The 142,603-nt window shown below is 50.0% G+C and overlaps 3 protein-coding genes across 12 annotated transcripts; all 3 read right to left on the bottom strand.

The window, feature by feature from the left end:
* Positions 1-12,540: 12,540 nt before the first annotated feature.
* Positions 12,541-35,792, bottom strand: RHBDL1 (rhomboid like 1). 2 transcript variants are annotated; one of them, XM_073362614.1, is made up of 8 exons: positions 35,529-35,792; positions 29,182-29,349; positions 27,543-27,767; positions 27,092-27,240; positions 22,644-22,756; positions 16,563-16,663; positions 15,710-15,770; positions 12,541-14,174 (listed from the first exon to the last, which is right to left on the bottom strand). In XM_073362614.1, exons 1-8 carry the CDS (start codon positions 35,565-35,567, stop codon positions 13,903-13,905), a joined length of 1,128 nt encoding a protein of 375 aa, XP_073218715.1. In that variant the 5' UTR covers positions 35,568-35,792; the 3' UTR covers positions 12,541-13,902. The 2 variants fall into 2 exon arrangements, with proteins under 2 accessions (XP_073218715.1, XP_073218716.1); XM_073362615.1 differs by having other exon boundaries at positions 29,191-29,349.
* A 20,180-nt stretch (positions 35,793-55,972) lies between these two features.
* RHOT2 (ras homolog family member T2) lies at positions 55,973-83,194 on the bottom strand. Of its 3 annotated transcripts, XM_073362611.1 has the most exons (19): positions 83,074-83,194; positions 77,585-77,643; positions 75,887-75,968; positions 75,653-75,696; positions 73,946-73,999; positions 73,161-73,213; positions 72,356-72,464; positions 71,792-71,893; positions 70,653-70,751; positions 69,808-69,916; positions 69,292-69,412; positions 66,515-66,599; positions 64,882-65,027; positions 64,673-64,773; positions 64,437-64,567; positions 63,619-63,699; positions 62,918-63,040; positions 62,372-62,574; positions 55,973-59,747 (listed from the first exon to the last, which is right to left on the bottom strand). In XM_073362611.1, exons 1-19 carry the CDS (start codon positions 83,108-83,110, stop codon positions 59,630-59,632), a joined length of 1,857 nt encoding a protein of 618 aa, XP_073218712.1. In that variant the 5' UTR covers positions 83,111-83,194; the 3' UTR covers positions 55,973-59,629. The 3 variants fall into 3 exon arrangements, with proteins under 3 accessions (XP_073218712.1, XP_073218713.1, XP_073218714.1); XM_073362612.1 differs by lacking the exon at positions 73,946-73,999; XM_073362613.1 differs by lacking the exons at positions 73,946-73,999; positions 75,653-75,696; positions 75,887-75,968; positions 77,585-77,643; positions 83,074-83,194 and adding an exon at positions 73,763-73,922.
* Positions 83,195-86,009: 2,815 nt separating this feature from the next.
* WDR90 (WD repeat domain 90) lies at positions 86,010-138,830 on the bottom strand. Of its 7 annotated transcripts, XR_012161170.1 has the most exons (44): positions 138,561-138,828; positions 136,493-136,584; positions 135,641-135,817; positions 134,852-134,990; positions 133,736-133,906; positions 132,524-132,647; positions 131,650-131,717; positions 130,265-130,374; positions 129,321-129,554; positions 128,396-128,458; positions 127,844-127,912; positions 126,961-127,071; positions 126,522-126,667; positions 126,335-126,392; positions 125,258-125,376; positions 124,058-124,219; positions 121,966-122,096; positions 114,132-114,248; positions 113,226-113,461; positions 112,354-112,493; positions 111,570-111,700; positions 109,917-110,047; positions 109,124-109,285; positions 107,257-107,385; positions 106,383-106,516; positions 106,225-106,265; positions 105,573-105,704; positions 104,968-105,153; positions 103,771-103,871; positions 102,782-102,884; positions 101,857-101,978; positions 101,269-101,428; positions 100,650-100,840; positions 98,832-99,000; positions 98,300-98,411; positions 96,453-96,624; positions 95,262-95,384; positions 94,823-95,003; positions 94,185-94,315; positions 92,863-93,006; positions 91,044-91,163; positions 90,125-90,209; positions 86,808-87,048; positions 86,010-86,211 (listed from the first exon to the last, which is right to left on the bottom strand). XR_012161170.1 is itself a non-coding variant. In XM_073362602.1 (43 exons), exons 1-43 carry the CDS (start codon positions 138,568-138,570, stop codon positions 86,891-86,893), a joined length of 5,595 nt encoding a protein of 1,864 aa, XP_073218703.1. In that variant the 5' UTR covers positions 138,571-138,828; the 3' UTR covers positions 86,010-86,890. The 7 variants fall into 7 exon arrangements, 6 of the variants coding, with proteins under 6 accessions (XP_073218703.1, XP_073218704.1, XP_073218705.1 ...); XM_073362602.1 differs by having other exon boundaries at positions 86,010-87,048; XM_073362603.1 differs by having other exon boundaries at positions 86,010-87,048; positions 138,688-138,828.
* Between the last annotated feature and the right edge of the window lie 3,773 nt (positions 138,831-142,603).

Genomic DNA, 142,603 nt, shown 5'->3' with positions numbered 1-142,603 from the left:
TCAACTTCCCTCACTCTTCTCAGAGAGCTGGAGTACAGGGGTCAACCAGAGAGTGCTCTGCCACTACCATCTTTGAGATCTTCTTTATACATCGAAAAAATGAGAGCATGAAACATACCCGTTCTCTTCCACTTTGCAAGTCACCTTTGGAGACCATATGAAAATGAACTAACTTTAAAGAGCTGAGCATCACTACTTTTATACTTCTCCCCCACCCCGCCCCTGTTTGTGGATCTCTACTGTTTATTTCCCCTCTGTGGGGTAGGACTTAACATTTATTAATAGTGACTATCCCCTCCTTGCCTGAGGCCTCTGCTGCTCTAGTCTTTCCAGGTCACTTGGTAGGTTGTTTCTGTCCCCCTGCGTGTTGGCAGGACTCTGCTGAAGGCCACACGGATTGGAAGAAAAGGAGACGACAAATCCTTGCCCTGACTTCTGGGGAGTTTGGAACCACAGGATCATCTGCTCCTGAAGGATCAACTAACCAGACACTGGTGGATCAATAAGCCTGGGAAATCAAAGGCATTCCTAAGGTTATGTCTACACTAGTCTGTTTTCTGAAATGTGTCCCACTCTATCCAACAGTAGTGCAGTTCCACTAGTGATAGCAATGGTGAGACTCCAGGCACCCCCCGCTGTGCTAGACACCCCATCATCCAGCCGTGCTTGGAGAGGAGCATGAGACACTCGGAGCTTTGAGTGGCCAATACAGATTGTAATTATTATAGAAGGATGACGTATTTAAGCTTTTGTCTAGGAGATATCTGAGAAAGCGGTCACCGAACAAAGAAAAAGATTGACTGAGATGAGGGTGCCATTAATAGGCCTTGTTTTTTAAAGAACGGAGAGGAGATGTTTATTCATAACTAGTGGCTATCTTCTGGGGAAATGCCACGCAACACATAGGAAACACACTTGAGAAATTCTTATTGAGTCTTTGTAGAAGATCAAAAAAAACTTCTGAATGCTGATATGCCAATTACAACCATAAACACTAATTGAGGAGCAGCTCCCACAGTTTGGGGGATCAGAAACCATTAATCACGTTGTAATTCACTGAGAGTATTAGTGGCACAATGCATGTCAATAAAGATATCTAACCCTTAAATCACAAAGACTCTGAGATCTATTGAGCTGACACAAGTCAAAGGAGATACCTACTGAACCTGTGGAAGGAGGAGATGTGAATTGATTGGCTTGCTCAGTCCATCACTGAGCTGTGAGACTTGTGCTGTAATTAAAATACTCAGTCTATTGACTAAGCAGGAGTAGAACAGGCTAGTCTGTTGCTCAAGTCATTTACTTGGATTTTCTCTCTAATTTCTTGATCAAGCCAACCTTGGTTTATTTAAGCGAATGGGAATTGTGGAACATCATGGGGAGCAGGTACAGCTGGCCATTTCCAGAGGAAGGAAGCTCAGAGGAGGCGGAATGGGGATAGAAGTGCCAGCATTTTGGATCTGTCACTGGAGCCTCAGTTTGCTACGCCTGCTGGCATTTCTTGTTGTCAGTGATTGGGTGGGTGCCTAGGAGTTCTCCCAGCTCAGGAGCACAGTTCTAAACAACATACTGTCCTCAAGAACCAGAGAGCCAGTGTCCTCACTTTGCTTGGAGTTTTTCTGTCACTCCTGAAGGACCAATCCTCAAAAGAAGCTATGCCAACGTATCATCTTGGGGCAGAGTTATTACTGTGTCTGAAATCTTACTGCTCCCTCCCACTTATGGGTCAACTGTTTGGCATGCCTGTAGTATTGCTTCTTGTCCAATTTCTTGGCACTTAGTTATTTGCAACTATTACATCCACAGAGGAAGGAAGGTCCACTCATGAGGGCGTTTGCCTGGGATTCCAGAGACCGAGGTTTAATTACCTGCTCTGCCACAGACCTTGGGCAAATCACTTAAGCTCAGATTTGTAAGGGTACTGAAGTCTGTGGGAGCTGGGTGCCTAAACAACTTTACAAATCCAGCCCTTAGTCTCTCTGTGCTTCAGTTTCCTGTAAAATTAGCTTCAAGGTTCAGGGCACACTGCACCTGGGTTCCTGCTCCATGGTTCCTCGAGGGCTCCCACTCTAGGCTCCTAGTTCCTCAGCCATCACCTCTCTTGGGCAGAGACCCATGACAGTTTCAAAGATGTTCTGGGTGCACTTCTCCCCACACTTTTTCATTTACACATTCCCTGTCCATGGCCACAGAAAGTACTGAGACCTCCTCCTCAGTCTTCTCCTGCCACTGGCCAAGATGACCAACCAGCAGTCCCAGAGGAAGAAGCTGAATGGGCTGGTCCTTTGGAACCCTGGGGGCCAATTTATAGCCATTAACTATTTACAGATCTCCATGGAGTTCCTTTTGGGCAGCATCCACTAACTCTTGGGATACTTTCTCACATAGTGAGTGCTCTCAGGTTCTTAGCTTGGTGTCACCCTCTGGATTCCTTGTTTTGCCCCACTCTGTTGTTTGTATTCTTTGCTCTCTCCTTCCTTCCCTTCCCCCCATTTAACTGATTTCTGGGCTCTGCAGCCTCTCCTCTCAGGAGAGGAGAGAGGCCTTGTTTTCCTTGTCATCTCTGCTCACATAGGCTGATTGTAGCTCTGTTGGGTTTTAGAAGCATATGCCACCAGGCAATCATCTTGCAGGACAACCCCCAACCCGTATGAACATGCATTCACTGAGATCCCCGGTTCTTAACCCAAAGTATTTCAATACCAGTGCTTCTGTGACAGCTTGTTTGTAAATAGCTGGCTTTTGCTAGTCATGACTCTGCTATCCTGTACCATCCACAACCAGAATTCTGAGGAGACTTAAGTAACAAGTGACGGGTGAATCTGTTTAGATACATTAATGAACTCATTCATCTCCGTAATAACTTTTATTTTTAGGTCCTTTTCAACTATGCAGTTACTTCCACCTTTCTGGAGCGGGGTCAGATGCCTTTGTCACCAAGTAGGTGTCCTACATAACTAATATCCTCAGCCTAGTTTGGCAGCGGTTCCTGTTCAATTTAAGGCTTTATTATTTTTCATGCTGGAGAACACTGTAGTTTTTTATTGTGCTCTTGATCGTTTTCAGCCCATGTGAGGAGACTGTCAATTCTACCCGAGCCAGATCCTCAAAGATCCAGGACATGATGTTTTGTACACCTTTGGCAGAGGCAATTCCAAGGGAAAGTTGCTTAAAAATATCTGCCTGGAGGGGAGTTGAAGGTGTTGAGTCAAACCTGCCAAAAACCCTTGGCTTGTACCCAAAACCAAAAATATTCTTGTATTTCAAAGTCGAGTCATGACCTCCTCAAGTGTTCTCAGGGAGGTGGACTCACATTAGATACCCTTACTTGGATCTATACTACTCCTGAGCTTGTTTGATTTTATTACAGTAACCATACTATTAATCAGAGCTGGTCTCTACCTGGTGTTTATCACTGTATTCTCTCTAAGGGTAGACTTTGCATTCTAGAAAAGCAGTCAAAAGGTCTGCAGTGTCACACTTTAATTTGAGAAGTGTAGTTTTCATAGCCCTGCAAATAACCACTGTTCTTTACAATGCAAAGTCCATGTTTCTCACAAACCTTGGCCTGGCTATCAATTATACTATCAATGCCTTGGGTTCCACTTTGGCTATCTGCCCAAATTCACATAACAGCTTTAATACATAGGACTGCAACATGACAATCAATGGTCTCACCTGGCAGCTAGAGTCTTGCAAAGAGAACATGATTTTCCCAGGTAACACTCTTGCCGGGATTATAGTAGTCTTGGAATTCATGAATGATCCTATCTTGCTGTTTGCAATCCCCTTCATGCTCCTACTAACACATGCAACAGCTCTTCAAACCTGCTGCATGCAGCAGAGTAAGAAATTTCACTTCCTCCAGTTTCTCTACAATTCCCTTGCTTCCAGAAAAACTTCTAAGCACTGCAACCACCTCCTCCAGTTTCCTGATCCCAGTCACCGGATATAGGGCTGGGTTAGAAAAGGACAAGGATCAGCAACCACTGATTGCAGAGGTGGTTGTTATATTCCCTGTTTGTTTGGGGGCTTCACTCTATAGCCTCTTGTGAGAACCCCCAAATTGATTAGGGAGCTAGAAGATGAAGCCAAATACAATTTCCCCGGATGGGGATTGCAATCAGGGAACTAGTCTCTGCTGAGGTTTCACCCTCCACAATCATTGTGATATTCCTGTGCCTTTGAACAATAATAAAAGGCAAAGCCCCTATAGAATCACAGGACTCTGAACAATAAACAGCTTGTCAGCCTGGCTTAGTGGATAAGGTACCAGTCTGGAAGTTAGCACAGCCAGCTGTTGGCCCCATCTTTGACTTGCTAATTCATGACCTTGGGCAAGTCACTTGCTCTCTTTCTGACCCTTCAGAGTAGCAGCCGTGTTAGTCTGTATTCACAAAAAGAAAAGGAGAACTAGTGGCACCTTAGAGACTAACCAATTTATTTGAGCATAAGCTTTCGTGAGCTACGATGAAGTGAGCTGTAGCTCACGAAAGCTTAGAGACAAACAAATTTATCTGAGCATAAGGTGCCACAAGTACTCCTTTTCTTTTTCTGACCCTGTTTCCCCATCAATAAAATGAGGGTAATTAGCCACACCTTTGTAATGTGCTTGAGATTGAGGGAGGGAAATGCCATGAGGGTTCTATGTATTCCATAATGATTAGCAGGCCCTTTTTATTTTTTCCCTATTCCCAAAGGAAGGGCATGCAGCTGACATGCTGTATAACTCTGGCTGGATGTAAAGCATTTGATACAATGACTCATGGAAATCTTATGAGGAAAATCAGTTCAAAGTGGCTGGGACATGCAGGCTGCAGGTCTGTGAACAAAAGACATGCTAAACGGCAATGTACTGAGTTGGGGCGGGGGAGAAATCAATCCCTGCAGGGAGCAGGGTAGGCCTGATTTCATTGTTAACGCTCTGGCTGCAGAAGTAAACAGCACGCTAATTAATTTAGCAGCTGACACAGAATTAGCAGACAACACGATGCAAACAGAGCGAGAAGGGGGAATGATAATTCAGTGGAGCAGAGGTGTTGGAAATCACTGAATGAGATTCTGGAAAAAGGGGAGTGAATCCATTGCGGGGGGTGAGGGGGAGATAGGAAAGTTGATCAAGGGGAGTAAGACTGTGTGTGGGTGGTGCAGTATACTTGTGTGTGGATGGGGGCACAGACCCATATACACTGCTGTGAGTTTGGGTGGGTGGATGGACAGCGCACTGCTCTGTCTGTGGGTGGGTGTGATCGTACAGTTTGTGTGAGTGGGTGTACAGCATACTGCTGCGAGTATGTAGGCTGTACAGCTGGTGCCTACATTGTGTACGCTTCAGAATACATCCTGACAGACAATAACACAGCTGGAGAAGGTGCCTGAGACACTGGAACTCCATCAAACTTCCCTGCAGACAGAGAACGCAAGCTCAGAGAGGGCCTTCTGGAGAGATTCTCCAGGGACTTGGAGTCACAGTTCAGGGCACCCACTCTAGGTTCCGAGCACCCACCCCTCAACCCTCTGGGTAGAGACCTGCATCTCTGTCCCTCCTAACGGAGGGTTTTCCAGGCTGCACAGTGCCTTGCCTACACTGTGATATCCCCAGCAAGACAGACTGCCTAGCCAGACCAATGTCTGCACTTTGCTTTTTCTATGAAGGCTAAAACAAGGTAATTGGCAGCAGTTACAAGTCACCGCACAGCTCTCTCCAAGCAGGCACACTTATTCTTCGGGTGAAAGCATTCCCAAGAACGCACATAAAAACAACATAAAAACAACAAAAGTTCTTATATGCATGCTAACTCTTTCAGAGGTCACCCATTAGTCATACGGGGCCATAGTACGCCGAGGTCCTTCCAACCCTTCCCAGGCAGGATTGGGGACCCCCCTGGACAGAAGGTTCTGTCCATTTAGTGGATCAGAAAGAAGGCCCCGAGTCATTTTAAACTCAGGCTATTTATACAAAAGTCCATTCTTTGTCTGTCGGTCTCTGGAGAATCCAGTTTAACCCAGTACAGAGGAGCCTCCCCAGGGGGTGGCACCTCTCTGGAGTGTTACAGCCTGAGTGAATTTGCCTAGTTACCCCTCCCTGTTCTTAGTTCCAGGGGGGCTGTGGTTCCCCCTACCCCCAATGGAATCATATACAAACCTGGCCCACAATGATACATACATTAATACAGTGAGGTCACCCAAAGAGATTGTAGGAACTTGCCATCTCTGTCACCTCTCCCCACTAAAGGAGTGGGTGTAACTAAGGTGCTTGACCTGTATCCTAGGAGAACCCACAGGTTTATTCTCTGGACAGCGTGTCGTAATTCTGCCATAGGCTGGGCAGTGCACCGCAGCTGCTTCAGTCTCCCTACGTTTGGCTGGAGACACTGCCATCCCCATGCTCTGTGCTGTCTCTGGGTCCCTGGCAAGGGCAGGCAGAGAGCTTATTTCCCTGGCCTGGGCTTCAGGCTTCAGAGAATTTCCCTTTAAGTCAGTTGGTCTCATCCCTCCCCTGGAGCAGGCGGCTCTCTCACCCCTTCTCTCCTCAGGTATTCGTCTGTGTAACCCTTCTGCCTGTCAGAGTTGGCAGCAACAAGGACCAGGTTCAGCATCTAGGGGTTCTGTTCCAACAACACAATGCAAAACCAGCTCGAGCCCCCACCCAGTGACCTGGGATAACTACATACCACCCTCCCTGGGCACCTCCAAGAGGCAATACTTCCCCTCTGGCAAGCACAGAGTCTGAGTGTAGCAAAAGCCTTTTAATAACAGAGAGAAACAATGTGGCATTATGTTGGGGAAACACCACAAACAGGATTCATAACACAACCCATGAGCAAAACCCACCCCAGCAAATTGGGCCGTGTCCTTTCCCTTTGGTCCTTGAGTCCAGCAACCCCAAATCACCCAAAGTCCCAAAAGTCCAATAACCCAAAAGTCTCTGTCCCTGGTCAGTGCAGCCCCAGAGTTTGAAAGTTTATCTGCAGAATTTTACCTCCCAGCTTGGGTGGAAATGTGGGGGGGTTAAGGGGCACCTTACATGGTCCAAAGCCAACTGCTCCGCCTCTCCGTGGGGCTCTGCTCTGCTCCGCTCCGCCAGCCATCCCACGAGTCACTCTGCTCCACCAGCCATCCCATGAACTGCTCCAGCCATCCCATGATATATTGTCAGCCTCCTCCCCCCTACTTAACACAGCGCTCAGTGACTTCAGCTCTTAGTAATTTCAGCTTGTAGTAGGGGAGCCTCAGTGCTGGTACACCATTGGCCCAAAGTGAATTCAGCTCAGCATCCTGTAACTAGACTCCTAATAGAATCAAAATTAGCTCTGATATTCCACAATGGAGAAAGTGCAATTACTGTTTCAGGCCCTCACACCCCCCAAGATTTAACAATTTTACTAATACCTATCTCCCAGCCTCTCTCAATTCACTAGGTTTTGGAACCCACATCCCTTGCCTAGCAAGTGCTGCTTAGTTGATGGCGAGTCCCTCCGTCATAACAAAAGGCCAAGTACAGTTCCACTGTCCTAGATTCACATAATAAGGATAATAATAATTTATTCTTCCTGTCCCAATAACAGAGAAATTGGGGCTCCTACAGCAGCCAAAGTGACCATCTATGCAGGGTGGGTGTGCCTATGCAAATGAGATCAGCCCCTGAAGTTCTTTTCCACAACCCGCCACAGCTCACCACCAGATGTCAGAGTAGAGCTCATCCTGACTCTGCTTAAATCTGCATACACTGGGAAGGGAACCAGATTCCTCTTGGATACTGGAGGGGGGAGCCACCGCCCTCCTCCTTGTCAGTTACCCTGTTTGCATTTTGTCTGACAGTCCCTTGCCTATCAGGAGATCACTGTGGGTCTGCCCTCCTGCTTTTAAAGCCTTAACATAATTTCTCCAAAAGCAAGTAATATGGAATATCTACACCCAGACACCTGACCCTTCCTGGGTCTCTACAGAAATCTGTGATGGTGTCTACACCAGGGACTTCAACCCAAATTTCACCCCCTGAGAGTGTTTGATGGTTTCATAACATGCAGTTTAACTCTAGTCTTAGCAGCCCCAAAGTCACTCCCACTGGTGATTCCACAGATCAGCACCCAGGCAGGTTCAGCTGGACACGTGGGTGGTGCTTTGGGGTGTGGATGTCTCAGTATGAGCATTAGATGTCATCAGGGGACTGGCTGTGCAACTTTCTCCTTCCGGAGATTCAGCCACACAGTTAACTCTGTGAGGTTAGGGTACAGCTGGCCTTCCCAGCAGTGCACTGGGTATCCCTGGTAAAGTGACCCCACTGGCCACATATGGGCCACTGCTTTTCCCCACTCACCCCCGGGCTTCTCAGAGGTGGCTTCCCTCTGCTTGGACCCAATCCCTGTCTTCTGATCTCATTCCATTCCTGTTAGGTTTTCTATCAAACCCAGGCTGACTAGCCACATAATAGTCTGCTTATTTCCCAACTATGGTTACCTCTCTGGATTTTTCTGTTAGCCATGATTTCAGGTCAGGGTAGCAGAGTTAACAGAAACATTCTATGCCCATTAATTTGTAGGCCTCATTGATCGTGGTATTCCCCCCTCCAGTTTCCCTTTTTTTTACATAACCCCTAACTTGAGTTGAAGCCTCAGCAGAGGTCATGTCCCCTTTTTCTGACCCCCCCCCAATCTTCTCCTACATGCTTCACGGGGCAGTTAAACTTGTGCAACAAAGCTTGTTTGCATGGCTCATAGTATTTTCCTCTCTGCCCATAAGGGTGGAAATTTCCAAAGCCTTGGCTCCTGACAAGGTGGAGCCAGATACTGTCCTCCAGCCCCACCTTGTTCAACTGACATCCCATTTCAAAAACATCTAGAAACAGCCCCTCCCTAAAGGCATGTGGTACCTAGGCCACTCACTGGGACAGGCACACTGAGCACACTGGGACTGGCTCCACATACCAGACTATGTCTCTCCATCTCAAGGTGATGTTGTTGAAGCTGGTCCTGCTGGTGCAGTCTCTCCATCTTCAGCTGCTATTGATGCTCCTTGTCCTTCTCTCATTCCTTATGCTGGTGCTAGTTCTCCTTGTGCTGGCGCTCCTGGTCTGCAAGCAGCTGGGTTTCCATACGCAGTCAGGTGTATCATCTCTTGGTCCACCTGCGCATCTGACCATGATCCCACTTGCAGCGACGCATTCAGTCTGGTAGCCTCCTCCCAACCTCACTCCATGGAGTTGGCTCCAAGATTGTCTCTGCCTGCTGGACCCTCTGCCGGTGGGCCAGATGTTCCCTGTGAACCTGGACTATCATTCCTCTTCTGGTCATGAGAATACAGTAAGTCAACTAGCTTTGTCTTTCTTCACTCCTTAGTGCAGAGTTACCTTTCTCTCCATAGTTCAACCAGCTGACCTTTCTTCAGCCATCCATAACTCATGTTGACCTGTTTCTCTTTTCGCTCTTCCATTCCTCAAAAGACCATGAGCCCTTCCTCTGGGCTTTTCCCATCTACGCTACTTGCTGTCACTGCACTTATGGCAATTCAGGCTGTTACAGATTCCACACACGTTCCCACAATATATATCACAGTTCAGCACAACTGTACCTATATTTCCTCCTCCTGGGCCACCAAGTGCACCCACTTTAGGTTCCTTGGACCTCTGCTGCCACCTGTCTTGGGCAGAGACATGCGTCTTGTTCCCTCCTGGCTGGGGTTTTTCCAGGCTTCACAATTCCTTGCCGACATCCTTGATATCCCCAGCAAGTCAGATTGCCTAGACAGGCCAGTGACTACACTTTGCTCTAGCTCTTCAAAGGCTATAAGCAGCATAATTGGTCACAGTTATAAGTTACCACCCAGCTCTTTCTAAGCAAGCACATTTATTCCTAAGCATTACCGAGAAAACATAAAAACAATAAAAGTTCCTACAAGCAGGCTAAAAGCTTACCAGGGGCCACCCATCAGTCTTATGGAGCCCCAGGGTTCCTTGTGGAACCCTTCCACAATGATTGCCGTCCGTTCCCCCCAGACAGAAGGTTCTGTCCATTTGATGAATCAGAAAGAAGGTTCCCCCCGAGTCAGTTCAAACTCAGTCGATGTATCCAAAAGGCCTTTCTTTGTCTGTTGGTCTCTGGAGAATCCAGTTTGAATCAATATACTCTACCATCTGGCAGTGGTACTGCCCTGGCGTCTTAGGACCAGAGTGAATTTGCCTACTCACGCTGCACTGTTCTTAGTTCCTGAAGGAGCTGTGGTTCCCCCTCTCCCATGGACTTTCATCCAATCCCTGGCCCACAATGATACATGCCCTGAATATGAGAAGCTCTCCCAAAGAGAGTGGAGAAATTGCCATCTCTGTCACACCCAGGTGAACTGTGCCACTTTCGGCCCAATGGAGGCACTGGATGAGAAGCTCCTGATGAATGCCAAAGTGCATGAGTGGTGGGAGAAGGGATCTGATGCGATGTAAAATTCATAATGCATAGTAATATTTTGCCCTCCCCGCCGAGGCTACATGTGCATGAGGGGGTGTGATTTCCCCTGCTTGTGAATGCCTACTGGCGTTAGCGCACATCACACTAACGTGAGCACAAGTAGTAGTGTGGCCAAGGTAGCAGAGGTGGCAGCAGAGAAGACACAGCTGAGCCATTCTGAGAACATATCCTCTAGCTAAGGCATGTCGCCTCTGCTTGTTGTGGGTGCTACCGGTGCTACAGAGCTATACTCAGGTGCTGAGCGCTCGCCTGAGTATGTGTCTACGAGCAATGGCATCACACCCCAAGTTTGCAGCGTAGATGTAGCCTGAGGAGCTCAAATCCTTTACAGGTGTCACTGAATTAACCCGTGAAGGACCTCACGGAAGCAGGTCAGGAAAAGCCTCGTCCTCATGCTACAGCTGAGGAAACCAAGGCACAGAAAGGCTAAAGCACTTGCCTGGGATCCCCCAGGGTGTCAGCAGCACAGCCAGGAATGGAGCCCAGATCTCTGACTTGAGCCTCCAAGGCACTTCCCATGAATTTCGATGTGCAGTAGGTACCTAAATCCCTTTGAGAAGCTGGGCCATGGTGCTTTCACCAGACGACCTCCTAAACAAATGACATATGGCATCAGGAATCTCTGCATGTTGTCTTCTCCCTGCAGAGAAAGAGCCCTTCTGATCAGTGGGGAACCCCAGAGGGGCAGTGTGGGGAAGCGTGCACTGGTGCTACCCAAACTGTACCTGCTCTGGGCATGACGATGACCTCAGTCTCCAGGCCTAGCCATTGGGCCCCTTTCCCTGGCGCTAAAGTCACAGGTACAAACACTCACGAAATCATGGTATGATGATCTGTCAGAGAGCCAAGCGGCTGCCCAACAGCACCTTAGGAGAGCTGGATGGACTTGGGGCATTAGATACACTTTGACCATAGCGCTGGCTTGGCTGAGAGCTGCAGTCCCCGGTTCAACACAGAGCAGGTAGCAACAGGGCAAACTCCATACCACAATGTGGCTCACCTGCAGGAATTCAGTCTCCACAGCTTAGTGCTTGGCCTACTAGGACTGCCAATCAAGGGGCTTTCTGTGATGCAGACAGCTGCCTGCTGAGAGCCCCATTGCATTCCACACAGCCTCACAACCAGCCATGAGATGGTAGCAGCTTCAGTGCTGGGCTGGATTCGAGCTGGCACCTTGGGGTGGTGCCATGCATCTCATCACCAGCTCCCACCCCCAAGACAGCCACTCCGGCCTCCCACCTCTCTTCTCCTGCCCATTTCATCTGCAGCTTCCTCCAGTTAGAAACCAGAATAGTCACCAATGGCCAGTAAGCGTAAAGAGAGAAAAGGGCAACACCGTCAACCCGTGGCTCTGGGGCCGGATTTTCAGAGGGGCTGGGACTGGAAGTGAGCCTGACACACCTCAGAACCGGGTGTGGTACTGCCAAGTTAAAGGCCCAGCTCCTCAGCTACTGTGAACAACCATCACTCCACTAAAATCAGAGCTACGGTGATTTACTGTAACCGAGGAGCTGGCCCCACACTCAGCTGGTGCAAATCATCTTGTCTACACGTGACTGTTAAACTGGATAAAGTAGGGTGTGACTGGAAAGCAGATGAACTATTCCTGATTCACTCTTATTCCAGAATCAGAGTGCCTTCTTGCAGATTAGCTAAATCCACATCCAAAATGGATTTTGTTAGAACAGAACACTCTTAATCCAGAATAAGAGCGTCCACAGAGGGAGTGAATCAGGAATAACTCCCCTTGTAGCCACGCTCCCAGAATCTTGGCATGTGGGACAAACTACAGCAGCACTCAATGTATGGGCCATTGGTGGAAGGCAGACCCACTTCAAATACCCAGTCCTTTGCCAGTCCTCCCTCATCATCAGCCACAAACCTGGATGTCACAAGTGGCTCTATGTGGATGAGCAATTTTCCATTTGGGCCACAGCAGATGAGGATTATGTCCCATTCAGCAGTGAATAAGCAAGCCTGGCTTCTGGTTCTTTGCCCAAGACGGGGAAATCTAGTCCTCCCCTAGGAGGAGCCAGGGAATGGATGCAACACTGCAGTGGAGACAGACAGAGAGCAGAGCCACATGGTGTGCAAAATATTTATTTATACTCCAAAAAGGGTCAGACTTCAAATGCGGGTCCTGCCTCTTTCCCTCGGCCATCCCTGCCCTCTCAGCATGAGGCACCAACGCATTGCTTGGGAAAGCTCCCAGCAATGCCTGCTGCCGTGGAGCGACTCCAGGAGGTGTTTCACACCAGCTATTGAAAGCTCTAGGGTGTGCAGGCTTTGGGACCTGGAGAGCCAAACTCGGGGTCACCGCTGAAACGAGTCTGGCTGGTCTCAAGCTCTGATTTGGCGCAGAAAAAATCTTGTTGGCACCAGAGTCCGTCATGTAAAAGAGCAATTTGTGTTGGGAGGCCCTGGCCCCTGCACAGTGGGTGGGTGCTCAAACTAACCCTGAACTGTGTGCCATGTGAGCTCTTAAAGGATTAAATAAGCCAGGGAGCACTGTAACTGCCCTTGGTACAGAGACCAGAGCTTGACATGGCTGTTTCCTAGGGATAAAGGAAAGATGGGCTCCCTCCTGACCTGCTTCCTGGCCTGTGGCTACACTGAGATTCCATCAGTCGCTGCACCCAACTGTATTGGCCCTATCTTCTGCAGAGTCAGGGGGCACCCGTGGCTGCTGCTGTCTGCCGGGTCTCTGCTGGCCATGGGCAAATGGAGTCCCCTCGCTACTCTCTACTGGGCCTGGAAGCAAGGAGCAGAGATTTCATGCAGGGAGCTTTTCCACCCTTACCGTGCTGCCCCCGCAGGGCTCTGCCATAAGGGACTGCACGGAGAATGGGGTGCAGGGATGGGGAGAAGCAGGAAAGGAGGAACAGAGGGCATGAGAGCGAGCGAGAGAACCACCTTCACAGGGGAGCAGTATTTTACTGGGGTCCCTGCTGTACTGGTGCTGCCCAAAGCAGAGTAGCTGGGCTGCCCCCGCCCCCAAGAGAGCTAAGGAGAAGTAGGGGCAGGGAAGAGGTAGGGGCAGGAAGACTGTACATTCAGTAGGGAGCATTGGCATACCCAGCCTGGCACAGGGGGGCCGGTCAGCCGATTCACTCCCGCTCACGCTCGCCCGGGGGGCACACTCATTCGCTCACACGCACGAGGGCGGAATAGCTTTCTGGCCGAGCTCGGCTGCGCAGGGAAGGAAGGGGGGTTGCCTCGGGATTTGCGAGCGGGCAGCGTTCCTTGTTTCCGTGTCACGCGTCTGTTGCCTCCCAGCCTCAGGCAGGGGCCGAGGAAGATCCAGTCCGGCATCCGGCTGAAATAACACACTGATAGAAGAAGTGTGTGGCTGGTAACAGGCAGGGCTCCGGCTGGGAGGTTGGCACCCGCATTGTCTGGGTTTTGGCACTTTCAGGGTGGGTGTGGAAGGCCCGGGGGGATGCTATGGCGGAGGAGGGATGTGTGTCCCCAGCAGGTCATAGGCGAATATGTTCCAGAAGACGGCGAAGACAAGGAAGGTGGCGTAGGAGAGCAGCACCACCCACCAGACACACTGGTCCTGCAGGTTCTCCTCGTAGCTGCGCAGGATGGTCAGCCCCATGCTGATGCCCACGATGGCGCCTGCCAGATGGGCCATGAAGCTGGGTTGGGGGCCAGAGGCCACCAGGGGTGGAGAGAAACGGAGCCATACGGCACGGCCCACCTCGGAGCTCACTGCAAGGGGGAGGACGAAGAGTGAGAATGTTCGCCACAACTCTGCTGAGGAGGCTATTGGCTAAGAGCCACCGCTGCCCTAGAGAGTCTTCCCTTCTCATGCCCCAGTCACCTCCCCTGCAAGTCTATCCCATAGAACCCTGCTGATCCCCAGCAATCCTGCCCACTGTGCCAGGCCTCCCTTCTCCCAGACGCAGACAGGGGGTTCCCGGTGGAAGGTTGTGCAATTCTTCACCATCAGCATCTGCGTATCAGTGGGGGTGACAAGCCATAGGAAGTGGTGGGCTCTCCATCCCTGCGAGTCCCTACACTGAGCCCAGATGCCTCTCTAAAAGAAATGCTCTAATTCAACTCATCCCTTAGCGGTGGTCATACAGGCCTATGGGGGTAACAACCACCTGCCCCTCCTTTTGGCACATGGGAAGGGGGTAACATGGGGTCCTGGCATGGAAGAGAGTGAGAGCTAGTTCAATCACAACGTACTGCACTTGGGAGCAGTCGCTTACAGAGTAAGGAAGATAATTCTCCCCAGGGATTCCTGCAGGGTTCCAGGCATCCGGTTTTGGACTGGAACGCCCTATTGAAAAGGGATCCTGGCAGCTCCGGTCAGCCCCATGGACCAGGCCATTAAAAGTCTGGTCGGTGACACAGTGGGGCTAAGGCAGGCTCCCTGCCTGCCCTGGCTCTGCTCAGCTCCCGGAGGCAGCTGGCTTGTCCCTGCGGCCCCTAGCTCTGTGCAGCTCCTGGGAACCACAGCCAATGGGAGCTGTGGGGGTGGCGCTTGCAGGCATGGGCAGCACGCAGAGCCCCCTGGCCCCTCCACCTAGGGGCCACAGGGACATGCCACCACTTCCAGGAGCTGCACAGAGGCAGGGCAGGCAGGGAGCCTGCCTTAGCCCCACTGTGCCATCGACCAGGAGCTGCCTGAGGTAAGTACCGCCTGGCTGGAGCCTGCGCCCCGATCCCCCTCCCACACCCCAACTCCCTGCCTCAACCCAGAACCTCCTCTTGCACCCTGAACCCCTAATTTCTGGCCCCACCCCAGACCCCACCCCCCCAGCAAGATCCCTCACCCCTTCCTGCACTCCAACCCCCTGCCCCAGCCCTGCACTCTCTCCTGCACCCTAACTGCCTCCAAGAGTCCACACCACCAGCTGGAGCCCTCACCCCCTCCCACACCCCAAGCCCCTGCTCAAGCCCAGTAAAAGTGAGTGAGAGTGGGGGAGAGCAAGCGACAGCAGGAGTGGGGATGGAGTGAGCGGAGTCAGGGCCTCTGAAGGGGCGGGGCAGGGGCAGGGGCGGGGCCTCAGAGAAGAGGAGGGGCAAGGTGTGCCCTTTTGTGCGATTAGAAAGTTGGCAACCCTATTGGGTGAGGTTCTCTGGCTTGCGTGAGACCAGCAACTGGACTAGGTGATTAGATTGGTCCCTTCTGCCCTTGAAATCTCAAGACACCACAGTGCTGCCAGCAGCCTCACCCAGCTAGGCTCCCACAGGCCCTGCTCTCCACTGCCTGACCACATCTGACATGTACTTACTGCACACCAGAGCCAGGACCATCCGGAGCAGCTTGTATGGGCAACGCATCCCCGCCCAGTTCTGTGGACAGAGACCCCAAGTTATGGTGGCATGAGAGCTGTGGTCTGGGATCCCCTTTGGACCATTTCAAAGTGGGGAGGGACCTGAGGGTGGCCGGCCAGGCTGTTGCTCATCATTCAAAATGGCAGCGGGAGTGAGTGGCGCTCCGTGTGCACAGGAAGCCCACCGCCTGCCCACAGCCGCATCCCATGGAACAAGACATGGTGGCCAGAGCCGGCTTACAGGACCTGGAAAGCAGGGGGCCTGTGCTGGGCCCATCAATGGGCATAAGCACAGAGATAGGACAGCCTGCGGGAGGCAGATACCCCACACTGAGCCTACCAGAGCTGCCCAGCTGTCACTGGTAATGACAGAGACAGAGGCAAAGGCTTCTCTGGGTAACTATCAGACCTCTCCCACTCAGCATTGCCCCCCCTGCCAGTGCAATGCCCCAGTTGGTGCTGGACAGGAGATCAGGAATGAACCGGTCCCTCCTGCAGTGCTAGTCCCCCAGCTGGTTATGTATCAAAAGACACAGACCAAAGCTGTTTGTTGGAACGTGAGCAGAATGGCGACTTACAGTAACCCTGCAGGCCCAGACACACCCCTGGCCTGCCATGCTACTCTCCCCAGTACCTGGCCAAATCCCCTCTAGCCTCGTCTCACTGGGGGCTCCTGGCCCAGGGACATCCTCTCTGCTGCCTGTGACCCTAAGGGACACCAGATCTCCAGTGCCAGGGAGGAGAAGCAGATCAGCGACCTCTCAGTCTGTCCTTCCCCAGGGCTGGCCTGACTGCAGAGCCAGGTACCTACCATGACAACGTTGGCCAGGTGAGCGGAGCAGAGGGCGTAGACACCCCCCGAGCCTCCGACCAGAGGGGCCCTCATGTCTGTGATGGAGACAGTCAGGGAGCCTGCAGGGGAGAGAGGAAAGGGGGTTACAGAGTGGGGGAGAGAGGATCACCCTAGGCAGGACTAGACCCCTCTCCTGACGAAGGAAGATGTGGGGGGGCAGGGCAAACAGGTGCTCCGGGGCGTCAGTCGTTCACTCGCTCAGCATCCAATTTGAATGGGAGGTTTCCATACTCGGGCTTTTCCTCTCCATCTGCCCACGTGACAAACTCAGTTACACACGCTCCACCTATCTCCCCCACCCCCTGCCCCAGCGCACTCACCCCTCACGGTAACTCTCGGCACAGCCAGCACACCACCCCCCACACCACCCACAACACACAGCACTCACCCCCGGAGCCCACACTCCACACGCACCCCATAGGCCCCAACCGCATCCCAGGAGCTCACACCTCGCAGCACACGTGCCACACCTTACCCAGGCCATATATACACACGGGCTAACAAAACACACGCACCCCGCCTACAGTCGGCACACTCCACACCTTACCCAGGCCATATATACACACAGGCTAACAAAACACACGCACCCCGCCTACAGTCGGCACACTCCACACCTTACCCAGGCCATATATACACACGGGCTAACAAAACACACGCACCCCGCCTACAGTCGGCACACTCCACACCTTACCCAGGCCATATATACACACGGGCTAACAAAACACACGCACCCCGCCTACAGTCGGCACACTCCACACCTTACCCAGGCCGTATATACCCACTGGCTAATACAACACACACACCCCACCTACAGTCAGCACACTCCACATCTTACCCATGCCGTATATACACGCTAGCTAAGACAACACACACACACCGCCTACAATAGGCACACTCCACATACTAGAAAGAAGTTACTGGACTTGACGCTGGTAGAACCATAGGATCATAGAAGATTAGGATTGGAAGAGACCTCAGAAGGTCATCTCGTCAAACCCTCTGCTCAAAAGGTAATAACAAAATGTTTTTTTAAGTACATCAGAAGCAGGAAGCCTGCTAAACAACCAGTGTGGCCCGTGGATGATCAAAATACAAAAGGAGCACTTAAAGACGATAAAGTCATCGCAGAGAAACTAAATGAATTCTTTGCTTCAGTCTTCACGGCTGAGGATGTTAGGGAGATTCCCAAACCTGAGCCATCTTTTGTGGGTGACAAATCTGAGGAATTGTCACAGACTGAAGTGTCACTAGAGGACGTTTTGGAATTAATTGAGAAACTTAACAGTAACCAGATGGCATTCACCCAAGAGTTCTGAAAGAACTCAAATGTGAAATTGCAGAACTATTAACTATGGTTTGTAACCTGTCCTTTAAATCAGCTGCTGTACCCAATGACTGGAAGATAGCGAATGTAACGCCAATATTTAAGAAGGGATCTAGAGGTGATCCTGGCTATTACAGACCGGTAAGTCTAACGTCAGTACCGGGCAAATTAGCTGAAACAATAGTAAAGAATAAAATTGTCAGACACATAGAAAAACATAAATTGTTGCGCAAAAGTCAACATGGTTTCTGTAAAGGGAGATCATGTCTTACTAATCTATTAGAGTTCTTTGAAGGGGTCAACAAACATGTGGACAAGGGGGATCCGATGGACATAGTGTACTTAGATTTCCAGAAAGCCTTTGACAAGGTCCCTCACCAAAGGCTCTTATGTAAATTAAGTTGTCATGGGAGAAGAGGGGAGATCCTTTCATGGACTGAGAACTGGTTAAAAGACAGGGAACAAAGGGTAGGAATAAATGGTAAATTTTCAGAATGGAGAGGGTAATTAGTGGTGTTCCCCAAGGGTAAGTCCTAGGAACAATCCTATTCAACCTATTCATAAATGATCTGGAGAAAGGGGTAAACAGTGGGGTGGTAAAGTTTGCAGGTGATACTAAACTGCTCAAGATAGTTAAGACCAAAGCAGACTGTGAAGAACTTCAAAAAGATCTCACAAAACAAAGTGATTGGGCAACAAAATGGCATATGAAATGTAATGTGGATAAATGTAAAGTAATGCACATTGGAAAAAATAACCCCAACTATACATACAATATGATGGGGGCTAATTTAGCTACAACTAATCAGGAAAAAGATCTTGGAGTCATCGTGGATAGTTCTCTGTAGATGTCCACACAGTGTGCAGTGGCAGTCAAAAAAGCAAACAGGATGTTAGGAATCATTAAAAAAGGGATGGAGAATAAGATGGAGAATATCTTATTGCCCTTATATAAATCCATGATACACCCACATCTTGAATACTGCATACAGATGTGGTCCCATCATCTCAAAAAAGATATACTGGCATTAGAAAAGGTTCAGAAAAGGGAAACTAAAATGAATAGGGGTTTGGAATGGGTCCCATAGGAGGAGAGATTAAAGAGGCTAGGACTTTTCAGCTTGGAAAAGAGGAGACTAAGGGGGGATATGATAGAGGTCTATAAAATCATGAGTGGTGTGGAGAAAGTGAATAAGGAAAAGTTATTTACTTGTTCCCATAATATAAGAACTAGGGGCCACCAAATGAAATTAATGGGTAGCAGGTTTAAAACAAATAAAAGGAAATTCTTCTTCTCTCAGCGCACAGTCAACCTGTGGAACTCCTTGCCTGAGGAGCTTTGAAGGCTAGGACTATAACAAGGTTTAAAAGAGAACTGGATAAATTCATGGAGGTTAAGTCCAGGATGGGTAAGGAATGGTGTCCCTAGCCTCTGTTTGTCAGAGGGTGGAGATGGATGGCAGGAGAGAGATCACTTGATCATTACCTGTTAGGTTCACTCCCTCTGGGGCACCTGGCATTATCCCCCTTCAGGTAGTTGAAGGCTGCTATCAAATCCCCCCCTCACTCTTCTCTTCTGCCGACTAAACAAGACCAGTTCCCTCAGCCTCCCCTCATAAGTCATGTGCCCCAGCCCCCTAATAATTTTCATTACCCTCCGCTGGACTCTCTCCAATTTGTCCACATACTTTCTGTAGTGGGGGGCCCAAAACTGGTCGTAATACTCCAGATGTGGCCTCACCAGTGCCGAATAGAGGGGAATAATCACTTCCCTCGATCTCCTGGCAATGCTACTACTAATGCAGCCCAATATGCCGTTAGCCTTCTTGGCAACAAGGACACACTGCTGATTCATATTCAACTTCTCATCTACTGTAACTCCTAGGTCCTTTTCTGCAGAACTGCTGCTTAGCCAGTTGGTCCTCAGCCTGTAGCAGTGCATGGGATTCTTCCGTTCTAAGTGCAGGACGCTGCACTTATCCTTGTTGAACCTCATCAGATTTCTTTTGGCCCAATCCTCCAATTTGACTAGGTCACTCTGGACCCTATCCCTACCCTCCAGTGTATCTACCTCTCCCCCCAGCTTAGTGTCATCCGTGAACTTGCTGAGGGTGCAAACCACACCCCATCCAGATCATTAATGAAGATGTTGAACAAAACCGGCTCCAGGATTGACCCCTGGGGCACTCCACTTGATACCAGTTGCCAACTAGACATCGAGCTGTTGATCACTACCCGTTGAGCCCGACAATCTAGCCAGCTTTCTATCCACCTTTCATTTATCCAATCCATACTACTTTAACTTGCTGGCAAGAATATTGTGGGAGACTATATCAAAAGCTTTGCTAAAGTCAAGGTACACCCAGCTGATTTGACACCTCAAAATACATGCAGTGCACAAGCATGCATTGGGCTGAATTCATCCCTGCTTGATCCCTGAAACCAACAGGGTTACACCAGGGATTAACTTGGCCCATTAGGATGACTGGTGGGCGACAGCCCCGCAGGGCTCTTCCTGGCTTTTTGTGCTGCTCTAGAAGGAGTGGAGGTTCAGAGTAGAGGAGGGACACAGCTCCCTGCACACCCCATCCACTGCTGCCCTGGACAGCCGTGCTGGAGCTGACTCCCCGAAGGACTTGGCAGAGCAATTCCATCTAAGGCCACTGGGCGTGGCAACAACAGGATCTGGGACTGCATCCTGCCAGGTGGGAGACAAGATCTCCCTGTCACACAGGGAAGAGGTGTTTGGGGAATGGAGCCCTGCCCCACACTGCACTGTGTGCTGCCTCTCCCAGCTACGCCACCATGGCTTTGGGGAAATCAGACAGCACTTCTCATGCTGCTCCCAGTGAACCGGGGAATGCCTATCACTATAGTATCTAGGTATCAGTTCTGGGGACTCAGGCTTCACCCAAAAGACTCCAGCAGCACAGTGCCCCCTGCAGCATTGATCTGGTACTGACTCAGGTAGCCAGAGCCGCCACCACCACTTCCTGCGCTCTTGGGTGGGCTTTCCCATCCACGACGAAGTCTAATGCGATCACAGCGCAAGGTGCTAGGGGGTTAGCGACAGTGGGGTGGGGGAAAAGTCTGGTTCCGATACTTCCCCAGGGCCCCCGCTCCCGTCTCCATGGATGCAGGACAGGCCACGGCAAAAACCATGGTGCGGGACTGCAAGAGAAACAGAGGTCCCTGAAATGAGGATGTCGGGGTGGCTGGGGATTCCACCCTCCACCCCGATGCCAGCTAGTTCCCACCTCACGGCCACACAAATCCATGGGTTTGAAACGAAGCTATTGCAAGAAGCTGGTGCGGGGACACTGAGCCCCTCAATTCTAGGTCACTGGTTCAAACCCAACTCAGCTATGAGCGAAAGTCAGGGTCATGTGAAGGCTATTTTGGAGTCTCAGTGCTGCTCCTGGGGGGCACAAACCTATCGTGCCTGGCCCCGATTTTCTCCCATTTTTGGCAGCAGAGGGGCCTTGCATGGAATGTGCTGTGGATCCTGGCCTTCCCTCCAGCCTCAGGTCCCTCCAGGTCAGGCTGGGCAGACCAGGGGAGTTGGCACTGCTCCTGCTACCTCTTCTGCAGCTGCAGAGTGAACGTGGCTTACAAGGGCATGGCCAATTTCCACCAGCTGAATATAAAACCCAAAGCTGGGGACCCTCCTGCATGTACTTCCCAGGGTAGCATCATCCGAGCTAGAGGAGAATCTCCATTCGCTGTGGGGCATGTGATGCAGAGCTGAGAAGTTCTGCTTCCATCCAATAGAGGGCAGCGGTATCACACACACAGGCACTTTACTACATGGCTGTCCTGGGCAGATGAGATGGGATAATAGCCCTTCCCCAGTGTCCCAGGGCTGGCTGCAGCTGCGTTCCCCCACAGCAGGGTTACAGTACAGGACTCCACTCTCCCCATGCACTCCAGATATCACAGGGACAATATCAAGACCCACTGGAGGAGCTCTGAACCCCTGTTAAAGGGAGCCAACCCACTGCAATCACTATCTGTGCCTGTGGAACCCAGATCTGGTTTACAGGAGAAGAAAATAGAGCCGTAGGAAGGGGACCTCTGGGAGCAAGTCAGTAACCAACTGAAGCTCAGCAGAGATCTGGGTCACCATCTCTACAAGCCCAACAAAGCCCAGCTCTCCTGGAAATTGCCCCTGAAGGGCAATCTTTCTCCCAGCCCTGCTGTCCTCAGCCATTTCAGTGGGGCTCCGCCTGACCTAAGGACACGTAATGTATCACGAGCAGCTCTAATTCTTTATCGATCTCAGCTGGCGGTGCTGACCCACCTTCTGGGAATAAGGGAGATGGAAATGCAGAGCTCTGACAGCTTAGCGGGTGGGTGTGGGGAGAGCCCAGGAGCGGCCTGCACCGCCAGGGGGAAGAGGGGAAGGCGGAGAGAACATGGGAAGGGAAAGACAGGCCAAGAGAGGAGCAAAGGAGAAAAGAAGCTGGCGGGAGAAGACAGCGGTGAGCTCTCAGGCTGACTGCCACAGCGTAGGCACACACCTGGGCTTTTGCAGCCATCTCAGGAGGGGCCCAAGGGACAGCTGAGGACTCGGTTCTAGGAGGATACCATGGGAATAAGGAGGAGCTAACGGCTGGGTTGGCAGCGGGACGGGGTCTTGAATGAGCCTTCGCCGCCAGTGCAGGGGAAGGGAATTCCTGCAGGAGGCAGCCTCCAGCCAGGTGCTCCCCACCCACCTGCCAGCACTCCCGCCAGGTAGAGGAAGCTGATGCGTAAGATGCCATGGACCATCTCCAAGGGGACCCCAATCATCAGCTGAAGGAGGGCGTTGAATCCCAGCTGTTCCAGCCTAGACAGAGAGACAAGGAAACATTCATCCAGCAGTAACTCGGTACGGACTAGGCAAGCAGAGGGCGCTGGCCAGCTGCGCACACAGGGCAGGGGAGGGAGGGTACACGGTGCCCTGTGCAGGAAGGCAGCGGGTTAAACCCAGGGCCCAGGATGGATCAGGGAGTTTCTGGGAATAACAAATGCAAATTGAGACTGTGGCCCAACCCTTCCCTTCTGAAGGCTTTAGGATCCCATGCTGGCCTCATCACAGAGCAACTAGGCCCAACCGTGGGAGATGCTGGTGAGCACCTGAAATTCTCACTGGCTTCAGTGGGATACCTGCTGCCTCTCAAGAGCCTCCCTCCCCAGCCCAGCCAGTGTGCCAAAACCCTGAGCAGGGAGGGCCTCTGTACGGGGGGAAGGGAAGGCCGCTCTTCATGGCCCAGCTCTGCACATCTGCAGCACCTCGTCTCTTGGCACTTTATACACACCAATGAGTCCTTCCAGCACCCCCGCTTTACTGAGCAGGAGTCGAAACAGAGGGGCAGTGACTTGCCCAAGGGCACAGACTAAGCTAGTCGCAAATAAAACCTCCTGCCTCCCATGCTTCCTTGTGTAGCCCAGACCCTTCTCCTGCAAGCCTCGCTGTGATGGCTGCTCCCAGCCACACCTGTGGATATCCACCCAGGAGGGAACTGAATTGAGCCCACCTAACCTGGGCAGGATTGGAAACGGAGACCAAAAAGATCCCTCTTCCAAGATCCGCTCCCTGAGACAGTCCATCCCATTGCAGCTTGTGTAAACCCCACTTCCAACTGAATTTGTTTTCACTTGGAGCCTTGAGAGCCAGTGGCCACATTCACTCACTGAGCTGAGACCTCCCGGGACCGAGGGTGGAAGGTCTGAGATAGGAAGACCCGGCTGCAGCCTCCTGCCATGGGGCCTGTTCCCGGGAATGCCCTGGGTACATAGCAATGAGTCCTGGCCGAGCCCTGAAATGCCAGGCAGCCTCTAGGATCCCACTGACATTGGCATCGGGGATCTATTTCAAGATAACACCACCCCAGTGCTAAACGGGCGACGTTTCACCAAACAGCCTCCAATTAGAGGGCGGTCTGTTGTTAATCCCACCAATCAAGAGGCCATGATAAGCGTTAACTGCAGCTAATCCCACCAATCGGGGGAACGGGCTGCACTCCTGTGATCAGACCTTTGTCGTTCCTTTCAATGATAATTATTTGTATCATCCCTAATTGACATTCTTTGCTGTTACCACGCTGGTGAGCCCCACAAAGCCGTGGTCTCTGCGCTGAGAGCATCTATGAGGGAGGGAGATGGCTGCGTTAGACACTAGCTTGGGAAGGAGTCGAAGCCATGTCTCTCCCGCGCTGGGACACAGAGCCACGTAACAGAGCGGCTTGCTTTTCTGCTGCTATTCGTGGCCATTGCTGGCCGTTGGCCCCTTTGTGTGATCCCTCTTCCCCCTTACTCTGCCTTTGAGCATCAGTGTGTGTGGGTCTGGAGCCGTTCTCATGCAAAATGTATTGGGAGGGCCCCTGGGGTCCGGCCTATTCTGAGCCACTGGTCACTTGCTTCATTCTCCAGGCATTTGAGGTGAATGCTTGTGCCCTGACACAGATGGAGAAGGGGGAAAAGGAAGAGAAACCCGGCAACTTTGGCATGAAATACATTTAAACATGGATAATGCATCTGAGCTCACCCTCAATGTGCCCCAATTCTGGGCAGGCACAAGCAGGAGCCAGGTACAAGAGAGCACCTCCAAGTAGCTCACGAGGAACTTCAGTCCTGCGGAAAAGCTTTCCAGCCCTACGCTGTCACCTGCCACCTCTCATCTCTCGTGACAGTGCTTGGCCAGCATGCAAATACCTCAAGAATCGACAAGGTGTTTCCCACCCCATCATAGTCCCCCTTATCCTGCCTCCCACAGCAACATCATAAGGCTGGATTCATGACATCGCAGCTCTTTCCATGATGACAGACTGGGAGGTGAGCAACCTTGGGATTCGGTCTTGGTGCCAGGATTTAGCTGCCAGGACACAGCTTTTCTTTCACAAATCCTGGCAGCTTGGATGTGGGGAGTAGTACCAGGGAATGGTTGGCAGAGGTGGAAGGGCCTGGACTGTCAGTAATGCTAGGCCACAGTAACTTTATCCCTTTTTCCTGTTGGGGAACTGTCTGCTCCACAAATCTGACCCTCTTCAATATAGTTTGATCAGCGTTGTGTGCAAATGAATTGCAGACGGTGGGCTGCTCACCCACTGTCCCAGCAACCATTTGATGCTAAAACTCTTGTGTATTTATAGGCTTTTCAGTGGGGCTCATTTCCATCCCAGTTGATGTGCTTACAAGTGTTAATGAATTAAGCCTCACAACTGTGATGCACCCTGTTTTACAGGTGGGGAAACTGAGGCACGGAGAGCCATTTGCCCCAAGGTCACATAGTGAGAAAATAGTAGAACCGGGACTAGAACCCAGGTCTTCTGACTCCAAGTCTTATCCACAACTGTATCCTTCCTTCCAAGTCACCTGGTATTGCTTTTGCTTCCTGATTGGATGACCTCCCCTTTATTATCTGCCTCTGCCCATAAGGAATGTCACTTCATCACAAGACAAATGTATTGAGTCAAGTCTTGACCACTGGCCCAAATTTGCTTTCTGTGAAATTCGACCAAACCAAACTGCCCGTCCAGGTATTCGAACAGCAAATCAGATCATTCTCCCAGCCCATTGCTTTGACCCTGCCACCCCTCTCTCTGTGTCCCTCCACTGGTTCCGCCTTCTCTATCGCCTCTAACATAAGTTTCTTGTCTTCACTTTCTAGATCCTTCATGTCCTAGCCCCACCCGACCTGTCCTCTCTCATTCTGCATCAGTAGGTCAACTCCCGCCCCCGCTCGGCCCAGGAACTCAGCCCCTCTGTCGCCCACTTCTTACATTTTCAAACAAGCACTTTTGTGCTTTCTCCCTCGCACTTGAGAGAAGCTCCCTGTGCACAGCTGCAAAGCCACGTCATTGTCCTCCTTCAAACCCCTCTTTCCAACTCTCCTTTGGCATGAGGCCTACAAAAAACTGGACAATGGTTGGGCTGCAGGTGCACTGAGATCACTGCCTACCATGGTGACTAGACTTGTCTCACTGTTCCGCCCCCATTTTTCTGTCCGTATCTGTCTGGCATCCCTTGTCTTTTACTTAGATTGCAAGCTGACTGTCTTTCTGTTCTGTCTGTACAGCACCTAGGACCGTGGGGTCCTCTGACAAGGGGGTTCTAGATGCTACGATCATACAAAGAGTAATAATAATTATCATAATTAATAACAAAGAAGGGCTGCAAACCCAATTGAGGCTAAATTCTAGTCCCCAAAATGTAACTGTCTCACTATTCATCCAGCTCAAATCCCCCTCCTGGAATCTGATGTCCTTTATTACCCACAAAGCAAGGCACCATGCTGGCAGCTGCAATACAAGGTACCGCCCACCCTGTGCCCTCTTAGGGGATGTCTACACTGCAGCTGGGAGCCTTCCTCCCTCCCAGCGTGGGTAGAGACAGACACATACTAACTTTGCTTGAGCTAGGCCTCTCCGACTAGCAGCACAGGTGATGTGGCATGGGGGAGGCTCCAGGCTGAGCCCAGGGGGTTGGGTGGCCAGCCCAGGCGGTTGGGTGGCCAACCCAGGCCACCGCCTGTACAACAGTATCCACCCTGCTATTTTTAGTGTCCTACTCAAGCAGAGCTACCATGAGCCTGTCTCCCCAGCTGCCATGTAGACAGTGTAGACAGACCCCCAGCGGTACCTGAGCCCTGACCTGGAGGGACCACACGTACGGGGGAGAGGTTAGGCCAGCCTCAAAGCCCATTCAGCCCTTGGCCTCTCTTCTGATACTGCCAGGGAGGCGCTGGGGGCTGTTGTGCACTAGGAACGCACTGAGACCCCCCCCACCTCACTCCACGTAGGCCAACAAAAGGCCCATCGGGTGGGAATACCTTTCAGCCATTCCTGATCTGAGCTAGAGACAAGGAGGCAGCCTAGAGGTGACCGGTTCCCAGGAGCCTTGCAGTGCCCCAGGAGTTAAATAAACGGTTCTAGTCTGCAGTTCAGAGCAAGCAGAGCAAGCTGTCGCCCATACCTCGACCTTAGCCATGATCTGCAGGCTCTGTGATCTCCGGGGGGGGAGATAGGAATTCATATGCCAAGTTCATCCAGCCCTGGGCTGGCCCACCCTGCTTCAGTGACAGTCCCCACCACCCCACCTGCTGCAGAGAGACAGGAACACAGTCTCTCCACACCAGCTGAGCTGCCTACCCGCAGGGGGCATGGGAGTGGTATGTCCTTACCCGACGTGCATGAACATGTAGGTGAAAAATCTCCAGGCCCGGGCTCGGTGCCCCGGGTGGTACACCAGCGGGCTCTTCATGTACTCTGGGTGGTAGGTCTGCAGGACCCACCGGTTCAGCCGGGCCCCGTAGCAGAGGAACACGATGATCTGCAGAAGGGAAGGTGCTAGTTGTCAGTTATAACCAGAAGGAATTCCCCGCCGCGATGCTAGGCCGAGCTGAGCCTGTGATAGCCCTGCCTGCTGCCAGGCTGGGTGACGCTGTGACAACCTCCTCCTGCCCTGGCTTTGGAGCTCAGCATCCCGCAGGAAGGTGCCCAGGGTGGATTATTTCCTTGGATCCCATGCAGGCGCCAGGGAGCCCTACCCCAGTGACTGGTTGCTAGGGCTCCCCTTCTCCCCCAGCAGATACAAGGGCAGGACAATGTGGCCCCCCGGAGCAGTCAGCATACCTGGGTCAGCGTGATGGCTGCCATGAAGATGGGCGGAGGGCAGGTGCGGTGCTGGTAGAAGTACCAGCGCCGGTCCATCTCGCAGGGCAGGATCTCATAGGCCACGTAGCGGACAAAGCGCTTGTAGAAGCCCAGGCCGGTCTCGTCCAGCAGCACGTCCCGGGGCAGGGCCCTCTGCCCATTGGCAATAGCTCGTTTGAAGCTACTGGAACGTTTACTGCTAATCTGCAAAGAGAGACTGTGAGGTACACAGCCCGCCCAGCTACTCCACTCCCAGCCCCTGCCAGCAGGGGTCAGCCCAGGGCAGGGATTCCTCGTCCCATTCCTTCCAGGTCCTGCCATCATCAGGGAAGCACTGTGACCCAGGCCTTCTCCATCCTCAGCTGAGGAGAGGGGGAGGAAGGGCTTTTGCTGGGGCCGTGGCGGGTTTGGGATTCTGAGCACACAGCAGGGACGGGGACAGCATGCCAATGCCTCTCTCTTGCCGGATCATTTCCTCGCTCGGCCAAGGCAATCAGGAATAATCTATGGAGAATTAAGGATTTCTTTCTGCATAGCCAGCGGTGCTGCCTGCTTTAGTCGAGAGCTCAGCAAAAAAGGGGGAAAATATTCTTTATTTTCCACCTCCCTGTTTGCTTCCCTCTTGGAGGCCTCTCACACGGGTCCTGAACCAGCAACTTAGGTCAGAGCGAAAGCCCGACCTCCCCGGTTGCAGCTGCTAGAACAGAATGGGGCAGCAGCCCTGGCTGCGCGGGAGCCCCTAGCTGTAAGCTGTCCCACCATCACCCTGGAGAAGGAGCTGTAGGAGCTCCCTGCAGCAGTCAGTGATAAGGGTGGCTCTCGATGGCGGAGTCACATGAGTTCCCCTCCTTTTGCTCACAACTGTCTTTTCCTCTCACCCAGTGTTGGCACCACATGGCCAGCCCTGGGGAGGCCTCCCGAGAACAGCAATCAGCGACACAAACCATCCCCACCATGTCTCAGTTCAGGGAGGGAGCGGCTCTGCTCCTGTGGCCCGTGCCATGCTGGGCCTCCCTGCTCAACAATGCTGGCTTGCATGGAACAGCCTCTTGTCCCCTGGGAGCTGAGCTGAGACCTCCCCAATTCATTTAACACAGGCCAGCCAGCAGGGAGTGCTGACTTGGAGTTCCTTCTCCAGCACCCCAGCCCAGCTGCCCACAGTGGGCACTGGGCCGGCCTGAGGGATCCCACCAAATGGGCTTCATTCCATTCTGTGCAGCGGGCACCCTGGGAGAGTGGTGTCTTTGAGTCTTTGAGTCTCAGGGCCACGTTCAAGCCTGGCGTAAGCGGGGGCAGAGGGCATTGACATCAGCAGGAGCCGGGCTCGCTTACACCAGGGATGAATTTGCCCCATGGTCTCTAACACCGAACTAAACGGAGGGCTGGGTTTTGCACTTCCCCTCCCTAAAACTCCTGCCTTTGAGTGGCAGGTCCGTGCATATGAGTGATGCCCATCTGTCCTTCAGTTGCCACCCTGAGCCTGTCCTCTTGGGGGCTGCAGGATTAGAACTGCCAGGTGGGTTGATCCAGCTGCCATGTTTCCTGGGCAAAGCATTCCCCGGCCGCACACAGATCTACAGCACTTGCACAGCGCCTCAGGGCTGTTACTAGTACTCACGTTACTGACCAGGTCTACCAGCTCCTGATAGCAGATCTGCCCTTCATCGTTGCTCTGGGCCAGAGCCACCAGCATCTCCAGCTTGGCAGGATCCAGGGGCAGCTCATGGCTGTGCACCAGGCTGGCGAAGGTCTCTACACCAATGAAACCGGTGTTGTCTGGATCAAGCTGCAAAAGAAACCAGAGTCAGAGAACCCAAGGCCGAAGCGGGTCAGCTCCAAGCATTGGGAAGATGGCACTGCGGCTGGAGTAGATGGGAGCTTCCCTATACTAGGACTTTTACACTATTCCCTAAGGTCACTTCTTCTAGGAGAGACTGGCACTGGAGTAGCTGTCAACTTGTGGGGAGTGGAGTGGCTGGGCGCTGCCCACAGTCCTCACTCTGCTACAATGCCTGGCACAGTCATGGGGGGAGATTTTTAAAGCAAAGGATTTCAACAATGGGTTTTACTAACCCTGGAAACCCTCAGCCCAGCTGCTCTGTCTCTCTCACTCTCCCACATGAGTGCAGCCAAGGAAGTCTAGGACATGAACCAAGAGCTCCTGAGACTCAGTCCAGACCACAGAATCCTTCCACTCCATCCCTCCTACACAGCTCCTAAGATGGGAGAGTGGGCTCTGCTAAAGGCAGGAGAGAAAGTTATGGGGTGACTTGATCACAGTCTATAAAATGGGGCTAATGCTGCCCTGTCTCACTGGGCACACTCATTAACATGCACGGAGCTCAGGCAATTGGAGCTCTGGAAGGACAAAGAGAGGTAAGTCAGCATGTGCAGGAACCCCTAACCCTAGCACCTTTGTTTATGACACTCCTGCCTCTTCCTCCTTCACCAACAAGCCCCCGAATTCTTTGCAGGTCAACTTCCAGAAAGCAGAAGCTGCACGTAAAACGAGGGCCCTGGAAAAGGAGCAAAACTCACAGGCCTTCAAAAGGCTTGGGGAAGGGGGTTTAGGATGTTCTTCTCGCTCTACAAAGGACAATGTTCCCCAGGTGGGTGACCCCTTCAACCTGCCCTACATTTACTGGGAGAGCATGACTGGAATCAATAACCAGCTGTGATTACGGAGTTCAGAACCAAGGTGTCCAAACCCTGAGTCCTTTCAGAAACTTCCCAGATTCATACCGCAAGTCCCAGCAATTCCAGCTGCAGTATGAGCAACGGATCAACTCTGAAGACCTTGAACCTGAATCAGGACACGCAGCCCAATGTCGCCCCATTTCCCAACTTCTTCTGAGCTTCCCATGCAGTTTAAGAACACAAGAAAGGCCACACTGGGTCAGACCAATGGCCCATTTAGCCCAGGATCCTGTCTTCCAACAGCGGCCAATGCCAGATGCCCCAGAAGGAATGAACAGAACAGGACAGTTATCAAGTGATCCATGCTGTGTCGCCCATTCCATTTCAACGTGTCCACATCTGCACCCTCCTCTCAGCTCCAAACTCTTTGAGATGCAATGCCCCTTCGATGTGCAAATGGAGGGATTCTGATGGGCTGATGAGCGGGCCTTTTTCAAGTTCTCCTTTGCACTTCCCACCCTTTCCCTCACACTCCCATCTCCTGCTCCCACTTCAGAACAGGGAGCCAGACTCACACTGTTATTACACAGGTGAACAGAACCCTATCGAATTCCCCGAGCACCACCTTCAGCTCTTCCAGAAGTGTCACGTCCTCACTCACCCAGAGCAAAGCCACAGTCATGCTGGATTTACCAGGAAGGTTTGTATCCAATTTCCTCCTTGAAAAGTACTTTGAATAATGTGGGGGAAGGGCTAGTCTTTTAAAAAAAAAAAACCACGCTGGAAGGTCAAGAAGAAAAGTCAGAGTGTGGCTAAGGGCCCTGCCGAGGGCATGACAGAGGCTGGGTTCTGCCCCGGGGAGGCAAAGCCAGTAAAACAGAATTATTCTGCAAATAATATTGTCTCTGTCATCTTATTCTCCAGGGAACAAAATGCAAAACACAGAGCTCCCTGACAATGTCCTTGTGGAATGGGCAGGACGGAGAATGCTGTGGGACACGGACACGCTATTCTGGTTTGAGCTGAGGGAGACTGCAGCCTCTCCAGCCCAAAGAATCTACTGCTCCCTGGGGCTACTGACAGATCTAGTGGAGACTTCGCATCTCGCCCTGGAGGGCGCAGCAGCTGCAGAGAGGGCCCAATCCAGGGAAGGGGAAGGGACCCTCCTCCCCGCAAGAACATGAGAAAGGGGATTACAAGGAGGGGGGATGCAGCATATGGCCAAATTAACCCTTTGGAGGCTGATCACAGCACCTAGACCTTGCTCTAGACAAGGAAAGCAAGTTACAAGCAGAGCTCTCTAGGGCAGAGGTTCTCAAACTGTGGCCCGCAGACCGAGCTCCACTCAGGTGGTCCACAGATAGTTCCCTCTAAGGTGCGCACCTGGGTGGCTGCACACAACAGAACAAAGGGCCAACCACCTAATTAGGAGCCACGCAGGCTCGACTTCACTAATTAGGTGCCTGGACCCTGGAGAAGATGCACGTGTAAGGTGAGGTGGGGACCTTGGGGGGAATGGGGGTAAGTGGGAGGGAGCAGTGGGGTGAGAAGAGGGGGCGGGGGGAATTTGGGACGTGCAGGGCTGTGGCAGCCAGAGAAAGAGGCGACTTTCCCCAGCTCCAGGCTGCTGTGGTGGGGGAGAGACCCCCCCCTCCTTCCCAGCCCCAGCTCAGGGGCTGCCGTGGCAGGGGAGAGAGGGCACATCCATCGCATTAGAAAGGTAAAACTACTGATATAAAAATATGAGTTGTGTGCTTTTCTTTGTAGAACAAAAAAATATTATTATAAAGATTTTTTTATATAGCGCTTTTATCCAATGCGCTTTACACTCGTTAGCTAATGGTGCAAACAACATTTGGAAAGGTCATTAAGTGGTCCGCCGAGACCCCCTGCAACTTTCAAGTGGTCTGTGAAAAAAAAAGGTTTGAGAACCACTGCTCTAGGGGTTACTGCCTCTCCACAGCGCTTGCTCCTGATCCTTCATGTGGCTGGCCATGTGCCCTGGGCTACATTTCCAGAGCCCAGTGAGCCTAGGACAGCTCTGCTGTAGGAGGGGTGGGGCAGTGCTCCAGGAAGCAGTCAGGAAGGGGCTGTGTGGGGGCAGTGTAGGACATTGCACCCCCACACACACAAAAAACCCACGTCGGGTACCAATTCCACTTTTACTTTCTCCTTGGAGCCCCCAGTTCCCTGCACACTGGGCCTAGCAGGGAACTGGGGGCTCCAAGGAAGCTGTGACACCCGTGTTCACTGAACAGCATCTCAGGTAGGCAACCCCCCAGCATAAGCAGCCACACCCAAGTGTGGGCTAATGGATAAATAGCTACGGTGCTGGACTGGGACTCAGGAAACTTGGGCTCTATTCCCAGCTCAGACACAGACTGGCTGGGTGGCCCTGCCCATGTCACTTCACCACTCAGTGCCTCCCTGTGCCTCCCCTTCTTTGTCTCTCTAGGTTGTAAGCTCTAGCGCCTGTCTCTTACTATTGTACGTACAGCGCCTAGCGCACAGGGGCTCCCACCACACTTGTGGCCTCTAGGTATGACTATAATACATATACCAGGAATAATAATCCCTAGGGTACTTTCCAGTACCACTGGGTTTGGCCTCCAGTAAACGACCCACTCCACCAGCCAGCCACTTGCCCCCTCTCCCTGGGTATGAAAGCTGGGCCTCCATTCAGCTCACTAGAGTCAATAGCTATTCACTTGCTCTTCCTATGGCCAATACCATTGCCATCGCTGCCCCCTAGCCCCACCGTGTACCACAGCAAATGCACATGCTCTCACCCGTGCACACCACACACAAATGCAGACCCAAGCACACACAAAACCCGTCTGCATGCACGCATTCACACTGCACATGCATGCATGCCCTATGTGAATGCACACCCATCTACACGCATATATAGACACTACAGTATGTCCACACTTAGGATCACACACTTGTTCTGCATAGGCACACATACACACGGAGATGCACACATAGTATACCTCCACATCTCGTGTACACGCATGCCCACCGCACGTACACACGGAGATGCACACATACTATACCTCCAAATTCTCATGTACACGAATGCCCACCCACATGTACAGACGGAGATGCACACATACTATACCTCCACATCTCGTGTACACACATGCCCACCCGCACATACACATGGAGATGCACCGTATACACATGCCTCACACATATGTATACCTGTACGCACACGATACACACGATAAATATGTATGCCTGCAGCCTCCCCACCACACACGCACGTGCATGCACATAGTATACACAGGCACACACCCCATGGGAAGCACACCCACCCACCTGAATATGCACATAGGCATCTCATACACACAGTGCGCACTTAGAAGCACACACATACCCACATATGAGCATGCACACTTGCTCCATGCTTGCACAATACACACGGAGATGCACACCTACCATGCATGCACAAGTACATACATGCGCTCAAACACACTTGCCCAGCTTCTCTCTTGCCTTGTGCATTTCAGTGCAAATTGGCCAGTCCATAACAGACCAAAGCAGCAGCAGCAAAGTCATTCCCCACTCAGTGGCCTGCAGAGACCCCATCTCCAGCCACACTCCAGCGCCTGTGGCCAGCACCCTCCCAGATCAAACGGTCATCACCGATGCTCATATCCCCTGCACCTAAGGCTGCAGCACCACAACTCCCACAGGGCACGAGGACTGGGAAGTTTATTCAACCTCTAGCTGCTGAGAAAGGTTGGACATGGAGGTGACAGGATCTGAAGCCAATGTCCTCCCCTAAGAAGCTCTCTAACCTTTGAACGATCATCTATAGGCCAGTGGTTCTCAGCCTATTTACCACTGTGGGCTGCATATGCAGCTCTCTGTGTGTTGTGTGGGCTGCATCCACACAATATATATACTGCCTGTATGGCCCTGAGGAGGTCACCTGGGCTACAGCTATGTGCTGATTGGGCTGCAAGTGGCCCACAGGCTGCAAGTTGAGAACCACTGCTCTAGGCTGACTGGCATTGCTGCTCCCCTTCCCCCAGGAGTGTAACAGGCCCAAGTTCTCTCCCTTTCCTTACAGAGATATTTAGATACATTTGTACCCCTCAACTCCTGGAGGTTCAGCTCAGATCCCACATCCGATTGCCAGTGAGACGCCTGGTAACCCAGCTCCCCCCTCCAACGAGGTTGTGGGACTTGCCCAAGGTTATGCAGTGAGTCATAGGGATAATTATTGAAACGGGAACTTGGAGTCTAAATTCCTAACTGAAATTAACGACCAATCTCCCCCACATCGGAATCCCTGGCAGTGCAGGGGACCGGCTAAAGAGACTGAATTTGGCTGCCAGAGTAGATGAAGGGGTTCCAGCCGGGAAGCAATCAGAACAGAGTGCCGCTCGGTGCCACCAAGGGTTAATGTATTAGGGCCCAATCCTGCAACCAGAGCAGAGAGCTCAATGCAACACAGTGTTAACACATTAGGGCCCGATCCCGCAGTCAGACCACCATGTATTAATGCACTAGGGCCCAATCCTGTAGTCATGTCACAGGGCTCAGTGCCACCATGTGTTAATGAATTAGAGCTCAGTGTTTCCAGGTGCTGGACACCCCTCACCCACTCTTTGCCCAGTCTGAGGGCAGCTGCTGCTGCTCAGCACTGCACTGAATCAGGTCCTTAGCCTCAAACTCTGAGCTAGAGAGCTCTGGGCTGGGATGAATGAGGAGGTCAGAAGTGAGAGGAGCTGCATGGCCACTGAGGCTGCTGGCTACAGCACGTATTTACCCCTCTGCTGCTCGAGCAGGTGCCCCGATCCAACACCCTTGGCAGCCGGTGGTTCAGGAGGTGCCCCCGGAGCTGGAATAGCAGGGTCACGGCAGGCCAGCTTCAGAGTGCCTCTGACAGAGCTGGGGGGGGGGGGATGCTTGGCTCTCACTAGTGTAAGCCGCCCCCTCGCTGCCAGCAGGCACCACATCCATGCTCACGAGCGCATCCGTTCTATTTCAGAGGCACGACAGAGACGGTGCTGGCTGAGGACACCAGGGCTCCCTGCCTGGACGCCACCAGGAGGGGAAGACAGACCCCAGAGGTGCACGTGGCCTGGTCTGCTCGAAGCCACGAGCTAACCACACGGCGTGGGGGGAACCCACCAGGGAGATACCAAGGGGATGGGCACAGAGCCGGGATGGCACATCTGCAGAGAGCCCCTGTTCCACCGCCCCCCCCATGGAAAGTTAGCCCCCTCCCCAGCCTGCATGCCAGAGCTGGGCTGGCACCCACCCCTTCCGAGCTGGAGAGGAGCAGCAGCCGCTGCCTTGGAAACCAGCACTCACCTGCTCCTGGATGAGCTGCAGCAAGGAGCTCCTATCCATATACCTGCCGGGGCTGGCTGGCTGCAGGGGCGGCCGGCTGCGGGGCTCATCGGAGGCACGAGGCGGCGCGGGGCGGGTTTGCTGCTCGCCTCCCAGGGCGCCGGGAGCGATGGCGGGGGGGGGGGGAGCCGCGCTGCAGCCGCCGAGCCAGCCAGCCAGCCCCGCGTCGCTGCGGAGCGATCGGAGAGCGAGCGCCGCTCCGCTCCCGCACAGCCGGGCTCCGGGGGCGGGTGCCAGCGAGAGGGGCTGCGGGAGACGCGGGGCCGGGAGCCAATGGCAGCCCAGAGGGGGCGGGGGCAGGGGGCAGCCGCGGAGCGCCGAGCCCACCGGAGCCGGGAGCGACGCTGCAGCCGCCTCTGGCGCTGGCGAGACACCTGCGGGCCCGGCCGCCGGGGAGCGCACGGGGCGGGGTGCGCGGCGGGCACGCAGCAAACGCCGGGCGGTCACCGGGATGCTCTGGGCACCTCCCCCCTGCATCCCGGGTGACACCCGGCCCGGGCGCAGCGCCCCCTGCCCCTGCATCCCGGGTGACACCCGGCCCGGGCGCAGCGCCCGCTGCCCCTGCATCCCGGGTGACACCCGGCCCGGGCGCAGCGCCCGCTGCCCCTGCATCCCGGGTGACACCCGGCCCGGGCGCAGCGCCCCCTGCCCCTGCATCCCGGGTGACACCCGGCCCGGGCGCAGCGCCCGCTGCCCCTGTATCCCGGGTGACACCCGGCCCGGGCGCAGCGGCCCCTGCCCCTGCATCCCGGGTGACACCCGGCCCGGGCGCAGCGCCCGCTGCCCCTGTATCCCGGGTGACACCCGGCCCGGGCGCAGCGCCCCCTGCCCCTGCATCCCGGGTGACACCCAGCCCGGGCGCAGTGCCCGCTGCCCCTGTATCCCGGGTGACATCCAGCCCGGGCGCAGCGCCCGCTCCCCCTGCACAGCGCCCCCTTCCCCTGTACCCGCGCACAGCGCCCCCTGCATCCAAGGAAGTACCTGGCCCGAGCACAGCACCCCCTGCCCCGTGAGTGGTACCCGGCCCAGGCACAGTGCCCCCCCCTTGCATCCAGGGTGGTACCGGGGCACAGTGCTCGCTGCCCCCCTGCCTCTAGGGTAGTACCTGGCCTGGGCCCAGCACCCCCTGCCCCCTAAGTCCAGGGTGGTACCCGGCCTGGGCACAGCACCCCTAGCCCCCTGCATCCAGGGCAGTACTCGGGCACAGGGCCCCCTGCCTCCTATAACCAGGATGGTACCTGGACACAGCACCCCCTGCCCCCCCATAACCAGAGTGGTACCCAGGCACAGCGCCCTCAGCCCCCTGCATCCAGGGTGATACCCGGGCACAGCACCCCCTGGTCCCCTGCGTCCAGGGTGGTACCACTGCACTAAGCCATTATCTGTCTCTCCACGAGTCCCCCGGGCCAGACCAAATTGCTCCCCCTGCTGGTGTCTCAAGTGAACTGTAAGCTCTGGCCTGGCCTGCAGATGTGCACAGCTGTGGGCATAGGAGGTGCAGGGTACATGACTAGCTGTTGGGTGAGTGAGCCACGTCCATGGTAGAGGGGGTGGACAGGTATTTGAGATGTAGTTTCATTGTGATGGCTGCATGAGTTTGAGCTCCTGGCTCTTTGGAGCTTCCTTCCCCAGTGTGATCCTCCGCCCTGAGACCCCTCAATAACTTCACCCCTCAATAACTGCCATGGAGCTGCACGGCGGAGATAGGGGATGCTGGCAGCAAGGAGGCAGGTTAATAAACTGTGGAATCCTCAGAGCCTTGTGCTGTGAATATTCATCCACTTCCCAGCTGTACCCGCGCGTTCCATAGGGCGCACAACTGGAGGCAAGATGCCAGCTCTGCTCCAGCCCTGCAAGAGAGGGGGCAGCCCAGGGCACATGCCTGCTAGAGCCCGACCCGGGTGGAGGGGCTTCACTTGGGCAGTGGAAGGATGCCAGGCTGCAAGTTCCTTTGGTGCTGGGCTCCTCCTGGCTGATCCCAGCTGTGGCTGTGGGACAAAGCTGCCAGAGGAGGTCCTGCCACTGGGCTGGGCCTGAGGACATGCATTTGCACTTGCGCTTTCAGGCCTTGCTAGCTCTGGTGCAATTCAGCTACAGCAGCAATAGTGAGCTGAGGAGCCGGTCTGCTTGCTGGCCGGGGCTGCCTTGTCCTCTGTCCCTTCCTCTGCCCTGCTAGAGGGGTCCGATGGGCCATGCAGACTCATCCCTGGGAGACAGTGTTGTCCTCAACACTATGACCCCTCTGATATGGGTGGGATGGGGCCCTGGGGTTCTCTGGGATAAATCTCTCCTCTGCAATCTCAGGGCTCCCTCTGCCCCCCTCCCATCTGGGCATTTCGACGGTGCAGCCTCGCAGCCAGCCTGCCTGGGGATTCCAGCGTTGCTAATATCCAGCATCGCGCTTCTTTTAGCATGTTGCTGCACTCTGCCTTCGGGCAGCGAAGTCTAATTTAGCTCTTCATTAGAGAACACTGCGCACCAAGGACAAGTCCCACACTGGCATTGCACTCACCCCCTTGGCCAGAGGCTTCTCCCTGTACAGCTTACACCCCTTATCCTGAGGCTCCCTCCCACCCCCCACTATTATGTGCTGTGCCCATCACCTTGGTATCTGAGCACCTTCCACAATTAACTATGAAGACTATCATCTAACAGTTACTCTGGATACCACATAAAGCCTCCATCACCAGGTAGTGGGTCAAGGGGACGACCTTTCCCCTCCCACCCAGCCACAGCTGCCTCTGGACTGGGAGGGCCTGTCACTGCCCTCGAGTGCCTGGAAGCAGAACTGCTCAGCTCTGTGGTGCAGTTCCCCTACGAACACCTGAAGAGCACTCTCCTGTAGCTCAAGTGGCAGGGACCACTAGCCCCATAGACCTTTCTCCCCTTCACAGCCCCGTAGACCTTTCTCCCCTTCGCAGCCCCGTAGACCTTTCTCCCCTTCGCAGCCCCATTGACCTTTCTCCCCTTCGCAGCCCCGTAGACCTTTCTCCCCTTCGCAGCCCCGTAGACCTTTCTCCCCCCAGCTCTCTCTGTCTCTCAGATAAGTGGGCTGCTCCAGTTTCTAGCCACTCCCTGTTTCTCTGGAGGGGGCAGATGGGGCTCAGCATGTTTAAAGTGCAATGACAGTTTGTGAAGGGCCATTTTTGCCGCTGCCCCCGTCTATTCAAGCATCACATGTCCTCAGTTTCTAGGTCATACTCCCCACCCTGCGAGCTGGGCCTGGGACCGGAGAGGCAGCTGGGTTCTTTCTGCTTCTTGCACCATCCTGAGGCCTGGCTCTGGGGTGAACTGCGCAGGGCCCTGGTGATGCACAGGCCAGGGCACAGCTAGAGGGCTCTGCACTAGGGCTGGCAAGTGGAGGAGCTGGGTTTGGTCAGTGAGCGGAGCAGCTGGGGTTCTGAGTGCACAGGGAGCCCGGACAGGCAGGCTCAAGGAAGGAGAACTCCCCCCCACTCCCCACAGGTAACCCCATCTGAAGGGAGCATGGTCCTGTTGCTTTAATCACAACCGCCAACCCTGCTCCCACATGAAGCTGCAGCTGCACTACACTCAGCCTCTCAATCTGCCAGCCAATGTCCTGCGCTGGGGGTTAATGCTTGGAATGTCCCAGGGATCCCAGCAATACAGCAGGGTAGCTCGAGGTCGCCCTCTGGAGGAGTGCTGCACACTTACAGTAGCGAGCACCATTCAGCTGCTTTTCTAACGGTCAGAGCCCCCCCCCCCCCCCCGGAGGATGCAATGTTGCATTTTACAAAGGAAACTGAGGCACAGGGAAGGGGCTCACCCAACTCAGATAGATCCCAGCAGTTCTGACCCCAGCCCTCACGCTAACTCACACACACACGAGTGTGTGTGTCAGGAAGGGGTGGTTTCCTGCCTCAGGCACTGGCCTTGTACGCTGCACACCTTGGGCTAGTCACTGATGCCGTGAGCCCCTCCCCTCTGTCTGCCTCCCCAGGGGATGAGGACACTTTCCTGAGGAGCTGAGAAGCTGAAGCTAGCCAGGTCTGGCAGGTGCTTTTGACCCCTTGGTGCACGCAAAGGGCAAAGGCTGGTTACAGTAGCAATCCCGCTCCGCTTCGAGCGCTGCCTGCCCCACGTTGATTGCTAACACAGATCCCTGGGAGAGACAGAACTAATTCAACCTGGTTAATTAAAGCCTCCTGCAACTTATCTGCAACGGGCAGGACTTCCCCCGCATTGGCTGGCAGCTGATTTTTTCCACATGCCCTGCTCTCACTTGGATGAACTGGCAACTCCTTCATCCACAGCCTCCCCATCAAAGGGGCTCACTAGCAATGGCAGACAGCATGGAGCTGGGCTGCCTCCACCTTCCACTGCCCTTGAGCCTCCCAGCACCAGTACTGAGCAAAGCTGGCCATGTCACTCAAAGGCTAGGCCTTCCCCAGCCCCCTGTAGATGGGTCAAAGCCCTAACCTGAGCTGCCTTAGCCCACAGACTTGGGCATATCAGACCACTTCACAGAGATGCTATGTGGGGGCGGGGCCAGGGGGCGGTTTCAACAAGTATTTTGGACTGGTGCTGAGCTGGCCAGGTATTGGGCAGCATGATTCTGGCAGGTAATGACCCCCGGGGTGGGGTATCAACAGGGCTTGCCCCCAAGGCCCCTCACCTCAAAGCATGAGCCTCTACAGGACTGAGCCGAAAGCCCATGGGAGTTAATGAAAAGATGCCCATTGCCTTCATTGGCCCTGCCGCTCTTACACTTCTATGACTGGAAGGGATCAGGCCCCGAGTCCCCTAAAAAAGACTCATTACCTTCTTGTGGCCCAGCCATTAGATGGGGACAGAGAGCCAGGCTGGATTATAGGGGCTCCAATCCAGGACCAGTTCCAAAGCAGGATCATGTTCAGTCTTAGCCACACTGCCCAGATCCCTAACTCACTGCCATCTGCCCCTTTGGGGGCCCAGAGTAGCTGTGAGCAGTGGGGGGCCAGGGAGCGCTAGGCATACGCAGTGTACCCACTCCCCTGGCACTGCTCAGTGTCCTGTGGAAAGGGAGGACCAGCCAGAGAGACACAGGCTGGGCAACGCCAAGGGGCACGTTTATGCTGCATTAATCACTGAAGGATCCCAGGGCACCGCACAGCCCCTGGCCTCACCCTCCCCTCCCACATACCACCAGCCAGTACCCCCACTGCAGTGAACTGGCTGACACTGGGGTGAGAGGAGAACCAGGTCCCCCACACATGGATCTGTTAGCCAATTGCTCAGCATTCCCAGATTGACAGTCCTTCCTCATCCAGAGAGCCCCAGGCCCCTGTCCCCACTTCCCCTCCAGGATAGCTGGTCCTAGGCTATGTGAGGCCAGGTCCATGCTAAGAAGGGCCACATGGGACCTCCTTTGGAGCCTGCTGCTGCCCTGGTTAGGGAATGGGGCAGTTAGGAGCAGCACAAGCCACAGGAGGAATAAGCTGTTCCCACAGCCCTTCCGGCCAGGAGAGCATAAGGCCGGGCTGAGGAACTGAAATCACATTTAGGCAGAGCAAAGTGCTAAGTCAGGCCGATGCCCACCTGTGGAAGGGGCTTCCCTGGCCTCGCGGTGAGCTGAGCCCATGTGCTGCAAGGCTGGGGCTGTGACTCTAGGGCACCACAGGGGGCGCCAAGGAGCCTCTGCTGGCTGGGCTTCCTCGTAGCCATTAGCTGGAGCAATGAGCGGATGCACATTGCTCCCTGTCCAGGGGAAGGGGCTCAGACTCTCCCTCACCCCAGCTCACACAGGAAGAGGTTTGCAGCCCAGCCTGCTGCTGTTGGGAGTAAAGGGCAGATGTGCCCAGCTCTGGGGAGACAGCAGGGTTAGAGAGAGACCCTTACCGGAAGGGGTGGGGGGCTGCTCTGCTTCTTGAAGGCTGGAGAGTTTCCCCTCCCCATTCTAGTCTATGGGGCTCCACAGCACAAGGAGGGCAGGCGGTTGGGATACCTCAGCTGCCAGGAGTCCAGGACCGAGCACGTGGACAATATTGGCTGACCCCTGGAGGGAGCCCTGAGCTTGCAGTTTCCACGCTTCGCTGCAGACCTGGAGGGCCAGCTCAGTGTGACACCAAGCCCATCTCCTAAGCAGCAGATAAGTGAGGGCCCCGCTGCGCTGGCTCCCCTGCTCTGCACCATCCTGCAATCTCCTGCTGGGAGCAAGGACCTTGGGCTGTCCTCTGTAATTAGCTCACCTCATCAAGAGAGAGATGGAGAAGCCAAGAGTGGAAACTGAATGCTCAAGGGCCTGCTGCTCCCATCCAGAGAGGGAATGGGGAAGGAGCACTAGCAAAGCAGGGAGTCACAGCGACTGCAGGGTCTGCTGGCTGGACTAGTGTCGGCATGCTGGATCTAGGGGGTGAACACAGCTACTGCAGGGCCTAGCACTACCAGCAGGAGGTGCTCAGGGCCTGGTGCTGTCTCCCAGCAGCCCTGCCTGCCCTCTGAGCCAATGTTCATTCTGCATAGTCTCCTCTCCTCCCAGATGTGCTGAGAGCCCCTGTTAAAGGGGAGGCCATAAAAGCCCAAGCGATTAACTGATTTTGTCCTCAGGGGAGCCATTGCTCAGCAGAGGTGCTGAGAGGCAGAAAGAGACAGCAGAGTAATTCTCAGCAGAGATGGGGCCTAGAGAGAGGAGATGGGCTCTTTCTTCTCTTCCTGCCCCCTCCGGGGGAATAGCACAGAAAGGCCAGAGGCTGGGCTGGTGCCAGCCCACTGGGAGCCCTGAGTAACCCCCCTGCCCCAACACTAAAACAGGCAAGTTCTTATAATAAAAAGTGAACAGGCGCTCCCTCCAGCTGCTTGGGGCTCAAAGCAATTGCTAGTCTGCTTAGGTGCAACACACAGCCCACCAAACCGACAGCAGTACACTAGAGCAGGGATCGGCAACCTATGGCACACGTGCCAAAGATGGCACACGAGCCGATTTTTAATGGCACACTGCTGCCTGCCGGGTCCCAGGCGCTGGCCCCGCTCAGACCGCTGCCAAACCCAGGCCGGCAACGGGCTGAGCGGGGCGGGGACCCGGACCCCGGCAGGCAGCAGCGTGCCATTAAAAATCCTGCTGGCCCTGGCCCGCTCTTCTCCGCCCCACCTTGCAGGGGCAGGGTGAAGAAGCTTGGTCCTGCCAGCTGCTGCTGCAGGGCAGGGGAGCTCCCCCGTCCCACGCATGCGGGGTTCCTGCCCCTCCTCCTCTCCCTCCCTGCCGCCCATCAGCTGATGGCCCTTGCGAGGGAGGGGGAGAAGCGGAGCAGCAGCGTGCTTGCTGCTCCAGGGAGGAGGCAGAGAAGGGGGGGGGACGGGCCTTGGGGAAGGGGGGTGGAATCAGGGCATATCCCCTCCAGCCCTGTTGTGAGCCGCTCTGGACAGGGGGCTGGGAGCACCGCCACAACCCCAGCCCACACCCCCAGCCCTCTGCCCTGACCCCTACACCCCCCACACACACTCCCAGCCCTCTGCCCTGACCCCTGCACCCCCCTCACATGCTCCCAGCCCTCTACCCTGACTCCTGCACCCCCCACACATACCCAGCACCCTCACACCCCATGCCCTGACTCTTGCACCCCCCACATCCCCACCCCCACCTTGAGCACCAAACGGGAGCTCCTGCACACACACATTCCCACCTGCACCCCTTGCACCAAATGGGAGCTGCCCAGGTAAGTGCTCCACACCCAAACCTCCTGCCCCAACCCTGAGCCCCCTCCCTCATTCTAGCTCTTGGCGAGGCCCTTCACCCCCAGCCCTATGCTCAGTGCACTCCCACCTCAGCTCAGTGCAGAGAGAGAGGAAGAGAATGGGCTAGAACCAGGGAGAAGGTAGGTACCCACTCTATACGAGCAGGGCCGGGATCCCAGACTGGCAGCGGGCTGAGTGGCAATGGGCTGAGCCACTCAGCCTACTGCCAGTCTGGGGTCCCGGCCGCTGGCCCCACCCAGCCCGCTGCCAGTCTGGGTTCTGGCTGCTGGCCCCTTGCCAGCCAGGGTCCCGGCTGCAGGCCCCGCTCAGCCTGCTGCCGGCCTAGGTGAACAGAACCCCAGGCCGGCAACGGGCTGAGCGGGCCGGCGGCGTAAGATCAGCATTTTAATTTAATTTTAAATGAAGCTTCTGAAACAATTTGAGAACTTGTTTCCTTTTCATACGGCAATAGTTAAGTTATAGAAGATACAGACTTACAGAGGGAGACCTTTAAAAACGCTAACATGTATCACGGGCACGCCACACCTTAAATTACAGTGAATAAATGAAGACCCGGCTCACCACTTCGGAAAGGTGGCCGACCCCTGCCCTAGAGCCTCAGTAGCTCACCATGAGTCCTAGGTAGGGCCCTTCTTGTTCGTTTTTTATTTTATTTAGTTTTTCCTGGGAATTTATCTGTGTTTATTACCACAACAAAAATCGGTGAAAATCCGTGGAAAAAACCATTAATACTTTTTTCTAGCTCAAGATGGGGGTTTATTTTGGTGGACGAAAGGATGTGGGCGGGGGGAAGTATTTGTAGCTTAATGCTTTGATGAACGGAATTCAATGTGGTTTGCTGCAGAACTAAAACAGAACTCAGAACACAACGCCGCCTCGGCATTCAAGAAAAGAATATCTCTATAATCCCCCAATAAAACTGTTCATTTGAATAAGCAGTTTGCTGCTGGAGACTTAGAACTATTAGCCTGTAAATATTTACATTTAATAATTGGGCCCCACCATTTGCAGCGCATAGGCTCAGCTTCACCCTTTTCTCCTGCTTTTGTTTTTTTAAAACTGTTGAATACTCCTTTGTGTTGCGAAACATATTCAGAGAGAAAAGGAGTACATATTCAGAGAGAGAGTTGCATTTTCTTCCCATTTTAGCATGTCAGATCTTTACACTGTTATCTGCGAACAGCTTGAAATGCGTACATGGTGGGAGTGAGATTCATCAGAGCTTGCATGCGTCCCTGTTTGTTTATTGTGTGTGTCTTAATTTAGACTAATACATAGCCTTGCTTCAACAGGAAGCTTTGCATACACACACAGGCTCATGTATTATCATAATCCATATATCTCATGTAATAGATTGTATTTTCCTAATAAAACAAGTTTTTGTCTATATATATTTGAATGATACAAAAGTTGGGTGAAAATTGGGAAAAAAATGAATACTACTTTTTGTAAGCCTGGGATTTTTTTGGTAAAAATCGGTTTAAATTGCAAACAAAGGGGATTAGTAATAGGAGACACAGGTCCTTTCAATAGTCTAGCAGGATTCATAGATTCATAGATATTTAGGCCAGAAGGGACCATTATGATCATCTAGTCTGACCTCCTGCACAATGCAGGCCACAGAATTTCACCCACCACTCCTAAAAAAGACCTCACACCTATATCTGTGCTATTGAAGTCCTCAAATTGTAGTTTGAAGACCTCAAGGAGCAGAGAATCCTCCAGCAAGTGACCCGTGCCCCATGCTACAGAGGAAGGCGAAAAACCTCCAGGGCCTTCCAATCTGCCCTGGAGGAAAATTCCTTCCCGACCCCAAATATGGCGATCAGCTAAACCCTGAGCATATGGGCAAGATTCATCAGCCAGATACTACAGAAAATTCTTTCCCGGGTAACTTGGATCTTACCCCATCTAAAAACCCATCACAGGCCATTGGGCCTATTTACCATGAATATTTAATTACCAAAACCATGTTATCCCATCATACCATCTCCTCCATAAACTTATCGAGTTTAATCTTAAAGCAAGATAGATCTTTTGCCCCCACTACTTCCCTCGGAAGGCTATTCCAAAACTTCACTCCTCTGATGGTTAGAAACCTTCGTCTAATTTCTAATCTAAATTTCCTAGTGGCCAGTTTATATCCATTTGTTCTTGTGTCCACATTGGTACTGAGTTTAAATAATTCCTCTCCCTCTCTGGTATTTATCCCTCTGATATATTTATAGAGAGCAATCATATCTCCCCTCAACCTTCTTTTAGTTAGGCTAAACAAGCCAAGCTCCCTAAGTCTCCTTTCATAAGACAAGTTTTCCATTCCTCGGATCATCCTAGTAGCCCTTCTCTGTACCTGTTCCAGTTTGAATTCATCCTTCTTAAACATGGGAGACCAGAACTGCACACAGTATTCCAGGTGAGGTCTCACCAGTGCCTTATATAACGGTACTAAAACCTCCTTATCCCTACTGGAAATACCTCTCCTGATGCATCCCAAGACGACATTAGCTTTTTTCACAGCCATATCACATTGGCAGCTCATAGTCATCCTATGATCAACCAATACTCCAAGGTCCTTTTCCTCCTCCGTTACTTCTAGTTGATGCGTCCCTAGCTTATAACTAAAATTCTTGTTATTAATCCCTAAATGCATGACCTTATACTTCTCACTATTAAACCACTGGCTTCCAGATCAGGAGCTAGCCAAGCTGTGGGGGGCACAGGGAGATCAGAAAAGTAATGAAATTGAAGTAAAGCAGCCTCCCTCCATCACCTCCTCTCTGCAGACCCGCTTTTCCTGGCCGCCTGCTAGCAATCAACCAGTACAGGAGGACCAGGCTGAGGGGATGTCTGGGGAGAGTCACTATATCTATTATGATGTTTATTACAGTAGTGCTTAGAGATCCCAGCCGAGATCAGGGCTCTGTTGGGCTAGGTTCTGCAGTGGACGTAGACCCAAACCATCCATGCCCCGCTGAAGAAGACAAGAGGGACAGAGGGCAGGAGGAAAGCAGGATTATGCCCCTTTGACAGCAGGGGAGATGAAGCGACTCACCCCAAAACCCGTGACAGAGTTGGGAACTGACCCTAGGACTCCCAGGTCCCAGGCAAGTGTCTTGACCACAAGATCAACCAATATAGCCAGTGTATATTAAACAGGTATCCAACTGGCTGGCTCACACCTCTCGCCCCACCACCCTTTGAATGTCATTTGGCTTCTGAGACTGCGTCTACTTCTGTGTACTGCAACCGACGTAATGAGCCCTGCGACCGCGATCAAGGCCTCCAGGTGCTACTTAACTGACACAACCTAAACGTAGCAGTGACATTAAGCCCCAGTGGAATGCAGCCATCATTGGGGTGGCACACACAATCTTTGGCACAGCAGTTTAGGCCAGGAAGAGGAGAGGAGCCCTGCAGCTAGTTGAAACCACAGGGCAGTTTCCTAGGCAGAATGGACTGACCCAAGTTAGCATTTGGCCAGAACACCCCAATTAACCCCCCAGCACTCACACAAAGTACCAGAGGAGCTCTAATGACTGCAAATGGGCAGGGCCTTGATCCTACTTCTCATGCAAAAAGCTTTCCACTATGCTGCGGTCTGGGCTTCCACACCAACTCAGGGGACAGCACCCCCTAGCAAATCACCACTACCACCCTCCCCGCAGCACAACGCCCCCTAGCACCAGGCAGGGGCCATCTGCTTCTGAACTCTTTCCCCTATACAGCACCACCAATGCTTCCAGCAGCTCTGGCATGTTCCTTGCCTTTCAGATACTGGCAAATCAGCCCGCCAGTCTGGAGCCGGTTTAGAAGGGAAACGGACGAATCTCACAGCATCCCAATGAGCGCCCGTCTGTAGCTGGGCCCCAGCACAGCCAGTTCGATGCACACGGAACCCGAGGAACCCTCATTAGGGTGATCGGTCTCCCCCCACATCAAGCTCAGATGGGTCCTGGCAAAAGCATGTTGCCTGGGGGTGATTCAGTTTCCCTCGGCAGCCCTGCCCCATGCCGTGCGCTCCTGCTGACCCTGCAGAGGCAGAAATAGCTGAGGCAAGAGCAGCACGAGGGAAAAAACAGAGCCAAAGGGAGAAAAGCGGAGAGAAGTCGGGGAGGGAGGGAGCTGGAGGGCTACTCAGAGGAAACAGAGTGATGGGTGGTGAGGAAGAGGGGCAGGAAGCAGAGGGGTGGGGCAGCAAGGGCAGCATGTACCTTTAGCCACAGAAAATTATGTGCAACTGCAAAGGTTTAGTGCTGAGCAACAAAACCACCCCTGCTTACAGCTCCCTGTGACCTCAGCCCCATTCAGCAGGACGCTCAAACGGGCTGGACTTTAAGCACAGGTGCAGCCCCACTGGCATCTCTTACACTCTTAAAGCTAAGCTTAAGTACCTAGCTGACTGGGGGCCTCCAGGCCTGCTGAGCCCCCGCCACACCTATTGGCTTCTTCAGCCACTGTATTTATTTTTCAGGTTCCTTCCACATGAGGCTCTTTAAAGAGCTTGCTTCATGTTTAGCCTTAGCATGCCCCTGCTCAGGAAACCGCCCTGCCCCACACTCCATTGGTAGCCTCTCAAACTCATCTGCTAAGCAGTCTGTGCAGGGTGTGAAGCTGTGGGGACATTCAGGGAAACATTTCCCCTAGGGCATGCACCCCACCCCCTGCCCATCAGCACCCCAGGGGTGGGGGGAGAGTGTGTGGGGTAACCAGAACCAAACCCTGCTCCGCCTCACTGCAGGGCGGGAAGGCAGGCAGAAAGGGTCTGGGCAGCACTGTGGGTTTAATATCCATTGTCTCTGCCCACGGGCTCTCCATGGCTCTGTTTCTGGGTGGTGGCAGAGGCATGGCACACCGAGGCGGATGGTGCACCCTTTCGTCTGCTGGAAGGCCCACATCAGATGAGTTTCCGTTCAGCTGAGCTGCTGGAGCTTGCTGGCTAAAGGCACATGCTCACGGAGCTGGGCTGACAGTCCCCTGCCGGCTGTACCTGCTGAGCTAAGAACTAGGGGGTCATTCCTGAGCACGTTTGCTGCTTCAGTACCAACAGGATGGCTGGATGCCTCTATGAGTTCAGGCGAGCCGCTGTCAGCTTTTCCCACCCCGGCTGATTGAAGTAGCTGGCCTGTTCTCCTAAGACCAGCAGCCCCATGATCTTCCTTGCACCAGCACTGGATGCCCTTATACCAGGCTTAGCCAAATCATGCCATGGCCACTCTGGGAGCGGGGACCGGATGAAAAGAGCGTGAACAATCCCATTCGTCCCTAGACAGACAGGGTGTCAGTGGGGCTGTACGGGGAGAACACCTGGATTTCATACACCTTGCAAGAGAACGGTGTGTCTGTCCCATCCCGACACGGTCTGGCACTGCTGCTGGAAGGCAGGGTGTAAGAGCTCTGTTAACAGCGAGCCTCCTCTCTCTCCTGCTGCATTCCCCAGCTCTGGCTGCTGCATTTTTCCTAGGCCTTTGTCATGTGACAGGAGTAAAACAGCCAGCTTTATTCCTGTGGTTTATGGAGTGCAGCAGCTGGCAGATCCTGTGCAAGGATTGCTGTGGCGCAGTGAGATCCTGGGCCAGGGAACCGCCTCAGGCTGCCATGTGGACCCACATCTGCTTGTCAGAAACTAGGGGAGCTGGAAATGCTGAGGTGTGAGGCCTACAGCACTGCCCACAGCTCTCTGATACCCCTAAGATTTCACAGCTGTCACTGTGCTGCACCCCCACAGCCACTCAGAACTTCACAGCTAGCACCGAGGCTACGTTCAGACCCTCCTTCTCCTCCAGTCACTGACAGCTGAGTCAAAGAAGAATCTCCATTTGGCATTAGCAGTGGAGGGCCGATGACACGCAGCTGAGCAGTTCTGATCCTATCCAATAGAGGGCAGTGGTGCACACGCAGTATTCCAAATGACATTGGAAGGCTACTGCCACTGCCGTATCTGAGCACCTCCCCTACGTCAGGGACTTTACACTCATTGTGTGGTTACAGAAGCAGAGGCTTGGCGACCCTAAGGGACTCACCCAAGGTCACCCAGGCAGTCTGTGGCAGAGCAGGGAACTGACCCAGGTCACTGGAGCCCCAGCCCAGTGCACTAGCCGCTAAACCAGCCCGCCTCCACAGCTGCAGCTCTGACGCTTTCCAACCTGACTTTCTGGAAGGGACTTTAATTGCTCTTCCCATGTATTTCCCACCTCCAGCCTACTGCTCTGCCCAGCCCTGGCTGCTCTGCTCCACAGCGATGGTTGGTGGGGCAGCGCACCACGCCTCACCCTTTTGGCTGGAAGCCCTGCTGGCCCCTGGCATTGCCTCAGGGCATGGCCCTTGCTCCATCAGTCCCGCAGAGCCCACTGAGTGTGCTCTGCTTGCGGGGCCGCAGGGCTGGAAAGGAGGCCTGAGTGGCTGGGCTGAGGAGTAGGCTGGAGATGGAGCTTGTACCAGCTGTGGCCAGGGCATGTAACTGGAATGGAGGACTGCTTGGGAGGGGGCCAGCAGCCCAGGTGCCCCCAGGGTAAGGGTGCCTCTGGTGCCATCGCAGTGGGAGCTGGGAGGACGTAACGGACTCTTCCCGGAGCTGTATTTGTTCTTGGGGTGGCAGCAGTGATGACAGGAGAGGAGCAGGGCTGCCGTCGGGGGCAGATCTCAGTGTCACCTGCATAACCCGGGCAGTAAGACAGGGGGCGATACACACATCAGCTCGTCCCTCCTATGGTCACACACAGCACACAGCCCAGACCCACTCCCCCCGGCTGAGTGCATGTGTGACACCGACAGACCCGGGTCGTGCTCAGACGAGATCAAACCTGGGACCTCTGAAACTAAATGCCTGAGCCGCTACTGCATGAGCTAATCTCTAAGTCGGGGTGGCCAACCTGCGGCTCCTTGTACAGGCACCGACTCCGGGGCTGGAGCTACAGGTGCCAACTTTCCAATGTGCCGGGGGGCGGGGGGGGCTCACTGCTCGACCCCTGGCTCTGCCCCAGGCCCTGCCCCCACTCCACCCTTTCCCGGCCCCTCTCCTGAGCCTGCCGAGTCCTCGCTCCCCCCTCCTCCCCAGAGCCTCCTGCACACCAAGAAGCAGCTGATCAGGGAGGGAGGGGGAGGTGCTGATTGGCAGGGCTGCCCGTGGGCAGGAGGCGCGGGGGGGGGGGGGGCTGCTGCTGACGTATTACTGTGGCTCTTTGGCAATGTACATTGGTAAATTCTGGCTCCTTCTCAGGCTCAGGTTGGCCACCCCTGCTCTAAGTGGTCTCGGTGCCACTAGGGGGGACAGAGCACCACACCCAGGAGGTGTGTGGGTTACACATGCACACACGGCAGGCACATCCCCCCCCTTGCTGAGTGCATGCACCCTCCCTCTCCCTGCTGCGCTCATGCACACACTATACAAGAAACCTCAATCCCAGATTGCCCTAATCTCCCTGTTTTGCTGGGGAGGGAGGGGGAGGAAGAAGGATTCTCTCAGCTGCTCTGCTGGAAGTCCAGGGGGAAAACACATTGATGGTCAGGTGCCTTGCAATCCCTTCAAGCCCCTTACCGGAGAGAGGGGGAGGCCGCAGTGACCATCTTTCTCATGGCTGTGGATTCCTCCCATCCAGATTGGAACCGGACACCCAGAACAGATTCTGGGCAAGGGCTCCTGAAATGTGTCTCCAAGGCCCTAGCCAGGTTTCCAGAGATCAGATCTGAGCACATCATACTGAGTCCCTGGCAGCCCTTTGCTGAACACACACCCTGTCCAAACAGCAGCACACACACAGGACAAAGCCCCAGGGGGCTACAGGGCAAAGCCCCTGCCTCAGGCTGCTCAGACCCCGAGAGCTGAGGAGCAACCAGCCATGACAGCAGATCTGAGGGCTCTGCTGTCGGCACCACAGCAGGCTGCTTCAGCACCCCTGAGGAAGGAAGATGATCATTCGCGCCTGGCAGCTGTTCCCATGCAGGCAGGTGCTGACCTCTGGGAGGGATGGAAACACACTCCTGGCCAATGCCTGGGCTCTCAGGGCACCAGAGCATCCCAGGACCCTGCCGGCGACACAATGGCCCCGCAAGAACCCAGGCGAGCAGGTGCGGCTCAGGGTCACAGGTACCAGCATGGTGCTTCCTACCCTGGCATCTCTAAGGTGATCCACCAGAGCAGCCGGGCTCTGCAAACCCAGCCCCCCCACACCATCTGATCATCCTCCGCATTCAGGAAACATTGGGCTAGCAGGTCTGACGTGCATAGCTCGAGGTGCAGCATCAGATTGAATGGCAGCCATTGGGGGGAAGTCAGCATCTGCCCCATAAACCAGGTGGGGCAAGCCAATTAGCCTCATCTTACACAAGGGGAAATTGAGGCGTGGCGAGATTAAATGACTTGCCCAAGGTGTCACTGCACATCACTGGCAGAGCTGACTCCCCCCGCCGAGTCCAGTCCTGTGCTGACCACTAGCCCACACTCTCACCAAACTGAGAGCACCCTTCTGACGCCGCATACCAGCTGCAACAGAACCGGCAGGTCCCCTTAATGTACCCACGCCTGATCTTGCCAGGCTTAATTGCTTGCATGGCAGCTGTAAATATTCACATAGTAATTAGCCCTATTGACTATAAGAAGTGGCCAGCAACGCCAAGGTCAGTCAAGTGTCTGAAGCTGAAGCCAGACTAATTCAAGTGAGAACTAAGGCCTGGGTTTTACAGGGAGGGTGATTAACCCCGGGAACAAACTACCAAGGAGTGAGATGGCTTCAAAGCAGGAGTGGAGGCCTGACTGGGAACCATGCAGCCATGTCCCAGGGCTCAAGACAAAGGTCACTGGGAGAAAGTGAACACTGCAGCTCAGAGTAGGGGGATCTCTTTGGCCTTCAACTCTAGGACTGTTGAACATTGAGCAACACAAACTCATGCGGCACAGTCACGAGCTACCTTGAGACAACCATCCAGTGACAGCCCGCTGTCAAATGGAGCGTGCACGTCACCAGTGGGTCGCACAATTCCTAGTGGGGCTGAATGGTCAATGACGTCCCACTGCCTTCTCGACTGACAGCTCCCTCCGGGGAGGCTCCCAGTGATACTCGCCCACCAGCTGCTTTCTCTCAGCAAGGCCCTATTACATGGGAAGGGGAAAGGGATTCTTCTCACTTCATTCCCTCTGTCATCTCGCCCTCTTCAGCATTGCAAGGCCCCCACCCTAACTCACACCCACCGACCCTCTAGATCCTTTCCCCATCCAGATCGCTGCCCTGGTCCGGACACCAAGCGTCCAGCTGAGGGACATATCTGTCACCGTCGCTGTAACATCTGGGCACCTCACAGCCTCTGGTGTATTTATCCTCACAGTGCCCTTGGGGGGCGGGGCAGGGCTGTTATCCCTATTGGACAGATGGGGAAACTGAGGCCCAGAGAGGCAAGTCCTAGAGTTTCAGACCAGAAGGGACCGCTAAGTCATCCAGTCTGAGGCCCTGCATAGCACAGGCCACCCGCACCCAGCCCCAGCCTGCCATCCCAGCAACAGAAACGAGATCCACAGGAGACTAGACTATTATAGGCCACAGGCAGAGAACAGCCACTTGCCCAAGGTCACCCAGCAAGGCTCTGGCAGAGCAGGGAACTAACCCCGCTTCTCCAGAGTCCCAGGTTAGCATCCTACCCCCTGGCCCCCCCTTCCTGTCCTCCTTCTCCTCAGTCCAGGGCCCATCCTACTGGGCGTTAGGAACGTAGCAGCATGTCCTCTTTGCAAAGGGTGGCGTGGACCCTGGCTGCACTGACTGCACCCGGGGAAAGAGAACACTGGGGCTAGCTCCTTGAGCAGCACCGTAGACTAGAGGACAAGCGAGGCCCATGTCCCCTGAGAAACGTTGCCTGGTGTGGCAGTCCAGTAGATCCCTATCTAATCCAGGGATGGACTCAACCCAGTAAGGGAACCAAGAGCCAGGAGGAGAGAGAAACCAACAGGCAGAGGAGAGTGGAAGGGGAGAGAGGGGAAAGCCTTAGGGAGACCCAGAGGCTGGAGCTGGGAGGGACAAGGAGTCACTGGATGGGGAAGAGAGGAGACAATCCGAGAAGCCCCGTTACCCTGCACCACGGTGCTTGATGGGCCCAGAGCAAGTTGCTGGTAAGTCCATTTCAGGTGCACAGAGCACTACCTGTGAGTCCTGGGGCTGGAAGGTGGCCCTCCATCCCACACTGCCCTGCACAGTCTGGGGTGCTGTTTGCACCCGTTCGCCTTCGCTTTGCTCCAATGGATGTGTCAATGGTTCTGCCCTGCGTGAGACTCGGCCCACAAGGGAGCTTGTAAGCAGTGCAGAGCCTGGGGGCATGTTGCAGCGGCAGTGCAAACTTCTGTGCTCTGCTGGCCAGTGCTTGGGGAGCGGGAGAGGGAGACAGAGAGGGATCACTCCACCTGCAGCAGCATCACGCTGTCCCGGGCTATGACACACCTGTGCCAGCACCCCGAGCCAAGATCCATGCAGGCAGCGAGCCAGCGGGAGAGTTCCGGCTCCGTTTACTCCCCTCTGACTGGCTGAGGAGACACCGCCGATAGCTCTGCACATCATGCAATGGTCTGCCTGGGCCAGGCCTGGAGAGCATCGTCCCATGAGACCAGCTGCCCCAGGAGAGTGTGGCCCAGATACAGCACCTGCCTCCTCCGCCGGGGCAGCCTGCCACGGATGAGAGAGACGCAATGGGAATGGCAGCGTTTCCCCCTGTGGCCAGCACGTTGAGGTCCAGAGGAAGCATCCCTTTTCTTCCCCTCTGCAGGCCCTCCCCAAGGCAGCGACTGGAGAGATCGCGGGGGGAGAGGGGAGAAAAGATGCAGGATCCATCTCGATGGAGACGTCCTAGAATGGGAAATGGAATTGAGAGTCAAGACCAAGGGACACTGGCAGAGCTGGAGAGGGAGCCCAGCACTGGAACAGCAGGGGGGCTGGGGCACTGGCAGACCTGTGGGGTGGGGAGCCCAGCACTGGAACAGCAGGGGGGCTGGGGCACGGGCAGGGCGGGGGTGGAGCCCAGCTCTGGAACAGCAGGGAACTGCCCATCAGTTTTGACATGTGCAGGACACTTGCCAGGGGCCCCTGTACCCTGGCTCCAGCCACTCAGCAGCCCCTGCCTGGCTTAAGTCCCCTCTGCTCTCTGAAGTGCTCAGATCCCATCAAGCTGTGAGGAAACCCCTGCTCTACAGTCAGCCTCTGCCGGCTCATCCCCCACTCTCATTGTTTATTCCAGAGGCAAAAGCTGTTTTCCATGTTGCAGGCAGCTCCCAGCTACGTTCCCGCAGGGGGCTGGGCCGCCTGATGCTACAAAGAGGCAGGTGCAGATTCCTCCTGAACCTGATCCTTTCCCCCCACCCCCCCTCTGCGCTACGGTCTCCCCTTGCCTGAGGGATCCCAGCCTCACATGGTGCTGCAAACAGCCAGGCCAATTGGGAGCACATGGGCTAGAATCATCCCCATGCTACAGGCTACCACCCCTTGGCATTGGCTGCGTATCAGCCCTAGATCTCAAAGCACTTTGCAACAGAGCCACAATGTCACTATATATCTATGCTCATTTTACAGATGGGGAAACAACTTACCCCAGGTCACACGGCACAGGGATGGCAGAGGCAGGAATGGAACTGAGGAGCCCGGATGCCCAGCCTGTCCCATCTGCCACACTGCTTCACCTGCAGAGAAACCCTTCACACAAAACAGCCACAGCCGTGATCTTAACGGTCTGGCTTCTGCTCTCTCCTTCACACAGACCTGTCCCGTTCTGTACTCATTGTGTGCTCCTGGGGGTAACCAGCATCAGCCCCCTGTTCAGCCTATATCCTGCAAACCCAGAGTGCTGTAGAAAGATCAAACTCCTTCCTTCCTCAGTGGCGCTCCTTTAAGCTCCCCTTCCCACTGTTGCCAACTTCCCTGTTGCTTGGTGTGTTTCCTAATGTGCCAGCTCCTGGAATCATGTGATCACCAGGGGCTCAGCTTTAGTTTTAAAATAAGTTTCTAGCTCTCATGGCTGCAGAGGAAAGCTTGAAAATGTGACCCCCTGAACATCCTAACGGCAACCAAAAATAAACAGTGATTTAACATTGGCTACATCGCCTCACTTTTACGGCAGTCTCAGGATTTTTAGAGCTTGGGGCTGGACAGCCTGCCTTCCCCTGCCCTCCAGAGATCTGCAGGGCCATGCTAATCCCCTTTACTTTCCAGGCCCTCTGGGGCATAGAATGTTGATCTTGTCCAGCTCTTCCCTGCAGCAGCTGCAGTGACTCAGGTGCAAAGAGGTGTGAACTTTCCTGCTGCCCACTGGCGCACACAGTCATGGTGGCTCTTTCTTTCCCCATGCTGCGGTGGTAGCTGTTTTCTAAGCTCCCAGCAGCCTCATTCGGTGCCTCAGGCTTGGGTTGAGCAGAGGAGAGGCTGTGTCCAGGAATGGGTGAGATTCCTACCTATGGGATTTGCCACCTTTGCCTTTTCCTCTAACACTGGCTGGGATCTTCCCCCAGCACCTGAAATAACCTTTAGTATTTGCCAAGCTGCTAACATAGGAAAGAAGGGCCCTTTGGCTGGGGACCAGCATGTAACCATATCCCAGACACTTACTACCAAGACACATGACCAGGTACGCTCCTGGCTGATATACCAAGCACAAGATCAAGGTGGTTTCATCTGCATGAAACACTCCAGAGGACGACTCACCCTCTCCCACCCCGCCAATAAGAAAAGCAGACAAGGAATTTGCAGTCAGAAGGTGCATAAAAATGTATCTTTTTTACAGAATTTATCTGATAAAATCATATGGCTTTATAGGATCCGGACTGTCACTGGAACAATGTCAAGAGCAGACAGCCTTCCGGCCTCTGCACTTCATTACAGTGTTTTTCATATAGAAGATGCCACATTTGGGTCTTGGCTGTGACAGCAGGCCACCACAGACTTAACAGACTCAAACCAGGACAGGGAACAGCCAGTGAAATGGGAAACTTGAAGTGGACCCGGCCCCCCCAGCACAGACAACATGGCTTCTGGGGGCCCAAAAAATACTTCAGCCAGAAGATTGTACAGATTCCACTGTATGATGGAATCAACATTACTCCCACCAGCAATGAGAGGTGGGCAAGGGAACAAGGGGGGGGAAAAGCCACAGAACTGTGTCCTCCATTTCAACCAGGACGGCAGCTGTCATGAGAGTGACTCTTAGAGAAAGCTCAATCCCAGGCCGCCGGTGGGCTGTCGGCATCTCACACGGACACTCACAAAGAGCCAGCTCCTCTCAGCTGCAGCAAGCCCCAAGGACAGAGACAGCTGGGCACTGCTAGCTGAATTCTGCTCCCTGCTGTTGTGGGGCAGCCTGGAGCACGACAGGAAGGCTCTCTGGCAAAGGCTGTGCACCATGTGAACACTCAAAGTTCACTGAAAAAGGGGAACGTGGCTCGGTTAAAAACAGAAATGCTCTGGAGCCCTTTGCCTTGATTTAGCCAATGCCCCATGGCCCGAGGGAGGGCACTCACTGCCAGTCAGCTCTGTGCTGCAGAGCCATGCAAGCATGGCGACTCACTGATCTGTGCAACAGCACCCAGCACAGGTGTGTCTGTCAGCTTCTGGCAGCCGGTAGGTGCTCTTCCTCCACCCCCTGGCGAGGAGACTTAGACCCACAGCCACAGGCTCCACACCGCAAAGCCAATGCCACAAGTTCAAAATCTCGCCACCCCACCCTTCTCTGCCTCAGCTCGGAGAGACAGGCTCCGCAGCAGGAGCCACTCTGACTAGCACACACGTTACACGCCACCAACAATCAGAGAGGATGAGAGCTGTGCTGAGCTCCTTCAGAAGGCCACTGGAGCAGGCCCAGCCTGAGAAGTCTGAGATGCATTGCCCCCAGACCAGGGAGCCAGCCCAATCCCCACCCCAGCATGCCAGTTAAGGAGGAACACGTTGTACTCAGTCACCAGAGGACCCCCTACACAAAAGGATTTAAACGCATGCTCCTGCTACGAGCCCTGCCTTCAGCCCGAAACTAGTTTAAACTATAGACAAGCATACAGGAAACAGGTACATCTTCCATCAGGTCATCCCACAAGGATACTGTACACAAGCCTGCCCTGAGTGTGTGCCAAAGGTGCTCGCGGCATTTCCCGAATCAACACTTTGTTTTTCTTCAGCTCTCCAGCAAAAGCCATAAACAGAGTGGAAACTTTATGTAGATCGGAGGTGAGGAAAGCAGAGACAGGCCTGGATTGGCTGGTGGAGAAGACGGTCCTTACCCCTGGGATGGCCTTCAGCTAGTCCCACTGGGGCTTTGTGCTGGGCCAATGAAATGGGAGCTGGTGTCTGTACCAGAGAAGGAGCAGCAAGGGGCTGGCAGCCCCTGTGTCTGCCAGTTAACCACTTTGGATCAGAAAAAGCCAGGGTGTCAGAGAAAGCAAAACTTCCAGTTCAAGGAAATTCCAGGAGACTCAACAGTGAAAGCTACGTATACGAAGTATTGTGTGCCGCTGGAGAGCCCTGCTCAGACCATGGCCATGCAGTACGGACATTGGCTACTTAGCTGCACAATACCCGTCACTGAGCATCTGCATCAACGGCACAAATTCCATCAGGGACTGCGGCTGACACAGGAACATTACAGTACTGGTTTGACACTGTGCAGGTAATATACCAACCCCACATTTCTAACGGCGAATTCAGGCACATCAGTCCTTTGCTTAAGCAGCCGGTATACCACGCTGCCAAACACGCCATCCTTGCCCAGGTTAACACACCTCCCATGATGCCTATTAATACTGGTGACCCAAGCGAGATGGGGTAGGAAAGGGGGAAACGGTCTTGTGAAGGGCGGCATGGGACAAGCGGATGACGGATCGGGCAGGCAGCAATCCCCCATACCTGTGCATGGTGGGACTGGCTGGAATAGATACAACAAAAGCAGCTGCTAGGAAGCTTGGCTGAGCAGGCAGGCGGTGAGCACCTGGAAATCATTTTCTAGTGACTGCCTTTGGCTGACACTGGAGTGATGTCACAATGCAGGGTCTTTTACAGGGACACCGGTAGGTTAGACCCAAATGGAAATTTAAAAAAACATCTGAAAAAGCCCACTATTAAAAAGTCATTTCATGACATTGAATGTAAAAGTCACAGAAAACAGGCAGGCAGATTCCAAACCAAACCGCTCTACCCCTGCAGTGTTTGCAACCCCAAAATGGCAGCCTTGAGCTAGTGCAGGAAAGCCAGAAAGGGAAAGTAACTAAACAATTTCCATTGCCCAAAGCCAAGTGAAGTATAGGAATACTTAAGTAGTAGATGAGGTTTTCAAAGGCTCCCTTTCACTAATCTAAGGGGGTTGTTGGTGACCATTGTAAAGGCTTCCGATATTAACTTGAACCGGATGGCATCCCTGGACATGTGGAAAGGGCAGAAGGGTCCCTGGAATACCTTGTAAGTCACAATGCTTCCAGAAGTGTAGCTTTGCTAAACTCCGGCTGCTTGGAGAGTCACAATGCCTCTAAGGTAAGGAGGTATTCAGGACAACTGCTCACAATAGGGTTTGGCCAGCAGTCAACTCAAGGATATGCCAATAAATACCAGGAGACATTAGATGGCTACTAGACGGCAAGGAGCACGATGGGTAAATCCCCCTCTGTGTGGCACCTTTTACAATACATTCTTTTAGGTAGCCTAGGCTTCCTAAGTCCCAGTTTGTCCATTGTTTCCTGATAGACCTTGTGCTATAGGGACAGGGCCGCGAGCTCATTGCACATCTCCACCCCAGAGGAGAGAAAACACAAGTTGGCACCAACTCTGGTGCTTGCAGAGTCCCCACGGGCTCCAGGAAGTCCCCGTGAACCACACTATGATATAAAATGATACCTTCCCTGGGAATAAAAGACTGGACAGGCGTGATCGCTGCCACCCCGGTCTGAAAGATATGTACAGCTTTCCCAGGGCACGTCGTTTGTTTCAAGTCTGAGATGGTGTTAAAAACAATATAAAAAGAGACACAGGTGACCCCCTCAATGCCCCGGGAGACTGGACTCCAGGCTCTGCAGATGCTCAGACATGGCAAGTGGAGACCATGACATTCCCACAGCAGAGTGGACTGAGGGTAACGTTGAGCAATGGGGCGTTCAGAGTCAAACCCCTAGTGATGGGTACGTTAGAAGTATAGAGAACGACATTCTTGATCATTCTGGTTGCTGTCATTAGGTCTGGAGGATCCTGTTTGTGGGTCTGCTTTGCTGGTGCTGTAATCAGGTTTGGGGGAGGAAGGAATTTCCTTGTGAGGGTCCAGGCAGGGCCAGTTTGATCCTTCCTATCTGGGTGCATTATAGTAGGAGAGGGAAGCTGGTGTCTGTCTTAGGTAAGCATTGGGAAGGGAAGGGGGGGAAAGGTCAGTTCTCTTCTTGCTTATTTGCTCTTTGCCAGTGCTTTGTAAAGTGCAAATCCTACCACAGCCGTGATACTGGCTCCCAAGGCTACCCTGAGCCAGAAGGAAGCAGCTCCCAGGTCGGTGTCGTTCAGGTGACTGCAAAGAAACAGACAAGAAGCCATTCAGCGAACTGCACAGACGAGGGTCGTACAACCACACAGACACACACAGAGAAACTGTCAGCCCAAGAGGACAGGATGCACTTGGCCATGGGATAGATTCCTGTGGCCAGCCCTCAGCTTACAGAGCAGTAGTGCTGGAATAAGCGCTCTGCACTGGCATGACAACGCCATACCTGCAAAAAGTGCATGTACAGAGAGCCCCAGACCTAGCTCCTTTCAGTCCGCAGCTGACAACAAAGGGCCAGCACTTCCCCAGAGGACGGTGGAGCTAGCCTCACCCCTTGAGTAGAGCAGAGAACCTGTAAAGCAGCAGCAGAACGGGGGTGGGTGTGGAGGACAATTCCCCCCCTCCTTTTTTTTTTTCTTAATTTGGAAAATTCAAAATTTAAAGAAAAAAATGTGCCCAGCTCTATAGCTGGCTCCAAAAGGGGAACCCGAGAATTGTCTCGAAATTTTGCAATCTGGAAATCTTTCACTGTCTCTAGGGAGAAAAGAGGAGAAGGGATATGGAGGACCAAAGGAAGCATTGTAAGGTTGGTCCTCGCCATCATCTGTGCACTGATCCCTTGGTAGCTCATCAGATCAGATTACAATGGAATGAAGCTATTCCTTTGCCCTTCTGAGTGCAGTTATGAATGGGTGGGATGGAAACAGGCTTTACCAACATGCTTTCTTCTTAGCAAGGGTATAAATAGCACATCATCATCAAAATAACTGGTACAAACCAGGAGTTCTACTTCTTCCTTTCTAGGCCAAGCTGCATTTACACCTTTCAACGCTGAGATCAAAATACATCAAACCCACTAAGGGCTGCTGAGACGTGGCAGTTACTGGCAAGCCCTAGAACAGCGTTTCTCAAACTGGGGGTCCCAACCCAAAAGACAACTGTAGGGGGGTTGTGAGATCACAGACAACATTACAATAATCTTTAGATCCTTTGCATTTCATTCCAAATGCTTAAACAGTTAACCCTTAATTTAGGGTTACTATACATTGGGATTTTCCCGGGCATGACCTCTGTTTTGGTCCGAAGGGTGGCATGGTATAGTATTGCTACCTTACTTCTCCTATGTTGCTCACGGCCTGAGCATGGCAGCTGCTGTACCCGCCTTCCCCGTGGCCTCTATTTGGGAACTTGAAATATGGTAAGCCTATATGTACAGTAATTTGCTAACCCCTTTTAATTTTTTTAGAGGGTTGGGGGGGTCCTCTCAGACTGAAATATTTTCAAAGCGGGGGACTCCATGCCCTGGAGGATCAAGGCCAGTAGTTGCCCACAGGACAAGTCGGTGGAGCCTGCCTGTCTGGAGTGCATTACAGTGCAGTTGCGAGGATGTTAAGCAGAACTGGACCAAGCCTCCCCATGCGAGTCAGCTTCCTGAGCAAGCCTGCATCATCCAATTCTATATAATCCAGGCACATCCCCAAGAAGGAGAGAAAAATCCATTATTCATACACTGCTGAATCAAAGAACAGCCAATCCCAGGGCCTCCATGATGCATGTTATTTACTCATACTGAATTTCCTAGATATATTAGGAATATTTAAATTTTAATATTGTGGAGAAAAAAGCAGCAGCGCTAAAAGAAAAAATGTTTACTAAATGGAGACCAACGAAAACATCTCATATCTGCTTATCGTTCTTCTAGTATCAACAATCTAATTTACTCCCAGTATGAGCTTTCTCCCTGCACCTAACTAGACAGGTCAGCTTCATTTTCTAGCTTCCCTCTACTAAAACAATGCTCTTACTGCAGGCAGTGGTCTATCCAGGAACTTTTCTAGTTACTTTCTTTTGCCAAACCTAAATATTGAGCCTAAATCTGCTTGACTGGGCGACCCATTTCTACTCCAGAAAGCAACTCTGTACAAATGGCCTCATGGGGCTCCATTTTACTGATCTCGGTATAAATCTGATCAGTTTAGGGGGAAAATACAAGACCGATTCGCCTGGGTCTAGAAATTCTCACTGGGCTCTTTCCAACTCATGCATCAACAATAAAGATCCTGCAATGGGACCATAGTTGACAATTCTGTTGGCGGTGCATGGGCTGGAATGGAATCCAGCTCTCTCCCCCAGAGCTGAGTTGGCTGTGCAGGGCTACACACTTATTTCAGTTTTTAAAAATAAACTTTGCTCCCAGGCCAGTGTGAACGAAGGTGCTGTTTTTACAGACTCGTTCTGCAGACCCTACTCACACTAAAGGACAGGAAGGCTGATCCTATGGCTAAGGCAGATCCGGGATCTTTTCTGGGCTCTGCCACTGACTTCCTGAAAGTGCTCTCAGGCATACCATGCTATGCCTCAGTAAGATGAGGACAGAAATACTTCCTTACCTCCCAGGCATGCTAGGGTAAGGAGCTCAGATCTGACAGCAATAAGCCATAAAATAAAAATAAACGGATGTATTTAAAGTGCTTTTTGGCTTAAAAGGGATCCTGTTCACCATCATCTAAGTGCCATAACATGGGCCTGAGCTGGTAACATTTGCAGGCTGTGTTAACATACACCCCTCAGTCTCACATGCATTCTGCCTGCCCCCAGTCAGGCCGTATGCCTAGAAGAGTGCACTCTAGTGATTCAGAAAGAGTACTGACGGGAAGGCAGCTGCCGTGGCCAGTTTGGTATAGATGGTAGTGCTGGGCAGGCCAGGGCTGTTGCAGGTGAAGTAGAATGGTGGCGGCAGGCGATGCTTGTAACAGAACTCAGCAGGCGAGAGTCCATGCTGCTGAGTTGTTTCTGGCAGGTCTGACTTGGAGGCGACGAAGATGCAGGGAATTTGTCCATCCATGTAGTGTTGCTGTGTAGGAGACACAAAGGTCACGAGAGGGAGATAAAGGGAAGTGGTCATCACCCACTAAACATCGAGGGGAAAGGGAGCAGCAGAATCCAAAGCTGGGATGTGGCAGGGGTGGCCCCTGTGACGGGAAGGTCACCTTGCAGAACAGCAAGTGAGTTCTGTTGTGAGGGGGGCTCACCTGCAGGATCCCTGGTGGAACTGGTAGCTGTCATGGTGCCAGCACTAACAGATGGGACAGAGCAAGCAGGAATCCTCGGTATGGTACAGCCTGCCCCTCCTATTAGGATGCGGATTTCCTTCCAAGGGACTGGGGCTGCTGCTCAGGGGAGGACGTGATGCTTACCTTATAAATACAGGCGCAATAGTTGAAAGATTTGGGATCATTCACATTGTACATTAAGCAGGCGACATCGCACGCCGCGTCCGAGGCCTTCATGAACTCCGTGTCCACATCAATCTCATACAACTGGAGCAGAGGAAAGAAAAGGAAAGTGGCCCAAGAGAAGATAGCCAAGACATGAAGCCAGAAGATCACATGGCGTCTGGAGACTGTGGCACTTCTCCCACCAACGCACAGGTCACGCCAACCCAAGGCTGTCGCAGGAACAGCATGTCAGGGCAGCCGCTGAAGCAGAAGCCCCAAAGGCTGCTGTGATCTAGTTGCTACAGCAGAGGGCTGGGAGTAAGGACTGCAGCGACCTGCTCTATGACCCATGATGAGTCATTACCTTCTCCATGCCTTTGTAGGTGGTGCATATGCCACTCTCTAGAGAACACCCAAAAGTGGTTGCCTAGCAGAAAATAATCTTTAACTACAGGACAAAGCAAACAGCACTGGAAACCATGAGGATACTTCAGAATGGACTCTTAAGACCAGGGGTTGCATATTGGAGAGGTCTTAAATGCTGCTTGCATCCTCCTCATGACCATTTCCATTGAGACATCTCTAAGATCCCCATGAAGCCTTTCTGCTCTCCGCATGGCCAAGGAAGTGGCTAGTCCATCCTCGAGAGCTTCCCCAGTCTCCTGCTCCATGGGACTTACTATTAAATACTTTTCCTGGCCACTGACTTGGACAGTGTTGATTGCATAGAAGGACAGCTCTCCCGGGGACTCTCTGTGTGCCTGCAAGGAAGGGGACAACAGCAGTACAGCCATGAGGAAGAGAGAACGTTTACCATGGCTTGGTGCCTGTGAACATTGTCCCAAGAGTCCCCAAGTGCTACAGCAACCTGTTACTGGAGGCAAAACTATTACAGGGGAGCGGCTCCAGCACACTGTGCTTCTGGCACGTGAACAAAGCCATTCACAGCAAGCTGCTCTCTGAACCAGAGAGGATACAGACTTATTGAGTAAGCAACTATGAAGACTAGATGCTTCCTCATCCATTCATCCCAGGGAACGGGCAATTCCCCCAAAACCCCACAGCAGAGAGGGCCTCCTAGTGCGGGAAGCAGTGTGAGGAAGGACCCTGCTGCTCTGCTCCAGGAAACGAAGGAAAACTTAGGCTGAATATCAGGGGAAAACACCGTCAGTGAGATCTACCAGATCTCAGGTGGAACAGTCTGCCCACAAGAACTGGTGGGAGCCTCACAGTTTGGGACATTCAAACTAGTCGGAATAAAGTATGAGGGAACGTGCTGTAGGGAACAATCCTGCACTGGGCCAGAGGGATGAAGTAGATGAATTAATAGGTCTCCTCACTGATACTCCAGGCATTGGGCTCCCAGCCCTTAGTCAGTACATGCCCGGGACTGCTTTACATATGCACAGCGACACAGAAGGAGTTTGAAGGCCTCATCTTTTTAAGCTTCCAGGTGAGAGATAAGGGGTTTTGGGGGCAGGAAAGCATGCATACTCACAGCCAGGTTCCTCCCGAGGAAGGCCTGCAGAAACGCAGATTTGCCCGTGCCCCTGGGGCCAATCACTTTACAGAGGAACACATTCCTCTGGGTCTGACCCTTCTCCAGGTCAATTCTCTTCTCCCGGGTAACTGGAGTAGGGGATGCAGAGAACCCTGTGTTAGCACTAGGAAGGTGGGCACCAAGGGTCCAAGGATAGCAGAGGCAATGCTGGAGACACTGGAGGGATGACGTACCTGTGATTGCCTGTGTCTGAGAGTTGTGCTCAGAGAAGACGGGGTAGCCCAAGTAACCCAAGTACTCTAGGCAGTGATGGACATCCAGATAGGATACCAGCCTGGGGGATCCAAGCAAAGAGAACCCTGACAGTTACAGAGAACCCTGACGGAGCCAGGGATGTGCTAAGTGAACTGGAGTAAGGGGGATGGAGAGGGACTGCGCTTACGTCCATTGGCAGAGGAATCCATGCAGTGAAAGCAGGCCTTTATCAGTGGTGCATACCGTGTTGTAGAGTTCAGGTCCCCAGGGCACATAGGGGAAGACACTGAAGAAGCTCTGTAGTTCTACAGGTGAGAGGGCTCCGTCTCTGTCCTGGGAACACAAAGGGAGAGTTGATGCTTGAAGTGGGAGCCACCTGGAGACCCAGAGCATTATGGATACACTCTTGTGCATAGCTATACATGCCCACATGCTGGCTAATTATGCTGAAGTGATGTATTTATCCGGGCACAGCCAGAGCCCCATAGACTTTGCGATTCGGTAACAGCACACCCGGGTGAAGAAATCACTTGCTGCTGCAGAATTTTGCTCCCGATCAGCTTTCGCTGAAAAAAATATTTCTAATCCTTAGAGCTGCAGAGAGCCCCTCCACAACGGGAGCCACCTGTAAACAATGCAACCTTGTCTTCTTGAGTCTACAGAAAGCCTGAATCTGCCTGAAACTGACATCTATCCAGTGTGAAACGGACATCATTCTTCAGGAGTGCAAACCCTGAAGCCTAGAGATGGTAACTTCACTGTCAACAGCTGTTTCACTGCTGATTGTTTTAGCAGAAACACCCAGCCCATGTGCTTACCCTACAATCCCCAACTTCCTTCCACACTTTTTCAGGGGCCAAAAGCTCTAACTGCCCATCACTCAGCTGCCAGCTTTGCCCCAGACAGCTTCTATGATGCAGTAACACACTGAGAATGGAAAATGCAGGAGCAGTGTAACACAGAATTGAATAACCAAATAAAGGGGGAGACGAGCGATTGGGCTGTTTGCCTTCAGGCTGAACTCAAGAAAACCCTCCTTTTTAAAACACGTAAAGGAAACTGCCACAGAGTTATCAGTTCGCCACACTGGAGTGCTGCAGATTTGAGGCTTGGCCTGCTTCAGAGCGCACAGGGGCTTGGGTATTTATGCAGCGCACATCACTGCGGAACTGGAGCATCACGCCCCAGATGAGTGAGTTGCACAGAGGTGGCACGCTCTTCTCTCACTCTTCAAAGAGCCAGAAAAGAGCAAAAACTGCTTTCTTCCTTCTCCCCTCTTTGGGCCTTGTGCTCTCCCCTGATGGCTGTCTGGTATGTGGTCATTTATAATTGTTCCACTGCTGTGGGCCAGCTGCCAAGGTGGCTTTGTCTCCAATTCCTAGTAGCCTCCCCTTTGTCACTAAGACTTCACTGTTCGAGGATGGGCACTATCATAGGTTATGGCTGTGTGCTCTCAACAAGCTGTGTTGGTCAGACAGCTGGCTGCCATGCTCTGCACCAGCTGGAGTTTCCAGAGAGTCTGGTTTAACTTCTAGCTACGATGCATTGCAAAATATCCTCTGTATCCAGAGGTCACATGCATGCGACGAAGATGCTTTCTCTGGCCCTGGGCTGCCTTACCCTAATCCCCCCAAGGAAGGAGAATGCAAGGACAACAGAATAAGCAGATGGGACTGCGTGAAGAGCAACTGCAAAGATGCCCCTGTGAGCAAGAGCGCAGAGTCAGCTAAGCATGTCTGCGAGACTGTGAGGGTACTCGCAGTGGGATTGGACAGCCTGACAGCCACCTGCCTCCCCACTCCCTGCGAAGCCCAGTTCACCTTATCGTGCTTCTCAAACATCCGCTGCAGAAATTGGTATCCAAAGTGATTGAGCTCCGTGGAGCAGCCCTGGGGCACGCGGAACCTGCAGGGAGGGAGAGAGAACAAGTCAGTGCAACCTGTTAACCAGGCACTCAGGGACACACTAACTCCCCCACTGGGGACGTCCACTTAGACTTCTCTTCATTGAACCTGGTGACTAGCACAGGAATCGCTATGGCTGCCCAACGCCATCCAACAGCCCATGGCGGGGGGACAACACAAAACAATTACACGAGAAAGGAGGATCTGGCCCATGGTCTGGATCCTCTGAACAGAGCCTGTTGCAGTAGTTTTCACTGGCAGCATGCACCCTCAGAGTCAAACAGGCCAACCACCTGCACACAGCTCCAATGGGCAGGCAGAGGAGACCTGGGTCAGTGGAGTCCAAACAGCCAACTTCCCAAACACCAACAACAGGCGAGGCCAGAGTGCATCCCCTGGCGCCCTACTATGGTTTTAAGAGACTAGCTCCCAGCTGACTATGCCTCATCTTGATCCCAGTGGCCTGGCTGCAATCTGCTCCATTTCAAAGCAACTGGGCGCAGTCTGTGGGCAAGTTGCTAATGCAGCCCTCAGTTGGTTATGTTTGGGTGCCCCTGATTTACAGAAAAAAGAACAGGAGTACTTGTGACACCTTAGAGACTAACAAATTTATTTGAGCATAAGCTTTTGTGGGCTACAATGAGGTGGGCTGTAGCCCACGGAAGCTTATGCTCAAATATATTTGTTAGTCTCTAAGGTGCCACAAGTACTCCTGTTCTTTTTGCAGATACAGACTAACACAGCAGCTACTCTGAAACCTGACTTACAGGAATACAGGATTCTTCCCTGGGCCTGGGATGCTTATCTAAGTTGGGGGGGCGGGGGGAAATGCTGCTGCAGCCCCTTCTGTGTTGATTTTGCTCTGTCATAAGCTCCACGTGCAGTATTCAGCAAGAGACAGAGTGGCCGTGACAGAATACACCCATTTTCACACCCTACACGCTAGTGCAATAATTTTTGTGCAAGGCATGTCTTGTGAGGTATCATTTGAAAACTCAGTTTGCTGGTCAATATTGTCCTGTTAAAAAAAGTGTAGCAACACTATGTGACGTTACAAGAGTTCCCTGTATGAAGTTCTTAACACATGTTCCAAACCCCACAGCCCCACCCAAACTGAGGCTGGTAAACAGGTCTGTCCTCAACAAAGGAATGTGTGCTCTGCTTCATTTGCATTTAAGCAGGGAACAGAGTTATCACGCAGGACAGAAAACGAACAAAGCTCCAACAGGTGAGAAAAAGCCAGTGAGGAACATCCTTCCACACAGACAGTCTCCTAGTGCCCCGCTGGAAATGTTTTTCAAGAGAGGGACTGAAACTAGAGAAAGGAGGGACAAACACCCCCACAAGAGACCCTTCTTCTCTCTCCCTGCACCTGGAGCGACAAAGGAAGCATTCGTTGGACTCTGCGGGATGGGTCCTGCCCTACAGGGTTTGGTCAGTAAGACTGCAGAGGGCATGTTGTGAGAAACTTTGCTTGAATCTGGTATCATTTGTTAAATCTGGTATTAAGAAAGGTGTTATCTTGATTTTTCTTGTAACCATTTCTGACTTTTATGCCTCATTACCTGTACTCACTTAAATCTCGACCTGTAGTTAATAAACTTGATTTTCTGTTTTATCTAATCCAATGTGTTTAAACTGAGGTGTCTGAGTAACTATTTGAGACAATCAATCAGCTGGCATATGATACCCTTTAAAAAATAACGGACTGAAAATATTGTGTACTGTCCAGGAGAGGGCTATACATACATTTCCTGGAGAAATCTGGGACTGGGGGTGTGCTGGGGTCACCCTGCAGTATAACCCAGGCTGGTGAGAGCTGGAGTGTAACCCACGTGTGGCTGGCATGCTGAAGCTATACACAGACACTCAGGGCATGGCTTGCATGCTGGAGACTGTCTGGGAGCAGCCCAGTTGGGAGCTGCTTCAGCAAAACATTGTAAGGCACCAAAAGTTGCAGGGCAGGGATGACACAGTCTCCCACTAGCCTGAATTATACCCTGGTATGTCACAATGGTGCTTAAGTCACAGTAGCTCCCCTTCCAATGGTGAGAGCCCTGTTATACCCCCCACGAGCCCTGCTGCTTTGGCTATAGGATTCTCTAGCTCACAATACAAACCCTTTCGTTAGTTTGGGGGCATGACAGGGATCAGAGAAGAGGAGGCAGCTGCAAAATCCAGCTGAATACTGAGCTGACGGTTTACTGCTCCAAACAGTTTTGCCGAGAGAGAACAGACTTCAAAATCCCCTTAGTGATTTCACTTGAAAGTCACAGTCCAGGTCCCATTTGTTCCCCTCTGTGGGCACCAATGGAATCAACAGTGCCACTGGGGTTAGTGGTCTGTCAGCCCCCACATCCTGACTTCCTAGACAGGCCAGTGCAGGGGCACTGAGCGTGACTCTGCCCTTGCGAGAGAACTGGACTGGGTGCTGTGCGCTGTCATCCGGTTGGATTTCAGCTCCTGCCGCGCCAGACCCACTGGGAGTAAAGGAGAACCTCACTGCTCAGAGACCACACATCGTTGCAAACGGTCAGTTAGGACGGAAGGGAGACCCCAAGCCTCCTCAGAAAGGAATATGGTGGTTGAAAAGGAAGGCTCATCGAGATGGCTCTGAGCCGTCTCCCTGGGGGACCCCATCCCCAGCCTGCCAATCCCTCCCCAGCATCGGAGACGATGAGCCCTGTACGCACAGTGGGTAGAGATAGTCATCCGTCAGCTCCAGCTCATCAGCATAGCCAAAGCGGCGCAGGATGGTCCAGGTGGTCTCGTGCCGCCCCCTCTGGATGAAGAGGGTATTGAGGAAGAGGAAGCCTGTGAGCAGAGAGGCAGGGTCTCACCATGCAGACAGCGCTATGGTGCAATGGAGCAGCAAGCTCCGCTCAGCCCAGCCAGCAAGGTGCTTCAGCACAAAGTCAGAACAGGACGTTCCCTAAAGAAGCCTTCCTTCCTCTGGGAAAGCGGGGCCTTGAATCAGGCGGCTCTGGGGCTCTAGGCCAAGCACCAGCTCATCCGAGAAGATGCCCAATGAGCTTTTTCATTATGGTGTGTGGGCCGGGGTACAAAACCATGGCCCATGCTCCTGAAGATCTATTGCCGTCCTTCTCTGCCCAGCAAAACGCTTGTCTCCCAGCTGCCAGAGGGGAGAGTGGCCAGGAACGGAGCAAGGAGACAGTGACACCAACACAAAAGCTGCCTGCTTCAGTTACCGTTTAACGTCAGGCCATTGTCCTGCACCCCATCCGTGGTGTTCTTCCACACAACTGTCTTCACGTCTTCCAGGGCCTGGGGGGCCAGGGGATTCCCGAAGCAAGACTTCTACCTCCGAGAGAAACAAGGGCAAGGTCAGGAAAGCCCCTTGCCAGCAGAGAGCCTCCCTGTCTCTTTCCAGCTCTCCAGAAGGAAGGGAAGGAATTGAAACCCACTCCAGAGCCCTCCCCTGTTAATTACTTCATTTCTCTACTCCAACTAGAAGGCCGCTTCCCAAGAGCTGCCAGACTCTTGCTATACAGGTACCTATGCACACCCTGGGACTCCAAGCAAAACCTGCCACTGAATCACAGGGAGACAAACTCCACTCACCTCATGGATTGCCAGCTCTGCCTTATTCCTGTTACATGAGTCCCTACTCCTCAGTCAATGCAGCAGAACTCCTTGCTACTCTCTAGGGGTATCCTGCTTCACACATCACAGAGCAATCCCTTCCACAGCTCTGCTTGGCCCTGCTCACAGTGTGTGGGCATGAAACCCTTCTCTAGACAGATGATCAGATACACAGATCTCTGTGTGCCAGAACACTAGCTGCTGGCATTCCCCTTTGGCATCAAGGACCAGGAGTCCAAAAAGGTCTCAATGTGCCATGCAAGGGACTCTCTCTTTACCCTGGAGTTAGAAGGAAGTAGGAATCAGAGAGGCTTTCCAGAGAACAGGCAGGAGGGGATGTGTGCAGCTGCTGTAGGTAACACTACTGGTGAAACAGGAGCAGTGGTCATGGTGATATCACAGCCCAGGGACAGGGGACCCCCTGGAAATCCAAGCGCTAAGGAGTCTGTACCTGGAAGTAGTTGAGCTCATCATCACTTAGGATCTGGTTGTTATCCTGGTCTGAGATGTTGAAAATCCGTGTAAGTGCTCGTGCACACGTTGGTCTCAGCTGTGGGTATAATGAGTCATAGTGAAAAGCACACGAAGAGGTTGTCTTCAGCTCAGTGCTCCCTCCCACAAACCCACCTTCCGAGGCTTCCTGTACTGGCTCAGGGCAACGGTCCACCTAAACCAGTACTCTGGCTCTGACAATAGCCAGTACGAGCTGCTGCAGTGGTAGGGGTAAGTTGTGAACCATAGTCAGCCCACATGGGAATTTTCTTCCTCACCCCTATCAGTCAGAGGCTGCTTGTGCCCTGAACTATGAAGGTATGCCTCCCTTCCGTGTGACCCCCTAACATAACCGTGGATGATCTTGTTATCCATGTAAAAGTCCAGTCCTTTTCAGAGTCCTCCTATGCTCATGGCCTCAATGACATCTAGTGGCAGAGAGTTCCACTGGCTAGCCATATGTTGCACAAAAAAGTATTGCCTTTTCTAAACATTAAGATGATTTGCCACCTTTCAGTGTCACTGAACATCCCTTTGTTCTTGTACCATTGGAACCAGGTGGACAGAGGTGGCGGGTTTCCCTTCTCCACACCAGTCATACGTCTGGATACCTCCACCAAACCCCTCACTATACAGTCCCATGCTTTCCACACACACTTCCCTGGGGAAGCCCTCTCAGGGCTCCGAATCACTCTGTCCCCTGCTGGGGCTGGTGATGGATCTATTGTATCAGTGCAGCATGGCTCAATGTGTACAAGAGGCACTTCTGGGTGAGAGACTCCCAGGGTGTGCTTCAGCTTCCCTACAACAGCTGTCTAGCACCCCATGAACTGCACCTGCGGAGGAGGGCAGAGCGCACACAGTGAGTTTAGCAGCAGAGGGGGAAGACTTAATTCTCTAACTCCGCTGAGAGGAGTGGCGCCTGTCGGCTGGCAGAGCACAAGGAGAATCAGGCAGCAGTTAAGAACAAGAGGCTTCACAATCATGCCAGAGGACTGAGGGTGTACAGGCAGGATATGGAAGGTTACTGGGAAGTGCGTGGATGCCTGGGAGGGAGAAGAGCAAGGCTGACTGGGGTTCAGGGATGGCTTTGATTACCTGTTTCTCCTCTGGATCGTACAAGGGGGCTGTCGGGTGCAGAACCGCTTTCTGGGCATAGTAGAACAATTCAGAGATATTCTTTAAGTTCTTGGCCGAACACTAGTGCAACGACAGAGAAAGGGACCATGAGTGGACATGGCCTGGGGCCAGATGGAAGATGGAGCTGAGGGCACAAGAGAGGTGTGAGTTTCAGCTCCAGGCAGGTATCAGATCAAGGCATGGACTCAAGTCAGTGACAGTTACCAGGAAACAAACCGAAAAGGGAAATTCCCCATTTACATGTTGGTTTCACTTGGCCCATTTCATGCTCCCAGAAGCCAATGAGAATTCTGTCATGTTCCCCTGTGGGCTCAGGAGACTGGATCCCACCAGGTCTGGGCTAAGGCTCTTTCAGGGATCAGTGTTGAGAAGGCAGATCCAAATCAGGATGGAGAATGTTCCTCCTACTCACTGTGGTGACAGCCCATGGAACCAGGCCTCTCGTTAGTAATTAACATTAGAAATTCACAGGGATGGACAGCCCCCTTTCACTAATCAAAGTACAGTGCTCTGGTTTCCCACCTCCACGCAGGTCTCTATCTCAGAGAACTGGTTCATGATGGGCAGGATGATCTCCATGGAGCTCCCAGACTGTAGGTCAGACTTGTTTCCCACTAGGATGATTGGGATTCTAGGAGGGAGAAGAGATGAAGTGTCATGGAGTGGAAAGACAGAGGCCAACGCAATTCCCATCTGGGCTCCCACATTGCACATGTGCTCTTAGGGCGGCTGATCAGAAGAGCACTCAAAGGAACAGAACTGCCAGCCCCCTGACTGCTCTTCCACCTCCAGCTGCTGGAACCAGGCACCGGATCAGCCAGAACAACCTAGGCTGATGAATACATCAGCAGGACTAACCAGACTATTGGGCACGTGAGACGACCTTACGTCCAAGCAACCCACGGTTAGCTTAGGCCTCTGTGGTCCTGCGCTGACTCAGCAACTCACTTGCTCCCCTACATCGGGAATCATCTCACCAGCAGATCCTCTTGCCTCGGTGGCAGCAAGACCCTGAGAGGAGGAAAAGCCTCCAGAGTCTCCCCACCTCTATCAGATGTGGGGCCCATGAGCTGGCCGGCCGTTCCCTAATACCGTGTACTGCTGTTCGCAGGAAGCTCCCAGGCAGCACCAAGCTATTTTCCCTGCAGGATCTCCCAGTTCCCAAGCCCATGTCAAACAGCCAGCAATCATCAGGCTGTACTCAAGTGCTTGTGTGCCCAGCCAACACACTGAGCTATATGGGAGCAGGACCCAGAGCCGGTCCATTGTGCCACTGGCACGCCCTCTTCCCTACCGGACTCCAGAAAAGCTGTGTTTGGTACAGTACCTGGAACCCTTTTCAACTCCCCCATTCACCAAGGGAATCCACTTTGTCCGAATCTGAAAGGCAACCAGGAGAAAGCCCTGTTAGAACAGACTAGCCACTGCTGTGAGTGACAGAGAAGGTGGGGATGTGGCGTGTGCACTAATTGGAAGCCAGCGGGGGGCTGAGGCAATACAACAATCTCGTCATCACAGCCCATCTGCTCCACGTAACCCACAGATAATCAGAGTGCATGTGACAATAAACAGGATGCAGGCTGCAGCCCCGAGGGTCCGAGGCCAATTCCTGGGGTGGTGGGCTGGCCGTGATCCAATGTGGGTTGCACCTGGAGTGGGCAGGAATTGCTCTGTCTGATGTGATGGAGTCCCATCGTGTCTGAAGAAATCCCCAGCACTCCATGCCCTGAATCACTTTAGGAACTGCCTGTGGCTGATAATGACGAGGCGCTAAGTGATGGCTCTGAGCAAAAGTGGCCTGGCTAATGACCAACTCTTGGCAGTACATTCCCTTTGCACACAGAGCTGGGGAGATGGGGCTGGGGTGGCATGTCTTGGAGACTACAACCAGCTAGCAGCTTCAGCAAGAAGCAAGAGCAATCAAATTACCCCCAGAAGCCCCAGCTTGCATCTGAGAAGCGTGTAGTGCTCCATGTAGAACATGGAACAGGGTAGTGTTGGGGCCATGGTCTGTGGCAGATCCCTTGGGGACAGGAGGAGGCAGCAGAGCAGAGTGAGGCCAAACACGACTCTGCAGGTCAGAAGCACACAAGCCTGGAGTCAGCCCATTACCTTCTCAATTGTGGCCTCCACGGTGACATCGTACACCACGCAGACCACGTTGGCCTGCAGAGAGAGCAGCAGGGTGAGCCGTGGGTAGCACTCCAGAATGCCCATCGCTCAGGCATGGCAGAGGTTGTTCTACCCGAAGGCCAGCATGTGCCACAGACAATGCTCCTCTCCCAGTGTGGAGAAGACAGGGCCCGGCCCGGGCATGGTACAGCTCTGTTACCAAGCAGACAGGCCTCCCACAAACAGCCAGGCAGGCTCACCACTGCCCTGGACTTTGTACCAACGCCCGCCCGCCCCTCCCTGCACACCCCGCCACACCCATACCAAGAGAGGCTGCCCCGCAGGCCGTTCGTAAGCTTTTGAGAAGCCAGATGATCTTAACTGAACAGATGCCGCCTGTAATTCCAGCTGCCAAAATCCACCCTCGGCACCAGGCCGGAGCTCCGATTTCATTACGTGTTGATCTTCAGTGAACCGGCTGCTGCTGAAAGGCAACAGCCCAACAGCCTGACACGGTGTCACTCACAGTCCAGCCCAGAACGTGGCCCTGGCAGCTTCCCCGCCCCCGCATCCTCATAATGGGACTCAATTCCTCTCTGGGAAAAGCTCCTTCGAGGAGGCGGGAAAGGAGATCAGCTGCAACTGGGCAGCCGTACGAACCCCTCAACCAGCCCTCTCTGCTCAGACTGCCAAATCGGCCAGCTAACGCCAATAATGAGGGTGGATTTTACAGCGTGGAAACTTGCTCTCTGGGAACTTCAGTGACACCCTGATCCACAGCCTAGCAAACAGCCGCAGATGGCACTGCCTTGCTTGCCGCTAGCCTGGGTTGGCTCTGAACTGGGGAGAGACTCCATAACCAGCACCTTCCCCACCTGGGGCAGAACCCCTAATCCTCACCACCACCATGTGATATACCCCACATAGCTCCCAGCCACTGCACTGAGCCACTAACAGCTTTTCCACCTACTTGTTATGTTTTGCCTGGGTCCCCGCCCTTCCCCTCCAATCCCACCATGACCCCCGCTTCAGATAGCTTTTAAATAAGCAGATGGGCAGATCATTGCCCCTTTTGGGAGAGAGTTTATTCCTAACCCCAGAAAGACACAAGGGTTTAAGGCAGGGTTTAATGTAACCCACTTTAAGCCTCTTGTATACACCCTTGCTCTGGTGGGGTTGAGGGAGCAGGTTCACACAGCCACTCCAGCCTAGTTCCTTCCCCATGGGATCTCCGGGCTGGAGAGGGCAGAAGGCTGAGCTCAAACAAGGATTAGAAAAGACGTCCAGCTGTATTAGACATAACAATGGGACTTCCCCCTCCTGCCCTCACTCAATCTGCCAGACCTGCCAAGAACTGCTAACAGCTGGGTCCTGTCCACTCTTCTGGGGATCATCACAGATTGCTCACCAGAAGGTTGCTCTGATGATCAAACCATGCCACCTTGCCCACGCCCGCAATGCTCCGTCTTCTGCCTCTCCTGAGAACCCCCCCCCCCGGGCAATCACTTCAGAAAGCAAGAGCACTGACCTTGAGCTAGCTCAGTGAGAAGAGAGAAGAGGTTACGCAAACTGTTAACAAAACACTACTCTTGAGATGGCCTATTGCAGCGCTCGGCGACGCTGATGGGCAGGCTGCCCAGGCAAAGAATCAGACTCCCTGACTTGCCATCTCGAACCCAGCTGCCCCAACCTCCTTTCCTCACTCACCTTGGCGATCTCCTCCTGCAGCTCATCCTCTGTTTGCTCCGATTCTGAAAGGGAAAAAGGCAGAGTCACCCGGCTGCCGCCACCTGCTTCATGACAGCCACGTGAACTGGCAGCACGGCACAGCTGGGAAGGGGCTTGGGCACAGTGTGGGTTTTGGTGAGGACGGAAGGAGTAGGAAGAGCTAGAGGTGAAGCAGTGAAGGTGCAATGGCGTGCAGGAGGAAGGGGGCCCTACCTGAGTAGTCCACAATGTGGGTGGGGACTTTCTCAGGTGTGACGTCGGCTGGGATTGTGATCTCCTCTGCACGAGGGGGCACCTTCAAAACAGACAGACACAGTCAGCGGGGCAGCATGAGGAGGAGCAAGCCTCAGGGGCAGAGCATGCAGGGTTTGAGGGAGGAGACAGGCAGATCTATGCTGAATACAACAAAGAGGAGACACACAAGACTTCTGTCACCCTAAAGACGCAAAAGAGGAGGGGTCAGGGACTACATGAGCTTTTGAGGCTCAGCACTATCCCCTCTGAGGCCACAGCATATGCCTCAAAACAGCCACAGCTCAGGAGTGGGAGACACGGGATCAGCCTTGCTCTCCTCCAGGAGGTGCTCCCTCCTGGGCAGATCTGGGCCCATCAGCACAGAGAGGCTCAGGAGGAAGCTAGTCCAGGAGTGAATGGACATGGAGAGTGGGCGTTACTTCCCAGCCTGTTGATCAGCTAGCAGGAGTAATGCCTGACTTCTTACTCAGGGCTACTCCAGTGCTCACATCTCAGCCCAAGTTCTGCTGTGGCTCCAGGGCAGGGGCCAGTCGATGTTCTGGCACAACTCACTATCAGCCTGCACTGTGCACCCCACTGGCTCTGCATTAAAATAATCTCCAGCTTTGGTGGTGTAACGTGGAGGGAGAGGCTGAAATGGCATTACACTTAATGCCCAGGGGAGCCCCAAACGGGGCAATTCTACCTTCTCTTGCCCAGGAGAAGAGGGGACATGGAAGGGCAAACCTTCCCCTTCCTGGCCTGCAGATAAACCCCTAAGCACTTCCATCACCCCTTAAACCTTACACAAACATTGACTTGAAGCACTGACCTTCCAGCAGCCAGGGAAGAGCATTAAGCCGATTAGCTGGGCTTTGCTGTGGAAATGGGGCAGGCATTTAGATCTATCCCACCGAGCTGCAGCAGTGCAAGTGTCACTGAAGGCCAGCAAGGGGCTGAGGGACTTACACCATCTGTTCCACGACAGGGGGAGATGCTGGCCATTTGGGCTAATTGTGTTTTCCCTTTCTAAAACAGCCCACGCCCTGGAGCTGGAAAGGGCTCTACAGTGCATGAGGGCAGGCTGGCTACTCTGCATTTCACACAGATGGCTGCAGCTCAGGGATCTCTGCATGTAGACAGAAGAGCAGAGAACACTGACCATTTCAAGGGACTTTCCCAGCTGGGCCAGAGACAGCAGCCTGAACTGCCTTGCTAGAGAGGACACATTGCAGCTAGGAGGTGGAGGCGGGGACAGGGACACTGCTTTGTGCTGACTAGGGAAGCATCTTCTAGTGGCCAATGTATGGAACAGAGCAGACAGCTGTTCAGGTGGGCTGCTCATTCCAAAGGCCCAACAGCAGCAGGCTACAGAGAAAGGCCCAGGCACCCTAGAGCACAAGGGCAGGCTGCTCTCCAAAGCAGGACTGCGGTAAGAAAACCAAGGGGAGAAGCCTGCCTTTCAAACGCAGTCACACCCCCAGAAAGGCAATGAAGATTTTGCTGCTCCAAGATCATTCTGCCCTGGATAGTAGAAATGAGCCTGTTAACGCTGGTCTCACATCTAGAGGCTCTGCTGGTCTTTGGCCCATGACAGACAGGCAGACAGACATTCACCCTCCCAGGAAGACCAGGACACATTAAAAACACAGGAAAGGCAAACCACTCCTCGCTCACCTCCTCAGGGAACTCCTCACCCACCAGAGCCATAATCAGCGATGTCTTCCCCACCCGGGCTGTGAGAGAAAGAAAGGCAAGAGGTTCAGGCTGGACCTTTGCAGGCCTGGCATTTGGGAATGGAGGTGGCAGAACCATCAGATACTAGGGACTGAAATCTGTCCAGGTGGCAAAGCAAAGGGGTGGGAGGTTGGGGCAAAGAGATGAAGGCAAATTCATTCCAAGCCCAGAGGCTAAAGGGTGAAATTTCCTACAACCACTGAAGGTCACAGGCTCCCTTTAACATTCATACCCATCCTTAAACCTGAAGTCCCAACTGTTTTGTGAAGCAGAGAGGGAAATCAGTGCCACATTACCACCAGGGCCCCCCACCAGTAAATACCATAGCTTCCTATCAGTAAACGGTTCAGAAGCTAACCTCGCTTTCACACACTCCTAACTTCCCAGAGCATTTGCTCTTTGGGGTGCAATTTTCTCTGCTCAAGCTCAGTCTACGGGGAATCTGTTTGGAAAGCTTGAGGACAATCCCACCAGCTATTTTTTGAGTTCTGAGAGCATGACAAAGGTAGTTCCTTCATCATCATCATCATCATGTTCCTATTACGCCTCTGGCGGTTAGGGCAGGGACGAAGCTTCTCTACTCCTCACTGTTTCTAGCAAGTCTTTCAATGGTTCCCCAGCTGTGCCCCAGGTTTTTCAGCTCGGCTTCCACAGCTCTTCGCCATGTTGTTTTTGGGTGGCCATTGCCTTCAGATGTCCATCTTATTGCTACTCTGGTGATGGAATCAGTTTCCATTCAAAGCACATGACCAATCCAGCTCCAACGCCTCCTGGCAATGACGGTGCTCAGATCTTCTTGGCTGCACTTTGTCAATAGATCTTGGTTTGAGATTGTTCTGGGCCAAAAGATATAGAGGATTTTTCTGAGGCAGGCTGTATGGAATGAAGACAGTTTGGACATGTCCTACTTTCTCATTCCCCAGCATTCTGCACTATAAAGTAGTGTTGAAAGTACGCAGCTCTGATAAATCTTGAGTTTGGTTTTGGTGGTGTATTTTGATGATTTCCAGACTGTATTTAAGCTCCTGAAGGTGTTCCTGGCTTTACTGATTTTGTTCCAGATGTCCTGGCTTGTTCCACCGTCCTGGCTGATGGTGCTGCCCAAGTATGTGAATGTTTCTACACTGGTGAGAAAATAATAATCCTCTATCTGTACTGGTGATGGTGAGGCAATATTAACGGTCATGATACCTGTCTTATTGCGGTTGATTTTCAGTACAATTTACTGACTGAATGCGTTGAGTCGAGTTGTTTTTTCTTGTATATATGGGGTTGGGTATGTGATAAGAGAGTGACATCATCTGTGAAGTCCAGGTCTTCAAGGAATGAGAAGGGTGTCCATTTAATGCCTCTTGGCATGTCTTCTATTGTATGCCGCATTACCCAGTTGATGGCAATGTTGAAGAGGATTGCAGACATGACATACTCCTGTTTTGACTTCAAAACTGAGCTCACCGTGATAATACACAGATAAAAGTGTGATACCATGCCAGTTATTACAATCACTGAGAATTCCTTTCTTTGGTATCTTCACTATAACCCCATTGGTCCACTTATATGGCACTTTTCCCCTTTCCCAGACTGATGTAAATAGAGGGGCCAGGATAGATGATGCTAATTTAGGATTTACCTTGAACAATTCTGCATTCAAGTTATCCTGGCCAGGAGCTTTCCCATTTTTTAAGGATTTGATGGCTTGAATGATCTCTTCGTTAGGGGTGTCTGTGTTGATATCAAGATCTTCTGCCTCCTGGATGTTTGCTTCCTCTTTAGGTGGCTCCCTGTTCAGCAATTCTTTAAAATGCTCTGTCCAGCACATTTCTTGTTCTTTTTCGGTTGTTCGTACATGTCCTTGTTTGTTCCTGATGAGAGTGTTTGTTGGTGTCTGCCATTTACCACTGATAAGTCGTGTCATTTTGTAGACAGTTCCTAGTTCACCACAAGCAGCTGCATCCTCTGCTTGTGTTGCCAGATTATCAATATAATGCCGTTGGTCTGCTCTCACAAGGCGTTTGACTTCCCAGTGTGCCTTGCTATACTTCTTGTGGTATCTGTCCTTTAGCTTCTGGGATTTTGTGTCTAAAACTTTTTTCTTCAGGGCTCGTCCGGTTTCTATGACATTCCATGTGCTGGGCGTGATCCTCTCCTTCCTTCTCTTCTGCCTGTAGCCTAGCCAGGCTTCACTGCTCTGTTTTGCTGTTACTTTGTCCCACTTCTTGTTCATCTCCTTAATAAGGAGGGGAATTTATATGGATGGAAAGAACTAGATGGGAGAGAGCTTTACAAAGGTGGGGGATTACAAATGGGGTCACCAAGAAACAAAAAGGTCAAGGGACTTGCCTGACATTACACTGCAAGTTGGGGCAGTCAGGAATCAAACCTAGATTTCCTGATAGTTAGCTTTGTGCCACTAGACCACTAGAACGCAATCGCCTCCTGAACAGGCCGCACTTTTTTAAAAAGAAGCTCCGAACAAACAATAAAAACTGAACCAGAGTGCTGCACCTTGCAAGATTGAAGAGCTAAGTGTGGAAAAAAGGAATAAAGTTATTCATATTGGAAAAAGCTGCATGGAGCCGGAACAGTGAGGAATGTCTACATGGTAATTGCACACGTCCCAGCTGAGATGCCTGTGTGCACACAGCTCTGGGGGCTGGTCCGCATGGGGAATTTACCAGCAGACCTAGAGTTATACTGATTATACTAGAGTTATACTAGAGTTATACTTAGAGTTATCCAGTTATACTGATCTGACTTCCCACGTGGACCCACTTATTCTGAAGAAGACAGTGCCTTTCTCCAGATTAATTTACAACACTTTCAGAGTGACATAAAATAAACTGGAAAAGCACTCTTTCTGGAATAAGAGTCTCCTCATGGGAAGCTAGACAGGTAGAACTAACAGCTGACTAGCAGTACAATTGTCTTACCAATACAATTATACCAGGGAATGCCCCCATGTAGACAAGCCCTGAGGTGCATCTCTGAAACCAAGGTTAAAAGACATCTCTTGGCTCGAGCCTTCTCCTGGCCTTCACATCCGGCCAGGCCCTCAAAGCCCTCTTGCCTCCCCACACCTAAGGTCATATTTTTAAAACAAGGGACTTTTGACCATTTTAAGTCTCCTATGTGGTAGGAGTCTACATCCTAGAACACGCTGGCTCAAGGATTATGGGCAAGGATTGAATCCTTCTGCCATTCCTTTCCCTAACCCACTCCCCGGCTGGCACTGGGTCCCATGGCTGAAGCCCTAAAGCAAGAACCATTCTTGTTAATACTGCCTCTGTGAAGAGCACATGTACAAGCAGAATGCTGGGGTGCTGCGATTATTTCCCCTGCTCCTTGCCCCTCTTTCTAAAAAAGGGAAATGCAAGGCCAAAACCCAATGGAACCCCACTGACGTACATTTCAAACAGGGAACGTAAGGTTCTTAAAGTCATGTCCATCCACCCCACTTCACACATTAGAGATCTTTCTTTTCTTTGGATCAGTATAACAATAAAAAGGGGGCACCTGTCCAGGGCTCTAAGTGCTGTTGTCCCACAGGACAAAAGTAAATACAAACTGCCAGTGGCGCAAAACCTGCCCCGTCCTGGTGGGCAATCTAACAACTCCATCCAAAGCCACCCTCCGCAACGCCGCATAAAGAAATGTGCCTTGTAGAGCATGTTCTATCACCAGCCTCCCATCTTTAAAAGCGCGGGGGGATCCCTGCTCAAGCACCTCTGCTGAACACAAACATGCCACCCGTCATGATAGGGAAGGGACATATTAAGTAATCTAAGCATTAATGGAAAATCCAGTGTATGTGGGGTCAGTTACTGTTAAAAGCAAAAACAGGGCCAGATCCCTAGTCAGTGTAAGTCTGTGTCACACCACTGATTTCAATGAAATGAGGCCAGTTTACACTAACTCAGGATCTGGTCCCCCAACTTTTGCCGGTTACCAAACTTGTAAGTGTTTTCCCACTGAATTCAGCAATGCAGACCCAGCACAGCAGCAGCCCCCTCCTTGGGGCTGGTCAATGGGACATCCCAGACACCCTGGCAGTCATGGAGGGAACAGGACGGACTTTGGATGTTGCTATGTTTCATAACTGGGGCTAATTTTACAGAAAATTCTGCTCCTGGCAGGCTGGGCTCCTCTGCCCTAATTCACAAGGCAATGCTAAGTTAATTTCTATCAGCTAATTCCTTCCAGATATAGGCCAAAGTAGGCAGAATGGTCTAGTGGTTACAACACAGGCCTGGGGTGCAGGAGAGTCAAGCTCCACTCCCAGCTCTGTGGCTGATGAGCAGCTTGACCTTGGGTGAGCCCCTCCCCTACCTCTGCCTCAGTTTCCCCAACAGGTCAACAGGGATGACAACTCCCACATCCCACTCTCAGGGGAAGTGTTCATCAGTGTGTGGAGTGTGGTACAGGGGCAGAAGGGCTCGCTAGGAACAGCCCTGAGCCCAGTCACCCAATTCCCCCCCGTCCAAGGAGAGAGGGTCTCTTTCCTCCCTGCCAGTCCACCGTTTCTTCAATTCCAGCCTCCTGCCTGGCAGGAAGCAGGAGGAGGGAGAGGAGATTGCCTGCACCCAGTATGACCTGCATGGATTTGATCTCTCTGCACGAGGGGGGAAGGGTTCACTCTCCATTACCCAATCTCTCTGCAGGGAGTTCTGCCCCCATTACCCAGCGTGCCCCGGGGGGGGCTGATCTCTCTGCAGGCAGGGGGTCTGCCCCCATTACCCAGCGTGCCTGGGGGGGGGGCTGATCTCTCTGCAGGCAGGGGGTCTGCCCCCATTACCCAGCGTGCCCCGGGGGGGGCTGATCTCTCTGCGTGGGGGGGGTCTGCCCCCATTACCCAGCGTGCCCTGGGGGGGGGCTGATCTCTCTGCGTGGGGGGGGGTCTGCCCCCATTACCCAGCATGCCCCGGGGGGGGCTGATCTCTCTGCAGGCAGGGGGTCTGCCCCCATTACCCAGCGTGCCCCGGGGGGGGGCTGATCTCTCTGCAGGCAGGGGGTCTGCCCCCATTACCCAGCGTGCCCCGGGGGGGGGGGGGGGCTGATCTCTCTGCAGGCAGGGAGTCTGCCCCCATTACCCAGCGTGCCCCCGGGGGGGGGGGCTGATCTCTCTGCGTGGGGGGGGTCTGCCCCCATTACCCAGCGTGCCCCGGGGGGGCTGATCTCTCTGCAGGCAGGGGGTCTGCCCCCATTACCCAGCGTGCCCCGGGGGGGCTGATCTCTCTGCATGGGGGGGGGTCTGACCCCATTACCCAGCGTGCCCCGGGGGGGGCTGATCTCTCTGTGGGGGGTCTGTCCCCCTTACCCAAGCTGACCCTGCAGGGGGAGCCGAGGCCCCTCCCACTCCCCTCAGTTGCCCTCCTTTACCCAGCGTACCCCGGGATCCCCTCCCCCCCCGGCCGCCAGGGCCCGGCTCTTACCCTCCCCCACCAGGAGGATGCGCACGTCTCGCTTCATCGCCGCCGCCTCCTCCTCTCCCGCGCCGGGGGTGCCAGGCCGCGGCGCTGCCCCCTCCCCCTCAGCCCGCCGCCCTCCCGAGTCCCGCCCCCACTTCCGGCCTGCCCGCCTCGGCACAGAGCACGCGGGCCGGGGACGTGGGGCACGAGCGTCGCTGGCCGAGCCACGGGGCGGGCTGGGGCCGGCAGCGCCGCCGTGCGGCGAGTCGGGGCACGGCCGCACCTACCCGCCCAGCGCACAGCGAGGGACCGACTTGGGGAGGCTGCCCCGCCCTCCTGGGGTGGGGGCGAGATCGGGGCTTGGCTGTGCTTATATAGCGCCCGACCCCGGCTGCCAGTGACGTTAGCCTGGGCGGTGGGAGAAGGGTACCATGGGGCAGGGCTCCCTGTGCCCCAGCCCTCGCTTCTCGGGGAGGGGGTGACACCCGAGTCAGCACCCAGGGGGCGTTGGGGGGAATGGCCCCCTGGTTAATTACAACTAGCCCTAGCCTGGGTTGGTGTATTTAGGGCACAACAGGTCTGGCTGCCCTGCAAGGAAAGGCCAGGTAGGAGAACTCCAGTTGGCAGACCCTGGCTTGAGCGTCTACACAGAACCCCAGGTTAGGAAGTGTTGAACCTGGCTCCCAACCTGGGCCTGATTCCACCCACCTGATCCCAGACTTCGTAGCACCCTCTCAAAATTTGGGCACTCTAGCCCCTTGTTCAGGATGCACTGTCGGAAAATTTGATTGCCACCTAACGTGGCTGTCCAGAGTACAAAGAAAGTCAGCCTGTGGGATGTTAGGGGTGGATTCCCAGAGCACAAGTCCACTGGGGCTGCATTTACACTACCAAACAGTAGGACCTGAACTTGAAGCCTGCCGTTGACTCAGACCCAGACCCTCCACCCTCTGGGACCTTGGGTCTGAGCCCTGGGTTAGCAAGATTTGTGTGGAGATGGAAGGAGGGTTAGGCTTGAGCCTGAGTTCAAACCCTGGGCGATACAACCACCTCTTTCATACACAACCTGGTCCACAATGACGAGAGGGCCAGCATGCTTCCGTCGTAGGCCCTAGATACAGCTCTCAGTAGACAGTGCTCTGTTCTGAACCAAAACACATGGGTGCAGATAATAGGAATCTCAGGTTCCTGCATGCAGATAGGGATGGCACATTGCAAGCTAAAACATCCTGATACTGCAGTCAAGCACTCAGTGCATAATGGGACCAATGCAAATTAAGGGCAACTCTCAGAACCCTGGGAAGTTGCCAATGCAATCCTCTCAGTGTTGCACAGTTGCTAAAATTTGAGCTCGTTTTGCAGTCACAATCTGATGAACTTCACCATCCCATACACACCACCCCATTACTACCTACTTGTCCCACATGCCTGTTTTGTAGTGTTTGCAGTCCAACCTAATGGAAAACTGCAGAAAGGAGTACACACCCACAATTTGTTTAACTACTTTAGAATTTCTGCTGTTAAAACATGCAGCACCTACACACATAGACCAGAGTGGTACTCTCTCAAAGAGATAATGCAGGTTTTCCTGGTAGGGCAGCTTGGCCCCTTAGAATAGCTGCTTGATTTTAACACCATATTTCCTTTGCCAGTACACATACTCCTGATCCATCAGCTCATGATGGTGTCAGAAGATTGTCCCTTCTTGTTGCCAGGTTATGGCAAAGCTATGGTTGCCACTTGTTCAGGTACTTAAGGTTTGCCATGCTGCAACAAACCAGCAGTTCTTCTGTTCGAACATCCCATCTCTGACAGCATCCAGTATTGGGTGCGAACTCCACATTCACCCACTAAATACACTTACCTGTGTACTTACTTAAATCTGGTAGGTGGCAGGGGTGCTCTTGATCACAGCTGTTGATCAACATGCAGCCTGAAACATTAAGCTTGATTGATTAAGATTAGATGCCAAGACATACATGCCATGTTGTGCAGTTAGAAGACAGCCTTCTAGTTTCCACCCCGATATCCCAAAGCAGGACAGTAGCTCCGCCCCTGAAACCAAGCAGGTTCATCATATAACTGGAGTTTCAGACAGGCACCATTTGTCTTAGATGTGTTTAAGTGCGAAAGCAGTCCCTTGATGTGCTCATCATGCCACTTTCTACCTCCTAGCTGGTGCTCCCACTGCCTCTCTAAAACTCCCCGTTTCCAGAATTATACTGCAGAAGTTTGAAGCTGGTACTATTTTTTGTCCTGCATGTATGGTTTGTAGCAGCAAGATGATCTCCTCAGACACTGCAAGACCAGTATCACTGATCCAGTAACGATCCAGGAGGTCCAATTCTGGAGCTGCATTGCAGAATCTGGCCCAAGTGAGTAAGTGCAGAGAAGAGCACAGTGGACCACTAAAGAGGAACACTTCCAAAGCAGAGTATTACTGTCTAGTGTTCTCAACGCTCCTCAGTCACCACTTGTATGATTTAAAAACAGCTCAGCCAGCTAAACACGCCTTGCACCAAAGCAGGAGACTTTAGGCCAGATTCTGATCTCAGTTACACCAGTGTAAATCCAGAGACAATAAAGTTACTCTCTATTAACTCTGGTGAAACAGAGCAGCATTGTAATGCAAAATTATAGCTCATTCAACTAATTTCTTCAGGTAAGTAACACACTTATGCCTCCTGTCAATACACAGAGCAACAGAATTTAGACTTAATATCCAAGACTGCAGCTGCAAAGGAGCAGCGAGAGAGAATGACAGAGGCTCTACTTCATTAGATTTGAATCTGGGAAAGGGTCCTTCCTATTTCAGTTCCTTGCTGTGGTGTGAAAGACGTATCTGCAGGCAGACTGAACGGGCACCCTTTTTGAAACAAGCTCTACATTGTCACATACAGATCCCACTAGAAATGCTACTGACAATTAAAGAAACTAGGGTGAACCAACCAGACAGAAAATCAACCCAACACCTTTATTTAAGAACTATACAGCCTATAAAAACCAATACAAAACTCTTCCCAATAAAAATCGATGCTATGTTACATACAAAATGACACCCGGAGCCATTGGGTCCTGATAATTTACAAATAAAAATGCCACGCGTCTGCATCAGGTGGGCAGGCCAGACTCTTCCCCATGGAGAGCCTAGGAATGAAAACCCTAAAGGAGCATGAAAACAGAAAGAGGTCAAGGTACAGCCATGTCTTTCGCGAGCGTGTGGGGTGTTTTCTTTTGCAAGAGATGTTAGTGTGAGTGAAAGACCCTGGCTTGACAGCCCTGGAGATTGTCCTCTGTTTAACCACAGAACACAGCACAGGCAGTGGCAGGAAAAACTTCCCTTCCCTGACACTACAGTGTTCCTTAGTCCTGACCTGGTGGACCACTTCTAGTGGGGGAGAGGGGAATCCAGTCTTCTTGCCCCCATTCAATTGTCAGCCTCTGCTTAGACTGCCAAGAAGGTACCAACTGTGGGGGTGCCTTTTCTGATTTGGATACTGCCCACTAAGACCCCAAATTCCTTTCACATCCTGTAAGTCAGGTTGCCTGTTAAAGCAGAATTAGATTTATGATTAAATACCGTCCAACCCCAATTTCTGGTTAGTTTGGGCGCTGTGCCTTGTGAACTGGAACACAATGGCTGGTAGAGACTCTGAAAGGGGATTACTACCCAGCAGTGACTGAGGATTGAAAGGGTCTGGATCAGATTTATTCAGTTGCTAACAGCCTGAGACAGATAGAAACGCTTCTCTTCTCACATTATCTTCCTCAATTCATGCTGGAGTAAAACAGCTGTTTAGAAAACCTCTCTCAACTCTGATAGGAGCCAAGCTAGCTCAGTTCATGTGCTCGTTATCTCCCACACCAGGATTTCATTGTAGGAAGCCGTGAAGAGGCGTTTGCCCGAAGGGGTGAATCTGCAGAGGTGAATGGAGTCATCGTGCCCCACAAAGTCTTGTTCTGTTCTTGTCGTGCAGTCAATCAGCCTCAGTACACGCTCTGTGGAGCAAATACAGCCACATACCAGACTCAGAAACCGACCCACTCCTTTTGCCACATAGAAAGGCCAGCACTTCTGGGATGCTACTTGGTATATCAGAGTCCCCTTGCAGCCCTCTCCAGTTTTAGAAGTAAAGTACATTCCGTTTTGTGAAGGGCATAACAGCAATGGAGATCAAATATCTCTATCCACAGAACAGGGACAACCTCTCTTACAACAATCCCCTGCTTCTGGTCACGTCTCTTCTAAGATGAGAAGGGCCACCTGTAAGGATAATTCAGTCTCCATGTTTATTCATTAGAGACTGGCATCCTCGCTGGCAACTAGAGCCAACTCTGTGACAAAGATCTGTCCTTGCCTCCATGGGTCCCGCGTTTCCTGGCAGATTTTGCTAGCCTCAGAGGCTCACTGTGACCCTCCACGTAACCCTTCTTTCTCTAGAGACAAAGGTCACAGTCTACTGAGCCATTTTCATCATAAGCCAGCAAGGGAGGTGAGGAGAAGTTATCCTTCCTTGCACAGTCTCTGTTGTCTCCCAGTCTCAGTGATTAATCAGGGGGCAAAGGTGGGGGGGGAGCCCAGGCCCACCCTCTACTCCCGGCTCCAGCCCAGGGACCCTAATAGTATCAGCTATGGTAGCTGACCTTTTAGAAACATGACATGTAGAATTCCCTGGGCTACTTCCCCCACAGCAGCCCTCACTTCCTCAAGCTCCACTTCACTCTTACCTCAGGGCCTCCTTCCTTGTGCGTGATAATGGTGTGTACTACTCAGCCTCTCCAACAGCGCAACTTCCTCCCACAGCTCCTGACATGCACACCCACCTAACTGACTGGGAGGCATTTAACTAGTTTCAGCCAGCCCCTGATTGGCTTCAGGTATCCCAATCAACCTAGCATTCTCCCTGCCTTCTGGAAAGTTCTTAATTGGCCCCAGGTGTCTTAATTGACCTGGAGCAGCTTCCATTTAACTTATCCTGGTACCAGGGATTTGTTTAGCCTGGAGCTAATATATCTATCTCCCACTACTTTTCTATAGCCATCTGGCCTTGCCCTGTCACACCTCAACTGCAGTTTTTGTTCTGTGTGCTCCTGTCTGAGAGGAACTGACAGGACACAGTTTTTCTCTCCCACAAGCCACCCAGTTCCTTTCACTGGGGTCAAACATACATCAGATGATAACGACTTTAGGTCACTGCTGATCTGGCCAGGATTAGAATCAATCACCTTGATGGGAAAGGGAAAGAGATTCTTTCACAATTCCGTGGACAAATCTCCCCCCTTGTGATACCCCTGGGTATCTGGCTGGTGAATCTTGCCCATATGCGCAGGGTTTGACTGATCACCATATTTGGGGTTGGGAAGGAATTTTCCTCCAGGGCAGATTGGAAGAGGCCCTGGAGGTTTTTTGCCTTCCTCTGTAGCATGGGGCACGGGTCAATTGCTGGAGGATTCTCTGCTCCTTGAAGTCTTTAAACCACAGTTTGAGGACTTCAATAGCTCAGACATAGGTGAGAGGTTTTTCACAGGAGTGGTGGGTGAAATTCTGTGGCCAGCATTGTGCAGGAGGTCGGACTAGATGATCATAATGGTCCCTTCTGACCTTAGTATCTATGAATCTATGACTCAGGGTTCAACAACTGCAGAGATGAGTCACTTTCCTTGCACCCATGGACGTGCATAAAGACACATGGGTGCCTCTTGTTCCCTAGCTCTGCACTAGAAACAACAATGCTGGTGGGATGGGGGAGCCAGTGGGATTAAGAGTTGAAGGCAGTTTCTTTGTGCCCGAAGCCCCCTGATAAAGCAAAAGCTCCCACCTTCATCCGTTTTATTCTGTTTAGCTGTTTACTGATAATTACCATCTTGCCCTGAGTTTGTAGGAAACCTTCCCCCACACACTGAAACTGCTCCTTGATTAGCTGAGAGATGTGGAAGAGTTGCTAACAGAAGCAAGCAGGCAATTAGTGGCTGGTAATCAGTATGAGGGGGTGTGACAATGGCAGTGCCATGCTGTGTGTCAGACTGTCATGCCACAGAACATACGCTGCAGAACATGCACGTAGAGATACTGCGTCATTTAGAGCTTTCCTGGCAAACCTATAGACAAGGAGACAATTTAATGAAATGTTCTCAAAAAGGAGGAGGACATAGCTGCATAAATTTTAAAGCCAGAAGGAACCAATATGCTCATCTAGCCCAACTTCCTGCATAATACAGGGCAGAAAACCTCAGCCAGTGATTCCTGCATCTAGCTTATAACTTCTGTTTGTGCTAGAGCAGCCATTCTCAAACTGTGGGTCGGGACCCCACAGTGGGTCACGGCCTCATTTTAATGGGGTTGCCAGGACTGGCTTAGACTTGCTTGAGCCCAGGGCTGAAACCCAAGTCCCACCACCAGGTACCAAAGTCGAAGCCTGAGAGCTTCAGCCCTGGGCATCGGGGCTTAGGTTACAGGCTCCCTGGCTGGGGATGGAGCGTTTTGGCTTTGGGCGGTAGGGCTCGTGCTTGGGCTTTGGCCCCCATCCTGGGGCAATGGGGGTCAGGCTTGGGTCCTGCCTCCTGGGGTCATGTAGTAATTTTTGTTGTCAGAAGGGGGTTGCAGTGCAATGAAGTTTGAGAACCAGAGCTAGAGCATCTGTTTCACAAAGACACCCAGTCTTGATTTAGAGAGATGGAGAATTCACCACATCCCTCGGTAAGTTGTTCCAGTGGTTAATTACCTGCACTGAAAACAAAACTGTGCTTTATTTCTAGTCTGAATTTGTCTAACTTCAGCTTTCAACCATGAGATCTCATGCCTTTTTCTACCTGATTAAAGCACATCCTGCTCATGGAGCTGGAGGAAACTCCCTGCACCCCACAGGCAGTACCTCCACATAAAGAAGGGGTTTTTTTTTGGTTGCTAACAAAGAAAGAAAGACTTGGCTGTTCATACAGAGATGGGGAATGGAAGACACCCCCAGAATCACAGGTGAACTGTTGTTCCTGGTGCAGCCACCGCTAACAGTATGCCAGGAAGGAGGGGATCCATGTGTGGCAGTGTTTGACTTGAGCATGTCCTCTGGACACTTACCATTGAAGCCTACAGCCAGGAAGTGTGCTGCTGGAGACAGGCTCAAAGATGTGGCAAAGTGTGACAAGGGGATCTTCTCAACTACCTGCATGAAAGCAAGAGAAACCCTGACACCAGCGCCTCAAACTGAATGTGCAGCAGAATAGAGCCGTTAACTGATACTCTGCTGGAGGCCAGCTGACAGACGGTCACCAGCACTGACAGCTGCACATTTATCCTTCAGCCCCTCTGAGCTCAGGAAGTTGCCAAGCTCTTCATTTCCAGAGCAGTCTTAAGAGTTTCAAGCTTGTCTCTTTCACCAACAGAAACTGGTCCAATAAAAGATGTTACCTCTGAGAATATTAATGTTCATGAAAGCAAAAAGCAGATCAGTGGCAGCAGTTAGGTGCTTTGCAAGCTTCATGCATGCAGCTCTACCTTGAGCCTCAGCACTCCCAGCTATTCACTGGTGACCCATGTCAGACTTAAAGAGGTTTGTGGGAGTGAAAAGCTGTACCATTAGCTGTCTGTTAGGCAGAATCTACCATCCCCAACCCCACCACACACATGCACCATGTTTCATTCTATTTCAACTGCTAGACTGCTGGCCCACATCAGTTACACTGGGTGCTGCTCTGTATATTGGGGTGCCACAGAGAATACTGACACTCAAGCATCATGGCTATCTTTCACTGCAGCATTCCCATGCTACATCTGTTTGGCCTTTAGGTTTCCAAAGCCATGGCAGAGGAGCACCACATTATCCTCTATATTATTTTTGTTGTGTGTCACTCGCCATGAACTAAAGCTGGACTCAGTGACCAGGGTGAATGACACAGTTTTCCAATATCAGCACAGAGGAGTTTGTAGCAACTTGTAACTCCTCTCGTGAACTTGCCCCATTGATGATGGCAGATTGGAGAGGGAAGACACAGTGTACCTGTTTCTGGCGCAAGCTGTAAAAGAGGATCTCCTTCTGCATCCCAAAGCCTACGTACACCAAAACACCATTGTCCCATGGACAGAAAGCCGCCAGGCTAGGAGGGAGACTGCTAGGGGCCTAGGAAGGGAAACAAAAAAGGAGCAGAATTAGCACTAACTTCTCCCCACTTATTTCAGCAAGGCCAGGCATGCTAGGAAAAAGAAAGGAGAGTGGTTAGGTGGGTCAGCATTTCCTCTTTGGATCTGTCAGTAGCAGAAGCTTGTGACCCACTACACTATGCAGCTAATATTATGGAGGAACTTTCCCCTGTTCTTATGCTGCACTACAACACAGATGTGCTCACTGCTAACGAATGAAGAACAAATGTATATCGACCTGGGCACGTAACATGAGTCTCCACTGTATACTGTAGTAGGATTTAACATACTAAATACCACTCAGCATCATTTACACTGTTAGGAGAAAATACTAGAGTAAGTCATGGATATTGATGGGGTGGTTAATTTCTCAGGGAGTGAAAATAGTTTCAAAAAGTTCAAATCCCTGGTACTAGATGCCAATCTAGTTGAAACAGTAAAACTCATTCCAATTCATTGTGGTGAGAACTCAGCTGGACAGCCCATTGCCTGCACAGTGAGTACGACTACCTCTTTAACATTTGAGGACAAACAGAAAAAACTTGAAGTGGCGTCACCAGACTTACTGCTGAATCTGCCAATGCGGTATCTAAGACTAATGAAGCTTAAACTTGATAATCTGATGAGCCGCTGCTTCACATCAGAAGAGTTACCTACCACTTACATCCTTCCACATACCACTCCACTTCCTGTGCAGTAAGGATCCTCCTCTTCCCCCAAACCCACTTCTTTCCCAAAGCCTTCTTACATCAATCTCCTCACTGTCTCATGTCTCAACTGTTGTTCTAGGTCTTGTATCTAATTTGGGGCAGAAGTTCTGGTCAGGGACCCTGCCTAAGTGTTCTGTGAAGTGCCATACACTTAGGATGTTCCGTGCGTAAGACAGATTTGGAATGGATATACCTGGACTGTATTCAGAGTAACAGCCGTGTTAGTCTGTATTCGCAAAAAGAAAAGGAGTACTTGTGGCACCTTAGAGACTAACCAATTTATTTGAGCATGAGCTTTCGTGAGCGCTCACTTCATCGGATGCATACCGTGGAAACTGCAGCAGACTTTATATATACACAGAGAATATGAAACAATACCTCCTCCCACCCCACTGTCCTGCTGGTAATAGCTTATCTAAAGTGATCATCAGGTGGGCCATTTCCAGCACAAATCCAGGTTTTCTCACCCTCCACCCCCCCACACAAATTCACTCTCCTGCTGGTGATAGCCCATCCTGGACTGTAGTAACCTATGTAACCATGAGGCTACTCGATCAGAACATTAATGCTATTTCTGAGCAGCCAAGTTAGTTCTCTCTTTGTATACCGACCTTGCTGACTCCTGGTTCATATACTCAGAAAAATCCTGTCCCTGTGTTTTATATAGCACAGAGGTACCAACTATTTGCAAATTTAATGTTTTGACTTGAAATGCTTACAAAGCAAATACCCTCTCAGGAATTATGCAGTGCTGCATTCACATTGAAAATCTACATCTTAAAGGAAGATTCAAAACCCCACACTGTTCTGTTTATATACACACACCTTGATTGTTAACGGTTCCTAGGTAAACCTTTCGCAAGTAGAAACAGGTAATAGTGCACATGTGTTGGATGGATCTGCTCTACTCCTGGCTTTGGCTGTAATGCTGAATGTACATATTATATAGTCAGTAAGGTTTAATCTTACCTCCAGGCTTGCAGGAGCTGGGAAGCTTAGCCAATCGATGAGCTCACATTTATCCTTCAGCCAGGCAGAGACCCAGACACTGACACGTCGATCTGAACTTGCAGCCAACCAGAGTTCACCACCTTCAACGCCAAAGTCATGGTACTACAGAATATAAAAGCACAGTTATGATTGTACAGACATAAAGCAATAACACAGCAGAGCTTTCAAATAAAACTGAACACTAAGGCCTGGTCTACACTGGGGGGCGGGGCGGGGGGGAGGATCGATCTAAGATATGAAACTTCAGCTACGAGAATAGCGTAGCTGAAGTTGATGTATCTTAGATCGACTTAGAATCACTTACTCCACGTCCTCGCGGCGCGGGATCGACAGCTGCCGCTCCCCCATCGACTCCGCTTCCGCCTCTCACCCTGGTGGAGTTCCGGAGTCGACAGCAGAGCGATCGGGGATCAATTTATTGTGTCTACACTAGACACAATAAATCAATCCCTGATAGATCTATCACTACCCACCAATCTGGCGGGTAGTGTAGACGTGGCCTAATAGGCTATCACAGGGCAAAAGCTTATCTGCACTAAAATCTTAGAGAGTGGGAGATTAATGACAGAGGATTAATGCGCAAGCTTTTCCCATCTGGAGAATAGTGCTTAAGTCTATTTTATCACAGGTGAAACAGGCTTGGTGCCTCAGACTGGCACTCGGTAGATGTCTGTACACATCAAAACAACTCAGCAGTTTGTGGCATAATTTTCTCTAAGCTCAGGGTTGAAGGAACAGGGTTGCTTCAGACTGTTCACTGGCAGAGAGTATGTGGCAAGAGACTGTAGCGTCTAACTTCACTGTGCTGGCTCTAGCCAGCGCTGTCATGGTCTCCTTTATATAAAAGTCCCAAATTCCCTCTCCCACTCCATCGGCACAGTTAGTGGTGGATACTTCCTGGTCTTGCAGCAGAACTCCTCAAGTTCTTTGGAGCTTCAAGTGCTACTTTTGGTAGCAAGGGAACAGCAGCAGGTGATTAGACATTTAGCTCCCCTGGGTGGTGGGAAGCTGAGGACCCACCCACTCTGCGTACATCATGCTACTACTGCACCCTGTCATACTTGACTTTACTCTGTTGAAGATACTCCTAAACAAACCAAACAAGATTCAGTGGAGGTGGCATAGGCTAGAGAAGGAAATCATGTAGAGGGACAGTAAACGAAGCAGCTCAGTAATTCATCTGTCCCCATATCTGCAGCTTTCTATGGCTGTGGAGTAACAGTACAATGGACACCTTGCTCTAGCATAAGAGTGCTACAGCAGCTGGACTCAGGCCTCACCTGTTTCCTTGTGCACTGGATGACAGTGATGGGGGATCCTTTGTGGTCAATGAGCACACGAATGGTCATTCCAGTCCGAGGGCTGCTGACAGCCATTAGCCCATCCTTGCCTCCAGACAAGATGATTTCTCCTGCAGATAGGGGAGAGGAGAGAGCTAATCAACTTCCTGCAGATGGAGAAAAGGCAAAAAGGGGAAGCCTGCAGGAATGCCTGACTCAAGCTTTCTGAGCGCATGCCGGAGCTGGAACAATCTGGTCCTGGGGGTGAGAGAGGAGAAGTGAGATGAAAAGACACAGGAACATTTACTTCAGTTTAAAACACTGCTTCAGAAAAATAGCTAGCATGAGTTTTGAGCAGAAGCAAGCTTCATTATGTGCCAAGTCCCTGAGCTGTACCAAAGCTACTGTACCATGGCATGGTGCCAGATATATAGCTGGTGAGAACTGGCATAGTTTCATTGACTTCTATTCTCCATCTTAGAATCTGGCCCGGGGTCTTGGGAGGGTCACCAGTATTTGGAGTGGCTGGAGGTTAGAGCTGTCTCCTCCAAGCACAGAGAAACGGAGCTGCAAGGCCAAACTATGCTCCTTGAAGCAGCACCAATGGATTGGTTATGAAAAGCAGCATGTGATCTCACCATCTGCAGAGTAGGCAATTGCAGTCAGCGCAACCGAGTGTGGGTGCATTTTCAGTTCCATCTCTGTCCTTGAAATGCTGAACACACGGATGGTGCCATCGCTGTACCCTGCCACAACATGCTGACCCTCAGCCCCACCACGGGAGATGGGGATAGGGCTCCAGGCCAGACACTGGCAGCTCTGCAAAGGAACAAGATTAGAGACATGGGAAGAAGGAGCAGTATGTTCCAAGGAGGTGCGTGTGGGTTACTTCTCCACTCCCACACAATGAAGACATGAGAATGCTGCTAATCTCCATAGATTTCATACCTAAAGCCTTCAGTTACAAATATTTCTCCCAACTCTAGTTCATTCAGTGAAGACAAAGAGATCTCATCCACAACAGGTAGTGGCTGCTATCAAGACAACATAGGACATTGACACACTCTAAATGATTACCTGATTCAGCACTTGGAACTGTACCACCAGCTCCATGCTGGCCAGAGACCAAACCCTCACACTGCCATCCTCCCCACATGTGGCACAGTGAGACTCACCAGGGCTGAAGGTCACTTCATTCACCTGCAGCAACAAAGGGGACTGACACTCCACAAATGCCAAAGCAAGTTGCACATCTGCCCCTATTCCTTACCCATAGCTTCCCCTGCCCCCATCAAGTTCTCCTCTGGTAGGAGACAGCACACAAGAAAGGAAAGGAAGATTTTTTTAAAGGATGCCGGGGGATGGTGGTAATTAAAACTAGTGAGGGCTATAATGGAAATTTAGAACCATAATAGCAAAGTTCTGACTGCTTGTTCCATAATGAAGGTCTCAGAAGGGAAGTCTCCATATCCCATTACCAATCTAGTTACCCTCTCTTCCAGCCCTTTTTAGTGGCACAAATGTAGTGCAATGTAGCATCAAGACTGACACCCGTCAGACCCCTTTTCCAGTATTCTGGACAGAAGACCACTTTATCCATTTGAGAAGTCTAGCTAATAAGTAACACTGCACTTCTAGAGTGCCTTTTATCCAAGGTCCCAATGTTGTACATAAATTAAGCCCCAATGGTTCTGTGAGATGCCTCAGGATTTCCCCCTTTTTACTACAAGAGATAGACACAGAGCAGTTAACTGACTTGACCAAGGCCATAAAGGAGGTCTGTGGCAAAACAGAAAAGAGAACCCAGATTTCCTGGCTTTCAAGTCCTCTGCTTTAGCCACAAGACCATCTTTCTCTCTTGGAGGAGATAATATTACCTAGCTCTTCTATAGCACTTTTCATCCATAGATCTCACAGTGCTTTACAAAGGAGGTCAGTATCACCATCCACATTTTACAGATGGGGAAACTGAGGCACAGAAGTGAAGTGACTTGCTCAACAGGCCAGTGGCAGAGCCTGGAATAGTCTCTCAAGTCACAGTGCAGTGCTCTATTCATTAGGCAACACTGCCTAGATTACAGTGACAGCTCTTTCACCAGTGCCCTATCAGTATTAGTCAAGGTTTGAGCAGTGCAACTTTTCTCAGTAGGGCCAATCAGCCCGTCTGTGATGTAAGCATCCTCAAAGTGCGTTGGACCTCAGGCTCAGGTGGCACTTGGAACACGTGCTTCCTTACAGCACAGGAACACCCCTTCCAATCCCTCTCACCTTGTTCTTATGTCCGCTGATTAGTCGGATGCTGGTGCTCTCTGCCCAGTTTATGTACCACAGTGTTCCTGCAGTGGTGCCCACAATTCCCATATCCAGAGAGTCATCAAAGGTTGCACCAACTATTGTCCCATCCAGGGTCATCTCGTGTTCCAAAAGGACTGAGCTAGACCTGGGGGAAAGTGGAGTCCAGAGTGGAATATACAAAATAACTAGCTACATCCTCAAGCTGGTAGAAGACAACCATTATCCCACCTTCATGGGAAAATTGTCTGGGAGTGTTGTAAGGACAATATGGTTATCTTTAACTACATAGATACTACAGTGATGGGCTCATTAGAACTGCAGCTAGTGACTACCTTAACCATACAGTGTAACCATCTTTCTGGGGGAATTAGGAAAGAAGCTCTAAAAGGATTATTTTGATCACCCACTATGCCTTCTTAATTTGATCCAATATATTCCACAGGTAAAAAAAAAAAAAAGTTAGAAAAAGAGAAGAGTTGACATGTACAAAGATATTTATCAAATACTTGTGCTGTAAAAGGCTTAGCTGTCTAAATAGTTTAGTTTAACAAGACAACTAAGGCTGACTTAGCTTTCCAACAAGACAAAAGCACATGCAAGGGTTCTGAATTGTAGAGCAGACACATTACCTCAGTATTGCCTTGTTCAACGTAACATGTAAGTGGAACAGTAAAATAAGCAGCTTTATGTAAGGCTGGGACAAATGACTACATGGCAAAAGACTGACTGAATAGCAGGTCTTCCTTTAGTGAGCTGGAATCATTCTGCAGGAATTACAATTCTTGACAGGAAATCTGGGGAAAGGAATTCGGGGAAGATTTCCTTGTCCTTGGAATTTCAGAGTTAGAGTGGGGCATCAAAGCTTGGCTCAGCTAAGGGATACATTAGCAGTTCACAGTGCATTCGAAGACCACACTTAACTTGAACACAATATAGCATATTGCAAGCTGAGCTTGCCTTTAGGATGCTTAGATACCATGGTGACAGGTGCCTTATAAAAACTTAAGACAAAGCAGAAGTACATCCCAAGGAGACCAGAAGGCTGCTCAGATCAGGATGGCGTATTGCATGCTAAGATCTGTAGTCTCCACAGGCTGAACTCCTGTAGGAAAGATGATGGTGGCCCCACATTGTGCTGGGACAGACTTTGCTGAGAAGAGAGGGAGTCACAGTTGTTAAAGGGGAAGCAAGGGATGCAATTTTCCAAGACAGAATAAGCAAATTCAGTTCTCTTTCCTGCTAAAAGAGGTTTTACAAATCACCAAGACAGAGATCAGGTGAGGTAAACCCAAATATTTTTAGTACCAAGAATGTCTACCACTAGTGACATGATCAGTAAGGAGATGGAACATTCTTTAAGCCTGCCCAGGATTAAATACCTATCTGGACATGCTAAAATACGCCAATGAAGAAAATGCAAATTGTGTCTGGTTCAAAAAATGTGATACTTGGGCTTGTCACAGACATACACAAAAAGAATTGTAGGTGTTCTAAACCCCAACTCCTTCGGACAAGGATAAGAAAGGAACAGCCAGAAATTTCCACCTTGAATTCCAAGAGAATCCAGACCCAATGAACCAAGAGTCACAGGAATTTAGAGGAGGAGCTAAGAATTAAAGGACAAGGGAAACAATTGCATAGGCTAGTCAAAAGCCTACCTCTGCCAATGAAAAGATACCACCTACTGTGTTCAGGGAGTACAAGAGGAAGGAGAAGGTATGTCCAGAGAGTGGACTGAGTAGCTATGTATCTCAGCACAAACCTCTCTCTTCAGGTTTGTGCAACCATGAGTTAGACACTGCATACACAAGCCACCTCACCTGGCATCGGAACCTTTCAGCCTCAGCTCCTGCACCGCTGCCACTGACCACAGTCGAATTCTCTTTGTGTTGCTGCCACTGACCAGCCTGTTGCCACAACACAGAAGCACACCTAGGACAACAGAAAGGAAATGCTTTAATGCAACGTTAATACCCATACTTGTTGATCATTATAAAGGGATTGATAGACTCTACCAACTAAGTTCGCTGGTAAATGTTTGGGAGGAGGAGGAGTGGCTATACTAGCAGGGGTCTGAACCCAAGGCCTCTGGTTTGCTATCCAGAGGTTTCTAGAATTTGGAGGCTGAACCCAGGCCTCTTAGCAATTGCACAGGAAGTATGCATGCATACTTGCACCAGATATGGCATGAATCTAGCTCCAATCCATTCTAGCATCTGCCAGTGACTTAGCATTAAGCACTGAGAAACAGCTGGAATCAGGGTCCAGCAGGGCCAAGATTCTTCTTTCCTCTCAAGTCTCTGTGGAATTTAAGACGCAATCCCGTCAGAAGCCAGCAGCATCTGTACTTACCAATCTCACCCTCATCAGCCTCCCAAGTCATGAAACAGCGATTGGTCTGTGTGTCCCACACACAGATCTGTCCTGTGTTGGTCCCACTATAAAGAAGGTAGTTGGTGCTGTAGCAGAGAGATGTCAGTTCCACCAGTCCTACCGTATCAGGGATTGCAGCTCTATGAACCTGCCACATAACAAAAAGCAGCAAGGTCAGAGAGATCATGATAGTTTATTTTTAAAAACCACCCCCAAATTAAGTTAATTCACCCAATACTTTAGCATTAACTGAAAACCAGTCACCATCAGTAGGTGTTGCATCACTGAGGCTATGTGTACACTACCATGGTAAGTCGACCTAAGTTATGCAACTCCAGCTACGTGAAAAACGTAGCTGGAGTCAACATATCTTAGGTCAACCTACTGCAGTGTCTAACCGCGCTGGATCGACAGGAGACACTCTCCTGTTGACTTACCTTACTCTTCTCATTCTGGATGGAGTGCAGGGGTCAACTGGAGAGTGCTCTGCCATCGATAAAGCGGGTCTTCACTCGACCCATTAAATCGACCCCTGGTGCATCGATCGCCAGAGCCTTGAACCCGTGGTAGTGTAGACATAGCCTAAGAGAAACCAATCGCCCCCACCCGCTGGCACAGACTAGAAATGGCAGAGCCTTTCATATCAATTACTGTGTGGGCTTTAAAAGGAGACAAGGCAAAGTCTGACAAATAGAAAGGAGAAGTTCAGATGTTCAATCTGCAAACACCTAGAAGATAATAGGGTGATAAGTAACAGTCAGTATGGATTTGTCAAGAACAAAACATGTCAAACCAACCTAATAGCTTTCTTTGACAGGGTAACAAGCCTTGTGGTAATAGCTTTCTTTGACAGGGTAACAAGCCTTGTGGATGGGAGGAAGCAGAAGATGTGGTATATTTTGACTTTAGTAAGGCTTTTGATACTGTCTCGCATGACCCTCTCATAAATAAACTAGGGAAATACAAGCCTAGATGGAGCTACTATAAGGTGGGGGCATAACCGACTGGAAAACCGTTCCCAGAGAGTAGTTATCAGTGGTTCACAGTCAAAATTGAGGTCCTGCAGGGATCAGTTCTGGCTCCAGTTCTCTTCAATATCTTTATCAATGATTTAGATAATGGCGTAGAGAGTACACTTATAAAGTCTGCGAACGATACCAAGCTGGGAGGGGTTGCAAGTGCTTTGGAGGATAAGATCAAAATTCAAAATGATCTGAACAAACTGGAGAAATGATCTGAAGTAAATAGGATGAAATTCAATAAGGATAAATGCAAAGTACTCCATTTAGGAAGGAACAACCAGTGGTACACATACAAAATGGGAAATGACTACTTAGGAAGGAGTACTGGGGGTTACAGTGAGTCACAACCTAAATATGAGTCAACAGCATAACACTGTTGCAAAAAAAGCAAACATAATTCTTGGATTTATTAGCAGGAGTGTTGTAAGCAAAACACTAGAAGTAATTCTTTCGCTCTACTCTGTGCTAATTAGGCCTCAGCTGGAGTATTGTGTCCTGTTCTGGGGATAAGACAAGAAGCAATGGGGTTAAACTGCAGCAAGAGAGTTTTAGGTTGGACATTGGGAAAAACTTCCTGTCAGGGTGGTTAAGCACTGGAACAAATAGCCTAGGGAGGCTGTGGAATCTCCATCATTGGAGATTTTTAAGAGCAGGTTGGACAAACACCTGTCAGAGATGGTCTAGATAATACTTAGTCCTGCCTTGAGTGCAGGGGACTGGACTAGATGACCTCTTGAGGTCCCTTCCAGTCCTACACTTCTATGATTCTATGTACCTTGAGGCTGATGTCAGCTCCCCGCTGCTCAATTAGCCAGAAAGCCACTGCTCCCCTGCCTACACAGGCAAGTTCACCATCAAAAAGAGGGTTAAAGGCCACCTCATGAACTGGTTCTAAGAAATGGGTGGACGACATTAGGTCATAAGTATGGGTGTTCCACAGGGCGAGGGTCCGGTCACTGTAGTCCCCTATATATGACATGAAAGACAGTAAGAACTTTAGGATATCACTTTAATTTCCTATACATGTTGTACATTTCCATATTAAATTAATCAGAATTCCCCCCAGTTTAACGTAGACACAACTTAAACTTCAACTCCCTTTGCTTAAACATGTACTACCAGCTTCCCTTATGTCAAGTCCTATACCAACCTAGTGATCTTATACAGAAGAGACACCAAAAATGACCCTATCACATCGTGTGTGCATTCTGTAGACATCCAGTGACCCAGGTGACTGTGTAACAGCAACTTGACATCCTAACTCTATGCCCCAAGTGATCTCATTACACCTAAATACCCTGTGGATACCATACCCTCAGTGACCTCTTTATACCAGCTGGCTGTCCTGGAGACATCCTACACAAGCTCATAGCTTACAGGTTCAGATGACTAACCTAGTGTAACAAGGAGCCTATCGTCACGAGAGTATGCCATGGCCTGTACTTGGGTCTCGTGATGGAAAATAACTTTTTGGCAAGTCCCATCCTGTACGTTCCAGATCCGGATCTGACAGCGTGAGTCTCCATTCCCCTGGCCAGAGGCAGAGGCGAGAACCTGGCAAAACAGTAATATATCACCATTGGGAACTCAATAAAAAATGATATGGGTGTTCTAGGAGAGTCAACAAGCCCTATGCATTAAACCAGAAGTGAACTCATACAGATGGCAAGAGGAAAGCTCTACAGATTCATAAAGATGGAGGCACCTGATGAAAAAACACACAAGAGAAGAGTGAAAGCTTCATGGCCACATACACACAGCATTAAGTGCCAGAGCTAGTTGCAGATGTGGCATGAGGATTAGCACATGCATGCTTTAACTCCAAAAACCAGAGTCTCTATGCAGTGGGCTAGAGAAGCAGCTCAGGCAGAAGAGGAAACAGATACACATAGGAGCTCATTCAGCAAAGTCCATCCAGTCAAGGGCAAATAGTACATATAGCCAAACCAAAGCTTCTCCAGGAGGACAGGAGACATTCATACCTGGGCATCATGGCTGACTGCTAAAGTAGAGATCTCTTCAGGGTGGCCAATCCAATGCTGCTGCGATCCTGAGTGCAGGTCTTCAACCACAATCACGCACCCACAGGTATAGGCAAAAAAACCTAGGTGCAGTGTGAAGACGAGAGATATGACATCAGGAGAGGTCTGCACGGAGGCCTTGTGTACAGGCCCATACACTGTTGCATCTAACCTACACAGCATAATTACAGAAGTGAAACTAACTCTTCTGTCTAGAGTGCTTTAGAGTTAACTGCCTTTTCATTACAGGCCATAGGGTGTCCTTCCAATCAGGGAATGGGCAGAGGTAGAAATCTCTGTTCCTCCCACTTTGATAAAGAAAAGCTCTTCTGCATCTTCAGCACTGACGCAAAGAGGTGAGACGGCCTATAAAACAACAAGCTCTCTTCCCTGCCATCATGTGAGATGAACAACTAAAAGCTGGAAATTACTTTGCTAATAGGATTCTCCAACATGCCTGTATCGCTGATGTATCGCTCCAACATAAAAAGGGTCCCCTGTGGTACAAAATAAACTCACTGCAGCAGAGTGAAGCTCTCATGTGGATGGCAACAAGACTATTTAACTCAGTAGTTCTCAAACTTTTGTACTGGTGACCCCTTTCACATAGCAAGCCTCTGAGTGCGACCCTCTTATATATTAAAAACACTTTTTAGTATATGTAACATTATAAATGCCGGAGGCAAAGCGGGGTTTGTGGTGGAGGCTGACAGCTCGCGATCCCCCAGGTAATAACCTTGAGACCCCCTGAGGGGTCCCAACCCCCAGTTTGAGAACCCCTGATTTAACTCGTCTAACTGTGCAACGTTTGCACATTTAATGTACCATTACAGAAGTGCTGGGATACACACACACACACTTCCCTGAAGACTAAGCCCTAGAGTACCTGTGTCTGGGTTCCAGACCATATTCCCCCTTCCATTCCCATTGTAGCCAATGACTGCCTTTAATTTCAGGCCCTCGTTACCAGCTGGGGGATACAAGACACTCTGCAAGGAAAACAGACACTGGTTCAAGACCACGTTTGTCAGGATGCTCCATGTCAGTTCAATTCTAAATAGTTGCACAGGAACTACCACACACACACAAAGTTGAACAGTCAAACACATGCCCACCCATTTCTGTAGTTACACATACAAAAAGTGAAACCCAAACTAGATATATATACTCTTCCAGATACATATATACACCAGCATCCTGTAACAGGTTGGCAGTGTTTCCCCGAACACCCCACCTGGGGAGTAGGTGGTAGTGCTGTTGGGAAAGGGTTAAATGGATGCTGCTGACTCACTGACAGGGATGCTTATTTACCCCACTTGGAGATAAGGGAGGTGGAAGTAGCTCTCTGCAGGACAGGGGATCTAGAGTGTGAGTGAGCAGTCCCGAGGGAGGAAGTCTAGGAGCTGCGAAACCAGGGAAGAAGGATTGAGCTGAAATTTATGTTCTCATTGATTTGTTTGCCAATAAAGCTGAATCCCAGGAAGGGGTAAGTTTGGACTTTCTACACGGTGTGAATTGTGTTGGTACAGCAGACTGGGAAAGGCATCTGCTCTCAAACACGTGCCTACAGACTCTCTGAAGCACTCTAAGTACTTCTCTTGCACTCTCAGTATCTTTTGAACAAAGAATATACAGATGTGCACAGAAAAATAAGTGACCCAAAACCACTTATGGAAAGATCATAGTCAACTCATCTGTGGTCATAACAGAAAGTGAGACTAATGCTAAGGGTTTCTAAAACTTGGGAGTGCATTTCACAAAATCCTTTGCACTGCCGGAGGTATAAAAAGGAAGCTACATTAGGAAAGAACCAAACCAAAACCACCTTTCCTGCTCTTTATCTGGCCAGACTCTTAGCACTGCAGCAATTCTTACCTTGGGGAGCACAGATGCTTTGAAGCGAGGAGTAAAGTGCCTGTAGGAATCTGGGCGGATATAGTGCTGGGGTTCAGGACCCTTGGTCTCCTTTCTAGGTTCTAGCACAAAACATAAAATAAGCCTAACTTTGCTCATGGTAATGGTGCATCTTGAGCAACTAGGCCAGTTAATGTTCTGGTTTATTAGCCTTCTGGATGTTGAAGACGTGTGTACACATGGACACACACACAGGCTGGATTCTCCACTGTCCTGCACCTTGTGTAGTCATTTATACCAGTACAAAGGGGGTGTAAAATGACCCAATCAGAATATAACATTCACACCCACTCTGCCCAGGTGCAAATGGCTGCACCAGGTGCAAATGGCTGCACCAGGTGCAGGGTCATATACGTATTTTCCTACACAATCTCCTCTCTGGTTGGAAAATGCCAGCATACCAGGTGTAAAAACAGACTATAATTCAATAACCTATTTCTGTCATTTTGTCAGGGTGACAGATACTCCACAAACTCAAAGTACTATCACACTGTGCACTATGGGTCTCAGTACCTGAGGAGACAAGCCAAGCAAACAGAAAGCCATGACTTAATAGTGAGACAAGCCTTACTTTTAAAAAGGAAGCTCTCTCACAGATCTTGCCTGAGGCTTTGTGCACTGGCAGCTTCATGCCTCTGGCAGCTAGCCATGAGGTGCTGCAGTGTTGAGGTTGTATTTCTATTAATAGACACATTGAAAGCCTTAACAGAAAGCACAACTTCAAAGCAGAGACAGGTTACATGGTGGAAAGGACTCCTGTGTGCTTAGAAGCAGCAGCAGCAGAGATGGAGATGGACCAGGGAGGGAGACAGAGAAACAACAAATGGTCACAGAGACCAAAACAAATTTCCCTTACTCTATTCTTTTCGGCAAATGATATCCAAAAGAAGGAAAATATCACCTGGGAATTCTAGAAATGCATACTGCATTTGATCTTGTGGCTTAAATCACATCCCTCCCAGAAACCCATGGCAGGCCATTAGTATTTCTACAGACACCATACAGAATGCAACATACACTTTCCACTTGTGTCTATATTTTCATGGATTTTCCCTCATTTATTTTATTACTAGAAGCACACTGCCTTGCAGGTGAATGCTCTTTTTGTTCCCCAAAGGAGCGAAGCTCTTCAAAGGCCCAGAATACCCCTTGATTTACCATTTCCTGAGTGACTGGGAGACCTCGAACACTCCTGACTCACTTTGGGCCTCACAACAAGAGTTTCCTCATTCTCGACTGGTTCCTCCATGACAAGGGTCGAGTGGTCTTTGTTTCCATCTGAAGCCTCTCTGCTGCTACCTTTCAGACCTGCTTCCTCCCCTTCATCTGATTCAGAGAAAATATCTGCAGAGGAACATTGGTAGAAATGAGGGGAGAGTTATTCTGTGCTTCTCAGGGTTTATTTTATGAGTGGCTGACCCTTCAATTACAGAGAGGTTATAAAACAAAGTAGGATTTTCCTGTTGCCTGTGGGGAGAATCTGGGCATTCACCAAAGGTCAGAGATCAGAGATATTCACAGAACTCCTGGAAATGCTTGGCCAGCAGTTCAGTAGATGGAACCAGGGGGCAAGGGAAAAAGTGGCACCAAAAATTACCAGACAGTACTAGGCTGGGAAGGAAAGGTGCAGAGCTGCTCATCTCAACCTACAGGAAGAAATGGAGGTGGAGGGAAGAGGTGCCAGGGCAACTGTTGAATTATAGAGGGAGTTTTCCCCAACGAAACTTTAATTCCCCTTCTCTACAGGTGATTCCTCTTCTCACCATCACGTCCTGCTTGGTGGATAGAACTGATGTCCAGACATGGTGGTGAGGCCAGAGATGGAAGAGGAGCTGACTGGCGGGGTATCTCATTGGCACTGGATGTAAAATCCTTTAGCTTCTCAGAGCTAGTTTCTGTGAACAGAAAAGGGGACTGGGTAATTCCCTCTGATGTCCTCTGAAGACAGGCTGAGGCAATGGCAATACAGTACCAATATGCTCAGCTCTCCAGCTTCCTCATACCCAGATGAAGTCATTTACAGATGCCTTATCCTTTTGTCCTCAGGAGAAGAGAAAAGGGAGACAGCGGAGAGAGAGAAACGCAGGAGAAATTAAGGTAACAGAGCAGAGGAGAAAGAAGAGTAAGAGATAGAAGAGATGAGGAAGAAGTTTATCAGCTAGCCCATGGCTGACACACTTTGCCCTTGCCCTCCTCAGCAGTGGTCTCTGTGACAAGGGGAAACACTAATCAGTTGGAGATTTCAAACTGAAGATTAATCCCTAGCACTAACAGGAAATTAGCTCTTAGCGCCCTGGCATCCTTGGCCAAAGAGTAAAAACCCATTTATAACCAATTCAAGGCTCTCCTGTGTCCTGAAAACAGATTTGGAAAAATGTGTCTGAATGTGCAACAAAATGAAAGAGGCAAACTCACCAGCTCTCGGAGGCACAAGGGACTCAACATAGGGATGAATGCTGGAAAGGTAATGAGACAAGAATTACAACAATGGGGGTGAGAACAGGAGAGAGAGGGGAACCATGGAAAGCGTTCCCAAGCCAATGAGATTTGATGAAGGATTGTAGTGCCCTTACTCAGCCTTGGGTGACTCTGCTCTGGACACAGCTAGGAAGTCCCAAAGGAAGATGGCATCTCCAATGCTGATGACATGCTGTTGGTCAGGGGTGAAGGCCACCTGTCGCACTGGCTCCGAGTGGCCAATATATACCTGGGAGAAAGTAAGAGCGGAGGGGCATGTCTTGTACTTCCAATGCTCAACTGCTACACCTTTGCATGTTCTCAGGACCATTCATGGTTCCCCTCAGCACAGAAAAGGTGGTAAAGGGCCTTCCCAGAAAAGGCTCTTTAGTATTTTTCTATATAGTTATCGTACCATATTGGATATACAGTATGGCGGAATTCTGTCCAAAACTACCTAACAGAGGTTCTCTTATGTACCTCCTGAGGGTGCATACACCAGGCCTGCACTGCTGAGTTCTGGGGTCATTCTTTAATGAGGTTGCAATGGTCTGGAGGAATGAATATGGGATTGGAAACTGGAAGAACCTGAGTCCTCATCCTGACTCTGCCAAACTCCTGTGTGACCTTGAACAAGCCACTTCACTGCTCTCTGTTGTTCCATCTGTAAAAGGCGTAACGCCTACCTATCTATGTCCTGGATAGTGGTGTGATTAGGATTACTTAATGATGGTAAAGTGCTATAGAAATACTAAGTATTATTATTAAGTGAAATGAGTTTGGTGTTCTCCATCCATGCCCCATTGGACAAAACTATCACAGTTATGACGGGGAACCATGGATCAGTACTGGACAAATCAACGTTGAGGGCCATTGGCAAACCCACGTGGAGGAGGTTAGCTGCACTATTGCTTTCTGCTCAGAACAGCTAAGTGGCATTCATAGTGGAAAAATGTAAGGTGCCACTGATTTTTCCCTTGTGTCCAGTACCTGAAAGTTGATGTCGAACCTCATCTGATAGTCCCACACTTTGACAACCCTGTCACCGGCCGTCAGCAGGTACCTGGCATCCTCACTCAGTGCCAATGAAGAACAGGACAGCTTGTGCACACGAGACACCTGTGAATAAGACAAGACATCATCATTGCTAGCTGAAACGGCTGTTTCCAGCTTGATCAGAGAGAGAAACATAAGGACAGATTGTATAAGGTGTCCAATTGGAAATGGGAGGAAAAGGGGTTTATGCAAGGGAATACTTTTGCCCTCTTCTGATAAAAAAAGTTTCAAACAGTAGGACAGAGGGGGCAAAGATGCCCAGCTGTTCCAGACATGGAAGGTCTGTGATTGCTTCCAATTCTACATCACTCCGTAACTATGCATAGACTGCAAAGTTTGTTAGACACACCGAATCTGGATAAACGTGGTACTCTTCAGCCGGGTGACAGGAGTGTGAGGGAGCAAAGCAGGAGAGAACAGATTTAACCTCATCTGGGGAATAACCATATTAGCTACGTACATCAGGTGACTCAGTTTTTCTTAGAAGCCTGTGACTGCCAGGACTTCATCACGGAGTCCCATGTCCACATGTGTTCACTGTCAAGAGGTGTGGAAGCTGAGGGATATCTTACAGAGAAGATCTGGATGACCTTGTAAACTGGAGTAATAGTAATAGGATGAAATTTAATAGTGAAAAGTGCAAGGTCATGCATTTAGGGATTAATAACAAGAATTTCTCTTATAAACTGGGGACGCATTACTTGGAAATAACAGAGGAGGAGAAGTACCTCAGAGTATTGGTTGATCACAGGATGACTATGAGCTGCCAATGTGATATGGCTTTGAAAAAAGCTAATGTGGTCTTGGGATGCATCAGGTGAGGTATTTTCAGTTGAGATAAGGAGGTGTTAGTACCGTTATACAAGGCACTGGTGAGACCTCATCTGGAATACTGTGTGCAGTTCTGGTCTCCCATGTTTAAGAAAGATGAATTCAAACTGGAACAGGTAAAGAGAAGGGCTACTAGGATGATCCGAGGAATGGAAAACCTGCCTTATGAAAGGAGACTCAAGGAGCTTGGCTTGTTTAGCCTAACTAAAAGAAGGCTGAGAGGAGATATGATTGCTATCTATAAATATATCAGAGGGATAAATACCATGGAGGGAGAAGAATTATTTAAGCTCAGTACCAATATGGACACAAGAACGAATGGATATAAACTCGCCATCAGGAAGTTTAGACTTTATATTAGACAAGGTTTCTAATCATCAGAGGAGTGAAGTTCTGGAACAGCCTTCCAAGGGAAGCAGTGGGGGCAAAAGACATATCTGGCTTTAAGACAAAGCTTGATAAGTTTATGGAGGAGATAATATGATGGGATAGCCTAATTTTGGCAATTAATTGATCTTTGACTATTAGCGGTAGATGTGGCCTGTGATGGGATGTTAGATAGGGTGGGATCCGAGTTACTGCAGAGAATGCTTTCCTTGGTATCTGGCTGGTGAGTCTTGCCCACATGCTCAGGGTTTAGCTGAATGCCATATTTGGGGTCGGGAAGTAATTTTCCCCCAGGGCAGATTGGCAGAGGCCCTGGGGGTTTTTCGCCTACCTCTGAAGCGTGGGGCACAGGTCACTTGCTGGAGGATTCTCTGCACCTTGAAGTCTTTAAACCACAATTTGAGGACTTCAATAGCTCAGACATAAGTTAGGGGTTTGTTACAGGAGTTAGTGGGTGATATTCCGTGGCCTGCGTTGTGCAGGAGGTCAGACTAGATGATCATAATGGTCCCTTCTGACCTTAAAGTCTATGATTCTATGATATCCCAGAGACCACAGAGCATTTGCTTCACAAATTCCTTACCTCTCGGACCAAGCGGCCAGTTTTGGCATCAAGAACAAGGACTTTGTTGGAGGAAGTGGACACCAAGAGGTGACCAACAGGCATGGGAGCGAAGCAGATTCTCAGAGCAGAGTCCAAGTTGGTGCTGTCCAAGTCCAGGATGCTGACGTCTATCCTCAGTAGCTGTGAAACAAGATGCTATTGAACACTAGCTTCCTGAAGTGAACAGTTCCACATGAAATCATCCAGATGGCAAGGAATCCTAAGGAACTTCTACACAATCTGAGGATATTTTTAGACCATTTTCCCCACTGCTTTATTGTCTGAGGCTGCTAGAGGAGGAGGAAAATGTACCTCACTCTCTTTCCCCTTTAATCTTCTCAAGCTACCTGATTAAGTGGTGGCTCTGGGCAGGCATTGTAAGAGTGCATTACTCAAGAAGACATTTCCTCAAAAAGGTACAGATGTTGTAAGATTCCCTATTGCTTTTCAGCAACTTCACCTCTCGCTTCATAAGGGCTGCATGTGATTGTGGAAGGAAGACAGTCTGATTTGGTGTTTCCATCCCACAGCAGCATCAAAAAGGAGGAAATCAAAACCACATCCCAGGACCATCAAGTATTTTCCACATGGCGAAGGACACGTAAAGGGGCTATGTCAGATCCTATTTGGTAGAGTCTATGGAGTTCTCTAACCATCTGGGAAGAAATCTCTTTTCCTTTTCCTGCAAAGCATTCTGCAGTGTGTGACGCTAGGAATGCCCTCCCTCCTACTCTATTCTCCCTTTAGATCAAGGCAACTTCCTTCTGGTTACCTCATCTAGAGAATGGGCGTCCATAACGGTCACAGTGTACTTAGAGGGGCCCACAAAGGCGAGGAAACGTCCATCCCCGCTAACGGCCAAAGTGTTGGGACCATGCTCAGCATCTTGGGACACCACATTGGCTGGATATGACAAAACACAGGGTAAATGAGATAAATGGGAAGGAGAGAAAGCTTAAAGGGAGAATGACTGATTATATACTGCAGCTGAGATAAAATTCATGCTATTAAGGTTTTAGGGGGTGCTCCTCTCTCTGAATCAGCACTGAACCAGTGCCCCAGCATGGTGCTAAGGATCAATCTGTGCTGTGGAAGGTGCCAGACTTGAACAGATATTATATACACATTAAAGACAGATCTGAATCAGAACATTCACACCAAGATCTGGAACAGCCCCAAATTTGGGGAGGCCTGGAAATGGGGTTCCAATTTGAGCAAATGGATTATATTTGAGGCACACAGTACCACAGTGCAATATCAGTGGAGGAAGTTGGATTTTATTGTAGTTTTTTTTTTTTAGCATAGGCAGGGGATTGTGACAAGCAGTTACTGCACATGGATCTCAGCGAGGGTTTAAACAGCTTAAATCCATAAAGATAAGTGGCTGCAAAAAACTGCAGTACAGTGAAGTAATTTTTAGCTAGTAGATGAACTCAAAGAACATCTTTTATCATAAAAATCAAGGTGACTGCTCTATATTTAGCCTATTGCTGAAAAAGGCCAGTCTAGATTTAAGACCATGTGTTATTTCTGGGAGTGGGCAGGAAAAAAAGGGAGGCAATATGGCTAAGGCATTGGCTTCAGATCAGAGTCAAGAAGCTGTGGGTGCTATCCCCAGTTCTCACACTGGCATGTTGTGTGACCCTGGACAAGTCCCATCCTCTCTCTGTGCCTCCGCTTTCACTCCCAGCTTTTGTCTGTCTTGCCTATTTAGATTGGAGGCTCTTTGGGGCAGGTGCCATCTCTCACTGTTTGTATGGTGCCTAAGAGAATGGGGCCCCCTACCTCATTTGAGGCCTCTATGTGCTACTGTAATTCTATCATCACTCTTTTTTTTAAAAAATAAGTGTGCATTAAATCTGAAAGAGGATATACATGCAATCTGAGCCTATCTGCAATGTTAAAATACATCAATCCAGTTACAAACCTTTGGAAACCAGAGTTACAATGGAAGTGTTAACAGACCCTCAGTGAGAGCAGTGTTAACAGGCATGAGAGAAATACAGCTAACTTGTCCCAAAAGGTTTCAGAGTAGCAGCCGTGTTAGTCTGTATTCACAAAAAGAAAAGGAGTACTTGTGGCACCTTAGAGACTAACCAATTTATCTGAGCATAAGCTTTCGTGAGCTACAGCTCACTTCATCGGATGTTTATCACTTCAAAAGGTTTTCTAACACCCATTTTTTCATGGTCTGTGTGTATAAAAACATCCTCACTGTGTTTTCCACTTTGTGCATCCCATGAAGTGAGCTGTAGCTCACGAAAGCTTATGCTCAGATAAATTGGTTAGTCTCTAAGGTGCCACAAATACTCCTTTTCTTTTTGTCTCAAAAGGATCATAGGATGCCCTCTGAAAATTACTTCACGGAATTTTGAGCCTGTTAGCCCTGGAGAAAATACCAGAAAGAGGGATGCAGAACCCTTACCCAGAACTCTGAGGACGTGACTCTTCTGGGCTGCACAGTTATAAAGAGCCAGAGTCCCATGGGAGCAGGAACTGAACATCAAATTGCCATCTGGGGAGAAGGTCAGACCAGTGACTGCACCACGGTGCTGCCTACATAACACAGAAAACACGGGAGACAGTGGGGCAAAAAAGCAGAGCGGACTGATGTGAAGCGCAGTGAGGGGTCCCTGAATCAGGAAGGAGATCAGAAACAGTGTCAGGGACAGTGAGAAGCCCACCCTATTTTTCCCCTACCGTAGTATAGGACGGTTGATTGTCTTTATTCCCAAGGGTGCTGGGGGAGACTAATCAACAAGTGCAGTGCTCTTGCTGCCAACAGCTTCCAGGATGGCATATCCACACACTGACATGCACTTTTGATCATCCTCCACTCCCCAACAAAAATGTTCTCAAGTGCGTCCTGTCTGGTTGACCCCCAACAAGCTTGATCTGCCTCCCCTATTCTTGGCCACCTCCCTCCACAATGGAGAGTCCCAGTCAAGCCTGACTCTTAAAACAAACCCAAAACGACACACCCCACAGCTATGACCCCACTAGGCTTTTCCTCTCTGAAAACCAGCTCATTGTAACTCACTTGATGAGGGGCTAAGTTCTAAGGAATGTCTCTTCCATTATGACCCAACACTAATGTTAGCTCCTGATATGTCTCTCACGAGGATGGACATCTTACTTACATCACTGCCATGACTCCCACCATTTAGATTTGTACATGTGAATATACAATATCCATTTGTCAAACGTACTTGTGTTCCATTAGTAGATCAGAGGCAGCCAGGCTGAAGGTTCTCACCACTCCACTGCTGAACCCACATGCAAAGATCTGTTGTGCAGGATGAAAGGCCACAGTACATGGCATCTCATCTGAGGCAGTGAAGTCATATAGCTGTGGGAAAGGGACACACAGAAGCACCACTTGGGGATATGCAAAACCTGGCAGCAGTATGTGGCAGAATGAGATAACCCCATATCCCAATTCCCTGTCACAAGCCTATCATTACAGTGAAGCTGTGTAACCCCTTGGGGCCTGATCCAAAGCTCAGTGAAATCAGTAGGAGTCTTTCTATGGACTTCAAAGGGCTTTTGGGCTGCGGAGCTATAAAACTGCATTGTAGACACTCAGGCTTGGGCTGAAGCCCAGGCACGGGGACCTTCCCCCCTTGCTGGGTCTCAGAGCCTGGGCTCCAGTCTGAGCCTGAATGTTTATACTGCAATTTTACAGTCCCACAGCCTGAGCCTAGGTCAGCTGACATGGGCCAGCCATGAGTGCTTTATTGCAGCGTACACATACCCACAGAGACCTCACCATTATGGCCCAACATTAACCTACAATATTTAGGAGATGGAAGAAAAGCAAGTGGTATTTTAAATATTTGACTTTTGGAGCTAAAGCCAAACTACACAGAAAAATCTTGAACTTCATGCAGTAGTTCTGGAGGGATCTGTTGTTGTTGGAGGTAGATTTAAGTGATTTTAAAGGGAGATATGTTGTTAGCACCAGCTACAGTCAGTTGGAATAAACAAAGATTGTGCAGACTTCCTTTTACAGCTCTGCCAGCAAAGCTGAGTTTTGACTTCTACTACCCCTATCTTGACCAAGAAAGTGAGCTTACGCTACCTGCTGCATGGACACAAGGTCCCAGATCCGGATGGTGTTATCCTGAGACACCGTAGCCATCTGCTTCCGGAGCCCATCCACAGAGAATGCCAGAACAGAATCAGTGTGAGAGCGCATGAGGGTATTGTAGCCCCGGGACTGTATATCCAGGTAACCCAGGTTCCCAGTGGAGGTGGTGCACAGAACTTTGAGACTATCTGGACTGATGCTGACAGAACTCACTGCACCTTCATGCTCTGGGGAAACAGATGTACCAGTTAATAAATTATCCCAGGATGCAAAAAAAGTGGTACATCTAGACTATAGCTAAGTGACCACCCTTTTATTTCTGCACTTTCATTTCTATGTCCTGTACTTTCCTGAGTGCTATGAGACTAACTGTTCTCAGGTTTTAGTCTAGCCACATAATCAAGCCAGTGTCATTTCTAAAAAGTCTTTATTTTTCAGTATCACTGCATTTCATTCCAGGATGGATGAAGAACTACTGTGCTTCTCCCATAGATTTTCATTGGACAGATATGCAATAAGCGTTAAGGACTAATGTTTAGCTTACTCAGAAGACTCCTGTCTTTCTCTAGAATTCCAGAAGAACAAGGAAAACTCTTGAAGAGATAAAACCCAAGATTCATTCTGTACAGACTTGTCTAACTTTTCACTGCAGGAGGTGGCAGTTACTCCACACCAAAGTCTAGCCCACTGAGAGAGCACCACAAGAGAAGCCTAAGAATGAATTTCTGTTGCTCTTCACAAGAGCTCAGGTTTGGGAATGGATCAGAAGAGCAGCGTAGTGGAACCCTAGGCTGCATTCCCTTTTTGCTCCAGGAAAGCTTTGGCCCCATAGGGCTAGGTTGATATGAATGCAGAACTGAGTGAGGAATGAGTGAGAGAGATCCAAGGTTTACTCACCAGCCTCCAAGAAGATTGCCGAGAAATCCAGAGGCCACAGCCGCACGTAGCCATCCTCTGAGGCTGTGGCACAGAAGGTAGAGGAGATGCTAATACTGTTTATAGCAATCCCAGGGCCTGAAAGGACAAATATTACCAATTGGCACAATGTAAGGAACCAAAAAATTACCAGACTGGATCAGACCAATGACCCATCTAGTCCAATGCTGAGCAATTTAGAGGAAGGTGCAAGAAACCCTGCAGTATCAGTTATGGGATAAGTTGTCCCCAGGGAAAATAAGAACATCCATACTGGGTCAGACCAAAGGTCCATCTTGCCCAGTATCCTGTCTTCCGACTGTGGCCAATGCCAGGTACCCCAGAGGGAATGAACAGAACAGGCAATCACCAAGTGATCCATCCCCTGCTGTCCACTCCCAGCCTCTAGCAAAGAGAGGCTAGGGACACCATCCCTGCGCATCATGACTAATAGCCATTGATGGACCTATCCTCCATGAATGTATCTACTTCTTTTTTGAACACCTCCTAACCTCCAATTGCTAGATGACGGATCATGCCCCAAATCAGAAGGGTTTTTATTACAACCAGAACTCTTGTTCATATTTAATATTAATATTATAACTATGGGTATCCTTAAAAGCGGCAAAGAGTCCTGTGGCACCTTATAGACTAATAAACGTATTGGAGCATAAGCTTTCGTAGGTGAATACCTACTTCGTCAGATGCATGTAGTGGAAAATTATGCTCCAATACGTCTGTTAGTCTATAAGGTGCCACAGGATTCTGCCGCTTTTACAGATCCAGACTAACACGGCTACCCTTCTGATATGGGTATTCTTGTTATCCATAGAAATGACCAATCACTTTTCAAAGACTGCCATGCTCTTGACCTTAACAATACATCGTGGCAATGAGAGTCACAGGCTAATGGTGTGAAAAAGTGTTTCCTTTATCTTTTCAAATTGGTTCATCTATGTAGAGAGAAACAAGAGAGAGTAAAGAGAAAGAGGAGAGAGGGAAAGGGGATGGGAATGTAGCAAAGGAGACTGTGTGCGTTAAGAAATGGCTAAGACATCTAATGCTTACGACTATATCAATGAAGTCTAGTCTAATCAAAAGCACTGGGAGCCAGAAACTCTGATCCTAATACAACTTGTGACCATGGTCAAGTCTTAAATTCTATGCCTCAGTTTCCCCATATATAAAATGAGAATGATATCTACCCTCCACAAAAAGGGGTTTGGAAGCTTAATTAATATACATTATATTAAAGCCTTATAAAGTGAAAATGGCAGGGATCATGGTAGTGGTGGGGTCTATTAGAGATCACCAAATCAGAAAAAGAAGGTGGATGAGGCATTTCTAGGACAGACAACAGCAATATCTAAATCACAAGACCCCTGGAATTAATGTGGGACTTTAACTACCCAGACATCTGTTGGAAAAGTAATACATCAAAACACAATTTCCAGTGAGTTCATGGAATGTACTGGGGACAACTTCTTGTTTCAGAAAGTGGAGGAAGTAACCAGGGTGACAGCCATTTTAGACTTGATTTCTGACCAAGAGGGAGGAACTGATTGCAAATCAGAAGGCAGAATGCAATTTGGATGAAAGTGACCATGAAATGATAGCTTTCATTATTCTAAATACAGGAAGGAGTGAGCAGCAGCAGGATAAGGATAATGGTGTGATGTTGCACTCCATATGTTTTATGGAAATATGTCTATGAGTGTAAATATAATGTAACTGGAATATGCTTTATGCAAAAGGTCTCTTGTAAGGTATCATTACAAAGCTTATAATCTACTGAGTGTGTTCAACCTGTTTGTATGAATGTATCATTCTTGTACCTGAAGCTAGGAATATGAAGTATTATTAGTCCTATTGTACTTATGCAAAGTGTGGGCCATTAATGGTGGCTTGGAATCTTGCTGGCTCCCACTGACTAGGACAATTGGTTGTGAATTGCTATGTTTACTTGCAGACCTTCCTGTGTAGGTGTGGGCCAGCCGTGGAAGAATGAAGGCTGGGGTCTCACAGGACATGTGACCATGTCACATGATACTGGAATCCATCTTAAACCTGGTGCTTTTCCATTTAGAAGGAGGGGTAGGGAGCAAGAGAGACAAAAGCTATAAAAAAGGGTCAAAGCTATAAAAGGGGGTGGAACAGAACAAAGGACGCTGCCAGTCATGAGAAATCCCCTGGTTACCACCTGAGCTGGAACTAACAAGGAAAGGATTGGGCCCAGACTAGGAAGGAGTCTAGTCTGTGAAAGAAGCTTATTGGAACATCTCAGAGTGAGATTTACCTGTATTCAGTTTCTTAATATATTAGGCTTAGACTTGCGTGTTTTGTTTTATTTTGCTTGGTAACTTACTTTGTTCTGTCTGCTATTACTTGAAACCACTTAAATCCTACTTTTTATACTTAATAAAATCACTTTTGTTTATTAATGAACCCAGAGTAAGTGAGTAATACCTGGGGAGCAAACAGCTGTGCATATCTCTCTTTCAGTGTTATAGAGGGCAGACAATTTACGAGTTTACCCTGTATAAGCTTTATATAGAGTAAAACGGATTTATTTGGGGTTTGGATCCCATTGGGAACTAGGTGTCTGGGTGCTGGAGATAGGTAACCTGTTGAATGGTTTTCAGTTAAAGCCTGCAGCTTTGGGGGTGTGGTTCAGACCTGGGTCTGTATTGCAGCAGGCTAACATGTCTGGCTCAACAAGGCAGAGTTCTGGAGTCCCAAGCTGGCAGGGAAAATGGGCTCAGGGGTAATTTCAACACATCAGATGACAGTCCCAACAGGGTCTCTGTGACCAAACCCATCACAAATGGACTTCAAAAAAGCAGACTTTAACAGACTCAGAGAAGTGGTAGGTAAGGTTCCATGGGAAGAAAATCTAAGGGATAAAGGAGTTCACAAGTGCTGGCAGTTTCTCAAGGAGACAGTATTAAAGGCACAACCGCAAAGTATCCCAAACTGAAGGAAAGATAGGAACAATAGTAGGAGACCTATCTGGCTGCATCAGGGGCTATTTAATAAACTAAAACTTAAAAAGGAATCCTACAAAAAGTGGAAACATGAGTACAAAAGAACAACACTAGCATGTAGGGACTAAACAGAAAGGCTAAGGCACAAATTGAGTTACACTTAGCAAGGGACATAAAAGGAAAAAAGAAGAGGTTCTATAAATATGTTAGGAGCAAGAGAAAGATGAAGGAAAGTGCAGGTCCTCTGCTTAGCGGGGAAGGAGAGCTAATAATTGACGACAAGAAGTAGGCTGAGATGTTTAATGCCTATTTTGCTTCAGTCTTCACTGCTGAATTGGAATTAATTTGCAAACTGGATACAATTAACTTAGGCTTGAATAGAGACTGGGAGTGGATGGGTCATTACACAAAGTAAAACTATTTCCCCATGTTTATTCCCCCCCTCCACTCCCCACTATTCCTCAGATGTTCTTGTCAACTGCTGGAAATGGCCCACTTTGATTATCACTACAAAAGGTTTTTCCCCCCTCCTCTCCTGCTGGTAATAGCTCAGCTTAAGAGATCACTCTCGTTACAGTGTGTATGGTAACACCCATTGTTTCATGTTCTCTATATATATAAATCTCCCCACAGTATTTTCCACTGAATGCATCCGATGAAGTGAGCTGTAGCTCACAAAAGCTTATGCTCAAATAAATTGGTTAGTCTCTAAGATGCCACAAGTACTCCTTTTCTTTTTGCGAATACAGACTAACAGGGCTGCTACTGTGAAACCTAAAAAGGTTAATGATTACCAGATACTCGACATGATTAAAATTAACTAGGGAAAGAACAGGTTAAGGAACATTTAGCTAAGTTAGGTGTACTCAAGTCAGCAGAGCCTGATAAAATACCTAGGCCAGGTATTAAAGGAATTAGTGGAAGCAATCTCAGAACCATTAGCAAGTCTCTTCAAACACTCCTGGAGGATGGATGAGGTCCCAGAGGACTGGAGAAGGAACAATGAGTACTTATCTTTAAAAAGGGGAACAAAATCAAAGAGCACCTGGGGAATTATATACCAGTCAATCTAACTTTGATACATGGAAAGATACTGGAACAAATTATAAAACAATCAATTTATAAGCACCTAGAGCATAACAGTGTTATGGAATAACAACATGGATTTGTCAAGAACAAATCATGCTAAATCAACCTAATTTCCTTCTTTGACAGGGTTACTAGCCTAGTAAATAGAGGGGAAACAATAGATGTGATATATCTTTATTTTCTTAAGGCTTTTGACACAGTTCTACATGACATTCTCGTAAGCAAACTAGGCAAATGTGGTCTAGATGAAATTATCAAGGTGGGTGCACAGCTGGTTGAAAGACTGTACTCAGAGTAGGTATCAATTGTTCACTGTCAAACTGGGAGGGCACATCTAGTGAGATCCTCAAGGGGCCAGTCCTGGGTCGGGTATTGTTCAATATTTTCATTAACAGCTTGGATAACGGAGTGGAGAGTATGCTTATAACATATGCGGATGACAACAAGCTGGGAGGCATATGGAGGGTCAGGATTAGAATTCAAAATGACCTTGACAAATTAGAGAATTGGTCTGAAATCAACAAGATGAAAGTCCATAAAGACAAGTGGGAAGGGAAAATCAAATGCATTAATACAAACTGGGGAATAACTGGCTAGGTGGTAGTACTGCTGTAAAGGATCTGGAGACTATAGTGAATCACAAACTGAATTTGAGTCAACAATGTGATGCAGTTACAAAAGAGTCAAATATCATTCTGAGATATATTAACAGGATATTAGCCTTTTTTGCAAATGCGTCACAGGAGTGTCGTATGTAAGACATGGTAGGTAACTGTCCCACTCTACTTGGGACTGATGAGGCCTTACCTCAAGTACTTTATCCAATTCTGGATGCCACACTTTAGGAAAGATGTGGATAAAGTGAAGAGAGCCCAGAGGACAGCAACAAAAATGATAAAAGGTTTAGAAAACCTCACCAGTGAGGAAAGGTTAAAAAAACTGGGCATATTTAGTTTTGAGAAAAGAAGACTGAGGGGGGACCTGGTAACAGTCTTTAAATAAGTTCAGGGCTGTTATAAAGAGAATGGTGATCAACTGTCCTCTATGTGCACTGAAGGTAGGACAAAAAGAAATGGGTTTAATCTGCAGCAAGGGAGGTTAGATATTAGGAAGAACTTTCTAACTATAAGGGTAGTTAAGTTGTGGACAAAGCTTCTAAGGGAGGTTGTGGAATTACCATTTTTGGAGGATTTTAAGACCAGGCTAGACAAACACCTGTAAGGGATGGCCTAGGTTTACTTGGCCCTGCCTCAGTGCAAGGGGCTGGACTTGATGACCTCTTGAATTCCCTTCTGGCCCTACATGTCTATAATTCTATAAAATAAAGCGATATGTGCTGTCTTACAATACGAGTAGCAGTAGCACTTGAAAACAAATTCTAACTAATGTCATATCAGCAATACAAGACTTGCTGAAAGTCATAATACTTTGACTTCTGTAGCATTAAAAAATTCTAAATACTGTTGAGATCTTTCAAAGAACAGGCCAGTTGTTTCATTTTGTATGTTTAGCTTTTTACATGCTACTGGGCACAGGATTCCTTTTGGCTGATTAAAACATTGCTTTATGTTACTAAAAAGGGTGTTTATTCTAAACATTCATCAATCAAAACACTAAAATTCTTCTTAAAATGGTACTTAGCCATTTTTTTTGGTAGGAAGTTTTTTTTTGGTAGGATTATTTTTGGTAGGAAGTTTGTCACCACTTATCTGATCGAAACCAGTCATCTGTGTTAGGCAGAGCATTGCTTTATTTTCAAAGAATTTGCTTTATTTATTTCAACTTCAATCCCTCTAATAGATTTTACCTTAATTATTTAATGAGGCCACTCCATTCTTATTGTCTTCACAAGCAAAACTTTTCCCTCCCAGCTGAATTTATTTACACTCATTGTTTTTAATTCAGCCCCTAGGGACAAAGTTTCAAAGGCCTCCATCTGCCCTCCAAATCTGTACACCTATACTTCTGCATATATACTTTCTGGAGCATGATGTTTTACATGAGCAAAACCTCAGATGTGAATGTGAATGAAAAATCATATAGATACTCAACTGCTCGGTTTGCATACATAAGTACAGCTTGTGTATCTACATGAGATTTTGCATATGCAAAAATCTTTAGGACTCAAAAAATATATGTGCAAAAACTAACGCTCACACATTTAAAGACTGCTTCTGAAAATGTGACCCTATTGTCCAGTAAAAAGAGCATTTCCCAATATATTATAATCTTTAAATAGTTATACACAGTGTCATAAATATAAAGGGAAGGGTAAACCCCTTTGAAATCCCTCCTGGCCAGGGGAAAGCTCCTCTCACCTGTAAAGGGTTAAGAAGCTAAAGGTAACCTCGCTGGCACCTGACCAAAATGACCAATGAGGAGACAAGATACTTTCAAAAGCTGGGAGGAGGGAGAGAAACAAAGGGTCTGTGTCTGTCTGTTGGTCGTCTTTGCCAGGGACAGAACAGGAATGGAGTCTTAGAACTTTTAGTAAGTAATCTAGCTAGGTATGTGTTAGATTATGATTTCTTTAAATGGCTGAGAAAAGAATTGTGCTGAATAGAATAACTATTTCTGTCTGTGTATCTTTTTTGTAACTTAAGGTTTTGCCTAGAGGGGTTCTCTATGTTTTTGAATCTAATTACCCTGTAAGATATCTACCATCCTGATTTTACAGGGGGGATTTCTTTATTTCTATTTACTTCTATTTTTTATTAAAAGTCTTCTTGTAAAACACTGAATGCTTTTTCATTGTTCTCAGATCCAAGGGTTTGGGTCTGTGGTCACCTATGCAAATTGGTGAGGCTTTTTATCCAACATTTCCCAGGAAAGGGGGGGTGCAAGTGTTGGGAGGATTGTTCATTGTTCTTAAGATCCAAGGGTCTGGGTCTGTAGTCACCTAGGCAAATTGGTGAGGCTTTTTACCAAACCTTGTCCAGGAAGTGGGGTGCAAGGTTTTGGGAAGTATTTTGGGGGGAAGGATGCATCCAAACAGCTCTTCCCCAGTAACCAGTATTAGTTTGGTGGTGGTAGCGGCCAGTCCAAGGATAACGGGGGTAATATTTTGTACCTTGGGGAAGTTTTGACCTAAGCTGGTAAAGATAAGCTTAGGAGGTTTTTCATGCAGGTCCCCACATCTGTACCCTAGAGTTCAGAGTGGGGGAGGAACCGTGACACACAGTTACAATCCTTTCTCCCAAATTCAGATTCATAGATTAAGGCCAGGGGGGACTATCAGATCACTTAGTCTGACCTGCTGTATAACACAGCCAGAGAATTACATCCCGTTACTCCAGCACTGAGCCCAATAGTTGGGATTATGTAAATTAATGGGTAATGGGTAATAGAATCATAGGGTTAGAAGCGACTGCAAGGGTCATCTAATCTAACCCCAAAATAGGGTACATTTGGGTTACGTATAGTCTCGCTTTCTCCCCCTTCAATGCATAGGAGATTTCACTGGAGAAGAAACTGGCTGAAGCCCCACCTGTGCTCCCCAAAACCTTACTTCTAGTGTGATGTCAGATTATCTCAGCCTACAGAGGATCCCCTGCAATTCTGCCTATTTTGCACCTAGTCTTATGAAACTTGGGTCCTCGGTTTGCTTCTGTCTGGTGTTCCCTCACAGGGCTCTTCCTTCAAACTTAGCAAAATTTCAGCAAAAACTTTTCTAGTGAAAGTTCATAATGTAGCATGTCCTGCTTCCTCTTGGTCATCTATCCATCCCCCACCAAAGCCCATACCCGAGTTGAAGGTTTGCTTCTCCCGCCGGTGAGAGTGCTGAATCTGAGAAGGCAGGAGGCGCCGGGCATTTCTGATAGTGACATTCTTGTAGTCAATTTCCAAGATGTGGCCGCTCCTGCTGCAAACAAAGCTGAAAGGGAAAGGACACCACCATTAGACACTAATGACCACAATAGGAACTTCAGAGACATTATTTAGCAGAAGAACTGTATTCTGCATTTTGTTTCAATGTTAACTTTACACCACACTTTTGTAAACAACCTTGAAATAACTTTAAATATGCTGTTCGTCTAAAAACTTTAGCAATTCTAGTTTGTAATGGAATGATAGCTTGACTGGATGACAGGATTCAAACATTTGATTTTCAGCAGGAGCTAACTTGGGAATCTATAACTGGTAGATGGAGTTAGACCTCTCCATCCTTCTTTTCCTTTCCCCTTTGAAAGAGCAATTTAGAGAAAAATCTCAAGAGTTAATTCAGCCAATATAAAAGATAAGGGAAAAAGCAAAACTAGTGAGCTTTGAGTCTGTAAGTGCCTAGTCAGTCTCAAAAATGATCTTCAGTTATCCTGTATGTCTATATAAACTATAGACTTCAGACTCCGAAGTCTGGAAACAACTGAAAATTTTAATCAGGATGTTGCTACTTCTTACTAAGAGATCATATTTTTTCCTTTGTGAAGGAATAAAAAAAAGTAAACTCTATCAGCCTGTTATGGAGGAATCATTAGAAAGATTTTTTTCCCCCATCTTTTCTAATTTAGGAGGAAAAAATAGAAGTAAAGAGGCAGAGACCTGCTTCCCAAAGTGTAGCAAACCTTAAAAGAAAATATACAAATGCTGGATTATTATTATTTCTATTATTGTACGACACAGACCCCTCCATCAAGAATCAGTAAGGAGGACTGCTGACTCTCAGGTATCCATCCCAAAACCAGCTGGAGACTAAAGATGGAAGTATTACTAACCTGTATCAGAAGGAGATTAGGATCAGTTCGCAGAAACAAGATCTCTGGCAACTTTTGCCCAATACTCTTTCACTAGCTCAGACTGAGAAATGGATGTAACCATAAGTCATGACCCTATGGGAAATAACGGGGTTCTAGGCAAGTTTGGCACAATTGCTATCCTGAACTGAATTGAAATAAATGGAGCCAGAGAAGCTTCACAGAAATGAGCCCTGGAAATCAAAGTCACATTTGCTTATGTTTAATGGAAGTGACTGTTAAACTTTTGGAGGAGAATAAATTGCAATATTTCAGGAAAATTATTATTGCTTCAGATAAATTGTTCTGGAAAGGCAAAGATTTTCCCCATATAGGAGATCTGGATGTAAAATGTACAAATAAGATGAATGCATGATTTTGGGGAAGGCTTTTTCACTTCTGAGTTTTGAACTTTTTGTTCACAATATTGGTAGATAGTTTAGTTTGTGATTAAATACATTACATTTTATTTATGTATACAGTGCCTTTGATCGAAAGCACTGAATAAAACATTAGGGGAAAGTGATTTTTCCCACAGCACACCCATGAACCAGAAATGAAGCAATACTGGGCAAATCTACACCCACAGGGCTCAGACCACAGAGGGAAGGTGAAAATGAACAGACCTGGCAATTCTTTGTTTTTGTAATATCTCTCCGGTAGCAGCAGTCTTGGTTGAGTGATTAAGCTGAAGTATAAAAAAGTCACGGGGAATGTAATTACACCACACCCCTCCCACTGCCAAATGAACATTAACAGCAAATCCATGGGCAGATTTCTTGTGCAACTCTACAAGGTATTTTAAGCTTCTTTTAGGATCTGAAATCTTAGAAAGGAGGAGACTAAAGGGTAGGCTGGCTTTGTATGACACCTTTGTTTCTGCAGAGAGAATGCAGACAAAGGACTGTAGAATGCTCAAGTTAAGGACAGGGATGAGCAAGTCAAAACAATGACTGTTCAACCTTTTCCTTATGCTTACTAATCAAAAGCTCAGCATGCTAGTGTACACAGCTCCCAGGAACAGAGGCAGACTGAATCACAGTGTCCCTAAAAAATTAACTTAAGGAAAGTGATTTAAGGAAAGAAAAAGTGGCTCCATCCTTACAGTGTCCGGTCCTCAGGTTCCCGCTCAGCGGAATGCCCTTTCTCGAAGGCCAGGTCGGTGAACTCCAAGGAATGGTACTCCCCCAAATTCACTGGGCACGAGCGCAGCGCTCCACTCCGCACTCGCCACAGCCTCACATTATCTCTGCCGCACGACACCATCCTGTTACACGAGAGGCTGAGTAAGGAACCAGGGAAGACTCATTCTATACTGACAAAAGGCCTGCTCCCTGAAAGCAGCTGAAATGGACACACTGACACCAGGGGAGAGAAGAGGAAGGCTAACAGCAGCTTCCTTCCAAAAGTACCTTTTGTCTGCAAGCTGGAATTCCAGCAATGCAGTGAGCTTCCTCCCAGCAATGCCTTAATACCGGGGTAGTCAATTATTTTTTGTCAAGGCTCAAATTTCTTGATCAAGATATAGTCAAGTCCAGACTCCAGAGAAAATAATCAAAAAATAACAACAATAGTGATAAGTAAATAAAAAGATTTTGGGGTCCGTTCAAGTGTCTGGCATCTGGATTTTGCCCACGGTCCACCTGTTGACTACCACTGCCTTTATCTAGGCCAGGGGGGGCAAACTTTTTGGCCTGAGGGCCACATGGGGATATAGAAATTGTATGGCGGGCCATGAATGCTCACAAAATTGGGGTTGGGGTGCGGACTCTGGGGTGGGGCTGGGGATGAGAGGTTTGGGGTGCAGGAGTGTGCTCTGGGCTGAGAGCTAGGGGTTTGGAGCGTGGGTGGGGTAGGGGCATGGGGAGAGGCTCAGGGGGTGCAGGCTCCGAGTGCCATTTACCTCAAGGCTCCTGGAAGCAGTGGCATGTCCTTTTGCCGGCTCCTACACGGAGGCGCGGCCAGGCAGCTCTGCACGCTGCCCCATTCACTGGCACTGCCCCCTGAGCTCCCACTGGAGCACGCAGGAGTCGGAGCAGGGCCATGCTGTGGCTTCCAGGAGCCGTGTGGTGTGGCCCCCGACCCAGAGCCCCCAGCCGGAGCACCAGGGCGGGGCTGGGTCACGTGGTGCGGCCCCTGACCCAGCGCCCCAGCCGGAGCACTGAAGTGGGGCTGAGCCCCGTGGTGTGGCTCGCAGGCCAGCTTAAAACAGCTTGCGGGCCAGATCCGGCCCGCGAGCCGTAGTTTGCCCACCCCGATATAGGTTATTTTACCTTATTCTCACATTCACCGATTCGCACATTACCTGGTGTCATCAAAAAAAGCAATCTTCAAGGTTTGGATGTCCACATCTGTGTGAGCTTTGGCCAGCACAACCACCTCTCCGCCCTGGTTCACCTGAGCAGTATTCCACACCACCACCATCTGCAGAGATAGGACAGCAAGAGTAGAACTGCTGAAAACATAACACCTTAGGCCTTAGACCATAGAAGCAATGGAGAAGATTGCTAGCCTTCTCACAACAGGTGAAACTGCAGATACTGCTCCCAATTGCCAGGATGCTGGTACTGTGCACTGGGGCTTTTACCCACATTGCTGTGAACAGAGTGGAGAAAAATCTCTCACAGAAAGGAGGATTCAGGACAATCCCAGAGAGCCTGGTGATTTTCATTTTAATAGGCTAGCCTGTCTGATAATTAGTTTCCCTACCTGCAGCGTTGCCTGGAGAGGGCTTGAATGTGGGACTAAGATACAGTACTTGCAAACTGAGAAAGAATGGAAACCAGTGTGTAACTAATTACAAGGAGTGCTAGAGCAGCAAAGGTGTGTAAGAGTAGGAGCTAGGAGAACTGTAGAGGAATGTGCTCAGCACCTTCAGAAGGAAATGCCTTGTGTCACTTGTAGTGACCCCAGTAGAATGTAAGTGGAACCAAAAAGGCTCTAAAGGCAGTCCCACCCATTCATTAACTGTGAAGTTAGTTAATAAACGATGTGAAGCAGGGAAGTTCTTGAGATTCAGCATGAACAGGCTTCCACACCAACAAAAAGTCGTGACTAGCTACAAGAACCAGGATTTACTCAGTAGAATTTGTGATTCACAAAGGTGTGTGTTCACAGATGTATAAATATCAAGTAAGAAAGTAAATATTCAAATATTTTCTAACCAGTTTGGTGATAAGACGATTTTACGTGATTTACAATGAATGGTATTGCCTAAGGACATTTAAGGAAACTAGCATTTAGCCACTGTGTCTTGGAAAGGACATATGATTGGTTCTATGTGCAGAAGAAAAACAAACAATTATTTCACTTGTTTTTGTCCAAAGTCATGCATGTTGTTGGGTAAGTGGAACCCAAATAGCCCAAGAGCTTTATTACTCACTGTTTTGCCATGTCCATCTTTCCCAATGCCACAGAGAACAGCTCCACTGTAGGAAAGGCTACAAGAGGAGAAAACCCAGGGTGAAATGAAGTATCCTACACACTGCCTGGATCTCAATGGGAAAAATTAAAAGCCCACTCTCAACTCCTCCCCAACACACACTGCCCAGAACATGCCTGCAATGTACCTGAGGGATGAGACTGAATGGACATGGGTTTTAAACATGGATAGGCATTTCCCCTTCTGAAAATCCCAAAGCCGCACCATGCTCAGGTGACCCATCTGTGCAGAAGCCAGCAATGCGCTGTTTCCATTAAATGTCAATGCGGATACCTGCAGGAAACATCATGTTAGCAAAAATAACCCCCAGCTGCTGGGAGAGGCTAGCACTGGAGTAGCTGAAAATCCCACTGTTGTCGATCCAATATCATTCCTTAGAATGACTCTTGCTAGGAGCTGGAGTTCTTGTAACTTCCCCCCAGCCAGTGAGCTGATACAATTCCCTAGAATTAACCATGCTTGCGATAGGAGTAGTTTTGTATTCTCTCACACATCAGATATTTACAATTGTTGCATATTCTCTGGGGGGTTGTCATATCTGTTCACGCAAAGAAATCCACTTTTACCTTATCTGTATGTCCAATGAAGAACCTTTGCTCTCCAGTTTCAATCTGCATGGTTATTATAATAGCATGACAGGGGTAAACCACTGCAGAGCTGTTCTTAGTCCACAGAGCCTGCAGGTCAAAGGCAAGAATCAGAGCAGAGCAGAAGAGAGGATACTACAGATGTGACCCAGTCTACAAACTGAGAGGAGAGCCCTCTTGTGCTTACACAGATGGACATGCATAGAATTAAGGCACTTGGAAATATTTGGATATCTGGTGAAATATGCCGGTGTATGTTATCTAGATGATTGCTGTTTCACACAAACACAGATGCAAATTTATAACTATCAAAGGAAAACTAAGTGGTCAGCTTATAGTACATCCCAATTAATTCAGCTGATCTTCCATCCCAGTCATGTTTAACATCATATATGCAATATATAAGAAGGGGACAATCCTTTGTTCACAGGAAATGGACTAGATGACCCAACAGGATTTTTTTTTTAAACTGTAACATGGATCATTAAGAGGACGGTTGGAAGGATCCGAAGGCAATACCACAGGAGGACAAACTGACACACCAACCTAAGGCACCAATGCATTTTTGGATTCCAAAGAAATTCTAGATGTGTGATACATTAATCAGTCTGGAATCTGTAAGAAGATCTGGCATGGGGCACACAATTTCAGAATTTTACTGGGGCAAATTCCATGTCGGGAAATGAGCTTTTCACCCCAAAAAATTTGTAGTCGAAAGAAACCGGGTAGTGTGGGGTGATTTCCAAAGGCAAAGGGAGTTAAGCATGAAAGTCAATGGGAGTTAGGCACCTAACTGCCCCCGGTGCCTTTGAAAATCTCCCCCTATTGCAACTACATTCTGAAAAGCTTCTTCGTTACTGACCCATTTGGTGCTGCAACCCCCAAAGCCAATAATTGTCCTCAGCTTCAGGATTGGATCTGGTAAGAGTCTCTGAAAGAAGAAGATATTGTCAAAAGTACCAGCGTGAATAAAGCATGTGAGCCCTAAACTGTATCAGCACTAACTGCAACTTACATCCCAGTGATCTACCAAGTTCCCTCTGCCCCACATTAATCTGTGTCCCTCTGGACCGGTTTCATGTTTCTCCCTGAAGTGAGAGGGCTGTCTCTCTACTTCAATTTCTTCACATTAAGGGAGGAGTTTATTCAGTAGGAAATCATCATTACAGCAAATCCAAAAGGAAGTAAGAGCAGGAATCGACTGAAGTCTTGTTTTCAGGAGTTCCATCTCCTCCAGGACCAAAGCACACAGTGGATAGTGCTAAATGGAATAATCTCAGCAATGGAATGACTCGGTTAACCTGAATCACCTTTCCAAGAGGGCAGCCAAGTCTTCCCCATGGTTACATACAAATGCCATGAAAATTCAAGGGAGTATCTGTAAAGTTGGAGAGGGGGGAATCTTTCTTCTTACCCTGCAGGGAGATGCTTTCTTGCTGGAGAGCACTTCTGGTCCAGTAATCTTTGTGTACACAGTCTGGGCAAATCAATACATAGGTGTTATTTGTGAAATGCTAATAGCATGATCATCTCTATAAAAAACACATTAGCTCTGCCTGGATAAGCTTAACGTATACGTGAAATAAAGAAACAAGATCAAGAGAGAATTCCAGGTAAGATGGCTCACAACTGCCCTTAGTATAAAATAATCATCTCTGCCAGCTCCAACCAGGAGTGGGTATTCCTGTTGCTCTTTCTGCCAAGTTATTGAGCACCAGCAACAAGCATTCCAGACCCATCCTACAGGAACAAACTTGCAGTTTAACTTGTTTGTTCCTAGTACATTGGAGTCCCTTACCTCTATATATCTTCTCCTATAGTCAGTAAGAGTTTGAGCAAGAAGTCTGGGTTCAGGAGCTCTGTTTCCATATGAAGTCTTGGCCTAATGCTCTCTAACCCACCAGTCAAGCCCCAAGAATTGGGATAATCATGTTTCTGCATCCCAGTGCACAGGGCAGTAGCATGTGGGTCTGAAAGGCAACTGATCTGTTCTACCTGAATTCTTCCTTGAGAAGGTATTTACAGATGGAGGCTGGTGTAAATTGGCATTGTTACACTGAAGTCAACAGAGCGACAACAATTTACACCAGCTGAGGATCTGGTGTGAGGAACTTATGGGAGTAGTGGAAAAGGAAGCCTGAGCCATTAGGCTGTAGAGTTCAGCGCAAGGCACACTTTTCTTCTAATGACAGCATCATGCGTTCTCAGAGCCATCACAGGGGCAGACTTGGGGGAAGAGTTAAGAAGATTCTGTACAAGTTAGAGAGGGGATGTGGAGCTACACAGAGGATAGCCAATAAGATCAGGTTGTCAGAGTCCAGCGATGCTCTCTCACTTGCCTCATCTGAGCTAATGCCAACAGCATGGATGGCGACATTACCCATTCTGTGAGCATACACATGAATACCACCATCAGTTGTTGCATGTAACGGTACAGTGGAATCCCCGGCAGCTTGTAGTCCTTCTACCCTGCTGAACTCCTGATCTCCAGAGTACACTTCTTCCAGAGGCCCAGAGGTTGCTAAGTGAACCTCAGGGATGCTCTTTGTAACTAAGGGAGACCAGCGAGGCATCTGAGAAAGAGTAAACAAATGACAACAGATCAGGCCTGCCCCACAACTCCCTACGATTGCTGTGATTGGAGAGAAAGGGAGAAATTAATTTTACGTTTTGACTGACTCTTACTCAGTCACCTAATACTCAAGACATCCAACATGTCAAAAACATTCAGGCATGCCAAGTGATGCAGGAGAATAACATAGAGTGCTCTGTGTGACTTTCTGATTTGGAATGGCAGAATCACTGCTTTTACTAGGTTTACAATGCAACTTCTCTCTCTCCACTGTATGATAGCCAACAAAAATATCTAAAACACAGACTCTCCCTCCCCCATCCTACCCCACCAGAAACAGATCCATCATGCCCCTGAGAACTTCACTATTCTTCAGTGCCTCAGTTCCCCATCTGTAAAATGCAGACAATAACACTTCCCTATCTCCCAGGGGTGTCAGGAGCAAAATTACATTAAAAGACTGTGAGGTGTTCATATATTACGGTAATGGGGGCCAGATAAGCATCTTGGATAGACTGACAGACTGACCCCCCAAAGTCATTAAACTGCAGAGTTTATTGACTGTAGGACGGGGCACAGCCCAGGCCATAGAACACAAAAAGTAGCCACTACAAAACCCCAAAACATTCCAAACACAAAGCAGGACATGTGGAAACCCTCTGGCTAGAGGTGGTACAGGAAGCTACACTTACAGCCTAAGGCCATACTCACATCCTTGGGACTGGTTATCTGTTGGATGAGTGACACTCGGTCCCGGACAGCTTTGGTAAGCGTCACTGGCCGTGGAAGATGACGGATTGGGTCTTCTAGCACTTGAACACCTAGATTATAACAGCAAAGTGTTTGGCTCTTTCCTACAATCTGCTTCCCCTCCTGCTGATCACACAGCTGCAGATGATGTAGCTGAACAGCTACTTCATTCTACTACTTATTCCTTCCTTAAAGAACTCAAGGAACAATTTGGAAACACAGGCCATGTCGCAACAGAGGAAAACAAAGGACACATTATCTATTGGGCACACACTGCACAAAACCCAAAGGAGCTGGCCTGATGCTAGTCACATGGGAGATCAAGTTCAAATCCTGTTCCTTTTGCCCCTGTGTCAACAGGGATCGGATGTGCTGCCAAGGCAGCATGCTGTGCTCAGGGAGAAGGAAGTGCTTTGTGACACTCAACAGCAACCATTCTACCCTTGAAGAAGTGGTGTTAATGGACTCCAGTGGGAGCTCCATCAGATCCCTTGACTAGGGTAATGGCTGCAACAAGATGTCATAACAGATAAGCAACAGACGGGGAATCCTCATGGCTCTGACAAAGATGTAGATGAAGCAGGGCAGAAGAGGAGAGTTCCCAGAAGGATCACTGCAGGTCTGCTTGCTATACCATTGTGCTGTACAAGGGCTCTGTGGAGCAGCTTCCTGAAGATGCCGATTGAAGTTTACTTGCCAACTAAGGTATTTACTACAGTTACCTTCTAAAAATTCAGCAGCACTTTAGAGAGCCTGCATTTGTTTCTCAGCAGCCCATGCACACTGATTTTCCCCTTGCAAAACTATCCAGTTCATTTGGGTAGCCCATAGCCTGCAGAAAGCCAATTAGCCTGAGCTGGGAGAGCTACCACCCACAAAATAACCGGAGAACTTTCACAAGTTCTTCCTAATCCTTGGTAGATGCTCCACACTCCTCGGGCTGAGTGTTTCTAATGAGGGCAGGAGGGGAATATCAAAAAAGGGACCTTCATCACCCAATCCCCTATTGCTGCAAGAGTGATCTCTAACAGGACACAGCAACAGATTGATGGCATATGCTAGGAGCAGAACACTGATGTAGGGAAGACTAGTCAACAGTTGCTAACTTATCATATTGATCATATGAGTGAACGGATGGATCTTCTACACCATGCTGTACCGAAGTTGTACTTTGAGTTTTATTTGGTTAACAGCAGCAGTAAATGGTGCAGGTGGCTTTGTACCATGTCATACTTTGTTTTAAGTAGGACAATAACCTAGATAATCTGGAAGCCAGCTTGGCACATTGCTCAGTCAGACACCAAATGGGTACCACAGCCTATGGTCATTTACTTCAGACTCCCTACCTTCTGCAGGATTGGAACAGCCTTTTTGAATTGAGTCATATGGCAGCTTGGATCCATCAGAGGGAAACCTGAACAACAAGATCAGAGGAAAGTCACCTCATAAACGGGTGGCAGGTTCTAGGACCCTTCACAGGTATGCAGGGCTCTATTTTGCTGACTTACTGTTGGTGCTAAAAGGCTTCATTCACACAGAAACAGAATTATTTGGCTGACTCAACCTGACATCTGGATAGGTGGGTCCTATAAGCTCCAACTCAGGATAAGGGTTGGAGTCTCTCTCTGGTCTGATTTATACTATGACATTTTTCTGTGTCTCAACATTCATTAACTGACGTAATGCTGACCACAAACTAGCAGTCAATGTAAACCAAGCCTCTAAGGCAAAGAGAACTAAGGGCAGGGCCACAGCACTCCCTAGGAATAACCAAGCTTGGGAGAAAGGTTCATGTGCGGTTAAGTTAGCAATACAAGCTAACCCCACAGAGGAGGGAAATTTGGATCATTTCCAGGGCATGGCGGTGATATTAGAAGTATGGTGTGAACTGTATGTTCTTACTGACCTGTTGATTAGGAACTGGCAGTTTCTATAGTTGATACCTTCAACAGCCCTTTACCTACCCAAAATATTAGTTGCCAACAATTAAGTGCTGAAGATGCGAGTTGTGCCTTGGTCCCCATCATTACAACTACAGCATTAAAGTGGCCACAGTGTTTCCGCTATAATCCCAGTTTTATGCAAACTATTGCATTTCCTTACTTTTGCATGCTTAATTCTGCAGCCTTCATATTCTCAGACAGAAGTGTTTTGACGAAGTATGTTACGTACACAAAATAATCAGACTCCTCCTTGAAAAGCAGCAATTTGTAAACATACCTGATATAGTCATAGCGGTCATGCCAGTTCTCTCCCTTTGGCACAGGAAATGCCATTTCTCGTGGCATGGGGGAAATGCCATGAAATGCCAGCTTAGCTTGTCGGGCCTCAGAGAACATCACCCCTAAAAGCACAAAAGTAGACAGATAAGGACATAAAGCACTCCTAGAACATCTGAAGATGTTTACAGAGGTAGCTGGAACCATGCACTCTTAGCAGACCACGTGCAAACAAATACTTTAAGAACAGAGTTTTCTGTAAGTCTGAAAAAGAAAGGCTACAACATGAAAAAAGAACAAAGATTATTGTAGCAAGTGCATAAGCCTTTCCGTGGGAATATCCTTGAAACTCTCAGCTTCCAATAAGACCTGGAAGTTTAGAGCTTTGTTATGAAAGATTATCTTTTTCTTCCTTAAAATGTAGCTTAAACGCTCTACAAGAGGATTTGGAACTTAATATTGATGATCATATCAGGTTGCTAAGTGGATCAGCTGGTGATTCTTTTTGAAGTTCTATGTGATCTAAGTTTTTCTGTTTTCTTTTTTCATTTGATGCATATGCAACTTTATGGAACTAAAGTGCTTTTCGTGTGCAACAGCACATTTGAGACCTGTTTAGTGGTCCACTACGATGTCTGTAAGATTCCTTTCTTGTGATGTGCTGTAGTTGGGCAGATTTCAAACAAAGGATAATGTGTTAGTAATAAAGGTCTTGACTGAAGTTTCTCTGCTGCACTGAGCAGTTGGATAAAGAAACACTGGAGGAAATCTGGATTTCAGAGTGACAAGGAAAAGAAGCTTTTCAGAAAGGATGGTCTAGTGATAGGACTGAGAGACAGAAAATTTGGGGTCCATTCTCTCGTCTGCCACTGATTTGATGTGTGATGTTGGGCAAGTCACCTAATCTTTCTCTGTCCCTCAGTTTTTCCAGCTACAGAATGGGAGAAGTTATGAGGCCCTTTGACATCCTCAGATTGAAGGCACCAAACAAGGGAAAATTACTGTCATTATTATTAGTGTTGTTTTTAAGGTAAGGGTTTTGTTGACAGTGCCTTGTTATTATTGGCTGAAAACAGTGTCAGACAGCAATAGACATGGCCAAATGGTCCTGGTGGAATTATGTCTTGAAATGCAGCAGTAAGAATGGATTAGGCCTAGCGCATCCTAGCAGCCAGCTCTGATTTAAATATCATACAAAGCTTCAGCTCCTTACCTGGCTCAAACAGTAAGTCACTGGTATAGAGGTTTTTCACCAACAAGTTGGAGCAGAGTTTGATGCTCTTCAGATGGCTGTAACGTCTATTCAGGTACATGGAGAGGATGTAGTGGAGGTCAAGCATCAGGCAGGTCCAGCGCACATTGGCAGGGGCCACACCCACCAAATCTGAGGATCAGAAAAACCAGTGTCAAAACCAGCATTAAACACTGACATGTTACTTTAAAAATATCAGAAACCCAGCTTTACACACGTACTGAAATCCTTACAGAAAGGGAGGCATGAGGTTGATGTGTGTGTGCACACTTGTGCACATGCACATTTAGAGACAATTGCCACACTAGGAAAATGGATAGCTAGATTTCTAGTGATCATTTGAGTCCGTATGTTGATTTGCAGCACAAACCGTGGTAGCTGCATGTGAATAAAGACAATTAATTGCACAAATATTTTTATGCATGGATCCCATGGCCTTCATTCCTGAACATTTAGACTCTAGTTACGATTCCTCACATTTTAACATCTTCCAAAACAGGTCAATTTTTTTGTCCAAACTGACCATCCTTTTAGGAACATAATTTCCATCACAAACTAAAAGCCCATCTAATCCGGTATCTTGTGTCCAATGCCAGCCAATGCCTGAGATTTCTGAGTTGTGTGTCAAATAACCACAATGCATCACTATTTCTTACTATACATTGAGGGAATTTCTTCCTGATGCCAACTGGTGGTTGACTGAGATGTTTATGTGGCTTGATCATCCTAGTAATTTTTATTCTAGCTAGCGCAGTTGCTGATGCTACTGTTATTCACATAACGTGTGTAATCCTTTTTTAATTCAGTCTCCTGAGCCAGTGAGTTCCACAGGTTAATTCTACATTGTGTAAAATGAAAAAACCCTGTAAAGTCTAGTGTTAAAAATACTTAATGAAACATGGATTTAATAATCCACCCCTCGTTGTCCCCTAAAATGAACTGATTAAATCCATGACTTCAAAGCTCAGGTCACATGTGACTATAGTAATACTGGTGTACGATACGTTATTTTCTCTTTACTATAGCGCTAATTCCCACACTGAGGGACCAGCCACACTATTCACACTATTTCTTTACCTTGCTTTGAAGTTCTGGCTGTGCACTCATATACCGACCCTTTGGCTGCTCCACAGATGAAGGGAAATTGAAGCCAAGTGGCTGTGGACTTGAACTCCTTAAAAAGGTTGGAGAAAGAGATGCGGACAACCTGGCTATCCTGAGAACAAAGACATACACAATGTTATCCACCTGGTAGACCACTAGGGAAATGCTGCAGATAATGGAGGATATAGTTTCTTGGTTGACACTACTCTGTTGAGCTTGGATACCCACCAAGGCTAAGGGACTACTGCCAGCTTGCCTTCTATATGGTCTACCCCACACAATGTGGCCCTAAACAGGGAAGAGTGAAGTGAGAAGAAAACACACAGTAAGGTCGTGGAAGAGTGGGTTTGAGATTTTTACCTTGAGTCCACAGATGTTAGATCAAAATGCGAATCATATGAGGTTCAGGGCAATCACCACTGATAATGAGGCAAGCCTTCTAGTAAGTAAATTAAGAGCCAAGGGAGAAATGACTGGAGCTCTCAAACTCTAAGAAGTGAGGCACAAAGGTGATCAAGAAAGGCAGCAATCCTCTCTTTTAACTTCATTTAACAGCTGCTATAGCAGTCTATGGGACTTCAGCATGGGACACTTATGGCAGATGATTATCTTGCTCTAGAACACGCAGGCGACACAGTTCAGTTCTCTATGTTCAAGCTCTATGTTCAAGCTATGTTCAGAGTAGTATTTCAATCCCTACTCCTCTACTCATATTAGAAAACCAGTTACACCAAGGGCCATGCAACAGACTCTCTCACATACCTCGGTGGTAACATCCAGGTGCACCACAAAACATTTGCCAGGCATGGGCTTGAAGAGCAGGTAGAGGTAATGACCAGTGAGCCCCAATGACTGTGTGCTGGTTTTGGGAAGCTGGATGTAGTTACTGGCAGGAATGGAGCCACGGATGCGATATACTGTTCCCTTCAATGTCTTGTCCTAAAAAAAGAGAACATGCATTGATGCAAAGTTCTGCCCTACAGTAAAGTAAGAGAGGAGATCCAATTGTGGAAGTCTTACTGCTTGTTCACTCGACTCATGCAATTGCACATTCCATCACTGGCTCCAAGTCAAGTGTATGACAAGATTAGTCTAATATAGCTCTGGAGAATGAGGGGTAGAAAGTTCTGGTGCCATACATCGAGGTTCTCAAACATTTTCTGGGTGGACCACATCTTAACAGAGACATTACCCCATGACCACCTGTCTTCCCATTTGTGATTACATTACATCCCCTGTGGCAACTACAGTGATTGCCTAAATGGAAAGGTAACATTAGGGATGTAATGTATTTTTTAGTTGTCTTGAATGTGATGTAGAAGTGAGAAATGACAGCCAGCACCATTTGACCAATTGTTCTCTGGGGACCACCAGCAAGTGTTCTCTGGACCTCTTTAGGCACCTCTGTTGCAACAAGCAGGAGGCAGGATGGAAAGATTTCATTGTTTTCTCTTTTGATGACACAGAGCAAGGGAATCTGAAATCTTCCTCTTTTTTTTGACATCACAAAGCAGGGGGACTGGGAAATCCCTCTCTCTCTCAGCATCACAGAGTGCCTGTCTCTCTGCAGTACAGCTGGTCCAATCAGGAAACATTAGGAATACAATGTGTTACCATAAATGTTGTCACATCTCCCTCCTTAGTTGATCTTTTCCACTCCTCCACTTTGAAGTGCTTGAAGACATTCAGATATGGATGCTGCCACACTGCAGAGAATCAGAAGAGAGTGAAGATGCTAGGATATCGATGACCATCAATGTGTCCAGTTATACTGATTCATCAGCACACAGCAGGGAGTTAAAGCAATCCATTGGCACACTTGCCAGACTGTACTGGCCTCTGAGCCTGTTTTATTGGCACATGCACTATTTGTTCCATGAGGCCAGGACAGAAATTATTCTGAAATGCAGAAGCTGATACCTCACAGCACAAAACAATGCCAAGCAGTCCTTTAAGAAGACCAGTGTAATACCCTGGGGGCAGGTAAATCCCAGACCTCCAGCCAGGGGTCTTTCCACTAGTGATGCTGCTGGTGTGACTTTTGCCCCTTCCTCCAGTGGAACATGGAGAGCAGACTAGTCAGTTTCACTGTGTTTATAACCAGCTCCCAAGGTCTGTCAGGCGCTCATGCTCTAGCACAAGGCTGCGATGGGGGACGGGCCTGTGTCAGAGAGATCCCTGCCCACCAGCAGGTGGCCCCAGCCGCATGGCTCCACAGAGCCCCCTCCTCCAGGTCCTACCCCTCAGCTCCGCCCCACTGGGCCCCAGTCAGACTCCCCCCAGGGATCCCTCCGACACCCCACCCGGAGGCCTGGCCTCTCAGCCCCGCCTCCCCCCACAGGAACCCCCCAGCTCCCTCGGACTCCCCGCCCGGGGGCCTGGCCCCTCAGCCCCGCCTCCCCCCACAGGAACCCCCCAGCTCCCTCGGCCTGCCCGCCCGGGGGCCTGGCCCCTCAGCCCCGCCTCCCGCCACAGGAACCCCCCAGCTCCCTCGGACTCCCCGCCCGGGGGCCTGGCCCCTCAGCCCCGCCTCCCGCCACAGGAACCCCCCAGCTCCCTCGGCCTGCCCGCCCGGGGGCCTGGCCCCTCAGCCCCGCCTCCCGCCACAGGAACCCCCCAGCTCCCTCGGACTCCCCGCCCGGGGGCCTGGCCCCTCAGCCCCGCCTCCCGCCACAGGAACCCCCCAGCTCCCTCGGACTCCCCGCCCGCGGGCCTGGCCCCTCAGCCCCGCCTCCCGCCACAGGAACCCCCCAGCTCCCTCGGACTCCCCGCCCGGGGGCCTGGCCCCTCAGCCCCGCCTCCCCCCACAGGAACCCCCCAGCTCCCTCGGACTGCCCGCCCGGGGGCCTGGCCCCTCAGCCCCGCCTCCCGCCACAGGAACCCCCCAGCTCCCTCGGCCTCCCCGCCCGCGGGCCTGGCCCCTCAGCCCCGCCTCCCCCCACAGGAACCCCCCAGCTCCCTCGGCCTCCCCGCCCGCGGGCCTGGCCCCTCAGCCCCGCCTCCCCCCACAGGAACCCCCCAGCTCCCTCGGCCTCCCCGCCCGCGGGCCTGGCCTCTCAGCCCCGCCTCCCCCCACAGGAACCCCCCAGCTCCCTCGGCCTGCCCGCCCGGGGGCCTGGCCCCTCAGCCCCGCCTCCCGCCACAGGAACCCCCCAGCTCCCTCGGACTCCCCGCCCGCGGGCCTGGCCCCTCAGCCCCGCCTCCCGCCACAGGAACCCCCCAGCTCCCTCGGACTCCCCGCCCGGGGGCCTGGCCCCTCAGCCCCGCCTCCCCCCACAGGAACCCCCCAGCTCCCTCGGACTCCCCGCCCGGGGGCCTGGCCCCTCAGCCCCGCCTCCCGCCACAGGAACCCCCCAGCTCCCTCGGACTCCCCGCCCGGGGGCCTGGCCCCTCAGCCCCGCCTCCCGCCACAGGAACCCCCCAGCTCCCTCGGCCTGCCCGCCCGGGGGCCTGGCCCCTCAGCCCCGCCTCCCGCCACAGGAACCCCCCAGCTCCCTCGGCCTGCCCGCCCGGGGGCCTGGCCCCTCAGCCCCGCCTCCCCCCACAGGAACCCCCCAGCTCCCTCGGACTCCCCGCCCGGGGGCCTGCCGTCAGTCCCGCCTCCCCGCACCGGGAGTCCATTACCCCTCGGCCCGCCACCGGGTCCCACTGCCCCAGCCCCGCCCGGCGAAGCCCCGGGTACCTTTGGCCATTGCTCCCCCGCTCTCTCCTGCCGCTACAGCCCGCGGCTCAACCGCCCCGCTGCTGCCAACCCGCGCCAGCCGGCCCGCCGGTAACCATAGAGCTCACTCGGCTAGCGCGGCACGCACCCATGAGCCACGTGACCGATGTGCCGCGAGCCTGCAGGCGAGCGCGCACGGAGCGCCCCTTAGGCGGCGAGTGGGTCCCTCCAAGGCCCCTGTCGCGCTTCTGCCACGGTAAGTGTCATGGCCGCCTTGGGGCGCTCCAGGTGGGGATGCCTATGCTCTGGCTGGCGGTGTGACCGCCTCCCTGGCTGGGTCCAACCCCCCTCCCCCCAAGCTGGCAGCCTGGCGGCACAGAGTCCCTGTGTCACCCCTCACTGGGCAGTCCGGGTCCCACCTTGTCCCCCAGCTCCCTGTACCCGCCCACCTTTGCAAGGCTCGCCACCTTCATAAGGATCCTTGTACACTTGGCTGCGGGCATCGTGCCTAGGATGGTCTGGCAGCACATCAGCCTGTGGCAACAACAGGGTGGCATTGGTGGGCCTGGGCTGGTCACCTCAGGGTGGGCCTGGGAATGTCACCAAGCAATTGGGGGTGTAGCACAGAATGCTATCTGCATGTGGGCTTAAAAATGTCAGTGGGTACTGGGGTATGTCCCAAGTCTCACACTCAGGAACCATCCCATTACATCAGAGCCAAGGGAACACCTGCAAACCCTGAAAAACTCGTGGGACAGGTGGAATATTATGTAGGGATTTTCTACCAGAACACCACTATAACAATAAAACAACATACCTTCCATCCAAGGATCTCCAAGCACTTAGTGAATTAAGCTTCACTACACCACTCACAAGGGGAAGCTGAGTTTAAGGGCTTGCCCAGAGACACACACCAGCATCAACATAGCGGACATGAGACCTATTCGTCAAGACACTTTTTAGCTACTCACAGAAGATTTAATAGTCCTGAAGCGCAGATCACTCTGCTCTTACACAGAAGTGCTACTGCCTTCTACTTTGAAGTGTATTTAATCAGAGAATGAGACAAAAGCAAAAGTGCTCAATCAAGAATCTGCAAAATATAGATTCTTGGAGAAAAAAGCCCCATGTATATCCCTCTCATCACAGAACACATGTACACAGGATCGCTCTTGTAGTGCAACTGGCCTGTTAAATGATCATCTGTAATACATAGGGCCCTACCAAATTCAAGGTCCACTTTGGTCAATTTCACGGTCACAGGCTTTTAAAAATTGTAAATTTCATGATTTCAGATATTTAAATCTGAAATTTCATGGTGTTGTAATTGTAGGGATCCTGACCCAAAAAGGTATTGTGGTGGGGAGGAGTTGCAAGGTTATTGTGGTGGGGGGATTGCGGTATTGCCACCCTTACTTCTGCGCTTCTGCTGGTGTTGGCACTGCCTTCAGAGTTGGGCAGCAGTGGCTGCTGGCGGGGAGCCCAGCTCTCAAGGCAGAGCTGCCACCAGCAGCAGCGCAAAAGTAAGGATGACATGGTATGGTATTGCCACCTTTACTTTTGTGCTGCTGTCTGCAGAGTTAGGCCTTCAGCAGCTGCCACTCTCCAGCCACCCAGTTCTGAAGGCAGCAATAAGGGTGGCATAGTATGGTATTGCCAAGCTTATTTCTGTGCTGCTGCTGGCGGGTTGCTGCCTTCAGAGCTGGGCATCTGGACAATAGCCGCTGCTCTCCCGCCACCCAGCTCTGAAGGCAGTGCAGAAGTAATGGTGGCAATACTGCAACCCCCCCTAAAATAACCTTGCAATCCCGCTGCAACTTCCTTTTGGGTCAGGACCCCCAATATGAGAAACAATGGTCTCCCCTGTGAAATCTGCATAGTATAGGGTAAAAGGACACACAAGACCAGATTTCACCAGGGAAGACCAGATTTCACGGTCTCTGATGTGTTTTTCAGGGCCTTTTCCTTTCTATCCCTGCTGCCAAAATCTTGGTTCACACCGTTGTTGCATCTTGCCTGGATAACTAATCTCCTCCTTTCCAGTGTCCCTGATTTTCTCCCCATCAATCTATCCACCATTCAGTAGCTCAAATATACTTGCTTTCCAACCTCTCTGGTAATGTCACCCCCAGAGTACCTTCATCGAGTTCCTGTCTCTTTTTGTGTCAAGATCAAAATCATCTTCACTTATGGTTCTGCACAGCTCTGCGCCCTGCCCATGTTTCATCTCTTGCCTGCTATTGTTTCCCGCCTTGCCCCATACAGTATCCGTCTTCCTGTGTATCAAGCATCTTTGCCATCCTCCCTCCTCAAAACACATAGCATTTGCCTTACTTTTTACCAGAGACCTCTACTCCTGTACTCTCTACTCTTCTCTTTCTCCTGTCTCACTCAGTCTCTACTTAAAAGCATCAGAAGTTATGAGATTCACTTGCTGTATAATAATTTCAGAGTGGTAACCATGTTAGTCTGTATCAGCAAAATGAATGAAGAGTACTTGTGGCACCGTAGAGACTAACAAATGTATTTGAGCATAAGCTTTCATGGGCTAAAACCCACTTCATCAGATGCATGCAGTGGAAAATACAGTAGGCTTCGAGCCCCTCGGTTCCTTTCAGCACACTTTCGGGAGGCAGGGCGCTGCCCCAGAATGACAACTGATTGGGGATCAGATATATATAGATGTAGATTAGATTATATACACACACACACACACATATCTACCAATGTGATATATGCCATCACGTGCCAGCATTGCCCCTCTGCCATGTACATTGGCCAAACCGAACAGTCTCTATGCAAAAGAATAAATGGACACAAATCAGATGTCAAGAATTATAACATTCAAAAACCAGTCGGAGAACGCTTCAACCTCCCTGGACACTCAATTACAGACCTAAAAGTCACAATTATTCAACAGAAAAACTTCAGAAACAGACTCCAATGAGAAACTGCAGAACTGGAATTAGTTTGCAAACTGGACACCATTAAATTAGGCTTGAATAAAGACTGGGAGTGGATGAGTCATTACACAGACTAAAAACTATTTACTCATGCTAATTTCCCCCCTACTGTTACTCACACCTTCTTGTCAACTGTTTGAAATGGGCCATCCTGATTATCACTACAAAAAAAAGTTTTTTTTCCTCCTGCCGATAATAGCCCACCTTAATCGACTAGTCTCATTAGAGTTGGAATGGCAACCCCCATTTTTTCATGTTCTCTGTATATCTATCTATCTTTCTACTGTATTTTCCACTGCATGCATCTGATGAAGTGGGCTTTAACCCATGAAAGCTTAATCTCAAATAAATTTGTTAGTCTCTAAGGTGCCACAAGTACTCCTCGTTCTTTTTGTATAATAATTAACCCTCATCTCTCCTTTCTTTAACCCCCTTTCCACTATCTAACTTCATGGTCTATACTTGCTAATTTAGATGGAAAATTCTTTGTGGCAGAATTATGGCACTACATAAATGTTTATTAATCATAACAATGCAGGAGGACAAACCTCCAGCAGTTTCAATCACTGTTGCATCTGTTGTAGTTTGCAAAGCCCTCTTCAGCTTGATAGGTGAACTACACCACCCAACCAGCTGACTTACAAAGCATCTCTGTTTTTTGTGTTGATTTTGTATCTTTCTTTGATAATTTTCTAGGTGAGGTGGACTCTTCTTCAATACACATTGGTCTGTGTTTTTATGGTGCTGGTACCATAAGCAGTTCTCATAATTACTGAACTGTTTTAAAAATCAAACAAAAATAAGTGGGAAAAAGAAACACACGTCTCTTTTGAGAAGTATCAATCTGACTAAAGGATGGAAAATCATCATTTTAGACATTAAATAGTATAAAAGTTCTGCCTATCTTAGGATAGCAAGAATTCAAATAATTTAAAAAAAATCAGTAATTGTAAGCTTTGTGGGCAGGGACTATCTTTTTTGTTCTGTGTTTTGTACAGTGCCTAGCACAATGGGGTCCTGGTCCATGACTTGGCCCCCAACCATTACAACAATACAAATAATAATAATGTTTGTTTATGAAGTGCCATCTCAACCTCTAGG

The sequence above is a fragment of the Lepidochelys kempii genome, chromosome 10 (genome assembly GCF_965140265.1).
Source record: "Lepidochelys kempii isolate rLepKem1 chromosome 10, rLepKem1.hap2, whole genome shotgun sequence".
Lineage (NCBI taxonomy): Eukaryota > Metazoa > Chordata > Testudines > Cheloniidae > Lepidochelys > Lepidochelys kempii.
This window is presented reverse-complemented; position numbering and strand designations above follow the sequence as displayed.

Bases quoted from the DNA above. Each gene is read 5' to 3' on its own strand.
- RHBDL1 (XM_073362614.1), bottom strand. From the start codon at position 35,567: ATGGATAGGAGCTCCTTGCTGCAGCTCATCCAGGAGCAG. The intron at 15,771-16,562 runs GTAGGTACCTGG...CTCTGTCCACAG, and splicing joins ACCTGGCCAACGTTGTCATG to AACTGGGCGGGGATGCGTTG. The intron at 14,175-15,709 runs GTAAGTACATGT...TCCCCCTTGCAG, and splicing joins GGTCCTGGCTCTGGTGTGCA to TGAGCTCCGAGGTGGGCCGT.
- RHOT2 (XM_073362611.1), bottom strand. From the start codon at position 83,110: ATGAAGCGAGACGTGCGCATCCTCCTGGTGGGGGAGG. The intron at 73,214-73,945 runs GTAATGGGCTGA...GTTGCCTTTCAG, and splicing joins TGGAGGCCACAATTGAGAAG to ATTCGGACAAAGTGGATTCC. The intron at 69,917-70,652 runs GTACAGACTCCT...TCTCGGAGGTAG, and splicing joins ATGAGCTCAACTACTTCCAG to AAGTCTTGCTTCGGGAATCC.
- WDR90 (XM_073362602.1), bottom strand. The intron at 135,818-136,492 runs GTAACACATTGT...CTCTTTTTTTAG, and splicing joins GAGATGTGACAACATTTATG to GACAAGACATTGAAGGGAAC. The intron at 94,316-94,822 runs GTGAGATCACAT...CCCTATCTGCAG, and splicing joins AATTGCCTACTCTGCAGATG to GAGAAATCATCTTGTCTGGA.